A 127,763-nucleotide genomic window follows, 5' to 3' on the forward strand; every position below is an offset into this window, starting at 1 on the left:
ACAACAAATCTAGACCTATTTTCATCGCTCAAGGCCGTAACAATGAGGGATCTTTAATGTCCCAACGCCTGCAACGACACGGAACCTCCGTTTTTAGGCTCACATCCAAAAGATCCGTGGTTCTCATTTCTAAATGGCGAGCGTTTGGCAAAGGAGCAATCACTACTTATATTTACGTCTTAGATTTGGGCGGCCATGGCACAAGCGGGACTCAAACTCGCGGTTGTGAAGCGAACGCTCTAACACTGAGCTACCGCGACCGGTGAGTGTAACGATGTCCATATTAGTGTAAGGTTATTTGAGTGTAGTGATATGAGTGTAACAAGATGACATTGAAGTATTTTTGGTAAATTATACTTGAACCTATAGAAAAACAATTTAGACAATATTTGTCTGATACCATTTTACTTGACGAGGAATATAATGAATTGTGACCTTGTGAAAACATTTCATAGTTGGTGGTAGGGTTTCTGGCGATCAATGTAGAGGGTAAAATAACATGGAAACCTTTTCTACAAGTTGTAATAACGATTTTCATTATATTAAGTTTTACATTTTCAGTGTTATATTATTGATTTCTGTAATCTGTATTCTGGTGTGCACAGGCCTCTTCCACTTTCTATACTACCTGCAGTTTTGTGCAATTTTATGTCTAAAATGTCTATCCGCCACAGTTTTCTCTGTTAACTCGCATTTAGATCTTATGAATTGTCACATATATATACATGTATATTCTTTATTTGTTCGTGTGTAATATATTGTGCACCTCAAGAACCATTTTCTGATTTGGGTGAAATTGGATTAAATTGAATGAATTGATCTTTCGTGTATGGGAAAGAGTTACCTTGCTTTTAAGTTGATACAATAAGTTGATACAATTATCTTCATTCCCAGTGGTTGTCATGATATTGAACTGCGGGCAACGTTATTTTTTTCTTCTCCCTATTCCAATATTGTATTTCGAAACTCACCAAAGCCAGTACTGACTCTAGGGGCATAACCCAAATAATAAATTGTGATTAGAATTGACAAGTTATTGTGTTTGGAAACGTTCCTCTTTGTCAGCAGGAAATAACGATATATTCAATTTCATTTCCTTATTAGAAGTATCACAAAAATAAATTTCCATAACACATTTCCAATCTCATAAACAAAACATCTTTTCGTTTAGCTTCACTTTTAAGCTAACACTTAACAAATATAGTTGTATTCTTCCTTTATTACAACTACAATACTATTCAACATAATTTGTATAAACTTATCATATAGATGGACAGATGTTGTATGTATATTAGATGCAGGGGCAATTACAAGTATATGGAAAATTATTATTAAGCAACACAGCATCCGTAAAGAGATCATAAAAGATTGTTAAGAAAGAGTTAAATCATAAGCACACAACACACCTCCATGCACGCACATGAATTACAGCGAATACTTATAAAAGCATTAAATGGAATATCTTCGCTTATCGGTAGATTGACCAAACCAGGCGCACTTTGTTCCTTCATGGCTGCAATTATAGTGCACATCTTCGTACGTTTTTTTGGAATGGCTATTGCAAATAGTAATCATAAAGATAGAATGTATAAATATTCTGGAAGCTTTGTTAATTAAAATATAGTTGCATGCTTAAACGTGGGTAGTTTATACATACATTCGTTTCTAATACAACATATCTTAGACCAATCAATAACTACATATGTACATGTATATCAAATGATTCTGCTGCTTTGTTGACACCTGGGTCTGTAGCCTATCTAAAATGTGCGTAGGGTGGAAACTAGTTCCTATAGATAAGAACGGGAACCGGGGAATGATGCATCACATAGTCACTCACACTTCCTAAAATAGTTCTTCTAATTTTCCCATGACCCCTTGTTCCAGTCACAATGTAGGCAGCATTGTATTCCTCCGCAATCTTGATTACAGTAGGTCCCGGTTCACCTTTCACCATTACAACCTGTCCCTCGATCTATAATTCATTCAATGTAATTAAAATCAGCTCATCGATCCGCTTTTTAAGAAATATTGTTGCTATGAAAAGGAGCGGATTGGGGAGTGATTTTAGTCGGATTGTAATTCATTGTGAGCAAATAGAAAATGTGACAATGTGACGAGGGTATTCTTAAAAGAATCCCCTTTCATTTGTTTTGTAGTTGTTGTTTTGTTTTCTTTGGTTAAAACAATATTTTGAGTTATTCATAAACATTCCAACACTAAACCATATACAGTGTACCTCAGTAAAGTGGTACATTGAACTTCAAGCGCTTTTTCAATGAACATTTATAGTTGTACGAATTCTTACGCCAGTTTCGATGAGGTAGCTCTCGAGCTTCTTTTCCATTTCTTTGGCTTTCTTTTCCTCTTCATGAATCGCATGCTCTACTAACTTAGGATCAGCCGACATCCATGCAGCTAAAACAAAACATAATTAATCGAATACAACAATCTCTTGCGCAATATCTAAAATGATAAACATTACAATAACTACAGTTAAATACTCCTCCTGGCTTTCAAATGGTTTCACCGAAGATGTACAACTTCTTTCTACGTCTTCAGGATGAAAAATGGATTGCTGTCGATTAAATCTAATCTACCGCAAGGTTGACATACCTCATTATTGAGATATTAGAAGAAATGTTTACAGGAGTGACCGTATGAAATATGTTGTGCATTGATAAATGTAAAAACAGCTGCACAGAAATACATCGATTCGAAATCTACACTGGTTCCTAGAGCGATTTAGAACTTCTGTAGAAGAAGTAATGGAGGATAAAACTGAAATAAAATGAATAATCCACCCTCCGGGATCAAAAACATAGGTCAAAACATTTGTCCGTCATCATTCACCAACATCAAATTGAAATAGATAGGTACTGACTTCACACCGATAAAGTAAAGTATTGTGCCATGGGTCGAACTTAAATCTTACATGTATCTATGCAAGATGAAAATATCCTTAGATTACTAGTTATAAAAACGTCAAGATCAGATTGCGTTAGGTCATTATCAAGGTCATGAAAACAATAATCTTGTTAAGAAAGTGGAATAATATACATTAACGATAAATCAGTTTTCATGTATCTGAACAATTAGCTAAAAAGGATACTTAAGTGGATAGATACAGGCACAGTGTAGTAAAAGTGTGATAATCATGCCTTCAATATTTCATTCCTAAAATACAGCCCTGAGCCCTAGCATAAACCTGATCATAGGAAATAGGAAACATCAAATAATGAATAAATTATAACTGAATGCTGTCATGCAATTCTTTTTCAAAGCATTATCATTATACTTTTCCTAAGTGACTTCTTTCGTCTGGAATATACATGTATCATAAAAAGGGAAAATCCAATTTAAGGATGAAAGATTGTTTGATATGCGCAATGCAAGAAGAAAAAGACCTGTTTGTGAAACACTGATGCCCCCGTACGATAGCAAAGTAATTTTGGTATCAAAAGAAAGGTTTTGTCACAAGAAATACACATGTGAAATATGAAAGCCCTAATACTAACCGTTCAAAAATTATGACCAATGTTTTAGTTTTTTTTTTGTACCAACAGACGGACAGATCAAAAGCAATACCACCCCCACCCCCCGAATCTCCAATTAAGGGGGCATGAAAAGAAATTTTCATCATGATTGTACAGTGTACAATATCTAAATTAATAGGTTAATTAATGTGAAATGTTTGACAAATTTCATATGAAATGGTTTTGGTTTTGTTACATTCTATCCAAAATCTTCATTTCCTCCGCAATATCAAAATAATCACATTAAGGAAAAGTATACATGATCACAATTGTAGCTATATCTTACGTAGGAAAACAAGGTTACCGACGAGCAATCGATCCATTCGTACAGTACAGGCCAGGTCGAATATTGATCCTAATGGTGTATAAATAATATTATACAGTTTGTTTTCGTCGCACCATCTCACCTGAGCAATTGTAATGGATGTAATTGCCAAAAGGCGTTGAAAAACACATTCATTTTCATAGGAAAACGCAGGTGGCTTTGGGATGTAGAAGTGGAAGAAAAGTAAAAACCTTAAATGCGCTTTCTAAAATTTTGTTCTGACACATAAAGGAAAATAATTCAAAATTAAACTCTGATTCATTTTTTAGTCTATGTCAAATTATAGACTTTCAAAATCAATAGTTATAGATACTGCTTTCATTTACAAAACACCATACTGGTATTGCTTGATAAACATCTTATTAATATTTTACTGTTTCAGGTCCCGTTGCTAAGGCAAGCAAGCTGAAAATATACTGACGTTGATCCTTAGAGGTCTAACGGTAAAACGGATGCATAATTAGACATTAAAAAAATAATGAAATATTAGCATTTTCATCAATGCAATTATTTTCTCAACGTATTGCTATGGAAACATCAGCAATCAACAATACACCGAATATTTCTATGATTATATGGTGCACTAATGTTTAGTCCTTGCAAATCAATGACCATTACTATTTCATGCAGCAAACAAAATGTTCTAACGGAAAATCAAAATATCTTTGAAATATATTTTCAATGTGTATTTACTAAACCTACTTCGTAATCCATAACAAAAGAATTCAGATCGTTAAACACAGTTTGCTAAAAAGGAAGGCAAATCGGATTTAATAGATAGGAAAGGGGGTTCGATCCCCTTGTTATGCATTCGATCCATGTTGCCCTCATTTTAGCAAACTTTGTTTCCGATCGCTATCGATACAATATTTCTGCAATACATCACTAACATCCATGGGTTAAACTGTGCCTGTGATCTGTTACGTTAAGGAGAATGGCGTGGTCTTCGTCTGCTCTATGGACATTTTCCATGTACCCTGAAAAGTTAATGATAGGTATTATATAAGTATGTAAAATTAAAACCCAGTGACAATCAGTATAGATTACGTCTATTAGTAAACCTTTGCGAACAGGTCGCGGTAATTCAGTGGTTAGATCGTTCGCCTTATGTTTTGGGAGATTGTGAGTTCAAGCCCCGTTCCTATCTTGGCTGTGAGAAACCCATGCAACTGAATAACTTATTAACGCTTAGCGTTCAGAAGTGAGAGTAGCGGGTTCATACATGCCAACTTTTAAAAATCCCCATGGGGGATTTAGCGCGCGACGACCTTTTTTCAAAGCTCAAAATTCACGACATTTTAGCATGAAAATAAATATTTGTCCTTTCAAATAAAATATCAATCAAATCATTGTTAATGTATCATATATTAACACAACATCAAATGTGTTTGACCATTAACTATATAAAAAAAACTTTGAAAGATATACATTAATATTTTATTAAAATCATCTATTCAGCAAAAAATCTTCTCCAACAAGTCACATACATAATATCAAATAATATTTAAGGTTGCATTCTTTTACATCATACAATAAACATTGGTCGGTCTATATATCAAAAAATTAAAGCACATGCATATAGGTACGACTGCAAAGGCGATCTTGCTTGTCTGTAAACATGGGCTTGCAGAGACTGGTGGAATAATCTGCATTGCAACCAAAAAAAGGAGTGATCTGCCCTGCTATGAAGTTTGCGAACAAAACCTTTGCACCCATGACATCTGAAATAATTACCAGAAGAAAAAAACACATCAAAATATTCCGTTTTACTTGTAAATTAAGGCTACTTGCTAAATAAAAAATTCAGTACAGACTTGTGCGAATTACGCATCACAAAGTATATTTAATGAATACTACACTATATAGACTATATAATACATCGCTATAGACGGATAGATTTGGATAGCCTATATTATTACAGTTGGAAAAAATATATACTTGACGTACCTTATTGCAAATTTTGGATGCTGTCAGCAAGAGGCGGAATGTCCGATTGTTTGGTGGTGACACTAGCATCGTTGTCATTCACGTTTGTGTAAAGGATAGGTCAATTTGAAATCCGTCTTCCCGATTAATTACTATCAAAACATGCTTCGTACTGTCCAATAAACACCCCGACACAGGCAGACCAACCCGACACCATGCGACACAGGTAAACAGCAATGGCTGACTATTGTCCCGATTTCTGATTGGCCAGTTCAGAAATGACGCGGGATTTCCAATTCTGGTCACGAGATTTCACGATTATCCCGCTTTCAAACTCGTTTTCAATCGTGAAATCGGAAATTTTGGTCGGAAAAAATTTCAAATCGGGATTTTAGGGTAATTTTGCTTTCCCGATCGGGAAAGCGGGACCGGAGGGTAAAATCGGGAAGATCCCGCCTAAATCGGGAAAGTTGGCATGTATGCGGGTTTTTTTAACAATACCTTAAAAACTGAAGCCTCATAACACGACAGGCGTTTGTACGAAAAGGAACCATCGCTGCTACTGCCTCGAGCGCAATACATAGGTCAAAATAGTACTTCACCTGTTACTGACGTCTTTATATCAATGAAGAAAAATTCATGGGACGAAAAAGAAACAAACACTTCAAAATCCACTACACATGAAGTCCCGTACACATAGACGTCAAAAGACGGAATATCCTCGTACATCTGTAATCTACGTAATCCCGGAATATGCGCATGCGTGTTTATAAATTTCCATATGCCCATTATTAGCATGCAATAAATGTATCTATGTTCACATTTAGTTTAAAACCTTGTTATCAACAATAGACTCTAATTATGAGCCTTAAGATATATATTCCAATTTTCTCTCTTACTCCCTCGTATGATATTTCAGCCAATCATATCTATAGTTGGAAACCTGACACATGCGAACTGTGATAATTGACTACCATTAACACACACAACATCGAAAATAAAATGTCAAGTGTTATAGGTGATTTACAGTAATTCATTGATCTTTAAAGAAAAACATTTGGGTACACAGTAAAAAGACCGCGTGAAATTAACTATTCGAAAGACTATGCTTATCTATACATGAAAAAAGTTGTTTATAATTTCTAGGAAGTGTCCAGCGGAACAAACTTCAACTTACTACTATGTATTTTTCGTGATACAAATATATTCCCTGTATAAGAAGTCGCCCATTGAAACAAATGATACCACACTGCAGTGGGCGGAGTCTCAGAACTTGTCTCGTATACAATAACCAATTATTAATGTGAGTGTTTCCCGCTTAGTTCAATTCAAATCACTTATTCACTCAAACTGTTCATACGACGGTACATGAGGTACATAAATATGTAAGTTAATTAGTATTTAAATAATATCACCAAGGGCAAAAGTATAGAACTAATACATGCACATACATGAATACATTTAAATTATCAATTCTCTAAATTTCAGTGCATTTGGTACATGGCAATATCTTGGAGCCAAAAATTCTTTCCGTAAAGTGGATGGAGATGTTCATTTTAAGATAAAGTGGTATTCGTCGGCTAATTTACCAGAATTACAGAGTATGCAATTTCTATCAATTACTGGGATACCATACCATCTACTTACTTGTATGGGCAAATGGTGGTTTGATGTTCTGAATTTAACAAGGGGTTTCTTTTTTTCTTCGAAAGAATGCTTTAGTATTATAAGTAGATCAGACAACTGTGTGTATGCTCATTACTCGCGCGTTAAGTCAGTGAAGTTGTCGTGGTTCGATAGCTTCTTTACATCACCGAAAGCGTCTATAAAGAAACAACCATTAAAATCTCTACCTCGCCGGAAGTGTCTATAAATAACCATCAATAAAATCTCTACCTCACCAGAAGTGTCTATTAATAACCACTAATAAAATCTCTACCTCATCAGAAATGTCTATAAATAACCACCAATAAAATCTCTACCTCACCAAAAGTGTCTATAAACAACCATCAATAAAAATGATATTAAGATGTAAAGTCTACTCAACAACTAAACAAAATCAAAAATAAATGAATTTGAAAATATATACGCTGTCTTTAACATTTATTGCTTTCGGCAAATATGCATGAAATTCAGTTGGTGGAAATATTTTATTTGTTTACGTCCCTTCGAGAATGTTTCTCTCATATTTGAGACGGCACCAGCAGTAGGTGAAGTGCTACAAATTTGGGTTAAAAGATCTACCACAAACTATGCTAACGTGTTAGGTTTGACGCGGGGCTATTTATTATCATGACAAAAGACGTCCGTTTTAGAGTAATATCCGAAAGACAAATGACGCCTGCTTCTAAAGACCGGCGCTTGGTGAAAGTACAATCACTACCTAATGATGTTAAAAACGTATTTGGTGAAACACCGGGATCGAACCTAAACATTTCCCGGTTGCAAAGCAAATGCCGTAACCACTTGGCTACTACGATCAGTATACATTGTAATTGAATTCTCAGAAATCCTCAGTGTATATTTCGTGTAAATACTAGTTTGTCAATCCTACTAGTATGAACCCAGAACTCTTATGGGTATAGGGGTCCTTGTCCGTGTTTGCCCTACTCGATAGAGTATATATTTATGGATAATTTTATCGTGACAATTCAAGTAATTATGATTCGTTAAAGAATAGAAGATCATTTTAGATCGACACTTCAGGTTCTCTTCTGAATTTTAAACTATTTTTCTCTTTTAATACTTTGTGACGTCTTAATGTAAACAGGCGTTTTTACGATAAACCTCCATGAACGTATTGTTTACAAGCCATAATAGAGTATGCATCATGGTGTTTTTTGTTCTTTACTCATTCAGTATTGGGGAACTGGAATGGCATGATGACATTTCTGTAAATGAAACGGTGAAGATAACGAAGAGGAATCAATCTCATAAATATTATCAAGAATACATCTAAAATGAATACATTTGCTAGTGTTTGTCATAAAAAAGAGGTATCATTTATCTGAAATCTCTCAACAAAAATTGCTTTCTGATATGTGTCATTTGGGAATATTGTTCTCATTTGTATCGGTGTATCAATCGTAGCTTTGTGTACAGACAATCTACTGTAAAGAATTTCTCATGTCACGACAGCACCATTTGCACAGGACGTTCCTTTCGATGCCTAGTTCTTATGCTTTGCTATTTTTTGGAGAGAAAAATCAAACCTATCTACAATCGGTCGCCTCCAATAGGACTGGGCGTAAAGGGGTCCTTTCGGATCGCCTTAAATTATTGAAGTTCATTCCAGACAAGAAACGACCGAATGAAGTTTTGCAGATCATTGTATAATTTTATACAGTATCAGCACTTGATATAGATTGGAGGTTTAGGAAAAACTAACCAATCTAGTACATTTTTTAGTTCACTTGTTGTTTCTTTAGAACTATGCTCTTTTAAAAGGAAATTAAAATATCATTTTAAATATCCTCACGGTTTGGTGTTAATAGTATATAAATAGATAAAAACATACATACATAAGATACCAAGGATAATCCATGAAAGCTCAAAAGCTTATTTCCACTGGGGTCCTTGATGTACATGTATGTACATTGTACATGCATTAGATTATATTATCGATTATGGAATTCCTGAAAAATTGTCTTACTTTTTTGTGTGAAAAATAAAGACTTTATGAATCATGAATGAATTGGTGAGAGGGCTAAAATAGGCTGTGTCTGCTGCCAAATACCATTCACTTTATTTGTGAATAAATACATGTACTGTTTTTAAAAAATGATAGTGGAGTTATAACCGATTTAGTATATCATTTTGATCGCCCATGGCCCGTTTCTATAAATAGAACTCTTGATTAAGTGGACTAGAATGATTGGTAGCAAAATACGACGTGCCTAATGTTCCAATGAATATATGCAATCATCAATGTTTGCATCTGTAGGAAGTGATATTCATGTCACAATTTTATGACATGACTGGGGAACGAACGCTGAACGATTGGAACGAAACCAGTCTTCCTGAGGACGGAACAGTTGGAAAGGTTGAAGATGGAGAAGGAACGCTTTAGACCGATGTTAATCGGTAATATTCGGACTCTTTCGGTTTTAGAGGAAAAAAACAGGAGAAATACGCAATGTAGCCATATAGAAATTCATAAAACTTGTACCATCTATAGAATCTTAAACGGTTTGAGTTTTGTACAAATGCATTTTCGTCTATCATAGAAATGTGATATAAACAGATATACCATGAAAATGTTCGATAATTAGTTTACCGCGCTTGGAAGTGGAAGAAACCGACAATTACTTAATTGATTTCGTTTCCTATCAGTAAATGTGTATACTTGTCATAAGGAATCGAAAACAGCCATTTCTGTCTCCTTTCCTCTCTGTTCCGTAAATAGTCGTATTATGATTCTCTACCAAAACCGACGACGCCCAGCAAATAGCAGCCAATGGTTAGTAGCAAAGTTTAACGCGCCAAATTATCTGTTGTGCAATGGTAGTTAATGGCATGCCTGCAAATGTTTGCGAATTTTAATTATAGGAAGCCCAGCGTTGAACACTATTACGATACTGCATCGAATCGTAGTAGTCTAGAGTAGTCCTCTTCCACTCAGTCCTGACGTCATACTAATTAGTAATGACGCAAACTCCAATTTAGTTCCCATTGAGCATGCAGAAACGATTTGCGCGAGAACTATCGAGAACGGTTTAAATGTAAACGGAACTATTTGGTCGAGGAACAGAATGTTGCACGGTTTGAACGGAATACTTTAAAGAGACATGGACACAGTTTAAGATGAAAATTTTCAAATGTCATTCTTCCATTTTCAATGTTTAGAATGCTTCAATAAGGTATGACTAACAGTCAGCAGAAATTTGAATGTCAGTTGTCGAGGTACATGGGAGATACAGAGCTCGCAATTCCTTGTTACATGTATGTAAACAAGGCTCGGTCATGTGTTTGTTTACATAGGTTAAATATGCTTGTAAAAGTTTCGTTTAAAGCTGATTTTTCAAATTACAAGTTAATTCTGAACACAGTTAAACAGTTTCTAATGTTTGACGCATCTTATTTTGTTTAAAACATTATGTTTTCTATTGAGCAATCTATATTTAAACAAAAACGTGGCAGAGCCTTGTTTACATATTAACTAGGAATCATGAGTGCTGTATCTCACATGTAACTCAACAATTGATATTCAAATTTTGGTTAACGATTAGAAATACTTTAGTTAAACATTGTAAATAATAAAAATAGAAAAATAAACTTTGAAAATATTCCGCTCAAATCGTGTCCATGCCCCTGACGTAACGATTCTAGACCGACAATGAAACAGTAATGGACCGATCCAAGTTCTACAGTAAGTCTGTAAAGAGGATTGTAAATAATTCATGGAAAAGTTTAGATAATGCTTATAGAATAGACATTACATTTTATATAACAAATTACTACCGCTAGTATTTTTCATATTACTCTTACAAATTTATCCCTACTATAATTCTTTGGAGTTTGTATCAGCTTACATGTACATGCATGAATGCGTTACACTGACTACCTGGACTTGTCGAGCATACAATATACCTTACAGCCACGTGAGTTAGTGAGAACCCTTCAGTTCCCGGGGGGGGGGGGGGTTACAGACAGACAATTGGATATTTTGGATCATAGAGTGGAGCGAAACATTATATACTGCATTGTCGGTACAAAATTTTAGCAAAGTTCACACACCTGTTACTTCCTGGTAACGAACTCATCAGACGATTTTTACATGGTATTAAACAGTTTTCTCTTTATAACAATGTGGAACACCTGTCTTATAACATTCGTGAATCTTCTTCTTTACATTCCCCAGTTTTAGATTAGTAATAAGAAGATTGATGTAAGACTGGTATGTTTATCATGAAGGCATACATGTAGATCTAAATTGTAAGCTTATGAACAGTGGGGATTATATAAACTTGGCTATGGAATTATAACAAAACTGGTCACGAGAACAATGAAAAGGGGGTGCTGGTCTTCCCAGTTCATTAAAAACTGCTTAAATTAAAATACATATTGTATATCGTCTGATGTGGGCGAGGGTTCTAGCTAGGTATATATCTATAACACATCATTATTGTGCAGTAATGTAAAACGCATTTGATGATAATAATGTATCTCCTTAGAAACATTGTAAAATGACAGTGTTTGTCGTTCCACAAAATCCTATCATCTCTGGTATACCATCACTTTACTCTTACTTTGCTCGTGTGCGTGTGTTATATAAACATGTTGGTGTTTTGTTATAATAGACAATACTAACACAATAAATTCTGTCTATCATCTCTGTTATAGATCAGAGAAACACCTTCCAAACTACTAGACTTCAGGATGTTTGGTATAGGGCTGTAAAAATAACAATGAATGTTAAAACAGATGAAAGAAGTGTTCGTTCGTGAGTTCATTACCTTACCAAATTGTGTAAAACAGTCGTATACAGATGTACATGTACTTTAGAGAACTGCGTGTTGGGTCTTGCAGAATGGAATTTCGTGTATAAATTTAAAAAATGCTATATTTTGCTAGAGTAAAAAGCTACGAACGTATGAAATTTTGAAAGTCTTTAAGCCGTTTTCTTCTGTTCTTTACAGGTCTCCAAAAGGATTACACTTGTAATCAAGTACATCAAAATCAATATAGCCCAGTTGCTTATTTTGGCTGGATTGTTGGTCTAGTATGCAATAAGGGAAAAGAAAACAGTATGACACAATGCTTATTTGCAGTAAATCTTCATAATCATTTCGATTGATGGATTAATGTTTGATTTATTGAAATTCTACTTCATACAAAAATTCAAATTGATGCTTTTAAAAATGCTTTTTTAAAAGGCGTTTACAAACACCGTAATTCAGATTTATCAGAATTACAAAATCAATATAAAGTGAAACCGTTTAAATAAAGCCTAATCAAACATTATTCAGCCCTGATTAGCTGGCAAGGAATACCCATTAAAGGAAACCAGCTTAAATGTTTTAGTTCCCCAAAAGGAAAGGTTCCCTGCCACGGTAAACGTTGGCACGATAAGAAAAAAAAAGACTGCTGTGGCATCAAAATGCGATACATAACGATCTATTACAATATTTTTATATAGATCGTGATATACTTCGAAATACAGAGACCAATTAACATTGAAGATTTTATGGCATACTCTTGTAATGCTACTTTAAAAATGCTCTCTTTACGCCTAATCCCTTTCCTGGAAATTTATACTTTATACAGCATAGTTTCAATTCCTGCGAATTAATCTTGCAAAAAACTGCCGTTTCTTTAATAACATATTCAAATTTTGTGTTTCGTACATCATCAACTGTGCGATATATTGAGTTGCAAAATACATTAAAAACGTACATGTAAAATGTATATTCTGAAGGATCGCTGAAACAGTTTCGTCGCGTGGTCCTCACCTTTACAGGACACAATACGTATGTAGGTGTGTTCTGATTTACCTGCCGTAATCGGCTACAAATGATATATCCTACCATTTCTCTTCATTGATTTAAAACAAATGTGTTATATATCTTATCAGACAAGTACAACCCTTTTTCTATATCTCTGCTAAAGTTATAGGAAAGTAGAAATTTCCCTGCATCAAAGCGGTCGCTCCATTTCCTTGGAGATCATCTGTCAAAAAACCCACTGCGTTTTATAGAATTTATAAAACTTTCGATTACATGTATTTACAAGTGTCTGCTTTCGATCACCCATGGTACACAATATGCACCTTTACCATTATTTCTATAACATTTCCACTTTCCACAGCAACCTTCTGACAATTTTGATACGGTACTCGTTAAATGTATCGGTTAATTCAAAATGTTTGTAACATAATATCCTGGATAAATCGTCAAACGTTTAAAAGACGACTATAAATGGAAGCATGTTCATTATCTACAAACAATTTAGATATATAAGATGCAGTGGAGAACCTCGAGATCTGCAAAGACACTGGGTGTCTGAATAGATCTTACTCGATTAAATTCGCTTTCATTATCTGACAGGCGTCTTTAATTGGTTTTGCTTCCACGTTGACATTTATATTAATTTAGATGGGAACTAATTGAATTGTAGAGTCAGTTACCCGCATTGAGCTGTCTACATAATTATCCTTTATACTGAGTTTTAATTAAAAGTTTTATTTTCATCTTTTCATTCATCAATAAGATATTTGGAAAGGCATGGAGTTTTTGTTTTGTAAACATTTTAAATCAATCTAAAATCCTTAAGCGTTTTACTCCAGTAATACTAGTATTTGGTTCATCAGATCACTTAAGCCTAATTGGAAAATATATATACATGTAATGCTTACATAAGAGTATCATTAAACTCATTTGCCTAACAGATTTTAATTTCATCAGTTTCGAGATTTTATTTAGAATTTAACTGTAAAGTGCATATAAAGAAAAGAAAATTATATCACTTGCGTTTAAAATTAAAATATAAAAATTGTGATTTAGTCATTTGCTTTTTTCCCCCTCGAAATGCACCCGTAGTTGTCAACGATGGTACCATGGAATTTTTTTCTTCGGCGGGGGTGACCGGTCGACAGGGGATACTTACTCCTCCTAGGCACCTGATCCCACTTCTGGTATATCCAGCGACCCGTGTTTGTCCAACTCTCTATGTTGTATTACCTATAGGAGTTATGAGATTGATCACTGTTTGTTTTCTTTGCCTTTTTATGAATATGTATTGCACAGTTTATAATAGATTAATGACCATTACAGATATTTAAAGAAATATCCTTAATAAATAGCGTTCAGACGGTGACCCATTTGCTCGCCATTGCCGATTTCATCCCCGCTTTCCTCGCTACTTTCTATGGTATTTACATCGTTATAATGCTAACATATACAGTTTAATGTTAAGATGCTCGGGAATCTGAGGTGGTTTTTTATTTATATACGTAACACGACTTTCACTATCAGCTGATCGAAGAAGGTCACATGTGACGTCACTGTACCACTTGACTCTTTAACAATTGAGGCTTAGATTTATATCCGTTTTATTGGTTAATTGTCGCTACTTCCGTGAAGTAATAATGCATTTACATGCAGAATTTCGTGCACTTTGGAAACATGCGATAACCACTGAATCTGAATACTACATGTAGTACAAATATATCTAAAATGATGCATGTCTCATTCATGACAAACATGAGTGAGAAACCGGATCTGAATATGGATACGAGGTCAAAGAAATAAGTATATATATAAAGTACTGATCAAAACAAACGCCACAAACAATAAGAAATTATCAAGTTTTCGGGATGTTCTGTTACTTATTTACATAGAACCCAGAGACAATGACGTGACGTCACAAACGTTACTGAACTCCGCACCATCGGACTTTGACGTGACCATCGCACTTTGGCGTCCGTAACGTTAACAAACCATCGAACTTTGACGCAGACCATCGCACTTTAGAGTCTAACATATATGCCTCTGTAGAAACGAAAACTAAATACAAATTAGCACCAAAACTAGACTACAAAGGCTGAGATAAAAGAAAAACGTCCGCGCATTGAAATAATCAAGTGTTACAAACAATAAAAAAAAACCATTTGTTCTCAACGAGAGTCAAGACTAAACTGATACGCTGAATAAAGCCAAAAACAAAGAGCGGATTAACTAATCAGTATAATTAAGCGGTTCATTAACTCGTTCTAATGACGGGTCATTATAAATATTTCACACTTGGATGTGTGGTGCTTGAAATTACTAATGTAGAACTGTAATAAAATAAAAAGATCAATAAATAAATAAAGATTTAGTATACAATTATCATAATAACAAAACACGTATACATATATATATATGATTACTACAGTAACTTGATCCGAAGAGTCGGATCACGTCGAGTTGACAGGCGCGGATCATCAGATCACACGAGATACGAATACAACAAAACTGCACACTACAATATTTTGTGCATTTGGAAAAGTATACAATCTTAGATAAAAGTATTTTCAACAAAATTAAGTGTTCAACTAGTAATACATGTTTCAAAAGGCACTCAGAAACGGTATGCTCATCTCAAGATATACAATCTGTATATCAAACTAAAGTAACGAGCTTTTAATCCATCAATTGTATTATCATTTTTTTTTTTAAACCGACACCCCCCCCCCCCTCGTTTTGTTTTCACAATCAGTTCCGTTAAGTTTATGATATAACATCACAGATGACACTTATGTTCTACTCACGTAAACCGAGACAAACTTTAAATAATTTTAGTATTAAAATTTACGAATAATATAAACAAAATTAGCAATGATAATCTTATATGATTTAAACTGTATCTACAATCCTTTAATAAGTAATATTTCTCACAAGACTTCTCATACTGCTGCCAACGACGTACAGTAAATACTGATTGTTGGTCTACACAAATCTATTTGACATCAAAGTTACCGGAAGTATGCAATCAGAGTCCACGTATCTACCAGTGTACAATAGAAAACAGCAGTCAGACGGAGCGTGATCGGAATGATGTACCCAATCAGTGTGCCTGTCTTCTGCTTCCATTTATTGAACAAGGAGATAAACGTTTGTTGAGAATAAGCTCGGATTGCTTAATGCTGTGTGTCAAATCAACTTGGAAGATTATTGTATGTTGATTGGTGTACCATTCTTAGCTTTGGTGCACAGTAAGGCAAGACCCTGCCTATGTAAACTAAAATAATGACATTCTGTAGAAGAGAAAACCTTATTGGTAAACTAAAATAATGACAATCTGTAGAAGAGAAAACCTTATTGGTAAACTAAAATAATGACAATCTGTAGAAGAGAAAACCTTATTGGTAAACTAAAATAATGACATTCTGTAGAAGAGAAAACCTTATTGGTAAACTAAAATAATGACAATCTGTAGAAGAGAAAACCTTATTGGTAAACTAAAATAATGACAATCTGTAGAAGAGAAACCCTTACTGGTAAACTAAAATAATGACAATCTGTAGAAGAGAAAACCTTATTGTTCACCGTGTACGAGAGCAGTTCTGAGAATAAGTCTACTGGAAAGTTCAGATTAGATCAAATCGTTTATTACATCAACGGACAATGACTTTTAAAAATAACTGGGTGTACACGGGGCTCTTATACAATGTACATTGTATTATTAGGAATATTGATGTGTGTGGTATATTTTATCATGCTAAGCCACCAATGTTAATTTTACACCTTTACATTGTACCATTAAAGATATTGATGTGTGTGGTATATTTTATCATGCTAAGCCACCAATGTTAATTTTACACCTTTACATTGTACCATTAAAGATATTGATGTGTGTGGTATATTTTATCATGCTAAGCCACCAATGTTAATTTTACACCTTTACATTGTATCATTAAAGATATTGATGTGTGTGGTATATTTTATCATGCTAAGCCACCAATGTTAATTTTACACCTTTACATTGTATCATTAAAGATATTGATGTGTGTGGTATATTTTATCATGCTTAGCCACCAATGTTAATTTTACACCTTTACATTGTATCATTAAAGATATTAATGTGTGTGGTAGCCACCAATGTGAATTTCATCTAATTACAACATATGTAGAGCTAATTACTAGAGTTACAGAATCGCTATGAACTGAAATTGTTAAGTAAACCTATACAAAAAAGTATGTCACCTTGATCTGATAGCTGGAAATGAAAAATTACAACGCCTTATTCAGGTTACAATACGAAATATTGGTAAAAAAAATCAATAACCCATGTGTATCAATCCTACATCACAGTTATGCAATACCACAACACACCAATATTTCGTATTGTAACCTGAATATATTGATTATATACTTTCAGAGACATGGGACCACCCATCTAAGAATCTAGAGAAACGATATCGTTCAAATAGTGTATATATCCACATGTGTGATTTATTCTAATACTTTTTACATCACGATCTATAAATATTTTGCATAAATAATGTGATATATTTCACGTTAAAACGCCTATCAAAAATTTTGCTTTAATACCAGTGTAACAAAATGTATTTGTGAGACACTGACGCCGCCGGATTACAGACACTGACGCCGCCGGATTACAACAGAGTGCAAATCTAAGACATTGTATTTTTTATTTTAATTTCCAAATATAGGTCAAGGTCACAAGCTCAATACATCTGGTATCGTTTGAAAGGTCACAAAAATGCACATGCTTAATATAAAAACCACTACCTTTTACGATTTGAAAGAGATTGCTTATATTGTAATTTTGTAACAGTAGGTCAAAGGTCACGATCTATAAATATTTTGCATAAATAATGTGATATATTTCACGTTAAAACGCCTATCAAAAATTTTGCTTTAATACCAGTGTAACAAAATGTATTTGTGAGACACTGACGCCGCCGGATTACAGACACTGACGCCGCCGGATTACAACAGAGTGCAAGTCTAAGACATTGTATTTTTTATTTTAATTTCCAAATATAGGTCAAGGTCACAAGCTCAATACATCTGGTATCGTTTGAAAGGTCACAAAAATGCACATGCTTAATATAAAAACCACTACCTTTTACGATTTGAAAGAGATTGCTTATATTGTAATTTTGTAACAGTAGGTCAAAGGTCAATGTAAATGTCACTAGTTCAAAGAATTTGGTGTCAATGGAAAGTTCTTGCCACAAGGAATATACATACCAAATATGAAAAGGTTATCTCTTATGTATAAGATATGTCCAATGTCAAAGTTTTCTTAAAATTTCCAAAAACTATGTCAATGCCAAGGTCATAAGGTCAAGAAATCTGATATTGTTGGAAACGTCTTCTCACAAGAAATGCACATGTTATATAAATAAAAGCAGTACCTTTTACATACCTTTTACATGTACGATTTGAAAAATATGGCTTAGATTCGAATTTTCTAAAAGTAGTTCAAAGGTCAATGCTAAGGTCATCAGGCCAAAGATTTTGGTATTAATGGAAAGGTCTTGCCACAAGGAATTTACATACCAAATATGAAAGCTTTACTTCTTATGATGTAAAAGATATTGACCAAGGTTAAAGTTTTTGTCACAGACAGACGGAAGGTTGGACATGCCAAAAACTAGATGCGATAGAATATTGAATATTCCATTCCGGGGCATAAAAATATCAGCGTTATTTTGACGATGCTGAAATGGATAAGTATTCCAGTTTCGTACGTCATCAACCGTGTGTTTCACTACATGACAATGCCAAAGGCACAGAAAATGCACGAAAAACACACAAGCACACACACACACAGAGATATATACAACATATACAGGCCTTTTCAAGTCAGATACAATTTAAATATATTCTCACCTTTGAATACATGCATGTTTCCTCATTTGCTTGTCAGAATACTGATTTTGAAAGGATGTTATATCTTATCAGGAAAAAAAGCACGAATTTTATCTATTAAACATTTCCTGGTAATTTTCTATTTCTGCAAATTCTCGAGAAAGAAGAAAATTGCCTCCATCGAAGAGATGGCTCTTTTCCCTTCAAGATCAACTGTCAAAAACCAGCTGCGTTCTGATGAAAAAACTGTGAGGATCTAATAGTTTATTTGCTTGTGTCTGTGTTTGATCAGCAACGATAGAGAAAATTTGCAAATTTACCAATATTCTTATTATACTTTAACATTAACAGCGACGTTCTGACAATTCGTTTGTAATTTCTAATAGAATTAACCTGTCAGTGAAGTTTCTTATTCGCTCAACATGTATCGATTAATTCACAAATTTCGTTATCCATTATCTGAGATAAAAGACAATCATATCAAAATGATACATGTGAAGATTTACAAGCATTATACATATACAGTGAAGAAACTCGAGATCTGAAGAGATTCTGGATTGCCGTAATAGATTTTTTTTTTCGACTACCATTTCGGTTGGGAAAAGAATCCTTAATCGGTTTCGCCTGCTAGACGACATTTTTATTTGCTTAGATTGGAGCAAACTGAATTGAAGAGTCAGGCGCATTGAACTCTTTAAATTATCTCCTCTATACTGATTTTTGATTGAAATTCTATCTTTCCTCACTCGTTCTCCGTACAGATTTTTTTCCAAAAACATTTCCTATTGATAATATACATAAGCCCACACATATGTTTACAATAAAATCATTTTACATACAGTGTACATAGCAAAATTACACGTGTTTTCCCCTGGATTTTTTCCCCTTCGTTTTACCACATTTCTATATGATAACATTACTTTACACGATGTCAAGTTTTAAAAAAATGAATAAATGGTTATGCGAGTATACGAATCTGCAATTACCCTAGTTTCGTGCGTACATGCTTTCAAAATTAAATCATACAGAATTCACGAGGACTTTGATTCTTAACCGATTTCCTTTTTATTGAATTTATTTTCACCAATATAGGTGCAAGTTATTATTTTACTGCAGTAACTGTATATGTACTTTGTATATATACACAGGACATACGGAGTGTTTGAGGAAGTAAAGAGTTTAAAATCTCTACCTTCGCGCTGTTCGTGCTTTATTTATAACCATGCCACTATATGTAAATATTTGTTCAGCTAAGATATGTTTTGCTAGCTGAAGGTCACTTAAACCCATTGTACACTATTCGTTCTTTTGGAGCCAAGTATTTATAGAAATCAACATGGAATGACCCAACATTCTGAAGAAAAGAGGCGTCTGGACGCAAAATCGCACGGTCATTATTTAGGAATATTTTCGTAATAATCATACAAATAGAAAATGCAAACTAGTGGTTTAAATCTGTCACCAAAATGTTATATTTACATGCAGAAGTCACTACCTAGACATACATCTACATCTGTGTTTATAAGAGCTGATTAAAAATAATACCAGTTACCACAGAAAGGGGGCTAAAATTTAATATTTCACTGACTGAATAAAATCAACAATGCATAATTCGTATTGTTACACACATTCCGCCTTACAGCGTATTAGGGGTAACTTGATAAGATAGAGATTAAGTGTTACCGTACACATGAATGCTCCCTCCGCATACTCGCTCCCGTCCATAGCAAGGATAACATTTCTTCTTTCACCAATGTTTGGCCCAATGTTAGCCATGACACACTCAGATTTCTCAGATTCCAAATTCAAATGAGAAGTCTCATTGATACAGTGTTGTTTACAGTATGCGGTGGTACATGTAATACGCGCGGTCGTATATTGTAGGGCTAGGTGTAAAATATGGCTTGGTCGTCCCCGATCTCGTGTTTTTTCTGCGCAGGCCCTTCTGCCGTTGCATTAATTAACATACAAGCAATCATATTAATGATAACATACATCTATATATCTAAAATAATAAATTTAATTTCTTGATGTTCTTATGACGGGAAGTACCGATTGGTCATGGCGTTATTTATGAAATGAAATACAGGAGAACACGAACACTGCTATATTGCTATAAATGCTTTGTACGCCAGCATACTTCATAATGCGCGTTAACGCTTCATGAAAAGTGTGCTAGTGTCAAGCGTCGGTGTTCATATCCCTGTGAATTTTCAAACTAAAAATCAATTCACATTTTACTTTCTTTTCTGTCGGAATATGTTTACCCGTTACAATAGTCGTACTACATTTATCAACATTCATACGCAGATCGTTCACATTCATGAGAAAATGTCGATAATTTCATTTGGTAAAGATATCGAAGGTAAAAACATTAGAAATGTTAATATTAAATGATATTGATTACATGTAAATCAATCATTTTCATTCCATAAATACTAAATTAAGGCAGCCATTTGATGTTAATTAAACAACAACCACTCACTATGAGCGAGAAATTCTCGAGCGGAACGTTAAACAATACATGATGCATGTACAACCAACCAACCTCACACAATCAGACATGAACTTACTTTAGTTCTGTATCATCATTTAGATATTTATCTCCAAGAACATAGAGAAAACAATAGAAATGAAGGGAAAAGATTTCCTTATTGAAATACATGTAATGTAGAAATCCCCTGTAATTGATTGCATTGTGTAATATTGCTTATCACGCCACCCCCTGCCGGTCCCTATATAGGCCTCATATTTTATATTCGGCTTATGTTTTGTAAATCATATTCTACGTCCATATCAAAATCTATTCCATTCGACAAATGTTTAGAAAAATATCCAATATCACCGAAGTTGAGGGCGGTTGGATTGACGCCCGTGAAGAAAATTGCGGTACATGTATTTCAATTGGAGAAAAGTACAACAGCTTTTGGTAACCTATACCCTCGAGTCAGCAGTCATACATACATGTGCAAAGGGTTCTATATGTTTTGCAAGTAGTTAAATACGGTCTCATTCGAAAAATATGTTACTCATATAGAGACGTAACTATAGCTCTGACTGATGTTCTTCAAAGATTCGGGGGCATCTAGTCTTTAGCAGTGAGGATTTTTTATCGTGTCAACTCTGATCATGCACGGGACTCACATTCTAATGGCCCTTCCCGAAAGACCCTCGGGTTTCACTTCTAACACAGGACGTTTGGCAGAGGAACAGAGAAACAGACATGTCAGAAGCGAATGATTCAGAAGACCCGTACAATCGACTCAGATATCTCGTATTGGTTGTCATTTACTTCTCTGGGGAGACGAAGCCCAGAGTGTTTATATCAACCACTGAATGTTTTTAGATATGCACGATTTTACCGCTTCTGTTTTATCGAAGATAGTGTCAATAAATACACACCTCTAAACCTTTGTGCTATAAGATATAAACAGCTAGAAGAGACTTAAAACTAATTCAAATGTTGCAAATTCATTAATTTGGTAGATATACATATATATTTCTTAACATAACAGCAATTCATAGAGACATATATATTCATCTACCCAAAAACAAAGTATGGAAATTTGGTTAAAGTCAATAATTCAACCTACAGCCCCCACTTTGAATTTTCTTAGTTCCTTCTTAAATTTAAGGCATACAATATGTACATTACAACTCGTGTGCAATTTTAAAAAGTGACAATACTCCTAGCATGCTCTTTTAAACTATCAAATTCTATGTGCTATTTTCTGTATTTTTACGTGCAAATTGCAATATACTAGCATAAATGTTTTATATCAATATTGGTAGAGGACATGAGTATGATGCAATTATTGATTTGCGTTGCTAAGGTTATGTTGACATCAACAGACAAAATTACAAGTAGTTATGCGACTTAAGCAAAAGGCAAATTTAAGTGCAATTTTTTTTTAAAATATACAATATTACAGAAATCAAGGTCGAACGTCTTTAAAGATTTTAAAGCAATTGTGACGGTAGTCGTAAAACGAAACACTTACCTCAACTTTGCTTTTTTTTTAAACCTCAAAGCCTTTTGTTTTTATTCAGTCAATTGATGTATTCAATTATTAGGGAAATTATATGTACAAGACAATGATACGTTGACGAACTATTATTTTTTCATTTCTAAAATGTCATTCAAAAAGGAGTATGTTTGCTTGTATCATTTAATACTTTCAATGTGTAGACATTCTGGGGGGGTTTTCATCTCAACCTTTATGATTTAGTATTAGTGCTAGTTTGCATTTGTTTTAATTTCATTTAATTAGTTTTTAATGTAATTCTTTAGAGAATGAAAATACCGATTATAACATTAAGAAATCTTTTATTTTTAAATCAGGGGTTGTTTTTCACGTCTGTCACGTGTATACGAAATTCGACCATATATTTATTATCGCCACTTTCCTGAAAGTGTCTTGGCTCTACTGGATTCCAATTTTGTTGTGTAACTTTTTTTAGGTTTCATTTTGTATTGTTCCTTTTAAAACTTTCACCTTGCATATTGACTTTTGTTTTGTTTTCGAAATATTGATGATCCAGTGCCAATGCTTTATATAACATACGTGATGTAAGTTAGATTAAGTTGGAAAAGAGGGAAAATGATGTAGTAAATCTCAAATGAAAGGGGAATAAGTTGGAAGTTTCGTTAAGTAAGCTATTCCCAGGGGAGTGGTTTCAGCAGCGAGAATACTAGAGATTATGCGGGATTAGAAGAAATAAATAAAATGAAAGAAAATATACTAAACGGATCGCCGATGAACCACTAGCTTAGTGAATAATTTTCAAAGTAGGTCAGAGGTGACTTTTAAGGTCACAAGGTCCACAAATTTGGTACCAATGGAAAGGTCTTCTCACAAGAAATGCACATGCTAAATATGAAATCAGTGCCTTACGGTTTAAAAGATATGGCTTATATCAGAATTTTCTAAATGTAGATCAAAGGTCAATGTAATGGTCACCAGATCAAAGACTTTGGTGTCAATAGAAAGGTCTTTCCAAAAGGAATACACATGCCAAATATGAAAGCTGTAACTCTTACATCTATGTTGTAAAATATATGACCAACGTTAAACATTTTTTATATATTTCTAAAAACTAAGTCAATGTCAAGGTCACAAGGTCACCAAATCTTGTATCGTTGGAAAGGTCTTCTCCTAAAAATTGTACATGCTTAACAGGTATAAAAACAGTACCTCTTACGATTTAAAGATGTAAACGATAGAAAGGTCTTGCCACAAGGAATACATATACCAAATATGAAAGGTCTACCTTTTATGGTGTAAAAGATATGACCAAGATTAAAGTTTTTTTGTCACAGACAGATAGACGGAACGACGGAAGGACGTAGACAGACAGGCCAAACACTAGATACCCCCGAATCTTCGATTCCGGGGACATAAAATTCAGAAGTCTTGCAAATATAAGCAGTCAATTCAACGCATTATAGAAATGTGAAAATAAAGTAATATCGTACAAATAGACTTGCCAGACCAAAGTGATATCTGTGTGTAATTCTCTCCAGCTTAATTCTAAGGGGTACAGAAGTAAAGGTTACCCTTAAGTATGTTATATGTAATTAAAGCATTACATACGGGAAATAGGTTTGGAGCATAAACCGATTAGGTAATGTTAATGGTAAACAGATCGTCGATTAAAGCGACATGATCGGCGACTTTCAATTCCTATGTTTATGAAAAGTCTTACAATCACGGAGTATATTCAATTATATAGTGACACAATATACTTTCATGACATTGTAAGAAAATTCGCAACAATACATATTCCCTAATCTATAATAATTCAAGAATGATCAATACCAAGCCAATATTGGCAATCGTCGCGCAGCATCATTCGGTACCAGCCAGTGTTTTCTTATATGTTAACAAACAGAAACAACGAGTTATATATGCATCACCAAGTTCAACAAATCTTCTCGATTCAACCGTGTTATATGTTGTAGTCACCATAAAGGTATGAAGCAAGAAACTGAACACGGGCATTATTATTAAACAATTTTGAACCCGACTTCGCGCAGTTGACCGTTCATCTTGCTGGACTGCAAGTTCTACTTGATATATGAATTAGATATTATACCGGACGAGAAGGGACTGTTCCTGGTAGTTTTGCTCAGAGACAAATAAATTCAGGTTATGCTCTACAACAATTTCTCATATTATCGCCAGTGTGAGACCGACATTACCATGTGAGATTTTTTTTAAACTTACTGCTCGGCAATGACCTCCCTTCTGGGGTTTTTTTTTCCGCTCTTCACAGAAGTGTTTTTTTGCTCGTCACAAAAGAGGACAATTTAGAAAACGAAACATCTTCAAATTAGATTACTGACGTTGATAATTTAATCTCGTCCTCTGTCCAGCTCAGTTCGATTTTCACCGTTTGCTTTCGGTTCTCATTTTAAGGAATACAATACCGCATTCGTATTGACGTCTATTACTATCACGTTAAAAACACCCTCTTGAAAATATTTTAGAATCCACATTTAATTTAATACCACCTCTGGAATATGTCATGGCATAATATATTTGAAATTTCTTCGCAGCAGTTGATATTTTCATGAGGACCAAAGATAGGAATTTGGTAGAACATTTACTGGATCCAGCAATATATACTAGCGGAAAAAAGAAACTGTGCATTATTCAATATATGAAAAAATAATAAAAAATAACAATGAACAAATTTTATTTTTTGTAACACTGTTAACAAATGTATTCGTTACAACATTTCATAATCCATTAATGTTAACGTCGAATAACGTCAATTTCAGCACACTCGAAAGACACTGGTATTCGAACTTGAATTAACAAAGTTAATAACGCGTGTGACCACCATTTGCATCCACGCATGTTTGACAACAGCGCCTCATTGATGCCACTGAAGTGTTCAGAGATGCTTGAGGGATGCTGTTCCAGGTTTTGGTTAAAGCCTGGCCTAAATCAGCCAATGTCACTGACTGATTTGGTAAACGGTGTAGACGTCGTTCCATTTCATCCTAGACGTGCTCGATCGGCGATAAATCGGGGGAAACAGCTGGCCAAGGCATTCTATTGAACAAAAAAGTCCCTGATTACATGTGCAACATGTGGCCTTGCGTTGTCTTGCTGCAGAGTGATGTGATTTTGCTGTCTCTGTACGAAGGGTATCACATGGCGCTGAATAATTTCGTCTCGATATAGCGTACGCCGGTGAGATTTCCATCGACAATTTGTAGAGAAGTCCTTCCACGTGTTGTTATTCCACCCCACACCATAACGCTACCTCCACCGAAGGCGACGATACACTCTACAACGGCCATTACTGCTATCCAAATGAAATCTGGATTCATCAGTGAACAGAACATTGGCCCAGTCCTGTATTCTGAATCGCAGATGTCGTCTAGCGATACGATGACGTTGAAGCAGTATTGGGCGCACCGCTGGACGTCTTGATCTGATGTTGTGCTCGCGCAGACGATTACGCACAGTTCTTGGACTGATTGGTCGAAGTCCAGGAATGCTACGAGCAGTCAAACTTGCTGTCTGGAAACGATTTCTCATGTGCACAAGTCTAATGTGGTTGTCCTGTTGACACGACGTCACATGAGGACGCCAAGCATGCCAACAGCACGATTATGTTGGTTTTCGCTGAGTCGTAGCATGACAGAAGGGTAAATTTTGTCAAAACTAAAGTGTTTCCCTTAACGAATAGTGTCCAAACAAACCTTTTACACTTCTTACTCCAAACAGTATTGGCCAGTAAAACTCGTGCGCACGAACACTTCAATAAACAACATGTGTTCACTAACCATGAAAAAGTCCGTGCATCTGAGTCGGGTACTATCCGATATTGTTAAAAAACATCACCTTTATCGATTGTTTAGATTTTATAAATATAAACAATAAATATAGAAAAAATTATACTAAATTTTATAATGCACAGTTTCTTTTTTCCGCTAGTACATTGTATATTTTTCTTTTTGAGTTTTTTTTTAAAGTTTAGGAATCCAATATAAGTACGGTAACTCATCTTCATTTGTCCTATTGACTGAAGTATTAATTATGTTTAAAACTGAAGCATGATTTTGAAGAATTTCGTCTTTTGAAAGGGAAATTAGAGTAGGAATACCAAATCTAGAAGCAATGCCTAGTTCGTTTAAAATACAGTTGTAATAATGAACCTTACAAAACAATTTGAAAGATTATATTGTTACTAGCTTTGTCAGATGGAACCAAAACATATTTCTCATGTAACCTATCTAATTCTTTTATCACTTCTGGTTTACTAAACAAAGAAGGATAGATAATACACACTTTTTTTTTATGAAAGGCGAAAATAAGGAACAGTCATGTGATCAATCTCATAACCCCTATAAGCAATACAAAACAGAGTTGGGCAAACACGAACCCCTGGATATACCAGAGGTGGGATCGGGTGCTTAGGAGGAGTAAGCATCCCCTGTCGACCGGTCACACCCGCCGTGAGCCCTATATCTTGATCAGGTAAACGGAGTTATCCGTAGTCAAAATCAGTGTGCCAAGAACGACCTAACAATCGACATGAAACACGTCAGACAGCATTTGACCCAATGATAGGTTATATTGGCAAACTAGATCGTTATAATTAACGACCATAGAATTTGCGAAATGCTGATTTTAAACGAGACTGTTGGAACCCCTGCACCATCAACTTGTTTGTCAGTAGCCTGCTTCGATTTAAAAACTGACCATACGCAGAACAAGCTCTTGCGTATCAAATCAGTTGAAAGATGTAAAACAATATGCAGGTGATAATGGAATATTGCTACATCAATATGGGAAGTTGACGATGGAGTTTGTATTGGCAAACTAGATTGTTATATATATAACGACCATAGAATTTTCGAAATATTTGTAGGAAATGCAAGATGTACACAATGTAGATTTGAACTTGAAACATGCTGGAATTACAAGACTGAAGATTTTTATGACGAAGAATGCTTATGTTGACGGCATTTCTTCCTTTGTTAGTAAGATTAAGGAACATACGGCATGATTCGGAAGGATTCTCATCTGTAACCCGTGGTGGTTTAAATAACCTGTGATGGGCAACATTCATAATCATAGAAGTCAGTAGATATATTCTGGTGTTGAAAAATCCAATTCGGACTGGCTTTGGCTTCTTTAAATAATGTATTAAAAACTCTCAATGGAACATAGCAGAGTCTTGAACGAATATGATGTGGATCTTATTGTCTGTGTCTGTTGACGTAAGGTAAAAGTGAATCAGTGTGACATCGTGTATATTTGGTTTTTTATATGAACTATGTCCATGACTGCAATTACTTCTTTGTGCATTTGGGAAAAGTTCCATTACATTCACTTTATTTCTTAATGGAATAGTAAGATTTTCTGCATTGTATACGATGCCATTGCTGCAGTGCCCAGCTAGAGTCTTGATCTAATGATCTTCTCGTTGTCTACGAAAAGGGGTACTTAAAGTTGGAATGTTCGTATGATGGTTGGTTGTTTTTTTTTTGTCTGAACCCCCACCCCCCCCCCCCCCCACCCCCACCCCCGGTCAAGATGGGCTGATTTGAGGAATTAAACTGTTTATAGAGAAGGTAATTACCACCATTATTATTTATTGATTTGAAACCTTTGTCCCGATATTCTTTTATTTAGTGACCCCTTAGAGCGTCCCCGACATAAATCAGTCCACAAAGGTTGTATTTAATTGCGTAGACAAAGTTAGAAGATTTACAAGTCAAATTTTCAAACGTTTTGGTACAGATACTACGTCCGGTGAGATAACAACTAAATGCATTTCTAGTGATCAATATATCAGAGGTCTTGCAATTTTGCACAGAACAGTTTGAGATGGAGCACACAAGGTTAAAAAAGGAATCATAAAAAATGCCTCTTAATGAAGCATGGTGATCTTTAATTTTGGTATACGACTTTTCATTTCTGTACCAAAGCTGACTATTTGGCGACTGTACATATGATAAATCTTTGATATCTCGAAAGATAATCCGAAGGACACCAACATTGCTATTAGACTAAGAGCCTGTGCCCCTTATAGACTCCACAGGGTGACAACTTTTTATACTGGGCGACTTGTCAGCTAGTATGTATCGTTATTGTTCATATTCATGGAAGAGCATATATCGGGCGACAAGTATCCACGGGAACAGAGTGCCTACCAACAGACATGTTCGATGGTTAAATGAAAAGTCGAAGATAGCGAACAGTGGTCAATCTCAATAACCCTATAAAAATGCAAAATTAAGAGTAGGACAAACAAGCATCCCCTGTCGACAGGTCACACCCGGTGTGACCTCTGTATCTCGAATGGGTAAACGGAGTAATCCGTAGTCAAAATCAGTGTGTAAGGAACAATCTCAATTGATATGTCAGACAGCATTGGACCTATTCTCTTTAGAGAAATCGAGAGGCATAGCCCTCATCGACTTCTCTTCGCAAGCATTCATGTTTTGATTTTGGAAAACGTGTAAATGCCGGAGTCGGTGACGGTTTATGCTTCGACCGACATTTCGACTCAGATGTGCCTGGAGTTACGCAATAGACAAGTTGTTTTCAAACATTTAACAGTAATGCACCAAACTGTTACTAGGAAATCAACACTTACTTGCTTTTAATCCATTTTCAACATGTTCCCCGTCCCGGGTTTAAATCACAACTCTGATAACGTCAGCCAATTCTTAACTGGTCCCCTATTGTGACATCCAATCGTAAATGAACCTCGGATGTGGATCGACGCTATCAGAGTCTGTTGCCATGTGTACACAAATGCAACTATAACGTCACAGTCGTACGTTACAATATGAAACGCGAGCTTTGAAATGCATCTAAGATATCATACATATCTAAGATATTCTACCACTATCAATTTCCACTTATATGTTTATGTATTAGAGTGAATAAGACGTTAATGATACCAAAACTGAATCTGTGGTTAAAATCTAAATAACACATTATACAGGGATTCGGTTCTGGCCTTTTAACCTTATCCACGGCCGCTTCCGGCGAAGAAATGCATCGATTTGATGCAATTTTTGCGCCGATCCACGTCCGAGTGATCCGATTGCGCTTCTCCCAAGACCAGTTAACGTACACCCGGGACGGAACATAACTCCCAGCGTTTGTCGAAGTAGTAATCTACATCTTAATATATAAGGCACGAGTGAGCATCGAACTCACGGTCTCCTGGTTATGAAGCGATCGCTTTAACCACTGAACTACCAGGACCGTTATAAATCAATATTTTATCACCCATTGTGTTGTTGAACTGTGTAAGCAGTAAGATAAAGAGACAACGGAAAGAAAATCTCTGAACGAAGAGATATTTCTAGACCATTGATTCCGGATCAAAATGCTCAAAATATTCGAAGGTATTTAGCTAATGTGAACGTGAAGATGATTTAAATGGCTTATTGTAAAACAACTGACCGCGGGCTCTGGAGTTTGGAGACAGGGTTGGGGTAATTGAAAAAGTTATTGTAATCAATTGCAATTAATTACATTTTTTTAAGTAATTGGATGTAATTTGTAATTGAAGATTTTTAATTACAAGTAATTTTAATTTAATTAATTACCTGAAGAAAACACCCTGTAATTCAATTACTTTTTTAATTACTTTCAATTACAATTACTTTCAATTACAATCCAGGACCATGAGATTTGTTTTAGCATGATATTATTGCAATATTGCTTTAAAAGTCTATTTGATACTTGAGTAAATGTTTTATTATGTGTATTTAAAACCAAAATACTCTCCTCCCTCTGTCTTTCTCTCTCTCTCTCTCTCTCTCTCTCTCTCTCTCTCTCTCTCTCTCAGGACAGTGGTGTGTTTTTAAGCTGATAAAATCTCACTGACAAAACTGAATAGGTGAATTCAAGCCAGCTGTATTGTTCTCAGAGTCCCAGGTACTATAATTGCTATAAAAACAATTCACATAATTGGCAAAGCCATTCTTGAATCTTCCTGAACAAGGAAGATGTCTATTACACCTCTATTTTGAAATCCCGGAGTGTTGCGGGCAAAGTTTTTCGGCCTGACAGATGCTGTTTAAATGATAGCACCTTTGAAAAACTGATGATGATCAAATGTAATAGCCGAATGAAACAGTAATCTGAGATAAATTTGTAAATGTGTTATTATTCCTACATCATATGATTATATAATTTACCATTAGTTTTCGAATAAAATTTGAGAAAGTAATTTGTAATTTAATTAATTACTTTTGCAAAGTAATTGTAATTTAATTAATTACATGCTCTAAAATGAGTAGTTGTAACTTAACTTGATTGAAGAAAATAGCAAAGTAATTGCAATTTAATTAATACATTTCAATGTAATTGACCCCAACCCTGTTTGGAGAGGTGGAGATACTAGTATTGGATTTACTGTCAAACGTACTACTACAAATTACAACCCTTGATGAACCCTTGATACTTTGCATTTGCATTTATTTCTTACAACACACCTACCAAAAGCAAACAGTAATACAGTTTGCTCCAACTCTTTTTCAAGATAAAAATATAGCTGGAGAGAAAGACGGGGAGAAAGAGAGACGTCCTCCAGTTCGATACCATAAGTTGGGAATGATTAATATTGGTATAAGCAGGTATCAGGCACTGGCAAGTATCAAAATCATAGTGTATTATAGATCTTAACATAGGTGTAAAATCCCAGAAATGAGAGTTTGAATCATGAATTTGGTCTTAGTTTGTCTTCGAAGGCAACAAAAGCAAAGCAAAAATTTAAATGATAAAGCGTGACATAAAACCGACCTTCATCACAGAGAAAAGCTGATAACACCTTGAAATATTCAGAATCATTTATATGAAATATATAGATGAGCTCTGTAAAATGTTACTTGCATAAATGTGTCTTTGACTGAATTTTGACAGTTACCCCGCCTTTCCATAACCCCAAACTCCACAATCAACAGTCAGCATCTTACGCCGAGCCCATTGGAATGTAGTATAACAAACCATTTGCAGAAAAGGTTCAGAAAAACCAACATCCAAAGGTAAGACCTTGGAGCATACACTTTGGTTCCGTGTCTTAACAAGTCAATCAATCTAAAAATGACCTGATGTAGATATATACATTTTACAAGCACTTGTTAAGACAGATGACGCCAGGCTGTTACCGGAACAAATATATCATACCGGGAAACTTGTTGAAGAAACCTTAAAGCGTGTTGCGGCAACAGTGTAAATGAAGCGTTTAGATCAGGGAGCGGAACATATCAATCAATGAAAGGCTTCTCAGACATCCATGTGTCTTCGAATACTAGTATTGGTCATATGGTTAACAAAACAGTTGATATGTCATATTTTAGTAACTTTGGTTGTTTAACGGTTTCAAATTATGTCTTAAAACCCACACATTCATGAGAAGGATTTAGTACAGTAAGAGAGTGTATTGGGAGGGACATTGAACCATGAAGGCCCGGGATGAGAACTCAACATTGCAAAGGAAATAACCATCATTAACATCAAAGATAGCTGTCCATGCAAAGTGAATTGGGTTTTTTAAAATGCCATCTAAATGTTTCAAAACAACGAGAAAAATAAGTATACTTTTATTACCATTAATTATTGGATCACAAGCATCACGGCACCATCTGTGCAGCACACACGACAAGTTATAAAATTACGCCTGGGTTTACTGTTTGGCGTGTCTTCAGATATATATACGTGTAATACTAAGGGTAATTAGGATTCCGGACCCATTTGTTGCTATCAACGTACGCAAAATCGAAACAATGCTCAAAGAATTCTGTCAAAAGTACAGAAACTTGCAGGAACACACATTAGGAAGCGGAGACAGAAGCAATTAATTATGGAATTAATGTACATGTGTACATACATATGGTGATATCTCTGTGATTCCTGGATCTTAGACAGTTCAATTACTGGTGTAGAAAAATAGTACATGTATGGAAAACGCGTGTCATATGATGTAAATAAACTAAAAATATAGATTTATAGCTCTGGTGTTATAATGATGAAGTAGTGACGAGCCACTTTACTTGTGTGCTATCGACGTACTAGTAACGAGAAGCGATAATTAACGTTATAAAGAAGCTGATTGCGAGATGTCACGTAATTTATCAAGGGGAGGTAATTCTAGTTATAGATCTTGGGGTCCTTCATCATGACAAGTTGACAACGTCTGCCGTGACCGAGGACCTCAGATTTTAAGGTCTCATTCGAAAGACCCGGGTCTCACTTCTAAATGCAGAATTATCTTTGCGTTCAGAGAACATGTAACCTTTTAGATTTAACTTTACACGCATATTTTTCAACACGTGTTTCATCTAATGAATATATTTGCCAACATTTTGAAATTTCTGTATTCACCTGATTTTGTTTTTAATTCCAGGATCTTATAGCATGAATAATACTTGTATACTCTAAGAAGTTCATCTCCACAACCCCGGGGCATTTGCCTACCAGAACACTGAATGCATCTTAATATGTCCAGCAGGGATATATCTATAGTTTAGGAGTCAGGAACTCAGTTTGTTTTAAATATATTTCAACAATTATGAAATGGGATTTGGGATGACCCCAAGGTACTTGCCCAAGTTAATATTCATTGCATCTTGACATATGCAGCAAGGATATATGGTTTAGGGTATATGTTATATGGTAACTATTGTGGCTTCTTTACTAGATACGTAAGTTCGACGGAGAGTATATGTATATATAAAGGCAAACACTTGCGTGCGGGTATAACTGTCTTATGACAGCATCTGGTGTTGTTCGTAATGGGACTTTTTGGTGACATTTATCCATTATCCCAACCCTCATCATATTTTATTGCTCAAATATATTGAAAGTGGTTGAGATTCAAAATTTTAAAGCAAATTTTTCGTGTTGCACACGACACAATACACTGAGTAGCAGGTTTTTGTTCGTCCTTTTTCTACCCCCCCCCCCCCTCCATTTGCTCCTCAAGATGATAAAGAAAATTTAGAAAACTTATTTGTTAAACGCCCCTCTGATTCCACACACAAGTAGTCTGAAGCTGACATATAAATATGCTGGAGTTCCTCATTGACAATATTTTCGTGGTCTTTAGTGATCAGGTCTCCCAACAGTCTGTTGGAATCTCCATGGGCACGAATTGTGCTCCTTTGATAGCTGGTCTGTTTTTATATTCATATGAAGCGGAATTAATTCAAAAACTTCTACATGAGAAGAAAAAATCTCTTGCTGTGGCCTTCAATTCGACATTTAGATATATCGACGACGTATCATCTATCAACAATAATACTTTTCATTCATATGTCGATTTGATATATCCCAGTGAACTCGAAATAAAAGACACCACAGGTCGTCCACTTCTGCTTCATACTTAGATATCTTATTGAAAGTAGATATTAACGGCAAACTAACAACTCAACTTTATGACAAACGGAATGATTTCAGCTTCTCCATCGTCAACTTCCCATGTTTATGTAGCAATATTCCATTGTCACCTGCATATGGTGTTTATATCTCCCACCAATTCGATACGCAAGAGCTTGTTCTGTTTAAGGTAAGTTTTTAAATCGAAGCAGGCTACTGACAAACAAGTTGATGGTACAGGGGTTCCAACAGTCTCGTTTAAAATCAGCATTTCGCAAATTCTATGGTCGTTATAACGATCTAGTTTGCCAATATAACCTATCATTGGGTCAAATGCTGTCTGACGTGTTTCATACCGATTGTTAGGCCGTTCAACACACTGATTTTGACTACGGATAACTCCGTTTACCTGATCAAGATATAGGGCTCACGGCGGGTGTGACCGGTCGATAGGGGATGCTTACTCCTCCTAGACACCTGATTCCACCTTTGGTGTATCCAGGAGTCCGTGTTTGCCCAACTATCTATTTTGTATTGCTTATAGGAGTTATGAGATTAATCACTGTTCGTTATCTTCACCTTTCATTAGCTCAGTTACACCCGAGAATCACCGACCACGCAGAGAAGAAAAAAAGCAAAATCCATTGATCCAGGCTATATTGGAGTCGGGCTGGGAGTTGCAGGACTTCCAAACCCAGTAAAAATACCACTCCTGACGGTGATGTCGTTTATACATGTCCACCATGATCTTAGAGACGTCTAGTCCATCACCACATGCAGCAGCGTCGTCTCGATCTCTGATTTCCCGGCCCGAACACAAAATCTTATAACAGCGCGGTGCTCCATGACGTTGCGTGACGTTGCCGTTTTTAACTTTTTTAAAACGTACTTACCATCCAAAATGAACGATTATAATGAGGTAATATTCCTGAAAGAATTCAAACTTTTACAAAATGAAGTCTAATTACTGTTGTCACGTGATATTATATATGAACTGGAATAAGTGAAATGTATAATTTGAAACGTAAAATACTTTTTTAGCTCACCTGAGCTAAAAGATCAAGTGAGCTTTTCTGATCACCCGTATTCCGGCGTCCGTCCGTCTGTCCGTCCGTCTGTAAACTTTTAACATTTTAAACTTCTTCTCAAAAACCACTGGGCCAATTTCAACCAAAGTTGGCACAAAGCAACCTTAGGTAAAGGGAATTATAAATTGTTAAAATAAAGGGCCAGGTCACCTTCCAAGGGGAGATAATCAAGAAAAGGTAAAAATAGGGTAGGGTCATTAAAAAATCTTCTTCTCAAGAACCACTGGGCTAGAAAAGATGAAATTTATAGATAAACTTTACTAGGTAGTGCAGATTCTAAATTGTTAAAATCATGGCCCCCGGGGGTCGGATGGGGCCACAATAGGGGATCAAAGTTTTACATACAAATATATAGGAAAAATCTTTAAAAATCTTCTTCTCAAGAACCACTGAGCCAGAAAAGCTGAGATTTATATGAGAGCTTCCTGATACAGTGCAAATTTTAAATTGTTAAAATCCTGGCCCCGGGGGGTCGGATGGGGCCACAATAGGGGATCAAAGTTTTACATACAAATATATAGGGAAAATCTTTAAAAATCTTCTTCTCAAGAACCACTGAGCCAGAAAAGCTGATATTTACATGAAAGCTTTCTGACATAGTGTAGATTCAAGTTTGATCAAATCATGGCCCCTGGGGGTTGGATGGGGCTACAAGGGGGATCAAAGTTTTACATACAAATATATAGGGACATTCTTTAAGAATCTTCTTCTCAAGAACCACTGAGCCAGAAAAGCTGATATTCACATGAACAGCTTCCTAACATAGAGCAGAGTTAAGTTTGTTCAAATCATGGCCTCCTGTTGTAGGATGGGGCCACAATAAGGGATCAAAGTTTTACATACAAATATAAAGGAATTTTTTTTTAAAAAAATCTTCTCAAGAACCACTGAGCCAGAAAAGCTGATATTTACATGAAAGCTTTCTGATATAGTGCAGATTCAAGTTTGTTCAAATCATGGCCCCTGGGGGTAGGATGGGGCCACAAGGGGGGATCAACGTTTTACATACAAATATATAGGAAAAATCTTCAAATATCTTCTTCTCGTAAACCATTGGGCCAAAGAAGTTCACATTTACATGAAAGCTTTCTGACATATTGTAGATTTAAGTTTGCAAAAAACTATGGCCTCCAGGGGTAGGTTGGGGCCATAATAAGGACTACGGTTTTATATGCAAATATATATAGAAAGTCTTCTGATATGGACCAAGGTGACTTAAGTGAGCGATGTGGCCCACGGGCCTCTTGTTTTAATGAAAACATACCAAAAAAAAAAAAAAAAAAAAACAACTCAAAACACCATGCCCCGTGAAGCTAATTTTCAAATATTATATCCGTTATTCGGCTCAATAATTTTCAAGCTTCTTTATCCGAATACACCATATATTTGCAATTTATTGGAATATTCCCGGGTATATATACATTATTTTATTGGCCTCGGACTTACATGTATAGAGTGATCTCAACTGAACTTTTCGAACAGCCCTTTCAGTTTGTATTGTTAATTATCCACAGGAGGCGTAGAGGATAATGACATATCACTGACCTCCGAGACTGTTTTCACTGGACATCATAAATCATATATCGTATTGGGATATCTCTGATAAGGCGTGTGTCGACGTTTCTTGGTATATGTTTGATAAGTGTATAATTAGCAGCGTTCGATGTCAAGGATTCTGGGAGGTATTTATTTGCTATAGCGTTTAACTTTCCAATCAATCATCCTTTATATTGAGTTAATCAAAACACTGCATGTCTTCCGTGTATCCTTATAGCAGCTTAGGGGATTCGAGTTTAGATGGGAGATCGAGTTCACAATATGGATGGAGATTTAGTAAATACCGATTGACCGACTCGTTTTTCATAATTAGCCCGTTTTCATTCTATTCCTCAGCAGCAGTCATTTATCATGCATGAAGATACTTTCATTGAATAGTGCGCGGCATACACTGCATGTATTTCAAATATTAGGCACTGTGGTATTGTTACTTCAGAATTTAGTCAGAACCTGATTATCACGTGACGTCCGATATAAATAAGTGAATACCCCCATGATGTTTGTTTTGTCTGAATGACTGTCTGCCCTCATCTTTAACTTTACACTGTTAAAAAATATTCGCCAAGAGTAAATTGGTAAACTGACAGGTCAAGGTCTAAAATTTTATTTCAGGTCAAGATGAAGGTCAAATTAGCAAGGATAGCGAGAATCAAATCGACTTGTGTGTCACGCTCCGATACCATGATATGCAGAGTCGTGTAGCGATTGCTTTGATTTCATATCATAAAATTCCAATTGCAAAGCACTGTCATTCCAGAATGCCTAGTTAATGGGAAATCCATGCAAATGAACAGACAATAAAATATTTACAAAGAATATTACCAGAGCCTGGTGCCATTGTAAATAACGCGATGACCCAGTTACACAACTGCAAAGGCCGGTATTATCGTTTCAATAAAAGCATGACACTTTGCTTGATCGAGCGTGCAAACGTTTAGATGAGGCTTCTCATTGACTCAAATAAAACTGGTTTTACTGTTATTCTCAGTGCCTAGTCATATTGAAAGAATGGTATAGCGTGGTCATCCAAACTTACTTTTATTGAAACCATACGGCCAATCAGTGGGTGAAATTTGCACGTTCGGTCTAGCAGTGGCTCGCTGTAATTGGAACGATAGTAGATGAATTCTACATCATACATGGAGCTTGTATTTTATATTCTTTAATACGGTCTTCACGACTGACAGGCCTTGGAATGGGGCTAGGAACGATAGTGGAATGCTTCTCGAACTTAAAATATTTTTCGATGTTATCCCAGTGTCTCTAGCGAAAAAAAAAAGATATTGCAGATCTACATCAGCTTCCTTATTGCAAAAGCTAGTCCAGTTTATGTAAAATAGCTGTAAAAACGTTAAATCCTAGTAAACAATTAAGGAATTCTTTATCATCATAAAATACCACTCACAACCATTGAATGCAGAATTAATCTAATCGTTTCGTGTTTATCAGTCATCCGTGCATAATTGTATGACCTTGATTGAAGTCAAATATTCAAAGATTTTCTTGGTGTGATTTTGTTTTACTCTGTTGATAATTTTACATCAGTGTATTTTTTGGATGCATTTTTTTCGGCATCAAATTCTGTCAGTTTCGCTTACTAAGTCCGTCTACAATGTCTTCCCGTCATTTTAATCTGGTATCCTATCGCTCACTTCGTCGATATAATATGCATCATAAAATGTAGCTTTTCAGTAGCCTTCAGTTGTACAATGTATAAATTAGTGTTTCAGGGTTAATCAAGCTCGGGCATAGGTTCTTACATCGAGTCTATTGATTGCTGAAAATACAAATATCTATGCATAGATAGTTGAGAATCTAAATATTTCCTGTAGGTTTATCCATTAGTTTTGAAAACGGAAGGTACATTTTAATGGAAGGAGATTTTATGTATCACGGAAGCAGAAAATCAGATACTAGCGCTATTTGATGTTAAATCCGTTGGAGACTTGTGCCCTGAACATTTTCACTTTATGTCCGTTTTAGACAGATCTGTAAATATCAAAGTAACAAATCAATGTATACTTCAAAGACGATACAAGCCATGCTGCCTACTTCAATGGAAGAAAGTGCTGCTATGTATAGGATAAGTTATGATTATACATCATTTAAACAAATCGTCCCAGAGTATGTTTTCATTAGTTTAACTATTCATGTGGGACCTTGTCGATATCGTAAACACGGCATAGCCGCTGCAAATTCACAAACCAGACACAAAAATCATCAGACATGCATTTCTCAAGTAAATCCATCTTTACCAAACATTCTGTGTCATGTCAATCTTAAATGTGCATAAAACAACTACAATGTATATACCGTATCATTTTACATGTATTGTTCGTGCGTGGAAATAATATAATGTTTTTTTCATAATTTCCTTTACCCATTAGCTAATTTAATCTTGACAATACTCTTGTGATGCAATTTTAATCCTATAACCAAAGACATTCATCAAGAGATAAACGATCGATAGAAAGAAGCACACCAAAAAGAAATTAAATGCGTATCGTTATCATCACGCTGCCTCAGCAGCAGGGAGAAATATACCTATCAAATTTCCATCTTATGATGAAAATCATGTCTGCATATAAAAGGTAAATCTATCACATCTAACTGTTCTAGTGAGCTAGCACTTGATAAACCAGACAAATTAGCATTGCACACATCCATTCTCAAGTAATTGTCTTCACCTCCAAAACTGAGTCAAATCTTGAAACTTGAAAGGATAATAAATCTATTTTATTTTAAGTTTTGCATGACAAATTCAATTCATTTGGATTGATTAGGCTTTGCTACATTTCAAGGGAAAGCAAATTGGAAAATGATAAGCTCCTGGCAAAGCAAGTCAGCAACTGATGAGAGTAATACAACGAGAAAGAAAAATTATCACGCATCACTCTAACCACTAATCTTTTCCTCTGGAGAAAATTGGCGGGATTAAAGGAGAAAAGAATGCTACAATGTAAGTTCTATCTTCCAAAATCCCTAAAATTTTTCATATTGAATGTTACATAAAACATAACACACAAAAACATGTATGGGCACTGGTTTAGGATTTTTATATAAAAAAACATATTTGATAAAACAATTTCCTGAATCTGCTTCCTGCAAACTTCCCCTTTATGTCCTGAATTTGTTTCTTTAAGTAGTACTATACAAAAACTTTATAATACACGTACTGAATTTGTTTCTTTAAGTAGTACTATACAAAAACTTTATAATACATGTACTATTACATTCTTGTTCCCTCTGTATGCAAAGCAACAAAAAGTTCAGCAGCTAGCTATAAACTTTTTAATACATTTGAATTCCACAAGTCTTTGTCCAGGATGGTCACTGTTAACGAGTGCAATCCAGCCAACTTGCATTGTACTGAATCTTCATCCATATGCACTTGCATGCATTACACTTAAATGTATTACATTTCTTCCTGACTGGAATTCATTCACCAATGTAACACAGCACTTGTACGCTTCCTTGGGAAATGTTCAGTCCACGTACCGTAATTTGAAATATACTGTGATGCATCACATCACACATAGTCCACTTGAGGTATTTAAGGTAAACATGCCATAACAGCATTCACATCCAGATGGAAGTTTAGCCAACTTTCTGAGCCTAGTCCATCAGGATCCGTTATTTTTTTGTACTTCCTTTGTCTTGATTGATGAGATTTGCCCTCCTCATTCTTGTTTCCTGGTAGTGAGACAGCACTGTTGTTAAAATTTGACTGTCTAGGACCCTGAACACCACCTTTAAGCAAAATTGATTTATGAAATGCATTTCATTTTTGAAAATACACTAGGGTATGAACTGCAACTCTTCACGCCATGCATGTCACAATTCACACCCTCACATAGTTTATTTTCTATATTTACATGTGTGAAATGTCACAATTCACACCCTCACATAGTTTATTTTCTATATTTACATGTGTGAAATGTCACAATTCACACCCTCACATAGTTTATTTTCTATATTTACATGTGGTATATGTCACAATTCACACCCTCACATAGTTTATTTTCTATATTTACATGTGTGAAATGTCACAATTCACACCCTCACATAGTTTATTTTCTATATTTACATGTGTGAAATGTCACAATTCATGCCCTCACATAGTTTATTTTCTATATTTACATGTGTGAAATGTCACAATTCAATGCCCTCACATAGTTTATTTTCTATATTTACATGTGTGAAATGTCACAATTCATGCCCTCACATAGCTTATTTTCTATATTTACATGTGGTATATGTCACAATTCATGCCCTCACATAGTTTATTTTCTATATTTACATGTGTGAAATGTCACAATTCAATGCCCTCACATAGTTTATTTTCTATATTTACATGTGTGAAATGTCACAATTCATGCCCTCACATAGCTTATTTTCTATATTTACATGTGTGAAATGTCACAATTCAATGCCCTCACATAGTTTATTTTCTATATCTACATGTGTGAAATGTCACAATTCAATGCCCTCACATAGTTTATTTTCTATATTTACATGTGGTATATGTCACAATTCATGCCCTCACATACAATTTATTTTCTATATTTACAGTCTACTATCATTTCTGTCAGAATTCCCAGACATTAAAATAGAAGTACATGTACAATATTTATCGAGATTCGTTTACATTGTTCACAACCAATGGCTATTATGAGGAAATAGATATCATTACAATTTGTAAAGATTATAGGCAAAAACATTGGAAATGTAAACAAATGAATATATTATTTGATTTTAGGTGAAACTACTACATGTATTTACATGTGTACATTAAAACATAATTCATACATAATAATGTCTTAATCTGGGATGAAAGCACATCATATAACATCCATCTGTTGCATTCATTTTTTATGAAAAATCCTTGTGTTAAACTTAAAAGTTTTAATAGTATGTATTGTAAACATCAATAAGCAAATTTACCTGCGCTGTTGAACTGACTGCCCAGGATTTTCTTTGATTGGCCAGCAGCAGAATTGTTGGGACTACGAACATTCTGAACTAAAGCGGGTTGGACACCAGTCACAGTTCCATCACGGTTCTAAACAAAGTATTGTAATAAGTACCCATACCCAAGCATAATTCATATCTAGTTTTAAAAGAGGGTTTTTTCCCCTAATTTTGTACAACTATCGCCACTGAAACTTCACTAAGATTTTTTTTTAATCATAGGGAGTTTTATACTGGCCATAAATTTTTGTTTGAAATGTGGAAAGCTTGTTCAGTTTTAAGAAATTACATTCATAAAATACAGAGCTTGTGTTTGATAACAATAAAACCATATTTGGATTTAAAATCTAGATTCACAGAGTTGTTCCATGATAGTGTTATACATGCAGTTAAGCACCTACATTTTCTGTAAAACCCAAATAGCAACCAATTTGGATTACTTTTTTTCTATTAGAAATGTCACTTGTTTGATAAGACTCTCCATACTTTGACAAAACTAATATTAAAGGAGACAAATTTCACAATCCTGATTTAGTAGTGTTCTTGTAATCAAACATGACTTCCATATTTTCTATGGAAAAATATGGGAGATTCTAAAGGGCTACGTCATCTTAAAACTATATATCTTCACAAAACACACCAATATAGAATAATGTTGCTTTTTGTTGGGTTTTGGTGATTTGCTCTCCACCCCTCTAATTTTCCCAGCCTCCTTCCTGGGAGAATCAGATCTCTGCTTTTTATCCTTGTGTTGCATGTACTCCTGGAACTCATTGTGATTTTGCTGAGCGAAATACTGTTGAAGTTTCTGCTTTTGTTTGTCTCTCTGAACGGCCCTGCCTTCTCCAAACTGCCGTGTGTTGCTTTCTGTCTGGTCTCTGGCCTTCAGCTGCTTTGCTCCTGATAAGTTGCCTCCCTTGATATCAAATTCAGTTTCTATGTTATAAGTCTGTCCTAACTTTTTGGAAATCCATTTCCTAAGTGGTCTGTAATCAGAGAAAATCAAGCTTTTGTTTCCTATTGGAAGATTGATTTTAAATAACATGATGACCAAAATGAGTTCCTATATGTACATGCATCTTATGAAATACTGTTTTAACAATTGATACGTGTGAAAGAACTGCGAATGATAGCCTTGTTTCGCCGCCTACTTTCAGGTCAATTTTTAAAGGTTATCAATTATAAATGATTTTTTATCCCCCCCCCCCCCCCCCCCTGTGAAACACAAATTCCTTTTTGCAGGTATTATAAATTGTCATTTAGCAAATGTATACCAAAACTTTTGTTATTTCACAAGAAGGGTGGACATATTATGTTTACAGACCAAAACACAGCGAAAATGTTCGCTCTCATCTTCACAAGTCAAGGGTTATTGATTTGTTACCTCGCACTAACCCTTGACATCAGTCCCTATATAAAAGTTGGGCTCATTAGACCATTTTGCAATCCACTCTAAATAAAACATCCAATGAAATCACTGCATCTTGTTATCTTGTTATGGTGTACATGGATACAAATGACGTGATCGCATACTGCTGTATTGATAAACACGCGCAATCGTAATATTTACACCATTAATTAAGTTTATTGATAGTAGATCAAGTTTGGAAACATTTTTGCTTAAGACAATATTGCTTAACGATTGAAATAGCTATAACTGTAGGTATCAGTACTCGTGTTTCTATTTGAATCTCTATTTGAATCTCTTGCTTCACGTTGTTATAAATAGAACCACATTCTCATTGGTTCCCACTCTTTTGTGGAAACAATCAGAATGAGCCCAACTGTTTGATGGTCACTGATGTCCAGGGTTAGTGCGAAGTAATGAATCAATAACCCTTGGCTTGTGAAGATGGTTCACTCTATGATCAATTGAAATGAGGTTAAAGTGTGAGAAATGAAGTTTAAGTGTGAAAAATGAAGTTAAAGTGTGAGAAATGAAGATTAACCAATTTTTACTCAATAATATAAAGTAATTTGACAACTTAAATGGTTATTTATTGATATCAATAAGGATTTTAAAATATATGTTGTTTTGAAGCCCAGTTTCAAGGAACTTATTTTTCTACCCCCTAATCAAAAGGAGTTGCAATTAAGAGCAATTAATTAATTAACACTGGTATTAAAGTTAATGATCAATTACTAATGGATTCTACTTTGCATTCAAAATGAAAGAAAGCAGAGGTGAGTAAGCTCACATATCCCTTGCTCCAACATTGTTTGACAATGCCTCACATAATGAATGGTAATGCTATGCATTACTACAAGAACAGGACAGACGGGCTCAAAATTCTAATTTCAATAGTGGCATAACTCCCACAAAAAATATTGAGTCAGAATTTTCTGGGAATATGCACATCTACACAGTGTGTCCTTATTAACTACAAAGTTTCACAAAATTCTGTTGAGTTATCAAAGAGGAATTGAGCTGACAAAAAAAGGACTGACGGACTGACAGACTAGTCGAAAACATTATACCCTTCGCAACTTCGTTGCATGGGGTATAAAAATATCATTAGCAAAATTGCAAAGTTTTTTATGATATACGAGTTGAAAATGTAGGCAGGAATCCAGAGTTAGCGTGAATATGATTATGGATGATCAGCGGGAATCCAGAGTTAGCGTGAATATGATTATGGATGATCAGCGGGAATCCAGAGTTAGCGTGAATATGATTATGGATGATCAGCGGGAATCCAGAGTTAGCGTGAATATGATTATGGATGATCCTACAGGTATACTTATATTATTCTGTGTCAGTCACCTGAACTTCTTACAATGAATGAAATTCCATAGATTCAAAATGTACCCACCAAAGCAAACATAGTTAATCTCATTTAACACAAAATTGATTCCCAAAATCAAGACATTCATTGGCCTATAATGGAATTTCAAAAGAAGAGTCACGAAGGAGATTAATGACTGCCCCTCAAGGTTTGCCATCACCCACAGGCACCTGGCATTGCGACACCAAAAATGTACAAATATTTAATATTTCATAGCTAAGCAGAACCTCCATTGCAGACAATTCAAACACCTGCTTTAACTATGATTCATAGTTTTTACAAGTACAAAACTATTCATTTTAAAAATTTTAATTATTTTCCTCAAAAATACACCTTACATTACATCAGTCATGAGATTACAGATTACAACAAAAACATGCTTATAGCAAATTGTTCGGGATGAACAAAATCGTAATAATTAATTTGTTATATCCAATAAGCTCATCATATGTTTTAAAACTACAGGGAATGAAAATCACTTTGCCGAAAACATGAATTAAATATACGCATTTTTGCTGTAACCTAGTATTACTGTATAATTAAATAGAATTACAAATTCATTTTTCGTAGACTAATTAAGAATTTTCTGGCTATAAAATGGCTTACTTGATGAATGGAATGACCATAAAGAAGTTGTTGGGGTTCATGTCCAGGGATTTTGGTGTTTGGTCCCTTCGGTGGGCTGGCAAAGCATCAACAGGAAACCACTGAAGACTCTGTCAAAAAACAATACAATTCCTTACATATTGACAGGAAAACTTAGTTATTTGAAGCAGCAATCTAATTAGAACTACATATACTTGAACACTGCCCTTCTCTATGATGCACTTTGTACTGTACAAGAGCTATAATAACAAGTCTAGTTTTCATTGTAAATATCAATTTGCTCAAAGTTAGAATGTTAATTTATGGTTGCAGTAAAAATGTGAAATACATGTACTTGTTATCGGTAATTCTGAAAAACATGCACAAATGCACTTAGGCCAAACACCGAGTGGTATTCTGAAGAATTTCAAGAAGCATAGAGAGAGAGATGAGTAAGGTAGATCATGTGTGGAGGAAAACAAGGCAGGTATATCATGAGAAATACTGCAAGAACACCACATTCCTTACACACAGCAAACGGCACTACTACTCCACAAAAATTACCAAGTGCTGCTATGACACCATAAAATATATAGAAACTGACAAACAAGTGTTTTAGGAAATGTTGAAATGACTAGTCCACCTTTGAGTGAAAGTGATCTCACCTTGGCAAAAAAGTGATCTCACTTTGGCAAACAAATGTATTGGCTTTTTTCCTGGGAAAGATGAACGTAACAAGAATCACACCTAAAAATACCCAGATGATGTTTTCAAGGCAGTTGTTGAGTTTTCTGGTCTCGCATTAGGAAAATTCAATCCTGTGTGCCTCAAAGATGTGAAGGAACCATCAAACTCTCATGATCTTGCACCCCACCAACTTACCTACTAAAGCCGTGTTGCGACACTTTTCTTCCAATTCTGGTGTCAGACTCTTGTTACTAGAGGCTAGAGCTCCATCAGATATGAAACAGGCAATCACCAGACTATATATAAAAACAACCAGCCAGTGTCTAACTTCTGTATCTAAAGAAATTGAATGGCTTGTAGCGAGTTGAACAGAAAATCATCTGCTAAAGAACAACTTGCACGATAACTGGCAGTCCATTTATCTTGGCATTCTACAAATGACATTTCTGACTCCACATTGTCGTGGATCACATCATACCAAGACAGCAGGACACTGTGCATAGCCATTAGATCAATCATTATCTGATGTTCAGAAACGTTTCAGCAGTGTTCTACGAAGATCATTTCTCAGGCCAGAAGTCTACTGTAGGTTCTCTGAATCAGTAGATCAGATATGATTTAACCATCAAATGAAGTGTCACTGCAGATGATACCCAACTGTACCTAGTCATTGAGCCCATCAACCCCTGGATGAAATCTTTAGTACACCTTGTCCAGAAGACATCAGCAACTTGATGAACTTACTTGTACTCAAACTCAATGTAGACAAGACTGACCATATGATTTATGCTCCTAAACACCACACCAGTGACGTAGCAGATGTTAGCCTGTCCTTTGGATGTAACATTGATCACAATGCTACAGTACTGTACTGAAGGATCTAGGGGTATACTGTAAATTCTTTATTTAACAAGCATAATTAATATCACAAAATGACTCGTAGATGTCAAAGCACAACAACATGAACTTGTGAGTGGACTGTTGATAAGAGTTGCATTTCAGCAATATAAATATAAAAGCAAGTGATTTTATTTGGTGGCTGGTGCTTCTCGCTAAAATGTAAGATAAATTCCTTGCACATATTTAGGAATGTACAGCATTTTGATTGAACACTCAGCATATAATGCTGTTGCTCAGTCATATTACCTACAATTTAGGTGAAAACGCCAAATTTTACCATTTACTACTGTCAAAGATTGTAGAATTCTTGTGAACTCTGTTCTGACTAGTGAAATCACACATTGATTATAACAATGCCTTTCTCCATTATGAAGACCATGAAGACAGACCGTATCACCCATATTCTAAGTGATCTATACTGACTCCCATTGAAATTCAGAAGTCATTACAAGCTGCTTCTTTACGAATTTACAGCTCTCTGTGGACTAGCGCCAGACTATATCACAGATCATGTCCTGTCTCATTCCCTGCATTCAGGAAAGTCCATGTTGTTAACAACTCCATCAAGAACACATGGAGAATGATGGTTCAATAAGGCAGCTCCCGTGCTCTGGAATTTCCTCCAATTCCATATTTAAAAGGACTCAAATACACTGAATGGTTTTAAAACAATCTTAAAATATATCTCTCTGAGTAATTTTTGACTTTCTCTTAATTACATAATCAAGCATTTCAATTCTATGTGATTTATTTTTTTAAGTCCTTAATGATACCATATTCTAATTTTAGTCTGTTTTACTTTTCATACATCTGTAATTTTTATGCCTGTTTCATATATTTTATTTTTATGCAGTAAAGCACCTTGCCCTATGGTAACTTTGTTCAAGTTGGCCTGTACAAATCATTTTATTCTATTGCATCATCATACAAGGCAGAAGTACTAATTCATGATTATGCAAAATGTGAATGTAATACCCTGATTATGCTTAATTTCAAACACACTACAAAAAGTACACATACAGTAAAATTTAGGCCTTTACTTGTACTGTCATTATGATACAGTAATGTCTTCTGGAATAAAAGTTGGACAAAATTAACCAGGTAACAACTTTTAAAAATTGTAGCTGCAGAACTACATACCCTGAAGCGTACTACACCATTTCAACCGTCCCGTTATTGTTCAGTTCTCCATAAGAACCGTTCCGTTCCCACATCAAACCGTTCCGTTCAAACCGTTCAGTTCCCATCTAAAACCGTTTGTTCCCTCAAACTATTTGTTTCCGCATGGTCATTCTGAACTCGCTTGTCAGTCAGTCATTGTAGGTCAACACTGCTTGGTCAGGGTAGAAGAGGACTATAATAATTGCTCTTGATTCAACACAATATTTTAAAGTTGCACAAGGCTACTTTCCTTATGACCGTATATTATATATACATGTACATTATACACATATGGTTTAACGCAATCTTGTTTATTATGATGTAATTGTTATCAATGTTTTTGTTCTAGCCATAAAGTACATGTATGTGTATACGTATACATGTATGCATGAGAAATGAAAACAGCTTTCTTTGTAAATCGAGTTCCATATACGCAATCACTGTTCTCTTGAAAAGTTAACCGTACAAACATGCTTTAAAAGTAATGAGTATACGGGTCACATGGATGGTTGAATTGAATTATAAAAAGGGATCTTACATTAATATTTGCCACTGAAGTGGATTGATTGATTGTTTATGGTTTTACGCCGTTTTGACATTATTTCAGCCATTTTACAGTGGCCCGGGATAGTTGTGATTATAAAGATGGATTATTAAAATTGAACTAATAATTATGTCCCCTTTGATCTCTGATCCATCACAATATTTTTTTCAGAGAGCTACAGTTCTGCAGCTTATCAATAGACCTAATACTTTCATTTTGAATACATTTTACCAAATTTTAATTATTAAATGTTTAATATTATAATTCATTAATACAATGAGAGTAAAACTAAGTGGATTGAAAATCTACTTAGAAATTGGAATTTCAATCCAATGTTTTAAAGGGAGCTGCGCCGAAAAATATTCCCACCCGTGCACGACGACAAGCTTAGATATTTTCAATCCACGCTAACTTAGCATCCGCCCATTGGATTGTGACATCCAATGTTTTTACTGTAGCAGATGAATAACATGAATGCTGTATATTTCATTTCTTGCCACTTAATTTTCGCTGGTCTTAGTTCCAATTCACTAAAGTTTACAGACAAATTATCAATTCACTACAACACGGCAGAGCATATCTTTATTTTGGGGTACATGTAAAAGAATATTTTTTTAGTTTAGGGTGACAATGATATTGAAATCGAACATGAAATGACCTAATGCTATTTTTAATTTCGAATAAAAAAAGTTTTTTTTTTTATTTATTACACCAATACATGTAAATATCCTCATGTGCAATTTAAGGCATGTATAACTATGTATTAATTTACTTTCATCCCTCTTCCTTCCATTTTATAATATTCATAATTTTAATTGAATTAAAGTTTTATATTGACGAGGAATTCCTCTGTTTCCTGCAACGTCTATGTACATGTATGAATAAAAAGTACCGAAAGTGTCCGAAATGCAGGATTTGAATATTCAGGTGAAACTGTTCGATCCCATCATGGACCAAACTGTTCCGTTCTCAATGAGAACCGTTTATTCACTATCTTAAAGTGTTCCATTCTCGATAACAACTGTTCCATTTCTGCTGAGAACCGTTCCATTCAAACCATTCAGCGTTTGATCCCCAAACAAAACCGTTTGTTCCCAAACTGTTCAGCGTTCATTCACCGTTCTACTGGTGTAGTAGTACGCTTCAGGGTCTGTATGTCTTATCAGCCTAAAGACTTGGAGTGATCAATCAGTAATTAATACCCAACTTCTAGTCCAACAGGCTGCATTTCTGCAGCTACAATAAACATTAATGTCTCTTCAGAGGATTTGCAGATTTTGTACAATTTTCACAACACAGAATGCAATGATATTTTTATCATCTAATCTGTTCATAGGCAACAAATGTCTTCTGCTGTCTTAACCATGGATTTGACCCTGAAGAGTTGCATCTCACATTTCTTCTAACTATGATGAATATTCCAACAAAAGTTTAATACAGTAGGTAAGAAAGTGGAGTCAGAAGATTCTGATATTTGAGTGGAATTGTGACTCTACTCAGATAAGCATATGCTGACTGAAATAAGACTGTATATAGATGTAAAACCGTTATCCCTATGACCCACCAAGATTTTGAAAGAAAATCAAAATATCCAATCAGCAAACAAATAGAAATCACAACGTTGTAACTACATGTATACCTTGATTTCTTTCCTTGTCTTTGGTTGAAATTTAGTCTCCAGCCCCACCCCTGTTATGATGTAAAGTCTGGATAGCTGATCATTAAAATAGTTCTCTATAAACTCATTCTTGTCTATCAGTGATGTGATGTCAAATCCGGTCTCTTCATAAACCTACAAAAAATCATTTCTACAATACTTTTTAACACAAGTAACCTTTAGTGCAATGACCCTGAGCACCATGCATAGGTCTAAATTTGTGGTACTTCACCTACAGCTGGTGATGTCTCAAGCTAATCAAGTGCAAAATTCTTGATGGAATGCAAAACAAAGAAACAACTCAAGACATCTGATTAAATTCATTAATCAACTGTGCTTATAGAACTACAAAGTGTGTATGTATATCTTAGATCCTGGACAATTGTAATTATCATCATTGGTTTATACTGATCAAATGAAGACCACATAATTCAATACACAGCCAGTGGTAGCCATTATTAGTCTTAATACATATTTAATAGACGAGTTGTTTCCCTTGCCACATTACTTTGGTCTCAATTGGCTGACTACTCAGTAAAATATGGACAATACATTGAATGCAAGTATGTATACTACGCAGTTTCTCATGTCACTTGGGTGTGATGTCATAATTGTCTCAGGTCATAGTGAATATCATGCAAGGGACATGAGAAATATTCATGAAAACAATTCTAGCTTTTCTGCGAAAAACACTGAGCATTCTTCATTTACCCATACAGTCTAAACTCTTTTCTGTCATATCTTTCTGCTCCAGTATAGTTTTTAATGTATGGAAAATTTTTCCACGTTTACATAAATATTTTTTTCAAATACCATTGAAAAACAGTCACCTTGGCCCCTATTTAAAGATTTGCCCTTTATATTTGTATGTAAAACTTTGATCCCCTATAGTGGTTCCACCCTACCTCTGCACACTATGGTTTTAGCAAACTTGACTCTGCACTATGTCAGGAAGCTTTTTTGTAAATGTAAACTTCTGGTCAAATGGTTCTTGAGAAGAAGATTCTTAAAGATTTTCCATATATATTTACATGCAAAACTTTGATCCCCTATCTGGCCCCATCCTATCCCCAAGGACCATGATGGTTTTAACAAACATGCATTTGATCTATGTCAGGTAGCGTTCATGTAAATGGAAACTTTTGTCATTCAGTGGTTCTTGAGAAGATTTTTGCTATATATTTCTATGTAAAACTTTGATCCCCTATTGTGGCCCCATTCTACCCCCACAGGCCATGATCTGAACAAACTTTAATCCACTTTATATCAGGAAACTTTCAAATAAATCTCCACTCTTATGGCCCAGAGGTTCTTGAGAAGACTTTTAAAGATTTCCCCTATATATTTGCATGTAAAACTTTGATCCACTATTGTGGCCCCACCCTACCCCTCGGGGTCATGATTTTGACATACTTGAATCTCCACTATGTCAGTAAGCTTTCATGTAAATGTCAGGTTATCTGGTCTAGTAGTTCTTGAGAGGAAGATTCTTAAATACCCTCCCCCCTTTTTGGGGGTGATTTTCTCCCCTTTGAAGGAGGAATGGCCCTTTATTTGAACAAACTTGAATCCCCTTCACCCAAGGATGACTTGTAGCAAGTTTGGTTGAAATTGGCCCCGTGGTTCTGGAGAAGAAATCAAAAGTATGAAAAGTTTTGAGACAGAGGACGGACGGCGGTTGATCAGAAAAGCTCACATGAGCTTTCAGCTCAGGTGAGCTAACAATACAAGATATATTTCTTAAACAGTGTGTAGTTCAACTAATATGGAATATACATGGTCAGTAAATTCCATATGAAGTTCAAGTTTAGCTCTCGTCCCATATGGAGTTTACTGACCACACATATTTCCTATTACTTCAACTACAAACTGTGTAGCGTCCATCATGTATTTACCCACACTCTGATAATTTTTTTATAAAATGCTGGCTAATGATTGATTTACATCGGTCACGTGAAAGAAGGGCACCTTATACCCTGTCACTAGAAATTTAATACATGATCAGTGCCTATTATGATATCATGAATTATCATTGTTATGTAAACAATCATGTAAATAAAAGCACTCTGATAATACCTCCCTAATGGCACAATCATGTGCAGTCTCATTTTCGTTGACCTTGCCCTTCGGAAATCCCCAACTGCTCTTGGTCCAAAATCCCTGAGCAAGTAAACACTGAAAAGAATCCTTGAAAGTTAATATACGTTGTACAATACTTCTGACCTAATATTGTTCGAAACATTCATTTGTATGTACACATTTGCTTTCTTGCTTCCATAGAAGGGTGCCACTCAATACATGTAAGTTGGAATTTCTACTTTGAGATGTCAGTTACCTTTTGAACAATGTAAATTACATTCACATTTTATGAATAGCTTATTCATTTTACACAAACACTTTGAAAACACTTGCTTTAACTTGTAATCAATATATAAAACTGATAGTGTAGTTACGTATTTCATCTCTGGATCCAACAGGATTCCCCCATATGTTGGTACACTCATTTTGTACGTTTTCCAGTTGTCCAAAATTTTATCCACTTCTCCTGCATGTCCACTCAGAAATGGACAATGTTTAAAGAGTTTGGTGGTTAAGGTTATAACAGATGTACAGTGTACATACCAAATACACATGTAAATGTCAAATATACAACATCATTCAAAGACAAATTACACAAACTACATTCAGTGAAGTAATATAACTCTAAAAAACATTAAAGCATACAGTACACACAGAAATTCATGAACAATTCACAGAACCTCACATAAGTATTCTAAAAAAAACATGTACTATCTTGTAATATATGCATGTATATAATAATATCTGTATACTAAGTATATGCCATCATAAGACAGTGTAATACCTGCATGCATGCAAGTGTTTGCCTTTTTAAAAATATATTCTCCGTCGTACTTGTGTAACTAGCAAAGAAGCCAAATTAGTCACCATATAACAAACCCTATACCCTGTATATTCTTGCTGCATATATGTATGTCAAGATGAATTGAGTATTCTGTTGGGCAAGTACCCTGGGGTCATCCCAAACCTTATTTTATAATTGTTGAATATATATCTAAAGCAATTGAGGTCCTGTCCCCTGAAATTATGATACAGTGGATCCTCGGTAATCCGGACGCCATTAATCTGGACGCTTCACCTTCCGGACGGTTTTTCTAGGGAACGGAATTTTTATACATTATTTTGCATCATTAATCCGGAAATTCGCGTCCCAGATCCGGACGGTCACTTTTTACTACAAAACGTTATAATGCATTGAAAATTGTACCGTTAATCCGGACGGTAATTTTGTTTAGGGAAGGTCTCTGTCAGACAATTTTAGCAAGGCGTAAATTATAAAGAAAACAAGCCAAACTGTCTAATTGAAGCGATTACCTGTACCCTGTCAACACCTCCCTATAATTAGGTGGTGTATGATGATATGTCAATTAGATAGCACGTGCCGATCGAGACATTGTATTGCCAATTTTCGCACATAAGATTTTATTGTGTGTCGTGTTGAATTTTGTAAATAAATCTGTAGCATATTATTTTATAGTCTTGATGAATAGCCTAATAATATTAATAGATTAAACATCATGCTGTAATGATAATTTTTTTAACTGCTACACATATCAGTTGTACTGATTTGTAAATTGATTATCGACTTATGCAAATCTAAAGAGTGTAGATTATACTTCTAGATTCTGGATTTTATACTGTTGATTGGCGTGAAATATACATGTATGTTAATGTACATGTATACGTAGTAAGTTTTTAACGTTTAGAATAGAATGTCAAGCATGTAGAATATACCTGTATACGAATGATTCCTGTTACGATGCTGTAGAGCTTTATTGCTTTTGAATTTTTAAACTCTGGGTAGAAGTGAGAAAATTACCATTTTAAGGAAAATGACAATTAAATGTTAAGTTTCACCCGAGTTTTGTTCCGCTATTATCGCATGAAAATAATAGGTGCGCATGGCTAGATCAAAGCAGTTGTAGGTCTTGATATTACGAGCTTAGATGATTTTGTTCTCTCGATATTGTCTTGGATAATTATAGAATAAGAAATATAAAGTCTGGCAGATTGAATTTTGGTTAAAGAATGTTGTCAACTGACATGATACATGTAATCACGAAATTCTTATATCAACTTTGGACTATGAAGATTGTTTTAACAGACCGCCGAACCCGTGAATCGTGACAGATGGAAATTACCGTCTTCTTTTTAATAGAAGTAAAAGTGTGATGAAATGTTTGAAGTGTAAATGATTATGTTAGTTACTAATGATTTATTTACTTATAGTTACATAAAGTGCTTCATTATTTATTTTAGTGCATACGGTACACAGTTTTGTATATTTATTTGTAGGGCTCATATTTATGCACAATGTAAGCACAGGCAAATACACTGAACACGTACATCAAATTTTAGTGCTTTGAAATAAATGTAAATGTTAACATTATCATAATTCATTTACTAATACAAATGGTCAAATCCAATTATAGAATGTGTTTAATTCACTATGCATCAATAAAGTAGGCAATAATTGGTTACTTATGTAAAGATAGAAAATATGCGATTCAATAATCCGGACGCTTCATTTATCCGGACGATTTTTCTGGGAACCAAAGTGTCCGGATTAACGAGGCTCCACTGTATAAGGTTTTGGATGACCCCAGGGCACTTGACCAACAGAATACTAATTGCATCTTGATGTATACAGCAAGAATATATGGTAAAGGGAATGTTAACTTATATGGTAACTATTGTGGCTTCTATGCAATAACACAAGTACAACAGAGAACATATTTAAAGGCAAATATTTGTGTGTGGGTATTACTATCTTATTAGAGAATCTAGTTTGAAATTGGAGTAGAAAAAGCTTCAAGTATACAAAAGCAAAACAGAAAAATATATCACTCTAGCCAAGAAGCATTATATTTCTTTACACTTCTTCAATTCAACTGCCACTGCCCCATATCTTTGCTTTGGGTTTAAAATCTGCCCTTCTCATTTACCAGCTTTATCATGCTGATATCCATACTGGGCTCATGTTGCCGAATACTTGATGTCAATATTGAAAGAAGGTTTAAACTCTAAAGAAAAGTATTTTACAACAAAAATGGATATTTGTATGAAAATACAAAAACCAAAATAAAATTTGCAAATGGTCTTAGGAAAACACTCAAATCTTACTATGGTGTTAAACAAGAAGATATTTCAAAATTTAAGCCCCAATGTGGTATCATTGATGATCTCCCATGGCAAAGTAAAAGGCAGTTATTAAGCAGTTTCTTAACCTCAACAGTTAACCAATCTTAGCAGTTGTTAAACAGTTTCTAGTCTTTCTCTGTACTGCTAAGGGCAATGTATTTAAAATTGATACTCAAATATTACAGTGATCCTGTTCAGATTGGTGTAGAATTGAAAATTTGTAATTGTATCATCAGTCATTATTTCAAACTGACATTTCATGAATGTGAAAGTTTTTAATAGAATATAATTATATTCTTTCTAAAATTGGTTTCAACTAAATCAACTTACCTGCTGCAGTTTAACATATATGACAGAATTTATATACCAGCATATATATGTAGCGGTCAGCAGGGTTTGATCGCCGGTGGCCATGCAGATAGCTCAGTTGGTAGAGCACCTGACTAGAGATTCGGGGGGCCCAGGTTCAAATCCCGGTCTGGTCCATTGCATTTTCTCCCTTCCTGTTACAATAGGTGCCGTGACCAGCCCCTGGAACTGACAGGTGAAAATGCCTGCCAGGGGATTAAGATCCTGGGTTGACGTCTTCAGGTGTGAAGACATTTAAGGAGGGAGGAATGTAGCGGTCAGCAGGGTTCGATCGCGGGTGGCCAGATAGCTCAGTTGGTAGAGCACCTGACTAGAGATTCAGGGGACCCGGGTTTGAATCACAATCTGGTCCGTTGCATTTTTTTCTCCCTTCCTGTTACATTTATAACAATTCATTTTTCATTCAAATATCAATACTACTTAATTAATTGACATTACAATAACAATGATAAATCACCTATGATAAGGATATTTTGTGCAGAGAAATCTTTGATTCCACATGTTCTAAGCTCTGGGTTTTCAGCACAATAGAAGTCTAAATAAAACCAATGAGCCAATTCTATTTGAAAGAACACTCTAATCAGGTCTTGTCTTTCTTCATCCGGGATATTGATGATAAATCGACTGAAAAAAAAATGATTGTTAAACTGAATGCTATTAAATCGTTTTCGTAGATTAGCTTTTATAAATTTTCGTTAACCAAAAATAATAATAATAATAATAATAAAAATAGACTCAAACTGATATAGGCCCATTTCAGGATACCGAGGAAATTCGAATGCGATACTTACCTGCATAAATCGTCGAGGACATATATTGGGATAGTCAGTCCTTGTGCTTGGGCTACACTGATAGTATCTTGCTTTACATCCATTTCATATTATTTCAAATACTCTACAAAGTGTACATAAAACTGCATATTTCTTTCTTTTTCCCCCCGTTTAGCAGAACTCAGATAAGACTAGTTACCCAAAACGCTGGGCAACGGACTAAGCAATTTTTATGCAACACAACACCTTTTTAGCATAGCTGTTGCAAAAAATTTATTTAGAAAACCATTTCTTTCTTTAAACTTAATTTAGATAAAATCATTTAATTCAATGCAAAAACACACACGAACTTATGGCGCGCTATCTTTGTCATCATCGACGGATATTAGTTTTAGCCGTAAAACCCAAAACTGGTCCGCTGTTAAAGGTACCAGTTTCATAACAAATAATCGTAAAACATGGCTGTAGCAGCATGCACTCGTGTAAGTTTCATTCAACATTTTAGATCGAGTCTTAACGTCTCTGTGAGGTATATGGCCATGACACCCGATAAAAAGCAACGTACAGAGTATGTAAAAAAGAAAGTGGATAGAATGATGGAAAGATTAGAAAGGGAAAGGGAGGAAGCTCAAACACTTACCCATGAAGGGTACACCGAAATGGATTCTACAGCAGAATTGTTTGACACTTTCCAGCATGAAAGGTGAGATTGGTCAACTATGCGACATTTCCCAAAAATCTGGCGTCTGAATAAGATAATCAAACTTATGTTTTAAAAGTTAGTAATTGATTTATTTTTTTCTCTCTTTCGCTAGATATGAAAGGAGGAGAATGAAAAAGAATATCTTGGACAAAAAATATAACAGAAATGCACCCGAAGCAAATGTCTTAACGTGGCATGCAAAACAACAGATCATTTACCTGTGTACTGAAGAAGGCTGGTCGACTCAGGAAATAGCGGAAAGTTTTCCAATCAATGCAGGAAACGTCATAAAACTTCTGAGACACAAAAACAGAATATTGACACCATGGGAAATTAAGGATCATGACAAGAAGGTTATGCTAAAGTGGAAAAAATTGCTAGAGGCGGGAAAGAAGCTAGGTAAAGGTCCCCTGGACCCAGAACTTAAACAGATTGTGGAGAGTGAGAGAATAAAGCTTATCCATAATGCAGCAGGTGTAACAAATTTACCAGTTCCACTGTCTAGACAAGAAGAGGAACAAGTGAACAACCATTTGGAATTTTATACGTTTCACTATGTTGACAATGAAAAGAAGAAAAGTAAACCGAACAGTCGGTATGATGGCCAATTTCTGAGACTGTATAGAATCTTCAATAAACCTCTAAGTAATGCTCCGCAAAATTCTTCAGTTGCCAGTATCACAGAGCAAACAACTCTCCCAGAGAAAGAAGCTGAAAAACTGAAACTTCTTCAAGCTTTAACTAGTAGTTATGAAAAGGAAAAGAAAAATGAACATGATGATATGGAGGAATGTGATGTTTTATCAAATAGAGAGTATTCAAATTTCGCCAACAGGGGAGGAATTGAAGACAACAGTGATCTTGATGCATTTGACAATGAATGGTTTGCACCTAAAAATACTAGTGATAAAAGTAATCACTGAGTTGCTGTGCTTTCTCTTGATTAATCTGTATCTATAAGTTAGTGCAGTTTTAAAAAACATGTACATATAACAGCAAAGTTGAAATATGAAACAGGGGTCAGGAAACAAAACAGAATTATAGTATTAAATGGATGTGTGTAAAATATTGGAAATAAAATTATTTTAAAAAGTTACATGTACCACGGGTATACTATATGAAAGTGAACTCAATCAATTATTTATTATTTAAAACTTTCCAAAACTCCAGATTTCACCAATATTACATGCATGTATACACTGATTCCAACGTTTTATTTTTCTGCAAAAAAATACTCCACACTTATTAACTAATGAAAACCTTCATTATTACTGATTTGCTTTTTCTTTCGTAATAGATCGATTATATTATATCCTGTTTGTTTTCTGCGAAAAATAGTCTACACCGATTAGCCACTACAAAAACCTTCATTATTACCGGATTTTTAAAAAAAAAATTATATCGTTCTATCTCCCATGCCTTTGTTTACAAATGTCACTTCCTCACGAGATAAAATCCCCGTAGAAGGTATCGGTGATTATCTGAAGAGGCCTACGAAAATGTACATGGGATGTATACCGTAACAAGTTTCTGTCTTTCAATATATTTTCTAAACTTTTATATATAATTGTGAATGGCACTACAGCGACAGGTAAGCAGACTACTATCACTTAATGTAAAAATAAAAGAAGTGTGAATTCATGTACATGTATACCGGTATAGTTGGTGTGCCAATCTGATTAAAACCAGATCCTGAGATCCGCTCACTTAGATCGCTACACTAGTGTAGCGATCCAAGTGAGCGGATCTCAGGATCTGGTTTTAATCAGATTGGTTGGTGTGCATAATTTACTCTATACGTTATCTAGGAATATGACTACAATATCTTCATGTATATTATTTATTACATACTATAAATACAAAGACAGTGACACTAATGACAGTGTGTAGGGGGAGGGGCTTTGTGCCGCATTGTGCGTACATGTATTACCCTGCCTCCTTGTATTGGTCGGATTTGATTTTTTAGCTGCTTTGTATATCCGGACATTTCCATACTAAGGGCACCAGTGCTCACATTTATCTCTTGGTGACGGTAACATCGTATGCCGGTGTAACGCTACAGATTGCGACACTGTGGATCCGATAGAGTCTTTGCCACGGGAATATTTCGCCCTATACACTTCCACAACAGACGGCAAGCGTCTGCACAAAACCGTGCATAGTTTTTCTAAGTCGCCTACTGGCACATGTAGGGAGTATATTAAGTTCACTGAACATTTCTTGCGTATCAAGTAACGACAGTCTGGAAAAAATTGTCGTTTTCTTTCTAACACGAGGGTATGAAAAAACCATGGATACGTTGTGTTAATTTGCATATATTTAAGAAGTAAATTTCAAAATTTTTTTTTTTTTAGATATACGATGGTATGAATTGCAACTCTTCACACCGGCATGCATGTACATCCATGATGCACGTTAGCGCTACATGAAGTGTCCGGAGTGAAGTGTTGCAATTCATACCCTCATGCATTTTCAAAACTGAAATTTATTATTATTATTTGCATTTATATTCTACTTTTATTTCTGCATAGTCGCAATCTAATTAAAATCAGATAGGTTTAATCAGTTGCTACTTTCTGTAAGCTTTAAAGATGACCACTTGTGAGATGATAACGACTTATGAAGGTGATCTACGGGGAAAATCACATATTTTGGAGACACTAATGGTTCTATAGATTTATTTTTCCACTGGGTAGAGGGGAGGGGGTATGTACATAAGATCTATACACGCTATCCACACTTTAGGTGCCTGGGCTGTAACATTCGACACATAATTCCATAACTCTCGTAAAAATCGACCCACTGTGACGGAAAACTTGATCTATAAACTTACAATATTTTAAATAGTCAACTAAATGCCTTTCAGCTTCCAAAATCAAAGTATGGTGAAGAAAGTTAGGAAACAAAAATTTAAGATGTCCATTCAACCATGAAACTAAGATTTACAATTTTTGTTTAAGTAAGGTCAACCGTAACAAAAGTGTAACATGATCTTTATTTCCTCTAGGTACATGTAACCACATGCCAAATTTTAGATTCCTAAGTTAAAGCATAGTGGAAAATAGTCTGTAAAACTATATTCGACACCAAGCTCAATAAATCTCGTAAAATCACTAAACTGTGACATAACGATTAATTGCATATTGTTTAACGTCCCTCTCGAGAATCTTTCACTCATAGATACGTCGCTATTGCCGGTGAAGGGCTGCAAAATTTATAGGTCTATGTTCGGTGCTTATGGCATTTGAGCAGAGAGGGATCTAAAAAAAAATCGTGTCATACCTGATGTAATACGGGACCGGATTTTTCGGTCTCATCCGAAGGACCGCCCCCATTTAGTCGCCTCTTACGACAAACAAGGGGTACTGAGGACCTATTCTAACCCGAATCCCCACGAGATTCACTGTGACGAAAGTCAAACTAGATCTGTAAACATAGAATAGTAAATCGCATGCTAAATTCCAGCTCAAAGCATGAAACAAGTGCATGCAGAAATCCAAGTGGGATAGACTGACTGACAGATGAAACCTGTAGTCTCCTTCGGTTTCACCGGTAGATGGATTAATAAACATGGGCTACTCCGGTCCGTACTGGAGTACACACTTAGTTAGTGGTGTAAATATTCCAATGTTCTTTCTTACCCAAGCCAATCACATTCATCGTTTGAAAACTGACACATGCGCAGTACTTATCATTACAAGACCGCCATATTGCTACCACACTTACCGTCGTAGAATTGGTTAGACTCAAATGTCACATTACGTGACATGACTTGAAACTTTCTTCGTTCGATTGCAACTCGTTTAACCCGAGTGAAATAGTTCCATGCATCCACGTTTATTCAAGGCAATATTTGTATAACCTTGGTCATAACTTTTGAATTATACAAGAGAGAAACGAAATCACGGGGTTGTGTGAAGCGATAGCTTGGGTATTTTCGACAAGCAGACTAATTTTCGGGATGACTTGAAGAATGGTAAGTTAAAAACACTGGTCAGTATAGGTTGTGGTTAGAAGGGGAAAAGGTTTAAGCTTGTACAGAAATATTTTATAATTTATCTTGACCAACAAACTTTAGAAGTATGCTATTATGGCTACTTTGTGCAATTATACATTTTGTTGTCTTTTCGTTATTTCAAAGCGAAAAGACAACAACACGATATATTTACTATTGCATCTAAACTTTTTGATTATAAATAAACTTTGCAGTGCCTAGATATTGATCATCTTATACTTAATCCACTCACATGCTCTTGTTCTTCATCTTCTTTCAACTATAGTCCATATGGACGTGCCATTACTGGTGATGGTGATATAGTTGACAATAAGGACCTCAAATTACTTATTCTAAAAGGTCTTGAATACAGAGAACCCCGGCCTTTCAATTGGCGATAGAACTTCATCTCTATTATGAATTCTGTCGAAGATTATGCCAGACGATGTGCTAAATATGAAAAAAAGAACTTGATACATTGTCAGAATGGATTAAAAGTATATTGAAAGGAATATTAAAATCACACAATAGACATTAAATAAAACAAAAGTACACACTATCTACCCTTCTGTGTTTAGTAAATCAGAAGTGATAAAAGACTTAGATAGGTTACATGAGAAAAATGTTTTGGATCCAGCTAACAAAGCTTGTAACAACATTGTCTTTGTATGTAAGGCTCATTATTACAACTATATTTTGAACGAACTTGGCATTAACTCCACGTTTGGTAATCGTACTTATACTCCAACCGCCCTTTCAAAAGATCAAATTCTTCAAAAACATGCTTCAATTTTAGGCGTATTTGGTCGGTCGAATGAATATGTTACCGTGCCTATACTGGATTCCTAAACTACATAAAAACCCTTATAAAGATACATCGCTGGATCCAGTAAGTGCTCTACCAAGCCCCCATCTTTGCTCGTCACGAAAATATTAACAGTTGTGAAGGAGAAACCTCAAACTTATTGTGCGACTACACATGCCAGAAGTGGTGTAAATCAAATGTGGATTCTAAAAAAATTCTAAAGAACTTTTAGCTAACCTCAAATCGTAAAACTTTTCTCAGATCAACAACATCAAAACCTATGAATTTTCAACACTTTACACGACCATTTCTCACGATAAATTAAAGACTAAACTTTTCGAAATCATAGACAGTTGCTTCTTCAACAAAAATGGAAAACATAAATATTCATATCTAGTGATCAGTCATCCAAAAAAAACTACTTTGTTGAACACCACTCTGATTCCACGCACAAGTACTCTGAAGTTGAAATGAAAAATATGCTAGAGTTCCTCATTGACAATATCTTCGTGGTCTTTGGTGATCAAGTCTTCCAACAGTCTGTCGGAATTCCCATGGGTACGAATTGTGCTCCTTTGTTAGCTGACCTGTTTTTATATTTATATGAAACAGAATTTATTCGGAAACTTCTACGTGAGAAGAAAAAATTTCTTCCTGTGGCCTTCAATTCGACATTTAGATATATCGACGACGTTTTATCTATTAACAATAATAACTTTCATTCATATGTCGATTCGATATATCCCTGTGAGTTCAAAATTAAAGACCCATGGAGTCGTCCACTTCTGCTTCATACTTAGATATTTTATTAAAAGTAGATATTAATGGCAAACTAAGAACTCAACTTTATGACAAACGGGACGATTTCAGCTTCTCCATCGTCAACTTCCCATATTTGTGTAGCAATATTCCATTATCACCTGTATATGGAGTTTATATCTCTCAACTGATTCGATACGCAAGGGCTTGTTCTGCGTATGGTCAGTTTTTAAATTGAAGCAAGCTACTGACAAACAAGTTGATGGTACAGGAGTTTCAACAGTCTCGTTTAAAGTCAGTATTTCGCAAATTCTATAGTCGTTATAACGATCTAGTTTGCCAATGCAACCTATCATTGGGCCAAATGCTGTCTGACGTGTTTCATACCGATTGTTAAATCGTTCGTGGTACACTGATTTTGACTACGGATAACCCTGTTTACCTGATCATGATATAAGGCTCACGGCGGGTGTGACCTGTCGACAGGGGATGCTTACTCCTCCTTGGTACCTGTTCCCAACTCTGGTGTATCCAGGGGTCCGTGTTTGCCCAACTATCTATTTTGTATTGCTTATGGGAGTTATGAGATTGTCGTGGATAATTAATTATTACAATTACAAATAAGGAATCGTCTGAATTATAGTTCTCAGATACTCGTATTCTGCTGAAGAAATCTATTCATAAACTATCATGTTTAAAGGCTATATCAGTCACGTAGAAACAGAAGATTAGTCTGTCCCGTTTTTACAATTTACTGTTTCCGTTATCAAAACATACAAATCCCATAACTTCGATTGATTGATTGTCGCCCCTTTTTTAAATTAGTAGTGAACGGTATTTGATGTTTCAAGTGCTGAATTGGTGAATACATGTTGTGAACCAACCTTTGCTCCCCTCCTACGATTTAGGATTTGAGATTTTGGCAGAAGTTTTTTCCTTGCTTGTCGTCAATTTTAATGCAAGTTTGAAGTGAACTCCAGGTGTACCCTCCCCTACTTTAAAAAACGATGCTACGTGCTTGTATGCCTCAATATCAAGAATGAATTGTTATACTTAAATTTTCCTGCAATTTGATAAACTTTTAGTACTATACTATTAAATATTTTAGGTCCAAACCCAAACTGATATTTTATTTATTACTAATGATGAATTCAAATATAAGCTTGTAAGTTTCCACTATATTGTCAATACAAAAATTTTAAATAGTTGAAATTCATGAATGTTAGCAAGCTTATACTTAAATACCAGTGATCAATTTTGTTTCCTTCTACGAGATAACATTGTATATCAAAGTAGAACTAACTCTCTCTCTCTCTCTCTCTCTCTCTCTCTCTCTCTCAATAAATCAATCAATCAATGCATGTATGTACATGGAAAGTGACGGTAAATGATTATGTGATTCCCCAAGAAACAACAAATTGAAAGTTGCACTATATTTTTGACTATGTATATCTAAGCACCGTTGCAGTAATGATATTGCATCTTTCAAAAACTTATTATTTATTGCTTATATTTATTATTTTGAAACTTTTTTAACGTGTGTATTTGTCATTCATACCGTATCTTAAATCCCCCGCCTAATTCTTTGGGTAAGTAGCAATTAACGGAACAACCATGGAAAGCAAAATGTTATCTGAGATCATAACGTAAAAGAAAAGAGTGCGCAATGCTGAAAAAAAAATATAGTACAGGTAGTCCAATTCTTGAACTGAATTTCAATTAAATACCATAAACATCAACTTATTAACAAAGTTGTACAATTTGAACTGGATTTAAAGATGCAGTTAACATATTTTCCAATCTAATTGTAAACAGCGTAGGTATAGTCACTATAGGTGCTAGTCGGTCATGTTGTCACTTCGAGAAATACAGTACAATCACTGAAATAAGAATTGTTGAAAAATGCCGCACTTGGATTAATTTCTTGTGTTTGTTTGGTGATAGTAATCACATTAGAGGTAAAATCAACTTATATGGCATCGAATGAGGTGCACTTGTGTTGTATGAGAGGAATGAACAACAAAGCGTTGTTTTCATTCTGCACACGTGCGGCCGAGCATAGAAACTGATAATTTTGTCTGTAATAATAACAGTAGGGGTCTATATATCATACCACCCCCTAATAAGGGGTAATAATAATGTTATTAGTAAGTGGTATGGTATATACCCCAACTAATATTATTACAGAATCACGGGTTCCTGTGGGTCGAGATCCTAGACGCAGACGACATGCTCGACAGTATTCATACGTCGAACAGATTCGGTCTTTGCATTTATAAGCAAATATACTTCAAAACTCTCTAATGCATTTTATCAGAAAGAGTAAATGTAAATACATGTATGTACTAGTATTCCCTTTTATATATTTTTTTGTGTGTAGTCAATTGTATGTTTTGGATTGCGCATGTAATACCAGTATTTTCACCTAGATGTATCCTTATTTAAGCAATCAATCATTATTTTTTGAAAGATGTAGTCTCAGAATTACAAAGTTGTGTGCATACATATTGAATAACGCGCGATTTACATTTTGAGAACCTTTTTTAATGTGTGTATTTTTCATATATATCTCACATCTCCCACCTAATTCTTTGGGTAAGTAGCGATTAACGGAACACCTGTGGAAAGCAAAATATGATGTCATAACGTAAAAGAAAAGAGTGCGTAATGCTGAAAAAATTTAATAGTCCAGTTCTTGAATTGATTTTCAATAAATATCATAAAAATCAACGTATTAACAAAGTTTACAATCTGAACTGGGTTTAAACCGTTCAAATATATCTAGCCTAATTGTAAACAGCGTAGGTATACTCACTATAGGTACTAGTCGGTCATGTTGTCACTTCGAGAAATTGAAAATTTATTTTTATACATTTACCATAGATTTGTAAGTACAATCCATATTTTGCAAAGAAGTACTGAACGCATAATTGCACATCGACCACACCTAAAAGTCTCATGAGAGTTTTAGGGGTGATGTTATTCACCAAGGAAATGCATGTACATATATATTGGTGATATAAAACCTCACACAAATTTCAACAACAAAAAAGATCTATAGTTTGTTTACTCAGACTGGTATCTAGAAGTATGCTTATTATGAAACGTTTCCTATTTCTAAAAAGAGAAAATAATCGGGATTTTTGAAATATATGCAAAAACATCGTTTTCAGATTTGACTTACATGCACACGCTGTACAGAAGATTGTGTATTCCTGACGTTTTGGTGCAGTGTATTTGTCATATTCATCATGAAAAGACTCGCCTAAAATGTGTGTCCATAAAAACTAAACAGTCATTCTTGTTTAACAGTCTGGGGAGATACAAACACTACGTACGTACCATGAATTTTTCCGTATCAGGTCACTAACTACATATGTAAAGTTCTGTGTAACTATAATAGTGTTTGGTTTCGGAGAAGCTTTCACTGATGCCGCAGTTATTGATATCGCCAGCTGGTACCCAGATTGATGATGTCGTGTCTGTTTTAGTTTGAGAGAATGTGTGTCAATCGGCGACAAGTACATCATGTAGGAAAATTATCGCTACAGGGAATCTAACCACGATCATCATAGAAATTCATAGATCGATTAAAGTACAGAAATGTGTGTTGAACTGAGAGGGGTATTTTGTACGTCCCAAGATGGGGACCTTCGACAAGTTTCATCCCTTGTATTAATATGATACTACTTGCAGGGTATGGTATTCGAATGATGTACGAATTAACAATACGTGTCGACATCGTTATTAAAACGACTTAAAGGGATTTTTTATAGAGAAATCATATAGAGAAATCATATTTCTAATTATTTGTTTTATTTTCCACAATTCGGAAGACAAGCTCCGTAATTATTTTTAGTATGAACTTACCCCCGACCATGTGAAATCCTTAGGTGAATTAAAAATAGACATACCCCACCTATGATTACTCAATCCAAAAGATCATTACTCCAAAATGTGTTATAGGGTGATCACCAATCTAATTAAAATTAGATCCCATGATCCGCTCACCTACTATCGCTAACCATGTGTGGTGATCATATAATTCGATCTTTATGTTACAAGTGTCTGACGTTTTTCATCATAGAATAAAAACTATCAGGAAATGTACAACTATAGGCCTCATAAGATGAGATTAATTCTTATTTGTTACTCTCAGTCTGAACACATTAAAATGTGAGCATACCTAAGCAAGGTGAAGATAACGAACAGTGATCAATCTCATAACTCCTATAAGCAATACAAAAAGATACTTGGGCAAACACGGACCCCTGGACACACCAGAGGTGGGATCAGGTGCCTAGGAGGAGTAAGCATCCCCTGTTGACTGGTCACACCCGCCGTGAGCCCTATATACATGTAAACGGAGTTATCCGCAGTCAAAATCAGTGTGCCAAGAACGGCTTAACAATCGGTATGAAACACGTCAGACAGCATTTGACCTAATGATAGGTTGTATTGACGAACTAGATCGTTATAACGACCATAGAATTTGCGAAATGCTGACTTCAATTGAGACTGTTGAAACCCCTGTATCATCAACTTGTTTGTCAGTAGCTTACCTCGATTTAAAAACTGATTATACCCAGAACAAGCTCTTGCATATCGAATAAGTTGAGAGATATATAAACACCATATGCAGGTGATAATGGAATATTGCTACATAAATATGGGAAGTTGACGATGGAGAAAATGAAATTATCCCGTTTGTCATACAGTTGAGTTGTCAGTTTGCCGTTAATGTCTACTTTCAATAAAATATCTAAGTATGAAGCAGAAATGGATGACTCTGTGGTGGTGTCGTATAATTTGTATTGTTTCTTCCTTTCGAGATCCGATTCTCCCTCTCTTCCTAATGCGCACGCACTGATTATAAAATTCAAGTTATCTCGGTTCAAAATTCCGAATTGTCATTTTCGCGGAGTTATCAATTAACCAAACAGTTTCAAATATGAAAGATACAATATGATACAATGTTTATTATATCAAAAGCAAAACGACAGCTCTCTCCCAATTACCCTGCATTATAGGACAAACAAATCAACTCCATGATAGTAATGGCAATAAAGACACTACTTTGAATAAAATATTATAGAATATCTGTTTTCAGAAAATGTGATTAGAATTATGTGTCGAGGTAATATATTATTTTGATACATTTACCATAGATTTGTAAGCACAATCCATATTTTGACAAAGTACGTCTTTCTCTTCTTACCACGCAAATAAGTACTGAACGCATAAGTGCACATCGAACACACCCAGAAGTCTCATGGGAGTTTTAGGGGTGATGTTATTCACCAAGGAAATGCATGTACATGTATCTTGGTGATATAAAACCTCACACAAATTTCAACACAAAAAAAATCGATAGCTTGTTTACTTAGACTGGTGTCTAGAAGTATGCTTATTATGAAACATTTCCTATTTTTAAGAAGAGAAAATAATCCGAATTTTTTAAATATATGCAAACACATATCGTTTTCAGATTTGACTTGCATGTGCACACTGTACCTAAGATTGTATATTCCTGACGCTTTGGTTTTGTGCAGTGTATTTGTCATATTCATCTTGAAAGGACCCGCCTAAAATGTGTGTCCATGAAAACTAAACGGTCCTTCTTGTTTAACAGTCAAGGTAGATACAAACACTAGGTACCAGAGTCTGTTTGGTTTCGGAGGAGCTTTCATTGATGCCGCAGCTATAAATATCGTCAAATTATCGACCTCTGCAGCCAGCTATCTCATCGACTCTTACTATGGACCTATGGGCAAGTCTTCACACAATTTCTACCGCCAATGCTTACGAATTTAGTTAGGTCTAATAGTTTATTTTAAAAGGAACATGATGGGATCCTAATTTACAATAATGCTCAGAATGTTGCCCGTATACATGTATTTAAGACTTAGAACTAAAACACACAAAAGCTGTATATTACACTGCTTTTAGACTACTACACGTCCAATGCATAATATCATGATTTAACTTCTCTGAAATACCTAAGTGTTAATTGTTTCACAATCTTTCCATCATTTTCAGGCATTGAATATTATATCGGCCGTGTGACAACAGGAACTTGTGATTTCTCTACTCACCCATGTTCATACGATGATGCTGACGGCGATTTCAATTCGACAAAGTTTCAACTCGCCGAAGAAGGCACGACTTTAAAGGTTATTTGCTTTTACCTTAATGATCATAATATTTATTCCGATCAACGGAATATTTCACTTAATGCGCGTTGGTTTTAAGGTTCATAATGTCCCATTAGATTTTGGGAAAATTTGAAATTCACAGAAAATAAGTGAATAGAGGAGTCGCCATGTTAAGGACATCAGTAAGTGAATTATGAGTATTTTCAAATTCTATTCAAAATTACGTGCGTCATTAGGATCACGTGATTATGTTAAGATTTTTCTTACAACGTTATTTTTTCAAGGAGAGACTTCATATACCATTTTCATATGCGTTTGCGGAGTAAATCTACTCAATTTTTAAAATAAACATATTCTTTGTTTGTTTCTGAAGACACCTCTCATTCAAAGAGCAATCGCAGTGAGTAAGAGAAATACATTGTATATCGTTCTTCGGAAGTCCATGGACTGCTCCGGCATGGATGAAAACGAACGGTAACTTGACAGGGAAGGGTTCGATAAAAGGAGAGGCTGGCAGCTCTTACCACAAAGCATGGGCTTTACACTTTGTCAAGCAAGTATATATAGAGACAATAACTATCCCTGCACCCTATAATCAAGATCATAATTTCACATACATTGACTGCAGAATACAACTTTATATATACATGCATATATATATATATATATATATATATATATATATATATTCAATAGTTTTTTCTCACCTTGAATATGTTATAGAATATCTATAGTACATGCATTCATACGAGTGACTGTTGAACTGTCGGATTGTAGTAACTGAGGACAATCTGAGTTACGTGTAAATGATTACCTGTTCATTGTCTCAGGTTGTACCTTTTGAAAGTTTAGCCTACTTATTGACTTTCATGGCTTCATTTCCTTGATGTTTTCTCACTAGATTTTTAGATGCATATAAACAACACAACATAAGTTTTTGGGGATTGACCGCCCAAAATGAACCCATAGACGGTAACCTTGACCACTTTCCATTTCAAGCTACTGGCTGGACGCCCGAACAACAGTGATATTTCATCGCTAAGGACCTCGGTCCAGCACTTCATTTTAACGGGTATGGTGACATCAAACTTATGATGCTGGACGATCAATGGTTTCTTCTCGTTTATTGGGCAGATACGGTAATAATGGATTAACTACATGTAAAACTTATACGGTACCAATTTTGATGCACCAGATGCACATTTCGACAAATAATGTCTCTTCAGTGCAAGGTGAAGATAACGAACAGTGATCAATCTCATAACTCCTACAAGCAATACAAAATAGATAGTTGGGCAAACACGGACCCCTGGACACACCAGAGGTGGGATCAGGTGCCTAGGAGGAGTAAGCATCCCCTGTTGACCGGTCATACCCGCCGTGAGCCCCATATCCTGATCAGGTAAACGGAGTTATCCGCAGTCAAATCAGTGTGCCAAGAACGGCTTAACAATCGGTATGAAACACGTCAGACAGCATTTGACCCAATGCGAGGTTGTATTGACGAACTAGATCGTTATAACGACCATAGAATTTGCAAAAAGCTGACTTCAATTGAGACTGTTGAAATCCCTGTACCATCAACTTGTTTGTCAGTAGCTTACCTCGATTTAAAAACTTACTATACCCGAAATAACAATGAAGTTATAGAGCTATTACAGCCAAAACAGCGTGCCAAAAAAAAGTGGAGTCAAATTCGTCTAAGGATAAGAGCTATGCATGAGGGAGAGTATAGTACATACTCAGTTCTAAGTTCATTTGTTATTACTCGCAATTTCTTATTTGTTAAAATACTGTCATTATTTTTCTTGCCAAGGAAGTGAATTAAAGGTTACATACACTGTATATGTACTGTACTAACGTTGATATGTTGAAGGCAAGCAATACTCATATAATGCGTGCATAATGTTTTTAAATTCCACAACTGGATATTAGATATTGGCGGATGTAGATGCCAGCAAATAAGTATCTGGTGTTGCTGTACATTGGTATATGGATGCTATATCTCCCACATCTGCGATGGATTACGTCCACAAGAAATACCCAGATCATTTCATATTTGGAACAGAAGCTTGTTACGACACAGTCATTCATCCGGTGAACCTTGGCAACTGGAAACACGCGGAGGGATATACCCATAATATCATGCAGATTGACATTGGTTTATGAAAGGGATTTGGGAAGTGTTTACGTCACATTCAAAAAAATTTCAACCATATTTATACGGAGACGTCACTTTAGTTCATTATGCTTCCATTGTTGTCATAATACTCATCAAAAGGCAACTTACATATTCATATTTTGCAATTTGTTTCTTTTTTTAAATGTATAGGTTGTTATGTGAAGTTGAAAGAGTGGGTGCTTTTATCGAGGAATAAAAGTAAACCGTAAATTAATTGGAGTTATATTATTAACAATATTTGAAATTTTATGATATTCTTAAGAATAATTGTTCGATTATACATGATTGTCTATCCTTTGAAATGTATCATTGTGATCATAACGCTTTCCTAGCCTGCTTATTATTTCATGTGTAATGTTTCCAAACTTTGGACCAGGATTCTACTTGGTGTTACGTTGATTCTACGTGGTGTTACGTTGACTTCGGACATTGCAAAAACACCATGAATACGCACTGAATTATGTTTTTCTATTGGGTTCGGGATACTTCTCAAGCAACTGTCAATTTAAACAACCTATTACTAAGACTCGTAAATTGACCAGAGCAAATAAGCGGCATGAAGTTCCTATATCGTTCTACAATTTATTATTCCTATTCTAGATAGCTATATTTCCTTTATGCATCATTTGAAATGATGGTGTGTCCAGGAGTCCGTGTTTGCCCAACTATCTATTTTGTATTGCTTATAGGAGTTATGAGATTGATTACTGTTCGTTATCTTCACATTTATAGGAGTTATGAGATTGATCACTGTTCGTTATCTTCACCTTTATAGGAGTTATGAGATTGATCACTATTCGTTATCTTCACCTTTATAGGAGTTATGAGATTGATCACTGTTCGTTATCTTCACCTTGATATGAGTTATGAGATTGATCACTGTTCGTTATCTTCACCTTTATAGGAGTTATGAGATTGATCACTATTCGTTATCTTCACCTTCACGTACAGTGATCAATCTCATAACTCCTATAAGCAATACAAAATAGAGAGCTGGTAAACACGGACCCCTGGATACACCAGAAGTGGAGTCAGGTGCCTAGGAGGAGTAAGCATCCCCTGTTGACCGGTCACACCCACCGTGAGCCCTATATCTTGATCAGGTAAACGTCATCCGTAGTCAAAATCAGTGCGCCACAAACGGTCTAACGATCGGTATGAAACACTTTAAACAGTATTTGACCCAATGATAGGTTGTTGGAACCCCTGTACCATAAACTTGTTTGTCAGTAGCCTGCTTCGATTCAAGAACTGACCATAAGCAGAACAAGCTGTTGCGTATCAAATCCGTTGAGATATATAAACACCAATATGCAGGTGATAATGGAATATTGCTACATAAATATGAGAAGTTGACGATGGAGAAGCTGAAATCATCTCGTTTGTCCTAAAGTTAAGTTGTCATTTTCCTGTCAATATACACTTTCAATAAATATTGAAAAAGAGGGCTCACGATGAGTGTTATCGGTTGACAAGTATATATTGGTAAACTGCTCTCGAGTTCCAAGAGATTTTGAGCCGAGGTAATCGAGGGACCAAATCGAGTGACGAGAGGAAAATTTAACAATGTGAAACATATACTAAGAATCGTTTGTAAAGTTCCCCTAGGCACTTGATCCCACTTCTGGTTTTTCCATGGATACGTGATGTACAATTCTTGTTTTAAGGCTATATTGAAATCTGAGATTGCAAGCAATTTGTTGACTATTTTATGACGCAGGTCTTTCAAAGCTGATATCTTATAATATAATATACTTTTCTGCCATAAGTTTTTTGACTTTATACCAATTTTTTAAAACCAATTTTACCCCCCACCCACCACTCGTTCATGAAATACTTCACAGACTCGAATTTGATTTTTTAACAATGTTGTTGGTGTTGTTTTTCAATGTCTCTTGTTTGTCTTTAAATGGCATGGTAATTGGCCAGTAATATATTCAAGTTTGTCCTCCTTACATTCCCCTATGAAAAAGATGTTCATTGTTGTATCCCTATGAATATCCCAAACTTTCTTTGGACGGTTTGGATATAGTTAGATGCTTCCTTACACGTTTTTGGCGAAGCAAAAATGTTGTTCTTCAATTTGGTTAATATTGCTGAAATATCGGTAGTGAATAAACTCCCTAATTTGATAACAGTAACTGTAACTATGGCGACTAAACCTTTGCAGAATAAAATGAAGAATGAAACTGTTTCTCCTGACTGTTAAACAGTCTAAAGGCAAAGTTCGTACACTGACATCAATTTTGTCTGCAACGAGTGTGGCATATCTTCTTATTTTCATCATTCTCTGGTTTGGTTTCCTTGTTACAAAAACTGAAATTTTTAACAAGTTCGTGGAAAAAGAAATCGTCGAAAATTGTGCATTTTGAGAAATTAGTCTGGCACAAATTGCAGAAATGATTAATCATATTAACAATTATATGGAGATCAAAGTTGAAAAGTTGACACTAAATGTTATCAACAAATACTGACTAAATTCCACTACGTTGCTGTTCTGATCTGCTCCTGAATGACACTATAATATGAATATTGCGGTTCTAATGGCTTCTATCTGTGTGATATATCATAGGTAAATGCATTTATCTCTTTTTACACATTGCAGCTGTGAGAACGACTACACATATACATGTAGATGTGAAATTTGGGAATTTTCAATTGACAAAGAAAAGTGATACATTATGAATACTAGGGATGTCTTTTTTACACACAACTTTGGAAGGTGTTTTAACCAAATTATCCATACCGTTTTTCTAGTCGGTGAACGGATGACCCTCAATATAGTTCATCCCAATGATTAATTGTGTACATGAGACAATGCACCACATGTTTTGGAAACATGATTACTTATTATGTTTACTTCTAATAGGCACCTGATCCCACCTCTGGTATGTCCAGGGGTTCTTTTTTGCCCAACTCTTTATTTTTTATTCCTTATAGGCGTTATGAGATTGATCACTGTTCACCTTTTATGATCAACAAAGATAAAGATTGGAAAAGTGGAATCATACAAATGTCCTATAAATACAACTTAATATTTAATCATCCACATTGCAGATGTACACATAAAGCTTTCATGGAACTAGCAGTGGTTCTTACCTTGTTGGCATTAGGCAATTTTGTCGGATTTTAGTCATTTATTTACTTACTGTTGACAAAGATATTTTCATTCAAATATATGTATTTTCGGTATGCTGGATAGACCGTATTAAAAAAAACTCTTGTGCAAGATATTATTATTGACATTCTATGTAATGATACTTAGATATAATATTATGTTACCCGGATGTACAATATGTACATAATGGCATGCAGATCTATATTGTATGTATATTGTGTTGACGTCCCTCTCGATAATTTTTCACCCATATTAAGCTTGACATCACAATTGCCGGTGAAGGGCTGCAAAATTTAGGCCTATGCTCAGCGCTTACGGCCTTTACACAGGGGGGCATCTTTATCGTGTCACACCTGATGTGACGCGGGACCTCGGTTTTTGCGGTCTCATCCGAAGGACCGCCCCATTAAACGACGTGTGTGACCGGTCGACAGGGGATGCTTGCTCCTCTTAGGCACCTGATCCCACCTCTGGTGTGTCCAGGGGTCCTTGTTTGCCCAACTATCTATTTTGTATTGTTTACGTCCCTCTCGATAATTTTTCACTCATATTAAGTTTTACATCACAATTGCCGGTGAAGGGCTGCAAAATTTAGGCCTATGCTCGGCGCTTACGGCCTTTACACAGGGAGGCATCTTTATTGTGTCACACCTGATGTGACGCGGGACCTCGGTTTTTGCGGTCTCATCCGAAGGACCGCCCCATTAAACGGCGTGTGTGACCGGTCGACAGGGGATGCTTACTCCTCTTAGGCACCTGATCCCACCTCTGGTGTGTCCAGGGGTCCATGTTTGCCCAACTATCTATTTTGTATTGTTTATAGGAGTTATGAGATTGATCACTGTTCGCTATCTTCACCTTGCATAGTAATATAAAATATTTATTCCTGAACATGTTGTATATGCAGTATTCTATATTTTTCAACCTCCTCTCCTGTATTATACATATATGTATTTCTACTTCTTTCTCTTTTCTATCTCTATCCCCATTTCTCTATCAACAAACTTCAACATGGTTCCAGGGGGTATCACTTTACTCTCAATAAGTTTATTTATTGATTTGTTTTCCTTTTGTTTATCTGAATGGTTTTATTTCAGTACATTGCCGAGGTTTAGGTGATATTGCGAAACGCATGGACGTATTTAACTACCTAAGAGCTTTAGAGTGTAATATTTATTGTTTGCAAGATACACACTTTTCCTATGATACTGAAGACGAGACAAGGACTTGTGGGGATACCAGTGCTATTTCAACTCATATTCTACAAACTCCAGGGGAATTGCAGTTCTTATCAATAATAATTTTGACTTTAAACCTCTGATAGAAAAGGGTGACATTGATGGAAACTATTTTATACTTAAAGCATGTATAGAAGGTCATGACGTAATAATTTGTACAATTTATGGTCCTAATAATGATACACCACTCTTTTTTGAAAATATACAAAATCACATTGATGATATGCGATGCAGTAATATTATTTGGTGTGGTGATTTTAATCTGGTTCTAAACCCAGACTCGGATTATTATAACTACAAATATATTAATAATCCAAAGGCAAGAGATAAAGTTTTAGAAATTATGGAAAGTAATTTTTACATAGACCCATTTATACAGCTACATGAAAACATTCGTAGATACTCGTGGAGAAGAAAAATTCCATTGAAACAAAGTAGGTTAAATTTCTTTTTAATATCCGAGATTCTTTTGTCTGGACTAGAAATGTGTACTATAGAACCTAGTTATAGGTCTGATCACTCAATGATATCTTTGAAGATAGCTTTTAATGACTTTAAGAAAGAAATCAAATAAATCCCCCAGGATCTGATGGTTTTTCTGCCGATTTCTTCAAAATGTTTGGAAGTATATTGGTCTTTTTGTACTTAGATCTATTAATTATGGGTACAAGAATAACAGTCTTTTTATTACACAAAGATATGGTATTATTACACTGTTACCGAAAGGTGACAATCCGATACAATATTTGAAGAATTGGAGACCAATTACTTTGTGTATAAAATTGCATCTGGTTGTATTGCGAATCAGGGATACGAAAAATAAGAGAAAAGAAAATTAGGAAATGACAAAAATTGCGCATGAAAAAAATATTCTTTGAGATACATGGAACTACAATTGACTAAGTCCAAGTTCATTTTGATTGGACAATTACCGGTGTGATACCGTCTACCTCCTCAATGATTTAGTCTGTGTTAATTAAAAGTTTTGATTTCATGCTTTGTGTGCTTGAATTGTCAAACACTTTGCAGATTTGAATTTTATAAAGATATTTAAATCCGAAATGTACTGGACTTCTTTCCGGAATATTTTTTCTTTTACAAATAGAGTATAATAGACTCGGTAGAACCGTAAAATGCCAATTTGAATTTCTCTCATATTACTGCATTGGGAGGCGTTTGTATGGTTCTATAGATGAGTTATGATAAGAGATAATCAAACAGCAAACTAGTTTAAGTTACAATCCTGTTAAAAACCTATTGGGACGCAAATGGAAAATTTATCGAAACAGTTTAAATGCAACCTTAATAGTTGTTGTAGTGTGTATCGTGCTTTACTTGTAATATTACAAATGGAGAATATACATTTTCATTCTTCCCGCTGTGTGCATGTATTTAGTACACAACTACAATACAAGAACTGCCACCCTCAGTCTTTATGACTATGAAACTGATAAACAGCATTCTCATCTTTACTTTCAGCCGTGGGAAATTATATCGGGGGCATTTATGGTCAAGATCACGAAATGCTACATCAGTATGTATAGGATTAGCATCACATAAATCTTATACTGCAGCGATTCCTCGCAAGTGTGGGAGTAGACGGTCTTGTAATGACATCTGTCGGTTTGTATCGAACATGGACGAGGTTTCGGACGCCGCTAATCCGTAAGTCATGCTGACATTATTTTATCGCATGTAAAAAAAAATATTGATCATACATCCAAAGACATTGAATATACATCACGAGAGTATCGAATATAACAACGTTTTACACGCCATGCATACCCACACGTCACCAACTATACATGGAGTGCCAAACAAAAAATAGGCAACTGATTAAACTCAAAATAGCCAGGGTTCTTGATCGTGGGCGAAGCGATTTCCTATTTCAAAGCTTTACCGCCTTCGTGTTTTAAAGTCGGATGCTTGGTGAAAGAGCAGTTGCGTCTTATTGGTTGTAATATAGCGTGGAGAATAAAACTTAGAAAGTCTTAAATAAAATATTAACTAAGCTATTATCATACTAGTCTGCATCAAGCTAAATTATTTATAGATTGTATTGTTTTATATACAAGTTTTCCAACAAAACAATATGAGACAGGTCTTCCTTTTATATGTACTAATTCATTTATCTTTCTAACAGTCAACCGCGATGCATTAACGCATTGCATGTATACGCCAATAGAGGTACTAAGAACACACCCAACATCAAATGGATAAACACCTGGAGATACGGGTCTCGCGGCTGTAAAGCAAAACATTGTGGGCCAAATTTCTGTTGTTGTTCCCAAAAAAATATTTCGTCAGATGTGTCAATAAAAATCGGAAACAATGAGATTGTTGTGTTATATCTAATAGAAAGTTGTGCAAAACTTGATAGGTAGCTAACAATTTAGTAACTGTCTAGTTTAAACGAGAAATGTGGTATGCTAGCCTCGGATTGTAGATTCTGTAACATCCCTCTCGAGAATTTGTCACTCATAAGGAAATCGACGTTAACATTGCCGGCGAAGGGCTGCGAAATTTAGACCTATGCTCGGCAATTTGGAAAAAATACCTGTGTCGTCAGCATAGAAAAATAAACGGTTATAGATAAAGTCAATCCGGTACATGTACTTGAGACATCCGAATTAATTGTAAGACCATGAACATTGTTACTAGCAAGAACCTCTTCTAAATTAATGTACAATGGATATAAAATTGGTGATACATTTTCACCTTGACGTACACTGGTGCAACAATTAAAGTACTAAAAAGCGCTAAATTGACATCATAAATTATGTCTGTAATTTATTCAGAATGTACAACAGAAGAAGAAGTTCATGCATTATTCTTTACTTTCACACAACTAAAAATACATTTCCTGTGAATAAATATCATATGGATGGGAAACAATGTCCTGAAACTCTTAACTAGATGTATGTTGAAATCTAAACTGTATATGACGTTGGTAAACACAGGCGTCATTACAATAATTTTGGTCGCGCCCGGGAACCAAAATCCTACCTCTGGGATCATGTAATTTACAATTTTAGTAAAGGCTACCTCCTCCTTCTAACATATCTATTTAGTCTGAATTTAGTATTAATGTCATTAAAGAAGATATTAATAAAATCTTTTACACATAAGCACTATGTACTGAGTTTGGTCCCACCCTGAAGTCAGAACCTCTATTCCGAAGATCATAAAATTTACACTTTGGTGAAGAACTTCCTGCTTACACGACTGTGCAATTACTTTTTCTTACAGATGCGAGATTGTAGAGAAAAAGAATTTTTTAAAAATGGGAAGTTGTGGCAGTTTTTAAATTTTTTGAAAAGAATTGTAACGGAAGTAAAGAGTGTTCAATTGTTAGCGCATGACGGACGCTGACCAAATGCAATAGAAATTATGCAATCTTCTACAAGAGTCATAAACACATGAATGATAATACATATATATATAACTTCAAAACTGACATAACAAAATACCTATTATGAAAATAATAGCATTTATTGCGAAACTGTTTTCTATTCGGTACAACCTGCATGTACCCTTGATTATTAAACCCCCATCAGGTACCCCTATACACCAGTAAATCTCTCTGTGTCTGAACCAATGAGAACTCGTCTATGTATCACGTGTTTTTCCTTTGTAAGAAATTACATTGTTTGGAATTGTACAACTCCATACTAACCCGAGAAATGTATTGGCCTACCATCTCCCCAGTCTTGAATTCCACCTATTTGGCCTTATTGTTCGCCATCTTTTTGCTTTTTTACGCTATGGAACAAGATTTCCAAGTTGATGCTTAGTAGTAGTAATTGTTATTTCTAGTCAGTAGTATTGTTATTTGTAATATTCATATTGGGGGGAATCAAGACAGATGTGTTGAAATCCTGTGTAATTAGATGTTTTAAATCTGCTGATTTTCCACTAGGTTTGTTATTTTGGGTAAATTATTTATGGGGGAACTCAGGACAGATGTGTCGATATTAGTGCAATGATATGACAATATCTTATTATTTGCTGATCCCAAATTCCCTTTTTTGTTTGTGAAGCTTTATTTTTGTCATTTGTTTCCTTTGATAAATGACATATTTCACTCTCGCACAGTGTTGCTGTGTTTTGGTCTATCTTAAGCAAAAGCAAGCTTCGGTGAACTGTTTTCTGTAAGGGTAACATTATGAGACCAAATAAAAGACTAAATATATCTACATGGATTTACTATCATACACTGTATATGAGATATGTGAATTCAAAGTTTGTTCACAAATACATTGTACTCATCAACATGTGTGTATCACAATTTCTCCCATTTTCTTAAAACAAAGCTGCAATATTTTCTCGTATAATGATTTCAGTCACATCAAACAAGGATATCTTGAACAAGTTTTGATTGCCACATTTTCAATACATCTTCTCACAAATACTTATCAAGTTTAAATATTTTTCTCAAAATATGTCTCAAGTTTCTAATCTGAATCTCATATTTACTGCAACACGTAGGTTCTGATATTTAAAGAAATCTTTGAAACAATTCAAAACTTTCCTAAAAATAATGTGCTTAACATTCATATTCTCAGTAAATCCTAAACTTGCCTATATTGTTATTTTAACAGGTTCCCATATTTCATCAATACACATAATTTGTCAAAAAGATGCCAAATATTTAATAAACATTTCTGTCAAACAATATATGCCATATTTGTCTTCAATTTTTCAATATTTTGGATTTCTTTTTTCTACTGCATATGATTATTTCTCCAACATGTCATCGGTTGATTAATTCAGTATGACAAAATCTGGAAGATCACAAGGGTACTGTAACGTAACAAATAATTTAGGTCTATTTCAATTTTTGGAACAAAATATCTCGATCTTTTAAGATAATCGTTAGCTAGGCATTTTCAATAACTCTTTAAAAACAAAATATTGTAAGTTATGTCAGAACCCCAGATGATATGAAGATCTAAGAATTTTCAATTTCCTGTCTGATCAAAGTCTAGTTTTTTGTTTGTTTGTTTTTTTTTTATGTTTTTCGCCACATTCAAATATCTTTCAGTTATACATGTATGGTGGCGCCCAGTTTTTATTGGTGGAAGAGAGAACCCAGATACAATGTAGTCGGGAAGAGACCACCGACCTTCCGAAAGTAAACTGGGAAACTTTCTCACTTACCGCCGCGAGCGGGATTCGAAGAGGTCGTGTGATTTTGAGCGCGATGCTCTAATCACGAGGCTACGGATGCCCCTAGATGCCGTACAGTATTATTATATCTAATAATAAGAATTTCACCTCTAGCTCATGTACCTGCACGTAATATATCAATACTAGGAATATTCTATCATACTAAATTAAAACTAGGAATATTATATCATTCCGCGTATGATCAGTTTTTAAATCGAGGCAAGCCACTAACAAACAAGTTGATGTTGCAGCTGTTTCAAAAGTCTCGTTTAAAGTCAACATTTCGGGATTCTTTTGTCGTTATAATGATGTAGTTTGCCCATATAACCTATCATAGGGTTAAATGCTGTTTGACGTGTTTCATACTCACTGTTGGCCGTTCTAGGCTTACTCATTTTGACTACAGATTTCTCCGTTTACCTTATCAAAACACAGGGCTCACGGCGGGTGTGATCGGTCAACAGGGGGTACTTCCTCCTCCTAGGCACCTGATCCCACCTCTATAATATCCATGGGTTTGTGTTTGCCCAACTCTTTATTTTTTATTCCTTGTAAGAGCTATGAGATTGATGACTGTTATCTTCGCCTTGCATCATACTAACATAAGACAAATAGAACATAGGGGGTGTAGGATGTATAGAGAAATGAATCGCTTAACCTTGTAATTTTCCCGTTATATTTTTCACACACATTTTTTTAAATAAAAATATTCAGCCATGCATGTAAACAATATACCTCCAGGTTATCTAATGGAACTCATTATTCCATACAACCCGACAAGAGCCCTGCGTTCAGAAACCGCAAATCTATTAACTGTACCATCAGTCAGAACTAAGACCTACGGTGAACGCAGATTCGACAAGGCTGCATCCACACTCTGGAACAATCTGCCTAGCCAGATCAGAAACGCCAAAAATCTTGAATGTTTTAAACGTCTGTTAAAAACTCATCTTTTCTGTCAATCCTATAACCTTTAAATAGCTATGTACTGTTAAATTTAATGAACTTTGGGCACATTTGTGTTTTAGATTCCTTTGAGTAGTTTTACTTGTTTGTTTTTCATATATTTAGGACGTTGTATGCTTGCATCATATTTTATATTTTACATTGTCTTGATTTGTACTTTTTATCCATTATGACATAATGTTGCATTCATGCTTATATGTGTAAGGATTATTCGTTGTGTATTCTATGGTTTTTTCTTTTAATTATCAATTGTAAATTTTAGTATGTTGTACAGCGCTTTAGAGTATTTTTAGATAAGGCGATATATAAGTGTATTTTTATTATTATTTTTATTATTTCCTGGATTACCATCCTCTTGTTTACAAATTTACTAGCGCCTCGTTAAATAAACCCACCCTGGGGGGGGTTTGGCGCTAAAAATGTGTGTTTTATTGTGTCATGATTCCGATATAACAAATTTAGAAACTTTTATTCTTTTGACATTAAACAGCATAGATGATAACATAACAAGCTTGTTTTGCATAAATATTAGTAATCGTTTATCATGGATGAAAGGTGCAGATAACGAACAGTGATCAATCTCAGAACTCCTATAAGCAATACAAAATAGAGAGTTGGATAAACACGGACCCCTGGATATACCAGAGGTTGGACCAGGTGCCTAGGAGGAGTAATCATCCCCTGTCGACTGATTACAAGTTAGTAAATGTTATAATGGTAATTACTAAATTGTATTCCATGATAAACGAACAATATTTCCGCACAACTAATTAAATAGCCCTTGCGGAAATGGATGTACAATAGTGTTTAAGTAGCCCATACGGAAAAAATAAACTTGACTGGTCCCGTAACAGAGACATTGCAGAATAGGCGAACCCAGTCTAATATTTTCTGGTAGACAAATCAGTCGATTGGTGGCGGTTATCCGGAAACACGTAAAACGAAAGTACAAATACAGGGACGAAAAGCGCTTTAAAAAGGCAGATAAAATAAGATCGGTAAAGTTGGCTACTAGTAACCAGCTACTAGTAACTGGCTACTTAAAAAGAGAAAAGTTGGCTACTAGTAGCCAGCTACTTGAACCAGGAAAAGTTAGCTACTAGTAGCCATTTACTAGTAGCCAGCAACTAAAAGTAAGAAAAGTTAGCTACTCGTAGCCAGCTACTACAAAATATAAAAGTTATAATTACTGATAACTCGCTACCAGATAAAGGTTAATGAGTTTGAAAATTATTATCTATCAGATTTATTACTAAAGAGGACGAGGAGTCGTATGATATTTCATGCTCAATTATCCCCAGTTACATAACGTTGCAATGCAAAATACGAATAAACTTTTTCAACTGAGTGTTTACTTTAAAAGTGATACGGATTGAATTCAGACCTTCAATCATTTGATATACCATCCATTTTGAGATATCTGCTACTTTTACAATTTGATTAGTGTTACCCTGAATTTTCAACATAAGTGTGAATACCGTAAGAAACTTTATGTTTGACTTTATGTTTGTATTAGATATCTGACGAATTTACGACTATACATATGGCAAGAAGTGATAGATGGTGTTTTGGTACGCCACGAATATTCAGATATCGCTCTTTAGGAAATCAGTTACTTATACATTTTGATTATCGGTACAATGAAATTTCAAGATCTGTGTGAATACCACAAGGAACTCCGTGTTTATATCATATATTTAACAAACTTACAACGATACGTATGGCGAGTAATGATATTGGGTATCGTGATATGTCATCAATTTTCAGATATCACGCTTAAGGAAGTCAGCTACATATACCTTTTGATGGCAGGTAAACTGAAATTTCAAGTTTTTCGCAAATATCTTAAGGAACTCTGAGTTTGTATTAGATATCTGACTAATTTACAATTATCAAAGTGAAGAAGAGTGATATTAGGTAATTTGACATGCCATAAATTTCCAGATATCATGCTTAAGGAAGTCAGCTACTTATACCTTTTGCTTCCTGGTATCCTGAAATTTCAAGTTTTTTAAAATATCTTAAAGAACTCTGTATTTGTATTAGATATCTGACGAATTTACAGCTACTCACGGGAAGAGGTGTGATATTAGGTATCTTGATATGGCATCAATTTTCGGATATCATAATTAACGAAGACAGCTACTTATACCTTTTGATTCCAGATAACCTGAAATTTCAAGTTTTTCATAAATATCTTAAAGAACTCCTTGTTTGCATTAGATATCTGACTAATTTACAACTATCCATGTGAAGTGGAGTGGTATTAGGTATCTTGATATGCCATCAATTTTCAGATATCACCCTTAAGGAAGTCAGCTACTTATACCTTTTGATTGCAAGTAACATGAAATTTCAAGTTTTCTACCAATATTTTAAGGAACTCCTTGTTTGTATTAGATATCTGACTAATTTACAATTATCAAAGTGAAGAAGAGTGATATTAGGTATCTTGACATGCCATAAATTTCCAAATATCACCCTTAAGGAAGTCAGCTACTTATACCTTTTGATTCCTGGTAACCTGAAATTTCAAGTTTTTGATAAATATCTTAAAGAACTCTCTATTTGTATTAGATATCTGACTAGTCAACAACTATCCATGTAAAGTGGAGTGGTACTAGGTATCGTGATATGCCATCAATTTTTAGATATCATGCTTAAGGAAGTCAGCTACTTATACCTTTTGATTCCTGGTAACCTGAAATTTCAAGTTTTTCATAAATATCTTAAAAAACGCTGTATTTGTATTAGATATCTTATTAATTTACAACTATCTACGTGAAGAAATATGATATTAGGTATCTTGATATGCCAACAGTTTTCGGATATCACCCTTAAGGAAGTCAGCTACTTATACCTTTTGATTCCTTGTAACCTGAAATTTCAAGTTTTTCATAAATATCTTAAAGAACTTTGAGTTTGTATTAGATATCTGACTAATTTACAACTATCCATGTGACGTGGAATGGTATTAGGTATCTTGATATGCCATCAATTTTCATATATCACCCTTAAGGAAGTCAGCTACTTATACCTTTTGATTCCAGGTAACCTGAAATTTCTAATTTTTCATAAATATCTTAAAGAACTCCTTGTTTGTATTAGATATCTGACTAATTTACAACTATCCATGTGAAGTGCAATGGTATTAGGTGTCTTGATATGCCATCAATTTTCAGATATCACCCTTAAGGAAGTCAGCTACTTATACCATTTGATTCTAGGTAACCTAAAATTTCAAAGTTTTTCATAAATATCTTAAAGAACTTTGAGTTTGTATTAAATATCTGACTATTTACAACTATCCATGTGAAGTGGAGTGGTATTAGGTATCTTGATATGCCATCGATTTTCGGATATCACCCTTAAGGAAGTCAGCTACTTATACCTTTTGATTGCAGGTAACCTGAAATTTCAAGTTTTTCATAAATAACTTAATGAACTCCTTGTTTGTATTAGATATCTGACTAGTTTACAACTATCCATGTGAAGTAAAGTGGTATTAGGTATCTTGATATGCCATCGATTTTCAGATATCACCCTTAAGGAAGTCAGGTACTTAAGCATTTTGATTCCAGGTAACCTGAAATTTCAAGTTTTTCATAAATATCTTAAAGAACTCCTTGTTTGTATTAGATATCTGACTAATTTACAACTATCCATGTGAAGTGGAGTGATATTAGGTATCTTGATATGCCATCGATTTTCGGATATCACCCTTAAGGAAGTCAGCTACTTATACCTTTTGATTGCAGGTAACCTGAAATTTCAAGTTTTTCATAAATAACTTATGCATGAACAACAATCTATCTATAATTTTTCTGTCCAATACAGGGAACCCTTGGCACCCAAAATCAGGCCTATGAAGTGGGAACTCAGGGGTAACGGGTTTTTTTTAATTATAATTCAATTTCACGCACGCGCACACACATGGGTAACCGATGATGCTTACTCCTCTTAGGCACCTGATCCCACCTCTGGTATATCCATGATCCGTGTTTGCCCAACTCTTTATTTTGTATTTCTTGTGGGATTTATAAGATTGGCTAAATATAAAACATGAAAAGAAAGAAGTTGATTCCTTGTCGGAATGGATTAAATGTATCAGAGGAATATGAAAATCCTGCATTAGACACATAAAAACAAAAGTTTCGTACCATATCGCATCTACCCTTCTGTGTTCCGTAAACCAGAAGTGATAAAAACTTCGATAGTTTATGTAAGGGTTAATGTACGAGTATCGCTCCATTCCTTAAAAGTAATGGACCGAGGCCCCGAAGGGGCCGAGGTCCATTGCTTTTAAGGAATAGAGTGATACGAGTACATTGACCCACTTAAAATCCACTGTAAACATTAATAAAAACTAAATTTTAATTTAATTTTAATCATGTCTTACGTTTTTCATTCATTTGTTGCATGCATTTATATCTACTTGTATAAAGGTTGACCTACTTTCCGAACTCTCCATTCCTGAAAAATAATGGAGTGTTCGAACAAAAGAATGACGTCATAGGTGGATTTTAAATGAGGAATATGTTTTGGTTCCACCTGACAAACCATGTAGCTACATTGTCTTCCTAGTAAGGCCCATTATTACAACTGTATATTAAACGAACTTGGCATTAATTCCACTTTTGTTAATCGTACCTATACTTCAACTGTCCATTCAAAAGACGAAATTATTCAAAACCGTGCTCAGTTTTAGAGACATTTAATATCCCACTCAATGGTTCGGATGAATATAAGTTGCCGTGCCTACACTGGATTCCTAAACTTCATTAAAACCCTTTCAAAGATACATTGCTGGATCCAGTAAGTATTTTACCAAGCGTCTATCTTTGCTCCTCACGAAACCGTTAACAGCTGTGAAGGAGAAACTTCAAACGTACTGAGCGACTACATATGTCAGAAGTGGTGTAAATGCTGAGAAAGTTTAAAGAACTTACAAAAAAACTTCAAATCGCAAAGCTTTTCTCAAATCGACATGAAAACCTCGGACTTTTCAACACTTTACACGACCATTCCTCACGATAAATTAAAGATTCTACTTTTTGACATCATAGACAGTTGCTTCGTCAACACAAATGGAAAACGGGGATATTCATATCTAATGATCAGTCATCCAAAACTTTACTTTGTTAAACACCACTCTGATTACACACACAATTACTCTGAAATTGAAATTAGAAATACGCTGGAGTTTCTTATTGACAATGTCTTCGCAGTCTTTGGTGGTCATTTCTTTTAACAGTCTTTTGGAAGTACCATAAACATGAATTGTGCTCCTTTCTTAGCTGACATGTTTTTATATTCTTATGAAGCAGAAATTATTCAAAAACTATGTGAGAAGAAAAATATCTTGCTATGGCCTTCAATTCGACATTTAGATATATCGACGACGTTTTATCTATTAACAATAATAATTTTCACTCATATGTCGATTCAATATATCCCTGTTAAATCGAAATAAAAGACAACACAGAGTCGTCCACTTCTGCGTTATACTTAGATATTTCATTGAAATTACATATTAACAGAAACTAGCAACTTCACTTTCTGATAAACGGAATTATTTCAGTTTTTCCATCATCAACTTCCCATATTTATGTAGAAATACTCGATAACGAACAGTGATCGATCTAGTAACTCCTGAAAGCAATACAAAATAGAGAGTTGTGGAAACACTGACCCCTGGATATATCAAAGGTGGGATCAAGTTCCTAGGCGGAGTACACAGCCCTGTCGACCGGTCACACCGGCCGTGAGCCGTATATCTTGATCAGGTAAACGGAGTTATTTGTAGTCCAAATCAGTGTGCCAAGGACGGCCTAACAATCAATATAAAACATGTCAAACAGCATTTCACCCAATGATATGTTGCATTGGCAAAGTAGATTGTTATATATACGATACCCTGACTTTAAACGCAACAGTTGAAACAGTAGTCTGCCTTGATTTGAAAACTGACCACACGCAGAACAATCTCTTGCGTATCGAATTAGTTGAAAGATGTAAACACCACATGCAGGTGATAATAGAATATTGTTACATAAATATGGGAAGTTGACGATGGAGAATCTGAAATCATCCGCTTTGTCAAAAAGTTGAGTTGTTAGTTTGCCGTTGATATCTACTTTCAATAAAATATCTAAGTATGAAGCAGAAATGGACGACTCTTTGGTGTCATTTAGTTTGAATTCACTGAAGATATATGGAATCAAAATATGGTGTTTATATCTTTCAGCTATTTTCATACACAAGAGCTTGTTTTGCGTATAATCGTTTTTTAATCAAGGCAGGCTACTAACAAACATGTTGGTGTTACAGGGGTTTCAACCATTCTCGTTTAAAGACAGCATTTTGCAAATATATGGTTCTATGATGATCTAGTTTGCCATTACATCCTATCATTGGGTCAAATGCTGTCTGACTATTTTCATGCCGATACCTTATCACACTTGCATGATATGACCTAAACCTGTAAATTGTGTCTATAAGTTAAAGGATACAAATTGTTTCGAAGGACCAAAATAAGATATATCTACCTCGAGTTTGTTAATTAACTAGGACTATACAATGACTGGACTATAGGAGGCAACGCAACTTGCATTGTGAAACAGAAATTTAGAAAGGTGAAGATAACGAACAGTGATCAATCTCATAACTCCTATAAGCAATACAAAATAGATAGTTGGGCAAACATGGGTCCCTGGACACACCAGAGGTGGGATCAGGTGCCTAGGAAGAGCAAGCATCCCCTATCTACCGGTCACACCCGACGCGAGCTCTATATCCTGATCAAGTAAACGGAGTTATCCGTAGTCAAATTCAGTGTGCCAAGAACGGCCTAACAATCGGTATGAAACACGTCAGAGAGCATTTGACCCAATGATAGGCTATATTAGCAAACTAGATCTTTATAACGACCATAGAATTTGCGAAATGCTGACTTTAAACAAAAAACAGGTAAAGGGAATTCAAGTTTGTTCAAATCACAGATGAAGGGGAGATGAAGACGAACTAGATCGTTATAACGACCATAGAATTTGCAAAATGCTGACTTCAATCGAGACTGTTGAAACCCCTGTACCATCAACTTGTTTGTCAGTAGCTTGCCTCAATTGATGAACTTTGCGATTATATATAAAGATTCCCACAGCGTGAATAGGAATTACCAAAGGTCAAATATCAATATATCTCTTAATAATGACAATAACTACTCCCATTATTAAATGACCTTAACTACTCCCATCATTAACACTTGTATTTAAACGCTCGTGCTTCTCCGGACAAACATTGTGTCTGTAGTAAGCATCTTGAAAACAAGGAATGGAAACATTTTTCGCCGGTCTGTTGGTTGTCATTTTTGGTGAGTGGTACACTTTAATATTTTGAATAAACGTTATAACACATCTTTTTTCTCTCTTTCGACTATCAAATTTTACATTGTAAGAAAATGTTTTTATGACTATGAAACTGATTAACAGCATTCTGATCTTTACTTTCAGGCGTGGGAAATCATATTGTGGGCATCTATGGTCAAGATCACGAAATTGCTACATCAGTATGTGTGGGATTAGCTCCTGATAAAACTTATACTGCAGCGATTCCTCGCAGGTGTTGGAGTGGAGAGTCTTGTAATGACATCTGTCGGTCTGTATCCAACATGGACGAGGTTTCGGACGCCTTTACTCCGTAAGTTATACTGACCTTATTCTATTACTCATAAAAAGCCGATTAGTGTTGTTTATTCAACATCCCAGTCAGACTAGTTCATACGTCAAGAACTGTGGAAATGCCACAAGAAACATAAGCAACTGATTCAAATCAAAATAGTCGGGGGTCTTCATTGTGGACGAAGCACTTTCCTATCTCAAAGGTTCGCCGCCTTTGTTTTCTATGGTCGGATACTTAGTGAAAGAGCAGTTGCTACTTATTGGTTTAACTAGTAAAAATTTAATATAGCATGGACAATAAGAGATAGAAGTCTGAAATAATGTAATAACTAAGTTATCATCATACTGAATTAACAAAAATTATTACTTTTATAAGTTAGACTGTTTTATATAACAAGTTTTACAACAAAATAACATATTCCAGGTATTCCTTTTATTTGTATATCCATTTATCTTTCTAACAGTCAACCGCGATGTATTAACGCATTGCATATATACCCCAATAATCGAGGTCCTAAGCACACACCAAACACCAAATGGATAAACACCTGGAGATACGGATCTCGCGGCTGTGAAGCAACTCACTGTGGGCCAAACTTTTGCTGTTGTTCCCAATAAAACAAATTCGTCAGATGTGTCAATAAAAATTGGAGACAATGAGATCTTTGTGTTATATCTAATCGAAAGTTGTCATTAAAAATCGTTGAGGTTAGCTATCAATTTAGTAACTTGCTACTTTAAACGAGAAATGTTTTGCTGCATACTAGCCAGCTACTTGAAACTGGCTACTAGAATATAGTCGAAATCTTCTGCTGATTCGGAAAAATAATCGTGTCATAAGCATAGAAAAATAATCGGTTATAGATCAAATAAAATCGGTACATGTACTTCATACACCCGAATTAATTGTAAGACCATGAACATTGTTACTAGAAAGAACGTCTTCTTAGTTAATATACAATGGCAACAAAATTGGTCATAAAATTTCACCTTGACGTACACCAATGTAACAATTAAAAAAGAAGAAATACGATTTAAGGTACATTGGAACTAACTCCACTATACTGGAAGTTTAATCCTTCCAATTTTTCCCAAGTGCGAGGAGTGTTGGAGTCTCCAGAAGAATTTAAGTGTATCTGCTTTCTGATATTCCTGGGAATTCATTGACTCACTATATATATATATATATATATATATATATATATATATATATAATTCCAATGTTATCTATTACAATTGTTTTGATTGGACAAAAATAAAACTGAACAAGAGTTTATACATCAATAAATCCGAAAACGCGATGTATTCATACACGCCTGAAAACAAATAACATAGTGCGGGGAAACTATCTAAATTTTTGCAATTGTTAATAAAGTGAATGAATTGGAATTATAAGAATCAAACATTCTTTTTGAAGAATTTATCGATGTGTAAACTCTGGATATTTTACTCACAAACTTAACATAAAAGTTCTTGGCACTTTTATTCAGTTTGTGAGTAAAATGTCCGGAGTTTACACATCGATAAATTCTTCAAAAAGAATGTTTAATCCTATAGTATATATATGTGTATATATATATATATATATATATATATATATATATATATATAAAAGCACTGAAAAGGCCACGACACTGTTGGTTATTTAAAACTCAAATTTTCGACGCAACCCGCGTCTTTATCAAAAGACATAAATTACATAAACAAATAACACACAAAAACGACAAGTATCGATAAACTACATTGAAGAGTGATCACTCAGTACAATAGTGTATCACTCTTCTCACCAATGTAGTTTATCGATACTTGTCGTTTTTGTGTGTTATTTGTTTATGTAATTTATGTCTCTTGATAAAGACGCGGGTTGCGTCGAAAATTTGAGTTTTAAATAACCAACAGTGTCGTGGCCTTTTCAGTGCTTTTATAAATTTCTTTACTGGCCTTGTATCTTCTCAGATCCGACACTTTAAGAAAGTAGGGTGTTGTTGGGTTTTTGTGCTTTTATATATATATATATATATATATATATATATATATATATAAAGTGCGATGGGACTCTAAAGTGCGATGCTCACGCCAAAGTGCGATGGTCTGCGCCAAACCCCGATGATGTGACACGCAAAAGTGCGATGGTCTACACTATTGCCCCAAAGTGCAATGGTCTGACACGCCAAAGTGCGATGGTCTGACACGCCGAAATCCAATGGCTTCGAAACGGCACGGTGTTTTGGTACAGACTGAACTAACCATGTGTTGTTTCACCAAAATATCTGTGCAAAATCCATGCACAAAAAATAAGAATAAGAACTTATTTCATTACCATCTAGTTGTGTTATTAAACACAAAATGTTCCAAGACGAAATCGTATAGAATGTTTTGTATTATTATACTTCAGCAATACGCGTAATCTGATTGGTTTAGACAGTCACGTGCTTGGGATGACAAAACTTCATATCTCCCTCTCAGATATCATATCTCCCTGTCATATTTCATTCCTTGGACAGCCTCGTACATTTTCCACAAATTCAACGTCAAAGACAACGAAATGTATTGTGACGTCACAATAAGTCCGAGTCATTCTACTTCCATAGTTCGTAAGGCACAAAATATGCGGGTCTCTGATACACAGTGAAATTGCCTGGTTTGGGTTGATACAAAAACAAGCAAGTAAATCAGCAAACAAGGAGAATGGAAATACAAAAACTGGTTATCATATCACTGTATTTCGCTGTTTGTACCTTCTAATACGTTGACGGCGCGGTGTTACTGTTAGGGTGATCTCTGCTACATACATGTACAATGTATAGATGAGCGGACTCCAGTCTCAAATGCAATTTTGTGGTCTTGCTTTGTTTCGGTATAATAAACAATTTATTGCATGAATGTTCGGGAGATATGAAGATTTATTCACCCAAGAAAAACAATATTCCCCTCGGGCGTTGCCCTCGGAGAATATTATTTTTCTTGGGTGAATAAATCTTCATATCTCCCTCACTATCATGCAATAAATGTATATTATAACATACTCCCAGGAATGTAATGCGTGTACGTCAAAGTAATTAATGATCATGAATTAAAGAATGTTTGGACGAGCAGATAGTTTGACAATAAATGTACTTTGCCGTTCTATCCTTAACAGTGTCAACCTTGCCGTTGCTGTCGTCCATGTTGCATTTCTTCGGCTTTATTTTGAAAGATGTTCAGAATGACGTCACAATAACGTGACGTCACAAACCTTACTGAACTCCGCACCATCGCACTTTGGCGTGACCACCGCACTTTGGAGCGACTATCGCACTTTAGAGTTTCCAAAGTGCGATGGGACTCCAAAGTGAGATGGTCACCCAAAGTGCGATGGTCTGCGCCAAACCCCGATGGTGTGACACGCCAAACTGCGATGATGTGAAACGAATGCCATAGTGCGATGGTGTCGACACGACAAAGTCCGATGTTACATACTAATGCGCCAAAGTGCGATGGAGTGACACACCGAAGTCCGTTGGTTTGTAAACGACAGTGATTTGGTACAGACTGTACCAACGGTATGTTGTTTCACCAAAATCTCAGTGCAAAATCCATGCACAAAAATAAGAATAAGAAATCATTTCAATACCATTTAGTTGTATACTTTCCAACGCGAAATCATATATAATGTTTTGCATTATAGCATATCCCAAGAAATTTATTACGTGTACATCACAAGTCATAAATGATTATGAATTAAAGAATGTTTGGGCGAAGTAGATAATTCGACAACAAATGTACTTTGCCGTTCTCACAATCCTCAACAGTGTAAACCTTGCCGTTGTTGTCGTCATGTCAATCTTAATCACCCGTGCCTCCCTCCAACATATCCCAAAGAATTTCGTGTCAGCACTGCAGCAGAAAGAATCTTCGTTGGGACAAATTGACATTACATTTCGTCGGTTTCATTTCGAAAGACGTTAAGAATGACGTCACAATGACATGGCATCACAAACGTTGCTGAACCCCACAACATCAGACTTTGGCGTGACCATCTCACTTTGGCGTCCGTAACGTTAACAAACCATCGCACTTTAGCACAGTCCATCGCACTTTGGCGTGACCTTCACACTTAGATATATATATATATATATATATATATATATATATATATATATATATATAGTAAAATTGCACAAAATGTTCATGGTCTAGGTAATAAGTAGAAAAAATGTATCCAACGATGACTAAGTACACATAATCCACATTTAATTAATTACACTTAGCGCTTTCGCCGTGTAGTTCGGCTCTTCAAAGTGTAACAAGTGTGTGTGTGTGTGTGTGTGTGTGTGTGTGTGTGTGTGTGTGTGTGTGTGTGTTTAAAATATTAAATAAAATATAACACGTTGTAAAACGTAAGCGCTTTCATTTATGTATATATATAATTACCTGATTGCTAGGTATTTCAAAGATATCAAATTGCAAGATTAATGAAATTATGTTTCATTAGTTTAGAAGATTTACCTTTGATTTTTTTTATTTCCGCTTTCTTAATTACAGGATGCGCAACCCTTCAACATCCTCTTTGATCTTTAGAAAAATAACAAATGATCATAATTACGTCCACATCCATTCTAAAATAGCTTGAATAGGAAATATTAAAGTCATCATGACGGATATGCGATATAAAGAGCTCGCTGTGTTACATGGATTCTTCATCTCTAGACTTAATTACAATCATTATGTTGAATTTCCATAAGTCAAAGTTTCTATACCTCAGACCAGACACTGTACATGTCAACTTAATGTCAACATAGCAATTAAAATCGACAGACCCCTTGTATATCACAACATTAATGACTACTGTTTCTACGCTATAAGTAGCCACCAATTTCAGAAAATACCAAATCAGTGCAATACATCTTGAATAAAAACATCAATTTATTAAATCACAACAAATTCAGAATTTGTGAGAAAATTCATCTACATGTAAATACAACGGGAGTACCGAGTTCTGTTATCGACAGCAATTGCGCGTGAAAATTAATGAATTATATACATAATCATGCACTCCCAACGTAATCACCACAGTAAAATAAAGAACAAGTACGATGATGATGATGATGATGATGATGATGATGATGATGATGATATTCTTTCTTTGAAGATACAAATAGAAATTGATCGCAAGATTCGAGCGACCTCATCAGGAAATAAATGTTGGAGTACAATAGATGAAATTAATGAATATTTTACACGGTGTAGAAATAATGTTCTAATTATGAATAATTTCCAAAATTTCCCTAAGTTCCTTTGCAATATCATAATGTTAGTTTGTAGATGATGTAGCTTTGAAAACTAGCTATGTAGACTTCCTCAAGAGATTGCTCTTATTATAATGTATTTATTTGTGCCCTTGTATATATTGAATTTCAAAGCAATGATGATGAACTCATGCGCACCGAATTCCGAATATAAAACCCTCTATTTTCTACATATTTTGTTAAAAACATGAAAATCCACCATTTTTGTGACGTCAAATATAGTGAACATGAAATGTTATACGTACATTGACAGTTGATAAACAATTATACCTAAAACGAAAAAGATCATTTTGAAACTTTTGAAAAGGTTTTGATTTTCAAGAGTGAAGAATGATAACAAACGACGAAAAACTTCTTTGTCGAAATGTACAAAATCAAGTTTCCAAAAACCCATATAATTTAGTTTGCCAGAAATCGGCCCTGATTTGAGATAATTCACCCCTCTACGTTTTGTGCTGGTAAGGACCCTGATTTGATATAATTCACCCCACTACGTCTAATGCTGGTAAGGACCCTGATTTGAGATAATTCATTCCTCTACGGTAAGGACCCTGATTTGAGATAATTCACCCCTCCACGTCTAATGCTGGTAAGGACCCTCATTTGAGATAATTCATTCCTCTACGGTAAGGACTCTGATTTGAGGTAATTCATCTCTCTGCGTCTTGTGCTGGTAAGGACTGTACCTGCTGAACAGTTGTTGCTCGGGATGCTTCGCCAGTTTGGGGCTTATTTCTTTTAAAGAGACATCGGATTTCCCTCCTGAAATTACTCCCACTCACGCAATACAATAAAAAATTAACTGTATTATTAGAGTACATCAGAAGATTCACTACAGCCCATAATAACACCAGACGGGCAGCATCATGATTAGAAGCGTTTTTTGACCATTTGTTGTAAAACGCTAAATAGATACTGATTGGAGTGGTTGAAATGAGGAATGCAGTGTTTAACACTATAAGGGTAATCGTCATTGAGTTGACCTGCTTGTCCTTCTGTTGAATTCCCTGAGGTGCAACACTTACATTAAGTTTCCGTCGTCTCTTTATGACATTTGTAATGATACAAATGCTCCCAATCAAAATGATAGCAAATGGAACTGCATTGAATTTAGCCAAGTCGATCCAAGGCCATATATCTACATAAAACTGTTTATATTCGTCGTTTTCGTAGTAACATTGCTCTGAAGTCGTTCGGTTGCTCTCTGTCATTGTTACATCGCCTATACCATACATCAGGTGTGCGTTTACCAACATCACTGTTCCAAGCAAAACCCCAAGAATTATCCCTGCCATCTGTTTCTTGCAACGTGACTTGCTAGAATGAGGAAACCAAACCAAAGCAACGCGTTCTAAAGTAACGATGACCAGGATCCATGCTGATGTGTCCAACGAAACATACACCATCCACATGTGAAATTTACAGCTGAACTCACTGAGCAGCCGAACATCTACGTCAAACGTTATTTTTATCCATTGTCGCATCAGGCCGGTGTAAAGGACAATCAGGTCGTTCAGGGAAAGCGCCACAAGGTATACGACTGTTGTGTGGCGGCGAAGGTTTTTACGAAGGAGAATTACAATACAGAAGATGTTACCAATTGTGCCCAAAATCATCATGATCGGTGAGCAGATTTTCCATAGACTGGCACCAGCCTGAAATTCCTGATACGAAGATGGTGATGTAGCATTGCCCTGCATTTCGACTGAAAGAAAAAAATTATCAGTTATCAGACAAATACAAAACCAATTTCCATAAATGTAGTTTTTGTTTAACACTGTAAGGTTTTGTCCTTTCAAAAAAAGCGTTTTCGCAAAACGCGAACCATATATTTGAAATGTAAAGATAACCAATAGTGATCAATCTCATAACTCCTCTATGTGATAAATTCTAAAAGAAACCGTTAATATTTTAGGTTGAAATAAAAGATTAACATACTTTTAAGTCTTGAAACATGCAAATGTTTCCATAAGTCTTATATTGCTAGAGCTATAGTGATATATGGGCCGAATAGATATGAAATATCTTATAGCTTTTGATCTGGACCTTAAAGTTCGAATTTCAACAGAGGATACAATATGGTCAAAAGTATCATACCATCATGCAATGATTGAAATCTGGCAATAAAATACATGTACTTTACATTAATGCAAGGTGAAAATAACGAACAGTGATCAATCTTATAACTCCTATAAGCAATACAAAATAGATAGTCGGGCAAACACGGACCCCTGGACACACCAGAGGTGGGATCAGGTGCCTAGGAGGAGTAAGCATCCCCTGTTGAATCCAATGATCTGATTCAACAATATATCACTTCCTTGTTGGGGTGAATATGTTGTCATGCAACTATGCATAAAAAATTAATCAGACCACATAACATTAATCGTTTTTATCAAAAATACTTTTAAAAAAACTGTTTTTCAAAAACCAAACAGAACATTTTTTAAAGTTTCTTGACAATTGTTTATGAAACAATGTTGAATCTGAAAACACATGTACTTGTGCATGCGCAAATTTACCCCCACCCCATTCCAACCCACACATGTGTACATGTACTGTCATGTGCTACCCTAGTTCTGATTTATAAATAAGTCGTGTCATTTAGTTCCTGTGTAATCGGATCATCGATCGTTCTTTTCCGTTAAGTCAAGAAGAAACTGAAAAGGTCATTCGATGTTTCTATTGGCTCCGGTGAAAACGTATATGCGCAAGCTGAGTTTTCGCCATAACATCCGGCTTAGTCTTGCTTACATATTTTCTGTATGGACCTCAAGGTCCAGGCATGTAATAACTTTCTATTACACGTGTGAACACAATCAATTCAACTAGTAAGTGTTGTGAGTGATGCCTTTTTATTATTGAATTCAGAATCATTTCACAACCAGGAAAATATCAATTCGACCAAAAAAAGAACCAAACATATATAATTCACGAAATGCTAGATCCCTAAAACTCTTGTATCATTATGAAGGATTGACTATCGTAAATGATTTACTGATATACATGTACTTAGTATGGGTGAAAATTCTTAGATTAAATATTCATTACGTTTTGCGTTGGTGCTTATGGGAATAAGTAATTTTATCTAAATAAAGATATAGAGCAGATGAACGTGAACAAAATTTCACGTTATAGAGGTGCATTTATTAACAATTTTAAGAAGAGTAGTTCAAGTGACTGCAGTAGTCACGGTATTTATAAAAATAAAATATCATTTTTTTTATTATCTTTAAACAACTCCCATTCATAGTGCAAATGATCGCCTTATTTCAGTATTCTGAAATTGAGAATTTTGAGATTATTATTGGTTGAATTTGATCCCATTGAAACATTCACGAAAACTTTACGTCGATAAAAATATAGGCAGACGTTAACACTTGATCGCTAATTATGTAATTATTCACTGTATTAATTTAACATTTCAAGCTCATATTAATCGCAAAAGGACCATATCAATGAAAACATATATCAAATCTTTAATCCCGGAACATCTTTCCTGTAGACGGTGAACGAATTCGGATCAGTCGGCGGTACTCAATTTACCGCATTTCTGCAATCGAAATGTATATCTTGTGACTGTCCATTAACTATACATCACATTGGTTTTTTTTTTAGAATGTAGTGATTTTTTGCCCATACGAAATCTTCCCGTGATTTACATGTACATTACTTCTGGCATGTGTTGTGGCACAATATGTTTGAAGTTTCTCCTTCACACCAGTTAATATTTCCGTAAGAGAAAAAGCCAGAGGCTTGGTAGAATATTTACAGGATCCAGCAATGTATCTATGTTTGTAAGGGTTTTTTGTGAAATTTAGGAATGCAGTATAAGTGCAGTAACTCATTCATCCGTTCTATTGACTTGGATATCAAATCTGTTAAAAACTAAAACATGCTTTTGAAGAATTTCATCTTTTTAAAGGGAAATCGGAGTATAAGAAGAATGACAAATTGTGGGATTAAAAATACAGTAGTAATAATGAGCTTTACAAAACAAAAACAACGTTGCTACAAGCTTTCTCATCTGGAACCAAAACATATTCCTCATGTAACATATCTACATGTATTTCTTTTGTTACTTCCGGTTTATTAAACACAGATGGCTAGACGGTACGCACGTTGTTTTGATGTGTCAAACACATGATTTTAATATTCCTCTTATATTTTTTATCCATTCTGACAAATTATCAAGTTCTTTTTCATATTTAGCCCATCGTCTGGCATAATCCTCGACAGAATTCATAAGAGAAATGAAGTTCTGTCGCTAATTGAAAGACTGGTGTTCTGAATCTAAGAACTTTTAAAAACAGTTATTTCAGGTCCTCATTTTCAACTATATCGACATTACAGGTAATGACATGTCCAGCTGGACTATAGTTTAAGGTAAACGAAGAACAAAAACGTAAGTGGGATTATGTATAAAGTTGACTATATTTAGGCACTGTAAAGATTGTTCGTAATTAAAAAGTTTGAATGCAATAGCAGAAGTATATTAGTAGGAAATACAGGGTGTAGACTTGAACTTGAAATATGCTGGAATACAAGACTGGACTTCTACAATCTGATGATGATTGGCCAGATATTTTAGTTTTCGTTTAGTATAGTGTTAAATTACGTTATCCGTACACGCGTAATGTATAGTGTTTAATGTGAGCACTAAATATGAAATTCATAATGCTGAATGTATGTATCTATACATGAAAAGTGATGATAACGAACAGTGATCAATCTCATAAATCCCATAAGCAATACAAAATAGATAGTTGGACAAACACGGACCCCTGGACACACCAGAGGTAGGATCAGGTGCCCAGGAGGAGTAAGCATCCCCTGTCAACCGGCCATGCCCACCGTGAGCCCCGCAATCAAAATCAGTGTGCCACGAACGATCTAACAACCTATATATGATGTTTATGTCTCTCAATTGATACGATACCCGGGAGACTGTTCTGGGTATGTTCCGTTTCTAAACCGAGACAGACTACTGACAAATACACTGGTGGTTTAGGGGCTTCAGTAATCTCCATTAAAGACAACATTTCACAAATTGTATGGTATTTATAATGATTTCCTTTGCAAATATGTCCAATGAAAGGTGAAGATAACGAACAGTGATCAATCTCATAAATCCCATAAGCAATACAAAATAGATAATTGGGCAAACACGTACCCCTGGACATGCCAGAGGTGGGATCAGGTGCCTAGGAGGAGTAAGCATTCCCTGTCGACCGGTTACACCCGCCGTGAGCCCTATATTTTGATCAGGTCAACGGAGTTATCCGTAGTCAAATCAGTGTGTCACGAACACTCCAAGGCTGTCCGGAAGCTCTCCTTCATATTGTTAGGATATTCTTTACATATTAATTTTTACTAGGGTTTACATCCCGTATAGAGAACCTGATCAGGATATAGGACTCACGGCGGGTGCGACCGGTCGACAGGTTATGTTTACTCCTCATAGCCAACTAAACCACCGCATGTATTTCCAGGGATCCGAATTTCTTCTTTTCTCAATTTTGTATTCTTTATAGTATTTAAGAGATAAATCATTGTTCAGTATCTGCAATTTTCATTATTTACAATGGAAAACGGAAATATTCATATCTAGTGATCAGTCATCCCAAAAAAATACTTTCTTAAACACCACTCTGATTCCACGCACAAGTACTCCGAAACTGAATTAAAAAATATGCCGGAGTTCCTCATTGACAATATCTTCGTAGTCTTTGGTGATCAGGTCTTCCAACAAACTTGTGTTCCTTTGTTAGCTGACCTGTTTTCATATTCATATGAAGCAGAATTTATTCCACAACTTCTATGTGAGAAGAAAAAATATTTTGCTGTGGCTTTTAATTCGACATTTAGATCTATCGACGACGTATCATCTATTAACAATAATAATTTCCATTCATATGTCGATTCGATATATCCCTGTGAACTCGATATAAAATACACCAGAGTCGTGCACTTCTGCTTCATACTTAGATATCTTAATGAAAGTATATATTAACGGCAAACTAACAACTCAACTTTATGACAAACAGGATGAATTCAGCTTCTCCATCGTCAACTTCCCATACTTATGTAGCAATATTCGATTATCACCTAAACATGTGGTGTTTACATCTCTCAACTAATTCGATTCGCAAGAGCTTGTTCTGCGTATGGTCAGTTTTTAAATCAAGACAGAGTACTGACAAACAAGTTGATAGTGCAAGGGTTTCAACAGTCTCGTTTAAAGTAAGCATGCAAGGTGAAGATAACGAACAGTGATCAATCTCATAACTCCTATAAGCAATACAAAATAGATAGTTGGGCAAACACGGACCCCTGGACACACCAGAGGTGGGATCAGGTGCCTAGGAGGAGTAAGCATCCCCTGTTGACCGGTCACACCCGCCGTGAGCCCTATATCTTGATCAGGTAAACGGAGTTATCCGCAGTCAAAATCAGTGTGCCAAGAACGCAAATTCTATGGTCGTTATAGCGACTTATACCATTCCCATGTTGATGCACCAGATGCCAATACAACCTATCATTGGGTCAAATGCTGTCTGATGTGTTTCATACCGATTGTTAGGCCGTTCTCAGCACACTGATTTTGACTATGGATTACCTGATCAAGATATAGGGCTCACTACGGATGTGACCGATCGACAGGGGATGCTTGCTCCTCCTGGGCACCTGATTCTACCTCTGGTGTGTACAGGGTCCGTGTTTCCCCAACTCTCTATTTTGTATTGCTTATAGGAATTATGAGATTGTTTACTGTTCGTTATCTTCACCTTTCAGAATATACACAACATACTAAAAGGAACCATTTTACCAACATTGCTTTAAAAACTCCAAGCAAACGAGGTACATTCCTGTCACCAATTCTTTATCACTCTTACGACTTCAGATAAAATGTGAAACGTATCCATCTCTACAAACGTATATGATATATACATACACAAGAGCTACATTCTTCACTTGCATGTCTTTAATTTCTTAACGAAACAGAATGGGAGAAATTTTCAAAAAGATAGAAATATTCCTCATTTTAGACTTGAGATTCTGAAAGATGGGTCTAAATAGAGAAATTGCAACTTTTCCATTTCATATTCAGGCATTGCATTTCGATCAGCAATATAATGGCGAAAAATGGTACTTGTTTGAAATCATAACTAAATGTTACGTCACTCATCCTACAATGATAAGACTTTTTACCAATAAAAACTAATCAGAGACACGTGTTTGCCTATCAATTTTCCATTTCAATGAGTAAAAAGACCAATGTTGCTAGAAATAGTTTATCTGTCAAAGTATTTCAAATTGTACTCATCTTTCAGCTTCTGTCTGAATATAATGAAATTGTGTAACTGATCATGACATCGAATTTATTTCATTTCGATGAACTGGTACCGCTACTGTAAAAACAAATTAAGCTGAAAACAAAAAATAATTAATCTCCAAATGGTTTTACAATTGAATTTTTCATGTTCTTTCGAGAGAAAAAACCATTGTTTTATTGATGAATCTATAAAATATTCATGCGAGACAAACGAATTCACTGATCGATATCAGAATCCAGTAAATTGGATACCGTGACATCTTTACCAGAAAATCAGACCAGCATTTTTATGAAAAGGAAAAACTGGCGTCTAATTTCTATGTTGAATTGTTTATGTCTCCTTTGTAGAACGCGTGAAGTGATAGACAATTTTTTCATTACGGTTATGTGTATTGGAGGTAACGCACGACTTGTATGTCACCTAATGATCTGCAAGGGATATAATCAATTTTTCTCATACCGTGGAATAAAGTCATGTTTAAAACAAAATAGCATAACCCTTGATGATACAGAGATATAAGGACTCAAATGGTCTCAGAAAAAGTTACTCTGCAAATCGCAGGTTTTATAATCGGTGGATCTATAACTCTCTATCACTATCATTTTCCCAACAGAGCTGCGGTTTTGCAGCTACGAAATCTCTAGATAGAATCTTTAAGGTTTTATGTTTCAGATTTACAAACTTTCTTAAAAACTACGAGTACATATGTCATAACGAAACTAATACCCCCTGCATGACTGATCTCTTTTAGGGAGTACTGGTATTTGAAATACTGCGCAATGTATATTAAGAAGGTCAGGAAGTTATATTAACATTAACACTTTTCATGGTTTACCTTACTACAAGTTACATCCTACACTAATTTCGTTTGACCTCGATTCTAATAGCATATTCATGAAGTGTAAAATGAGAAAATGCAAAGAAATTCAGTGACATGGTATAACTTTTTGGTCACCATCTCTAACCTACATTGACCCACCATTATTTCATATCATCACTGTGATATCGAAATTTTCCATTTGAGACAGCCATGTGAGATTTATATTACACTGCTGCGTCATCTTTGTGACGTCATATATTTTCTATGATTTATGTTACACGATGAAGTAAAATAGTTTGTATTGTTTACTTTAAATTTCAATTTCACATAGCTTTCTGGTGGACAACCTTGGGGTTTTTTTTAGATTACACTTACTGTGTAAACGATTTTCGTGTACGCTCTTTCTGTCTGTTTAATTAGATTTTTGCCTTGAAGTTCAAATAAAGATTTTGATGATTTTTAATTTCCTCAAAGCTCCTGAATTTATGTACTAAACAGTGGGTAAAATGTGACAAAAATACTCCATAATTTACTCGTGTGGGATAGGAAATTTCCACCACTGGAACATCATTTGCTGTCTAGGACTCGGCAAAGCCTAGCTTGCGAATTTTGTCCCCTCGGTGGAATTTCCCTATCCCACACTCGTACTAATGAAATATTCTAATAATCTTCATCACTTGCAATCTTCCTTATCTTACAATCGTTAATGCCGTTCTTTACATGTAAAACTTATACGGTACCAATTTTGATGCACCAGATGCGCATTTCGACAAATAATGTATCTTCAGTGATGTTCAACCGAAATGTTTGAAATCCGAAATAACAATGAAGTTTTAGAGCTATTATAGGGAAAAACAGTGTGCCAAAAAAGTGGAGTCAAATTCGTCTGAGGATAAGAGCTATGCGTGAAGGAGATAATCCTTAATTTTGAAATGAATTTCTAAATTTTATAACAGCAATTAAATATACATCCGTATTTTCAAGCTAGTAACGAAGTACATAGCTACTGGGCTGTAGAGACCTTCGGGGACTAACTGTCCACCAGCAGTCCGCATACTGATTATTACTATGAATTACTCCCTTTCCCTTATCAAGGTATAGACTCACAGCGTGTGTGGCCGGTGAACAGGGGATGCTTACTCCTCCTGGACACCTGATCCCATTTCTGGTGTGTCCAGGGGTCCATGTTTACTCTTTATGTGAATTATGAGATTGATCAGTATTCGTTATCTTCGTTATTTTCATTCACATTGCTCTACAGAAATATTCATCAGATAGACCGACAACATAAATTAGGATTAAATGCAAAATACCAGGAAAATCATATTCATCCTCACACAATCACTAGTTACAATAATGTAGCTCTCTCTGCTTTGGGGATGGGGGGGCTACAACTCCGAAAGGATCTCCGTAATGGTAAAGATGCGGGAGTGATTCACTCCCGCAACACTTTCCATCATTCTAAACACTTGCTGCCTTTCTTTACGTACATGAAATTATATTCTATGTTAGTTAATATATAAATTTACAACCTGAAACTTACGATTTGTGAGGCTCTATTCTACCGTTTTCAAAATTGTTCGATATATTCCATTTTATCGATTCATATTGTGAGCCATGTGTGATTGACAAGTTATATGCATATGCCCATATAAGGTAGTGTTTACAAAATGGACGAATACGAAGGAGAAAGCGATTTCGTCGGTATTGAAAAGGTTCAAATTCAATATCACGTTAAAAAACGAACTTCAGAGTGTAATTTTTTCTGCCACCATATGATTTTCCTTTATTTGTCGCAATGGTTCAAGTAACTACACTTTCGCGCTTATTTTCAATGTTTAGGTTTTTCAGGAAATCCGTCTATGAGATCTCGCGATATCAAACATGGCGGAGCTGACGAAAAATTTTGCATTTTCTACATGATATTTAATGAAAAAACATCTTCATTAGATATGCCTAAGCACAAAGATGGTACTCATTTTGGTGTAAACAACATTAAAGACAAATACACGAAGTTTCTTACAGGATATTCATAAAGATATTTTGCACAATTACGAAGTTCCCATGAAATTGTAGCCCTCTCCCGAAAACGTCAGAGTAAAAAACACGGAAAGGGCTGCATTATTGCAGTTACACAATCACCTTCATGATGGTTGTGGATCTCTCATCTGATTCGACGCGTGACAACATCGTCTGCGTATGATCAAATGTTTAAACCGAAGCAGCTTACTAATAAATGACACCCTTATGAGGCAGAATGTTTTCATAAACATTTACATGAGAAGAGAAAATATCTTACTGTGGCCATCAATTCGACATTTAGAATTAACAGTACTCATCTTCATATGTCAAACCGTTATATCCCAACGAACTCGGAAAAAAAACACCATCGAATCTTCATGTATGTTTTATTGCACATAGATGTTAACGGCAATTTATCCACGGGTCTTTATGACAAACAAGATGCCTTCATTTTCTCCATCGTCAACTCCCATATTTATGTAGCAAGTATTCCATTATAACTGCATATGATGTTTATGTCTCACAACTGATTCGATACGTGAGAGCATGTTCTGCATGCTCAATTTTGAAACGATGCAGGCTACTGACAAATGATTAAATAGTTGTTGTTACAGGGGTTTCAACACTCATTTTAAGGTAGTCAGTAGTTCACAAATTCTATGGTCGTTATCATAATAAAATGCTTTAGGTCAAATTCTGTCTGAGACGTGTTTCATATCAATTGTTTGGCCATTCTTTACATGCTGATTTTGACGAAGGATACACCATTTACCTGGTCTGTAGAGAGGTTTCATGGCGGGTGTGACTGGTCAATAGGGGATACTTACTCCTAAGAGATAGGCACGTAGTCTAATCATTTCTGCTGTTTCCAGGAGACAATATCTACCCTACTCTCAAATTTTTATTCTTTATAGAGTTTATAAGATTGATCACTATTCTAAAAATTCACCTGTTTTCCTTCTTACGATCTTGACCTGATAAGGTGATTAAGGTGAGAAAAATATCACACCCGAAAGTCGCATGGACTCTTTAGTTATGAATGATCATATTGTAAACCCCAATTTTACACGATGTATTTTTCTTCTCAAAGTGACCTTGATATTTTCAATGTATTAAGGGATAAATTGGGACAAATGTCTGCATCAAGTCAGACTCAATATACCTCAAAACAATTGAGGGTATAAAATGGTTTGGATATGGGTTAAAAAAATTCAAAATGGAAATTCAGTTGGAATAATGACAGCTTTGATCGTCGAATAAAATTTTCAGTTCCATATGTGAGATGCCTTTACTCCAAAGATATCGGAAAATAAAATGATACTAAAGGAATCGTTCCAAACGAGAGATTAATAATGATTAAAACATTCCTGGTATTGAAGCTAAATCTCTTAACTTTGACAATGCTAAATTCAAATTTTGGACTTTTGGGAGAAGTTGAAAAAGATATTTTTAATTTTATGGGAGAATAAAGTACACTAATAATAATGCATCGATCCAAGATCGATAAAATTCGATGGTTACAAATGATAGACTTTCGTGAATTTACTTCTACACTAAAATCAAGTTGGGTTTGAATACTTATTCTCTCATTTATAAAATGTTTGAAACTACTGAGAACGGAGATGAAAAATGAATATCAATAACTTATGGACAAAGGGATCGGATTCTGTTTCAAAAATATGTCAATCATTTAAAAAATTATTTGGGAAGAAGTCTTTAACAGTTTGGTTAAGATAAATAGAATTAATAGGATAAACAAACAACACATTCAATAAGAACATATAAATAATGAATCATTCATAAAACCGTACGCTTTCATTATCTAATTCAATTTGTAGTCAATTCCTTGGAAGGCGTAGTGTTAAAAATGCTGTATTTGTGAGACTATCCACCATATGTGAAGATATTTCCACAATAAAGAAAAAGTAGCGCCAATTATTCCCTGTTCAATATATCGAAACTCTAAACGGCTACAAAATCCTTATGAAAAGAAAGGCGCAATCCCTTCCATACACATGGACCTCTAGACGAAGGACGTTTATTCCCAGTCAGACAGCTGTACAATGTTTGAACTCTCTTTCATTGTGACACAAGAGACAACTACAATGAATATAATTTCAAAAACTTCAGAGAATAATACTACGTTGTAATTTCTAACCAAAGGACGTAGAGACAATAAATCATCTATGCATAAATACTTTAAAGTACAGGAAATTTAATGTGCAAAATTAAACATTAGTTTTTTGATCACTTTGATATTCCAGTTTCAGTTGATGAGCAGTTGACACTCTTTGCCAAATACAAAATCGAGGACATGCAAAATGTATTTGTTTTATAATTCAGTCGCAGAACAGTTCATCGTTGTTTGCAAAAATAAGAATAATCGATACCTGATTATATGAATTATTACTTAAGGATTCTAAGTGGAGAAATATTAACTTTGACAAAAACTGTAACTGTAATAAACATAAGAATATGGACATCATCCAAGTTTGTCTATGAAAAATATGCTAGACACAGGGAGTCAGCAGTGTTATCAAGCATTCTTAAATGAAGTTGGAACAAAACTTTATTCCTAAATTAGATTACAGCATGTGTACTTGAAATTCCTATTAGTTTTACGCCAGATTTCATTATTAGATTATAGTAGACGTTCCAGGGGATTTTGCCTCCAGGGACCCACCAGAGCAATCTATATCAAAATCGATAATTTGCAAATCATATGGTCGTTATAATTATTTTATTTGCAAATATAACCAATCATTATGTCGACGCTGTCTGGCGAGTTTCATTCCAACTGTTAGACCATTCATTAGTTTAAACTGCATTTATTTAAAAGAAACAAGAACATGATTAAATACATATCACTTGAATTGTCGAGATTGGGAAACTAGTGCATACGCACTTATATCAATGCCTCTCTCATTATTATTGGTTAAAGTTGTACATAGTCCGAATTTTTACAAATTTTTTCCACCTTGTGAAAACGCTCGTAAATCATTGCACGTACTTATTCATGAGGCTGTACGACATGTCATGCATTATTTCATCTGTTTTAGCCAAATTATTTGATTTCAAATCGGTGTTTACAAACAACCGTCACTCCGCCATTTCAAATAACAGTCACGCGTTCAGTTCAGACTTTCAGATCTGTGTAAAGATGTGCATTTTGTTACAGTTAGTACCTTGCCAAAAAAAAAATCAAATACCTTTGACTAATACGTTGTGTTACGCTCTTTCAGTCTTAAATGGGCAGTTGTGTGTGAATCACATACATCGGTCGTTTTTACTGCAAACAAACTTGTTGCAGTTTGGTTTATTGGTTTATAAACTGGTTCAAAACTGGTTTCTAAAGTTTGGACAGTTTGATTTTTTTATTGATAAATAGGAGGTTTGAGATTTTAAAATGGCTGCCATGTACACACTCCTAGATTTATTCCTAGCTAATAATGAAGATGATAGTGCAGTTACTGCAGTAATAAACAATAATAGATCATCTACCAAACTCATGACGTTTTTTACTCTCCTTCTTGTATCAAAAAGAGGCAAGAGGCGAAGAAAGGCACGGATTGCTAATTATGTTGACACAATTATTCCATTATACCAAATTTATGACTTTAGACAAAGATTTAGAATGAACAGAGATACCTTCAATGAACTCACAGAAACATTATCCCCAATTTTAATACACGGAAATCGTGATGGTTCAATGAAATTCCAGTGGATAAGCAACTTTTGATCTATATTAAATATGTTTCATCACAGCAGACAATGCAAACAATAGGTGACTTATTTGGAGTATATGAGACAACAGTCTGTAATTTAGTGCGAAGGATATCATCTGTTATCTGTGACGAGTTGATGCAAGAAATGATAAAATGGCCAGGAGCTAGACAGATTCGGCAAAATGTCATTGATTTCCAAACTTTAAAAGGGTTTCCTGGTATCGTCGGGGCGATAGATGGTAGTCACATTCTTATACGACCACCCAAAGACCACCCAGAAAACTACGTAAACAGGAAGAGCTTTCACTCTATTATCCTCCAAGCAGTATGTGATGCAAATATGCATTTATTAAATGTGTTTTGTGGTTGGCCAGGATCAGTACACGATGCTCGTGCTCTAAAAACCTCAGAAATATATTGGCTTGCAACAAATACCAATGACATGTTCGCCGGCTATACACATTTGCTTGGAGATGCAGCTTACCCTCTTCTTGACTGGTTACTTACTCCATTCAAAGATTATGGAAATTTAAATGACGACCAAAAACGATACAACTTTCTTCACAGCTCATCAATAATTGTTATTGAAAGGACATTTGGCTCTTTAAAAGGTCGCTTTAGACGTCTTAAATATGTTGACATGATGCATGTAGAAAGAATCGTTAAACTTGTTCTGAGTTGTTGCACTTTACATGAGCTTTGTTTGCGAGCAGGCGATGACAGCGATGAATTTGTAGATGAAGGCATGGATGAAAATGGAGAAGTAAACAATTTCCATAACATATTTGCTATTGACAATTCTGCTGATCGCAAGAGAGCAAACATTACTGCTTTGCTTTCCAACAGAAATTAAGACATAGGAATGTGTTTATTTTGTACATTTTTGTAGCTTGATTGCTGTTTTAACTTTATAAAGGACCACACAATTTTCTTGTCAATTCTTGTCCAATTTGGACATGTACATGACGTCTCATGACATTTTTGACTAATTCCACCTGCCCACTTTGGGCATTCCACTCTTGCCCACTCAAATCAAACCTCAGATTATTTTTAAATGTTGAATACAAAAGCAAGACTAAGATTCTCAAGGCATTGCAAATTCAAGACTTTCATGAGATTAAAAGAAAGTTTATGTCTATGTCTAAGGGTGTCCATAAGGTTCTATATAAGGTTTTGCCCACTCCATACCCATTGAGACTGTGGATGGGTGGATATGTCAAAAACGTCATGACTTGAGTGTAGTTTCTGAGAGAATTATGTATCAGCCAATCAGAAACAAGAACATTCCATTGCAGCCATTAATTTTTGCCATATCTGGAACAAATGAGAAAACTTGACACAGTACCTTGCATAGATGTTTCCTGTGAAATATGGTTATACTTCTTATATCTTCTTATATCTTCTTATTCAATACATGTTTGCATAAAATTTCCTTGTTAGTTCAAACTATTTTAGACTTTTATTAAGCCTTTAGGAACATTTAATAGTTCTATTGCACAAATCATTTAAGACCGACTGTGAATTGCTGGAATTCAAAGATACATGTATGAGGAAAAAAATTTATTTAAATTTTTTTTTATGAAAACTAATATACAATGTAATAAGGACTGGGATCTGAATAAGAAAAAATTCAATTGCAATTTATGTTTAATAAACATTGTTTTAACAAAAACATAAAATAAAACAATATCAATATCAATAAAACAAACAAATAATAAAAGAAAACAGTTTGACTAGCACCATCTTTTGGCATTAAAAGAAAAAAGAAATCAATCAACTTCAAATAAAACATTTCATTTGAAAACGGAATAATTTCTCCACTTGAGCACACTTTTAAAACTAACAATCCTTAGTTTAACTTATCAATAAGTTTGGCCATTAATTCAAGCCTTTTCCCTTCCTTTTCCATTTTTTCGTTATGTTGAGATTTAAGTTCTTGTATAAGTTTTTCCTGATCTTCTTTCATTTCTTCTTTCATTCATTTCAAAAATGTTATAACTTCATTGTCAGTTGTTTTGATCTTTCTTTGTTCTTTGTCTTGTGATTTGTTTTTCCCCTGATCAGTATCAGTTTTACGGTTTTTTTGCTCATTCAACGAAGTTACCATGATATGTTTCCTTTTGTTAATAGTTGTACTACTCCCAGATTCAGACTTTTCTTCAATGCTTATCTCTTCATTGTTATTAGAATCAGCAGGTGAAGATTCGAGAAGGCAAAGTGGCTTCACATTGAGTCTATACCCATAGACTTCATTTAACTCTGTGAAGAATGGGCATTCTTTTACGTAATTTCCACTCTTAGCATTGTGGTCAACAACATCTCTATACTGTTTTGTTAAGTTCTTCCATTTCTGTTCACACTGTAAAGGTGAGAACGTATATCCCAGATCTGAGAGCTTCCGGGATATACGTTCCCAGACGGACTTCTTTTTCACCCCACCTTTGCTAAACAAATGATCATGTTCCTCATGAAGCCTTATTAAATTCAACACGCCATCTTTAGTCCAATGCTTGACTGTAATAATATCTTTTACTTCTGCTTCACATTCATTTGACACTGTAAATGAAAATATATCAGACTCATAATTATACATGTACAGCAGACTGATATAAAATATGTTGTGCAAATATATAACTCGACAAGAATTAACGTAGCTTACTACACAATCTGATTAGAATCAGCCATTCTGATATACTGCGCTCTCAAGGATTGCAGCATCTCAGAACGGCTGATTTTAATCGGATTGCTTACTACACATCCATTAATTATTTACTTGAAATGTTTTGAAAGAAAAGTATTCTGTGGTTGACAACTGATTTTTTTGTTTGTTTTGTGATTAGCTTTTTCAACTGATCAGCAACATTTTTTTTTTTGCTTAATATAAGAAAAAATGAATAAAGGGAAGCTAATTTATAATGTTAAGACACCTTTCCATTTGGTATGCATATTATGTTTAATTGTTCTAATAGCTTCTTTCTCTTACTTATGATACCTTTGTCAGAAGATCATGGTACATTGTAAGCAGATTGTTTCAAATAATGCACAGAGAACTGCTTAATGTGTTAATTTTTTAATTTAAAACCAGAGGCTCCCAGGAGCTTGTAATTGCTCACCTGGCTTATAATTGCATAAATCAAGTCTAGTAGATTTGTTTGATAAATTTCACATTTCGTTTTCTGAAATCAGAATATGGCAGCCATCTTGGCTAGACATTAATCTAGGGGAGGATTCTGAAAAAGAACAATGCAAATGAAATATTGCAAGGTTCTCTTTTAGAAATGATCTTTCAAAGTTTGGTTCTAAATGAACATTTTGCACATAGGGACTAATGTTAACTAAGTTCCCTGTTGGCAGCCATCTTGAATGACAGATCAGCACCAAAGTAAATACACTTGAAGTACTTCATAAGGAACATTCATACCACTTTTGGTTTCAATCCATTGAGTGGTTCTCTAGAAGAATATTTTTATATCTATTTCCCATAGGGTCCTATGTTAAACAAAGTTCCCCATTGGTGGTCATCTTGGATGCCGGAGCGGCACCAAAGTTACAACACTTGGTCAGCAACTCATAAGGAACATTTAGTATACTACCTTAAACATACAACAATTTTACTCTTTGTCATACTAAGTGGAACAAGTTGAGGTTTTTGAGTTACTTTAGATACCTGCTCTTTCTGCACAAATCACTTGATCGAAGGAGCACCAATCCACCAGTAAATTGATCAGCCAAGGTTGTTTTTTCTCAACTGCTTCTTTTCCTCTCTGATTTAAGCTTTTCATCACCTCAGCATATATTGGCTTTTTCTTATCATAGACTATAATTGAAATATCTGCTGGGTCTGTTTTCTGTCTAAATATTTGAGCATTTTTCTCACTTTCCGAAACGTAGCTTTTCAAGATGCATTTGGATATAAATCCATGGTAACAGTTTGGCACTAGCTCTGATATGGGTCCTTCAGCATTTGTGACAGTTTGGCACTTTGTTTGGCACAGTTGGTTCTTTAGTTACTTGTACAGGTCTTACTGCATCAGTGGCCATATGTGTATGTTCCTTCATTACTTGTTCAGTACTTGCTTGTGCTGTAATAAAAGTAAGAGTTTTTTGTTATATTGTGAATTCAAATAAAAAAGTATTGAACAAATCATTACATATGAAAATTGAACAATACTGTTTGGGCTAACATTTGATGTCAGTACAAAAAGCAGGAGGTTCCAACGACAAGTGCAGATCAAGTGTTTCTATTTAGTGAAAGCATATAGCTACTTGTGTGATTTCCAAGTGTATAATTCATGGAGTTCAATACTTTTCCTCAAGTAAGAGAAGAAGATAATAATAAAATAAGTGAAAAATGTTTTTTTCAGATCAACATTTCTTGTCTTTTATCCTAATTGTTGTGGTGTTTCAAAGTGTGTGTACTATATTGATCTGAAGAGTTAAATCCAACATCGACTGTTTTTTACATAGAAATGAAACTATTGGGTAAGTGACAGAGAGATTGAACACCATCTACCCATACAAACCAGTTAAAGAAAAGAAGCTTGATGATTTCCAACAGGGTACTTTGTTAAAATAAGTTCAGCTATGACAGCAATCGTAGTTGGGGGGCAGCATTATCGAATATAATTCTAAAAGGCATCCATCCACTAACCATTTCACCAAAGTTTGGTTCCAATTAAGCAAGTAGTTCTAAACAAGAATATTTTTTGGGATTTCCCCATTGGGTCATATGTTAAACTACGTTCAGCTGTGGTGGCCATTTTGGCTGGCGGGCCTAGTCATCGAATATAATTCTGAAAGGCACCTAACAAATGATCATTTCACTGAATTTTTATTCTAATTGAGTAAGTAGTTGTTGAAAATAAAAAAAAGTTTAATGAATTTCCCATTGGGTCCAATGTTAAACCAAGTTCGGCTGTTACGGCCATCTTGGTTGGTATGCGGGGACATTGGTCTAATTTTGATATTATTCTAAACGACAACGATCCACCAAAGTTTGGTTCAAATTGAGCAAGTAGTTTCAGACAAAAAAGATCTATGGAGTCCTATGTTAAACTAAGTTCCGCTTTTTGGCCATCTTGATTGGAGGTCGCGGCTATTGGACATAATTTTGAAAGGGTACCACCCATGGACCATTCCACCAAGGTTTGGCCCAAATTGGTTTCAGAGGAGATTTTTTTTAAGTTGATAACAGACGACGGACACAAAGCGATGACAAAAGCTCACATGGCCTTTTAGGCCACGCGAGCTAAAAAAAAAAAAAAAAAAAAATAAAGAGACAAACCTCTAACCACAATTCCTGACTTTAGACAGGCACAGCGTTAAAAAAAATTATTAAAAGAAATGGTGTAATTGTCAAAAACACTGCACAGAGTAAGGGACCTCCCTGGAAGAGCTAAATTTATGTATGGTCAATTGTTTTGTCTGGTCTATACAGTGTATGAAACTCCAGATTATTTAAGCGATTATCTATCAGTCTAACCGTATATGGCAAAAATCTGGCCATTAAGCTCATTTGCATATGTCGTCATATTCTTATAAAACTGTAGCCAAATAGAGTCAACAAAAGAAAAATCTGGCTTTTTCATATTTAATTATTCAAACTGATTTCTAAGTGTGACACGGCAAAGGCCTAAAATTCTTGGTGGGATGCGGGAATTGCAAAATATTTGACTATGAAAATGGGAAAGGAAGTCCATCGTGAAACGAGATTATTTTTGTTTAAATCCATCAGTGATTTCGGGATATGGTAAATATTTTGCCTAGGCATGCCCACTGTGTCTCAACTACATGATGTACACAAACTGACAAATATTTTTGCCGGGGTAGTTGAGACACAGTGATGCCAGGATTTCTGGAAAATACTTCCCTAAGAAAAACCTAGCCAAAAATTTTGTGAAAGTCAGAAATTAAGCGTGTTCTGGGATTACATTTATTCTGGTCCGGGATTTCGAGAAGGATACCCCCCCCCCCAAATAAGATTCTAGTAAGCTGATTACTTTGTCAGTTTGTGTACAGCATGTACCATGTTACATGCAAATTTGACCCGGTGTACATGTTCTTGCCATATTCCACCCATATTTTCAATCGATGACAATCAATACCTTTTTGGCAGCATGGCTTACCATTAAACTCATCCAAGGTTTCGTAGCTAAGGCCACAGTCTGCACATTCTACCCACAAAGCAACCATACTGCTCATCGACGACATGGAGGCAGCCATTTTGAATCTAAAAACCAAAACCGCCAAAACCGCACCCGGAGGTGGTTTGATGAGTTTCCGAAACTAGTTTCAGTTTAACGACGATAAATGAGGAAACCGGTTTTCGTTTCAAACTGGTTCAAAACCAGTTTTCTAAATAAATGAAAAGTTTGAAGAAATAAATGTAAACTTAAACTGGTTTTGCTGCAATAAAAACGCCCATCATGTTGTGATTCCCCTGACGCGCGTGGGGCTATTTATAGACGTCTAACAGACAATGCATAATTTGTGTGCACCCACTATATTTACATTTTGAATAATCTTCTCCCTGTCTTCTTTAACATGCAAATGTTTTCAAGCATGTAATTAGGGATAGTTGATAACTAAAAACTAATTAATATGCCCTAAAGTAATTCTGTACAAAATAATACATGAACATCGGATCATACAGTTTTAAGAAATGAAGAACAGAAAAAGAGGTTTAACTGGGAAAATCACAATTGCAAATGATCACACAAGACAACAGTAAGACACAAAGTTAAGGCATTAAATATGATAATGCATGAATGATACGAAATTTAAACAATATGAATATTTACATCTACATGTAGACAAACAGCGGCCATTCTTTACATACTGATTTTGACTGAGGGTTACTTTCCGTTGATCAGTAGATAAGGCTCTCACCAGGTGTGATCGGTCAACAACGTATACGGACTCCCCCGAGACACATAATCATACTGAGTACCTCTAGTGTTTCCAGGGGTTCGTATTTGTCATATACTCTATTTTGTATTCTTTACGGGATTTACGAGATTTATCAATGTTCGGTATCTTCATTTTTCATTATTTATAATATACACAACATGCAAAAAGGAAACATCCTCTCTCCCATTTTACCAGCATCACTTTTAAAACTACAAGCAAACGAGGAGCGTTCCTGTTACCAATTCTTTATCATTCTTATGACTCCGGATAAAAAACGAGAAACGATCCTCTCTGAATATCCATCTCTACAAACTTAAATGATATTTACATACATGTACATAAGAGCTGCTAAAGGTACGCGGTATTACAGGTATTTTTCCGATTCCGGTATGTACCGCGGTAAACAAGGCCAAACATCTACATGTATATATTCAAGTCGCGATAACTCTTGACAAAAATAAAAGATTGCAATAAAGCGAAATATTATTTTAGAAAATCAAAGAAAAAACATCAACATATTTAAATACGCTTTGACAAATATTTACATTGTCTATTCGTCGTAATGTAGTCATCGGTATGTCTAATAGCTGTACTATTAGTGAAACGTATAAGTATATAAAACGATAATTTTATTACTATCATAATTATCAATAAAACATATCAGAATTTAAAAGAATTAATAGAAAAATCGTTCATTTCATAATGAAAACACTTACTAGTAATATAAGGAAATTATAAAACTTGTTTTTATGATGCATGGTTTATGCGAGTCGCATACCATTTCCGCCAATTAGGCAAACCCCGCGTATGAAATGGCAGATGTAGACGTAGCATAGATTTTATTTCTATTCGGTATTCAAATAGTCGTCCTAGTTAATAGTTTAGTCACAGTCAATTCTACGCATGATGCAGATACACTGCTGTACTAAATACTTACTATTTATGTTCAGAATATTATTTTGTTCTGTTTATGGTTTTCCCTTTTTATTAACACTGAATAAATTTAATACAATTTACAATCAATTAACTAGTAACTGCTCATTATATACAATGGATCACAATTGAAAACGATAAAAATTGAATCATAATGATTAAAATCTAAATATGTCGTATACCGTGGTATGTACGGCGGTCGCGGTAATTTGGAAATACCACGGTATACCGCGGTACATTTTTCTGCGATACCCAACCTTAAGAGCTACATTCTTCATTTTCTGGATGTCTTTAGATTCTTAACGAACCAGAATGGCTGACATTTTTCCAAAGATAGAAATGCTCCTCAATTTAGACTTGAGATTCTGAAAGATGGGTCTAAATATAGGAATTACGATGTTCCCTTTTTCTCTTAGATTTTTACATTTCTTATCTCATTTCTATGAAACCTTGCAAAATTCGAAAATATAACACGATCCATCATTTCATATACATGCATTATACTGTATCTCCATGAACAATATAATGCCTAAATAATACATATCTGTCTGATCATGAATCATAGCAAAACATTATACCATTCCCCCTACTGCGCTAAGACTTTTTTCAAATATAAACTCCTTTGAGATACATGTACAGGTGTCTGTAAATCAATTTTCCATTTCAATGTGTGAAATGACCAATGTTGTTAGAAATAGTGTATCTGTCAAAACATTTCAAAGTTTTACTCATCCTTTAGCTTTTTTCTGCATATAATGAAATTCTGTAGCTCATAACGAAATGGAATTTATTTTATTTTGATGAACTAGTACTTTTATTGACAAAAAAAAATAAACTGGAAATGAAAAACGTATATCTCCAAATGGTTTTACAATTGAAATGTTCCAATTCGTTGGGGGGAAAAACAGTTTTATCGTTGAATCTGTGTGAGACAAACGAACTCATTAATCGATACCAGAACTCAGTAAATTAGATATCGTGACATGTTTACAAGAAAATCAGAAGTGTTTTATGTATTAAAAAAGGTGGCGTCTAATTTCTCTGTTGAATGTAATCTGCAAAATTGCTTCAGGTTCCATTGTAGAACGCGTGAAATATTCGACGAATCATTCAAAAGGGGTATTTGTATATACTGGAGAAAACATACGACTTGTATGTATGTCAGTTAATAATTTTCACAGAAAGTAAGGAATGCTTTTATACCGTGGAATAAAGTTCTGTTTAAAACAAAATAGTATAGTAACCAGTGATTATACACAATTGGATAAAATGCTGTCTGAGGTATTTCATACCAAATGTTAGACCGTTCTTGGCACAATTTTTTTTACAATGGATAACTCCGTTTATCTGATGAAGATGAAGGGCTCACGGCGGGTATGACAAGTCGACAGGGGATGTATACTCCTCCTAGGCACCTAATCCCACCTCTTGTATATCCAGGGGTCCGTCTTTGCTGACACCCTATTTTGTATTGCTTATAGATCACTGTTTGTTATCTTCACCTTTCATCAGTTTTCATGGCTGAATGTAAGTTACATGCTACACTGAAATCCTTTGACTTCGATTCTATTAGCATATTCATGGAGTATAAAAAGGAGATAATTCAAAGAAGTTCAATGGCACAGTATAACTTTTTGGTCACAATCTCGAACCTACATTGACCCATCATTTTCTCACATTATCACGAATTTGTTTTATATTACACTCCTGTGACGTCATTGTTTGTGACGTCGTATATTTTCTATGATTTACATTACACGGTGAAATAAGATATTTTGTATTGTTTTCTTTAAATTTCAATTTGACATAGCTTTCTGGTGGACAACCTTGAGTTTTTTAGTTTACATTTACAATGTAAACAATTTTCGTGTACGCTCTTTCTGTCTAATTAGATTTCGTATAGAGGTTCAAATAAGGATTTTGATAATTCTGAATGTTCTCCAAGCTCCTGGATTAAAGTACTAAGCGGTGAATAAAATATGATAAAAATAATCCTTCATTATTTACTCATGTGGAGTAGGGAATTCCACCTCTGGAACAAGATTAGTTGTCTGAAAATCTTGTCGCCCTTGGTGAAATTTCTTTATCCCACACTCGTACTACTGAAGGGTTATACTAATCCTCACCACTTACATCCCATGGGGATCCGAGCTAGAAGAGGTCCTCAGTATCCTTGCTAGTCGATGAAGGCGACTAAATGGGGGCGATCCTTCCACTGAGACCGTAAAACCCGAGGTTTTGTGTCATAGCAGGTGTTCAAAGGCCATGAGTGCCTAAAATATGCCTATATTTTGCAGCCCTTCGCCGGCAATGGTAACGTCTTCTCATATGAGTGAAAAGGTTTCGAGAGGGGTGTTAAACAATATAAAATCAATCACCACTTGCAATCTTCATTATCTAACTTTAACATCTTAAAGGCATTAAGGACATTCTCAATCATATTGATTGTGACTACGAATTACTGCGTGTGTATGATCAAGATATATGCGGGTATGTTTAGGCAGGTCATTCTTCATTTATTCATGTAAATTGTACAATCGTTAAAATCTGTACTACCCAGAGGGAGGGGCCACTAACTTTTTAAAACTATTTTGGGTGTTTACATGAGAACATTATGTATTATGATACTATGATTAGTGTGACGTCATTACATGACTGTTATAAATATATCACGAATGTACCTTAAAAATGAAAAAGTAACACACTACTCTATGATTTAAACATTGATCGAACTGGAAATAATGACGGTTGATTGATTGACTGTGTTAAGTCACGTTAATGAATAATGTGTGACTGGATATTAAGGATGTATATTCCTCCTAGACACCTGATCCTACCCCTGCTGTCTCCTGGAGTCCGTGTTGTCCCATTCTTAATTTTCTATTCTTTATTTGAATTATGGGATTGATCACTATTCGTTATTTTCACTTTTTTCCTCAAATTGCTTTGCAGAAGTATCCATCAAATAGACCGACAACAGGGACTGGGAATTAAACGCAAAGTACCAGAAAAATTATATTCATCGTTACATAACCACCTACGTATTATGGTGATGTTTCTCAACCGATTAGATAAGCAACAACATTTTCTGTGTATGATCAAATCTTTAAACAGGTTACTGACAACTAACACTCTTATGACACAAATTGTCTTCAAAAACATCTACATGAGAAGAAAATCTCTTGCTGGGTCCATCAATTCAACATTTAGATATATTGACGACGTTTTATCTATTGACAGTACTCATCCTTATTCATGAAAGGTGAAGATAACGAACAGTGATCAATCTCATAACTCCTACAAGCAATACAAAATAGATAGTTGGGAAGTGGGATAGTGGGATCAAGTGCCTAGGAGGAGTAAGCATCCCCTGTCGACCGGTCACATCCGCCGTGAGCCCCATATCCTGATCAGGTAAACGGAGTTATCCGCAGTCAAAATCAGTGTGCCAAGAACGGCTTAACAATCGGTATGAAACACGTCAGACAGCATTTGACCCAATGATAGGTTGTATTGACGAACTAGATCGTTATAACGACCATAGAATTTGTGAACTGCTGACTACAATCGAGAATGTTGAAACCCCTGTACCATCAACTTGTTTGTCAATAGCTTACCTCGATTTAAAAACTGACTATATGCAGAACAAGCTCTTGAATATCGCATCAGTTGAGATATATAAACGCCATATGCAGGTGATAATGGAATATTGTTACATAAATATGGGAAGTTGACGATGGAGAAGCTGAAATCATACCGTTTGTCATACAGTTGAGTTGTCAGTTTGCCGTTAATGTCTACTTTCAATAAAATATCTAAGTATGAAGCAGAAGTGGACGACTCTGCAGTGTCCTTTATTTCGAGCTCACAGGGATATATCAAATCGACATATGAATGAAAGTTATTATTGTTAATAGACAAAACGTCATCGATATATCGATATGTCAAATTGAAGGCCACACCGAGAGATTTTTTCTTCTCACGTAGACGTTTTTGAATAAATTCTGCTTCATATGAATATAGAAACAGGTCAGCTAACAAAGGAACACAATTCGTGCCCATGGAAATTCCAACAGACAGTTGGAAGACCTGATCACCAAAGACCACGAAGGTATTGTGAATGAGGAACTCTAGCATATTTTTTATTTCAACTTCAGAGTACTTGTGCGGGGAATCAGAGTGGCGTTTAACAAAGTAAGTTTTTGAATGACTGATCACTAGATATGAATATTTCCGTTTTCCATTTTTGTTGAAGAAGCAACTGTCTATGAAATTAAAAAGTCTAGTCTTTAATTTATAGTGAGGAATGGTCGTGTATAGTGTTGAAAAGTGATAGGTTTTAATGTTATTGATTTGAGAAAATGTCAAATCGGTATATCCCAGTAAACTCAAAATAAAGAAACATCATCCAATCACCCACATATATTTCATATTTGGATATCTCATTGAATTAAATTCCAGATATGTAGTTTCTTCTCCGAGTGACCTTGATATTTTCTGAATGTCTTTAGGAATAAACTGGGACAAACTTCTGCATGAAGTGAGACTTAATATACCTCAAACCTTATGAGAGTATAAAATGAATTATCCAGTTTCCATACATGAGCTGCTTCTATTCCAAAGATATCGGAAATTAAAATCTTATTAAAGGAATTTAGAAACTCCAAATGGGAGATTAACAATGACTTCTGCTTCAAGTGAGACTCAAAATACCTCCAAACTGTTGAGGGTATAAAATGATTTCGATATGGGTAAGGAATTCAGCTGAAATAATGACACTTTGATTGGAATATAAATGTTAGTTTCCATACATGAGATAACTTTACTCCAACTATATCGGAAATTAGAATGAAAGGTGAAGATCAAGAACAGTAATCAATCTCATAACTCCTATAAAAATACAAAATAAGGACTTGGGCAAATACGGACCCCTGGGCACACCGGAGATGGGATCAGGTGTCTAGGAAGAGTAAGCATCCCCTGTCGACCGGTCACACCCGCCGTGAGCCCTATATCCTGATCAAGTAAACGGAATAATCTGTAGTCAAAATCAGTGTGCTAAGAACGGTCTAACAATCGGTATGAAATATGTCAGACAGCATTTGTCCCAATGATAGGTTGTATTGGCAAACTTGATCATTATAACGACCACATAATGTTATTAAAGGAATCTCTCCAAATGGAGGCACAACAATGATTAATATATTTCTGATATTGAAGCTAAATCTCTTAAAATTGGCAATACCAAATTCAAATTTAGGACTGAAGTTGAAAAAGCTATGCCTATCTATATTTGTTTATTTAGGGAATAACGTACACAACAAATATTGAATTGATCCACGATTATACATTTCAAGGACTGAAAATGATAGACTTCGTGAATTCAATGCTGTACTCAAATCAAGCTGGGTACAAGACTTATATTATCAGCTATAAAATGCTTGAAATTACTGGTAACTGAAATGAAAAATGAATATCAACAAGTTATGGACAAAGGGAATGGATTTTGTGTCCGAAATACAGTTTGAAAGGTGAAGATAACGAACAGTGATCAATCCCATAACTCCTATAAGCAATACAAAATAGATAGTTGGGCAAACAAAGACCCCTGGACCCACCAGAGGTGGGATCAGGTGCCTAGGAGGAGTAAGTATCCCCTGTCGACCTGTCACACCCGCCGTGAGCCCTATATCCTGATCAGGTAAACGGAGTTATTCGTAGTTAAAATCAGTGTGCCAAGAACGGCTTAACAGTATGTCAGTTATTCAAATTAATGTGGGGACGTACTTCAAAGGTGTTTAAGATACATGAAAGGTGAAGATAACGAACAGTGATCAATCTCATAACTCCAATAAGCAATACAAAATATATCTCCAAAATGAATAGAGTAAACAAGCAACAAATTCTACGAGAACATCTGCTGTATAACCCATTCGTAAAATTATTTTGATAAAGGTTTGGAATAATGAATCATTTAGCTAACCGTACACTTTGATTACTAAAACAAATTATATAGAAGTTATAGAGTTAAAATGTTGTATTTGTTAAACTAACCACCATTGGTAAAGATATTTCTACAATAAAGAAAAAAGTAGCACCAACCCTTCCCTGTTCATTATGTCAAAAATCTAAAAAGTTTTCAATATCTTATGAAAATAAAGGTTCAATCCCTTCCATACATAGACTGACGAAGAACGTTTATTCCCAGTCAAACAGCTTTAAAACACTTGAAATTTCTTTCAAGGTGACACAAGAGACAAACAACAGTGGATAAACCAGTAATTGCAAAAAACTTCAAAGAATAATCTTTCACTGTAATTTCAAATCACACGACATAGAGACAATGAATCATTTACTCATAAACGCTTTAAAGTTAAGGAAATTTGGTGTAAGATACGATTTTGAATCAGTTTGATATTCCAGTATTCTTTGATGAGCAGTTGTACGGAAGCCGATAGGTGCCAGGGTATAGAATTAATTTTTATTTAACTGGCGGCCGATACCACTGCAGAGCTGTCAGTTATTATTAATTAAACTCAATTAAAATTAAAGAAACTTCATACATTGAACATTGAGGAGTTCCAAGAAGCTTATTTTGTATGTTTTACAAAAAGATTTATCGAGTATTAAAACAACTAATATGTTGGAGGAGCTACCGTTAGAGCGAGTGCAGATACATGCAAATGTGCGGATCCAGAAATTGTTCCCATGGAAGTAGGTTTCATCCCATTTAATTGAAACTAGAAATCATTCTGTATTTGATATACATTTAGGCATATATATTTATTTTCTACCTGACCCTGGGGTGGTGGGTTCGGACCCCCATCCCCCACGATATACCAATGGAATTAAGAATTTTGATTCAAAATAAAAACTGAGAAAACCTGTATTGCACTAAATATCGGACAATAGGGTGTTAAAAATCATGAAAAATCTCTGTTTAAAAGAAATTTGATAATTCTAGAATAGCAATGATCTCTATTTAAAAGAAATTTTATAATTCCCGAATAGCAATGACGTATTTCAATTTAATACAAAAATTAAATATTTCAGCATTCGCATAATAGTAAATACATGTGAACTACATGTATGAATCTCACTCCCCCATTTTCGTCCTCGTTGTTGTCGTGAGACATTGAAATCCATTCACAAGCCTAGAATTAATCAGGTAGATCACGACCATTTGATGTTAAATGCTTTCATAGACATATGTACACTAATGAATTACTCTAGATCTGTCATAGTGTAAGTGGCAAGGTTGATTTTCATCACCATGTGCGTATATGCTAAACTCACCCTTAAACTTTTAATTTATAAACGCATTTATCGTCCTGCCACGGTATTTGCATTGTGTTGTGTCAGGAAAAACGAGACAAGAATGAGACTGAAATAATCTCAAGTTCAAGGAGGTGTGACTTTGGGAGATATCCACCATTTGTAATGAGGGATTCTGGGACAAAAAATAAATTCTAGACTAATATGCAGCGTCAGCTTGGACTTTTTCGCGCGCTTTTGTTATTTATCTAGTACTCGCGAACATTAAATGGGGATCTTTGAAAATGAGGTTGTTGTCATAAAAGAAACTGGAATATGATTAATGTACATTTTTGTGTATTTAAGTTATCTGCCCTTGAAAAGTTCTATGGTAAATACGTTTTTAACGTTTCCTATCGATTTCTTTGCTACTTTAATGTTGTCGTTTAATGCAAAAGAGTAATAAAAATAAAATGTTGAACCTCTAGTTACATAATTTTATTGTATATTGATATATCAAACACTTTTCAGGCTCAGTAGTATGATATTTTATAAAACTAAAGCTGACGCCCCCTTCTGTATGAGGGAAATACAATGGATTACTTTTTGAAGCAGAATTGTAGTTGTCCAACACGTGTTTCTGATTAGTGTATGGTGGGCCTTAGCGGGAATTTTATTTCCATCATATCTAGATAAAAATGGAAATGATTTTCTAAAGATGAAAAATCCGACAATTTATCTTCTGTGCAGGAGAGGGGGAGGGGGTTGTCCCCTTAAAAGAAAATGAATCCTCATTATATTGTACCAACACTGTTTATTGGTTAATGAAATGTAAGATCGGAGAGCCCAAGTTTTATAATTTGTTTACTCGACTGCTTTAAATTGTTCTTCTGTCCTTATCGCAGTGCTTTGCGGTCCTTTTGAACCTGTTCGTGTGTAATTGTAAGTCAACGAAAAGTACTTGCACTGCTTTAATTTCGAATCGTAAAAATAATGATTAATTGATAAAGGAAAAGATAAACAAAAATTAAAGGGGGTGGACACGGTTTGAACTGTAACTTTTAAAATTTTAATTCTTAATTTTTAATGTTAACAATGTTTGATTAAGATATTTCTCATGGTCAACAAAAATTTAAATGCCAGTTGTCGAGTTACAAGAGAGATACAGAGCTCACAATTCTTTGTTATGTAAACAAGGCTTGTGTCATGCTTTTGTTAACCTAGGTTAGATTTTATTCAAATTACAAGTTAATTATAAACACAATTAAAGTTTCTAGTGTTCGTCACATCTCAATTTTTTTTAACATGATATTTTCTATTAAGCAAGCTAGATGTAAACAAAAACATAACATTAGCCTTGTTTACTGTATCTCACTTGTAACTTCATTTATGAATCCCTAACGTGATTTCAGTACAAGGAAATTGTTTGGTTTTTCTCTTCGTTTTATGGTATAAAAACAAACACAGCTACACTGAACAAGACATATATACATGTGCTAGCAGATTTGTAAAACAAAACAAAAAACAAAAACAAAAAAAGCATGTACAAGTAACAACTGTTCCTTAAAATAAAAAATTAATTAGATCATAAAAATGAGATAAAAAGAATTTGACAAGAACATTAATAAATAGACATCTCACCTGGAAACATGATGTCAATTATGGCTAATCAATATCTTTGAAGCAAAGTTGAGGCGAATGAAAGCCTATGACGGTGCAAATGATATTTATAGTACGCCAAACCAATACCATTGGTTATGGTGATATCGCCTATGTAATGCAGTTATGATGGAGTTAATATATTTCTGTACATGCCATCATTGCTGATAGTGTATAATTGCACAATTGTATTTTTGTTCCCTAACGGGACTGATACATGTGTATAGTTGATGAGCCAGTATCTGTATGTATTTGTCTACTCGTGTCAAGTAATATCCTTTCAAATCGATAATTTGTCAATTACAATTACATCATATACAGATGGTATGCTATACAATTGCAAACTCTCTTTTATGTATGTTTCATTATAAAGTTTAAGATTCTCCATGGTAACTATACATTATTATTCTCTCTCTCTCTCTCTCTCTCTCTCTCTCTCTCTCTACCCCAAATGTCACTCTAGTTTTCAAGATTTCAACTGGCTACTATCGTAGGGATCATCCCAATGCAATATTGTATGACCATATTGCTTTGAAACCCGTAGTTCAAATAAAACATTGTATACATTTTGATTTACGGGAGGGAAGTCGGATGTCCGACCATACAAACACAGGACTAGCCTCACACGAGTGCTTCTTCGTTAACTGTGCTGAGGGGGGAGGCAGTACTAGATTCAGTACAGAATTCAGTCATATAATGTAACAATAAAATCAATCGAAATCTCATGATACATTACTTTAATTTGTACGTACACGTATACTCTGTTACACATACAACTTTCCTTTATACGTTACATACATGTATACCCTGTTACACGTACAACTTTCCTTTATACATTACATACAAGTATACTCTGTTACACGTACAACTTTCCTTTATACGTTACATACACGTATACTCTGTTATATGAACTTTCCTTTTTACATTACATACATATACACATACGAGCGTATACTTTGTTACACCTACAACTTTCGTTTACAATTTTACATACACATGTACTAATCTGTTACGTGTACAACTTTCTTTTATACACTACATACACGTGTACTAATCTATTACGTGTATAACTGTCGTTTATACACTACATACACGTGTACTAATCTATTACGTGTACAACTATCGTTTATACACTACATACACGTGTACTAATCTGTTACGTGTACAACTTTCTTTTATACACTACATATACGTGTACTAATGTATTACGTGTATAACTGTCGTTTATACACTACATACACGTGTACTAATCTATTACGTGTTAAACTGTCGTTTATACACTATATACACGTGTACTAATCTATTACGTGTACAATTCTCGTTTATACACTACATACACGTGTACTAATCTGTTACGCCTACAACCTCCAGTTATTGGAGATGAAGTTATTTGTAACCCATGTGTAATTTTAGTTTTAACAGACTTACAAACCAATTACCAGCAAATTTTATTGAATCTGAAAAATTATACTTAGATATTTACATTTCCAATGTCGTTATCTTTGATACCTCTTTTGTACATGTACATGTAATAATAGCCATTTCCTCATGAACGCGCTGCAGTTGTAAACAATGCGAGTATGAATACAGATAAATAAAATACGTCTATTTTAACGACTGGGAATTCCGACAGAAATGTAATTATATCTAAATAGAAGAAAGAGATCTTCATTTTTTAAAACACATGTGGGCATGAACTTCAAGCTTCAAGCCGGGTCCAAGAGCTTGCATACATCCCCTGCTCAACATAGATTTTTAGTCTGTATCTTAGAATACGATTGGTTTTATTCACTGACAGTATATGCATAAACTTATACAGATGACATGTTATTAACGAAGAGATAAAGGTGACGATAAGACGAAGCTTTGTCGTGATATCTGATCATAAACACGCGGTAGTGTTAAACTGATCGTCGGCATTGTGTTGAGGTGTTTGATTAAACTAGAAAGTGTTCCATGGATTCAAATGTTTTCATATATTCCTAAATGAATGCTTTTTTCCACAAGCGTATGCTTATCAGAGACATTTGTACATCAATTGAAAAACTGGACAAATATCATACCTTGACCTCCTTGCAGTCACTTTGACAGCCTACACCCGTAAACAATAGAAAATACACCCCGTAAACAATAGAGTATACACCCCGTAAACAATAGAGTATACACCCCACATGTATATACATGTATACTGGTATGATGGCCAAATTCTACACTGACAATAAAGCTGTTAACGGATCCAAGGAAAGGTATCCCAAAGAGAGACCACCAGAAGAACCCCTGTC

General features: G+C 35.1%; 5 protein-coding genes, 1 long non-coding RNA gene and 1 pseudogene across 8 annotated transcripts; 4 read left to right on the top strand and 3 right to left on the bottom strand.

Moving 5' to 3' along the window:
* Window positions 1-1,203: 1,203 nt before the first annotated feature.
* Window positions 1,204-21,032, bottom strand: LOC125651207 (universal stress protein YxiE-like). 3 transcript variants are annotated; one of them, XM_048879785.2, is made up of 4 exons: window positions 20,798-21,032; window positions 4,752-4,838; window positions 2,309-2,418; window positions 1,204-1,975 (listed from the first exon to the last, which is right to left on the bottom strand). In XM_048879785.2, exons 1-4 carry the CDS (start codon window positions 20,883-20,885, stop codon window positions 1,784-1,786), a joined length of 477 nt encoding a protein of 158 aa, XP_048735742.2. In that variant the 5' UTR covers window positions 20,886-21,032; the 3' UTR covers window positions 1,204-1,783. The 3 variants fall into 3 exon arrangements, with proteins under 3 accessions (XP_048735742.2, XP_056021902.1, XP_056021901.1); XM_056165927.1 differs by lacking the exon at window positions 20,798-21,032 and adding an exon at window positions 6,289-6,369; XM_056165926.1 differs by lacking the exon at window positions 20,798-21,032 and adding an exon at window positions 5,809-6,236 and having other exon boundaries at window positions 4,752-5,582.
* Window positions 21,033-40,149: 19,117 nt separating this feature from the next.
* On the bottom strand, window positions 40,150-57,099 carry LOC125649321 (m7GpppN-mRNA hydrolase-like). Its single transcript, XM_048876766.2, has 9 exons — window positions 56,788-57,099; window positions 56,469-56,620; window positions 52,861-52,988; window positions 52,484-52,582; window positions 50,390-50,542; window positions 45,480-45,589; window positions 42,728-43,073; window positions 42,061-42,178; window positions 40,150-40,866 (listed from the first exon to the last, which is right to left on the bottom strand). The coding sequence occupies exons 1-9, from the start codon at window positions 56,868-56,870 to the stop codon at window positions 40,670-40,672; spliced, it is 1,386 nt and encodes a 461-aa protein (XP_048732723.1). The 5' UTR covers window positions 56,871-57,099; the 3' UTR covers window positions 40,150-40,669.
* Window positions 57,100-57,188: 89 nt separating this feature from the next.
* LOC125651206 (uncharacterized) lies at window positions 57,189-58,565 on the top strand. Its single transcript, XM_048879784.2, has 2 exons — window positions 57,189-57,469; window positions 57,582-58,565. Exons 1-2 carry the CDS (start codon window positions 57,225-57,227, stop codon window positions 58,390-58,392), a joined length of 1,056 nt encoding a protein of 351 aa, XP_048735741.2. The 5' UTR covers window positions 57,189-57,224; the 3' UTR covers window positions 58,393-58,565.
* A 319-nt stretch (window positions 58,566-58,884) lies between these two features.
* Window positions 58,885-71,568, top strand: LOC125651205 (lysosomal acid glucosylceramidase-like; annotated as a pseudogene).
* A 4,736-nt stretch (window positions 71,569-76,304) lies between these two features.
* Window positions 76,305-78,022, top strand: LOC130054877 (uncharacterized). Its single transcript, XR_008803211.1, has 2 exons — window positions 76,305-77,385; window positions 77,864-78,022. It is a non-coding gene; the product is annotated as an uncharacterized LOC130054877 (long non-coding RNA).
* An 11,165-nt stretch (window positions 78,023-89,187) lies between these two features.
* Window positions 89,188-90,152, top strand: LOC125651204 (uncharacterized). Its single transcript, XM_048879783.1, has 3 exons — window positions 89,188-89,227; window positions 89,367-89,553; window positions 89,999-90,152. The coding sequence occupies exons 1-3, from the start codon at window positions 89,188-89,190 to the stop codon at window positions 90,150-90,152; spliced, it is 381 nt and encodes a 126-aa protein (XP_048735740.1).
* A 20,092-nt stretch (window positions 90,153-110,244) lies between these two features.
* Window positions 110,245-112,771, bottom strand: LOC130054878 (uncharacterized). Its single transcript, XM_056165928.1, has 2 exons — window positions 112,394-112,771; window positions 110,245-111,282 (listed from the first exon to the last, which is right to left on the bottom strand). Exons 1-2 carry the CDS (start codon window positions 112,506-112,508, stop codon window positions 110,705-110,707), a joined length of 693 nt encoding a protein of 230 aa, XP_056021903.1. The 5' UTR covers window positions 112,509-112,771; the 3' UTR covers window positions 110,245-110,704.
* Between the last annotated feature and the right edge of the window lie 14,992 nt (window positions 112,772-127,763).

This window comes from Ostrea edulis, chromosome 5, assembly GCF_947568905.1.
Source record: "Ostrea edulis chromosome 5, xbOstEdul1.1, whole genome shotgun sequence".
NCBI lineage: Eukaryota > Metazoa > Mollusca > Bivalvia > Ostreida > Ostreidae > Ostrea > Ostrea edulis.

What these genes read in the sequence shown, in the direction of transcription:
- LOC125651206 (XM_048879784.2), top strand. Translation starts at nt 57,225, where the DNA reads ATGGCTGTAGCAGCATGCACTCGTGTAAGTTTCATTCAACATTTTAGA. An exon ending in GACACTTTCCAGCATGAAAG is followed by an intron (nt 57,470 to 57,581) that starts GTGAGATTGGTC and finishes CTCTTTCGCTAG; the next exon opens with ATATGAAAGGAGGAGAATGA.
- LOC130054878 (XM_056165928.1), bottom strand. Translation starts at nt 112,508, where the DNA reads ATGAAAAGCTTAAATCAGAGAGGAAAAGAAGCAGTTGAGAAAAAACAA. An exon ending in GATTTGTGCAGAAAGAGCAG is followed by an intron (nt 111,283 to 112,393) that starts GTATCTAAAGTA and finishes TTTCATTTACAG; the next exon opens with TGTCAAATGAATGTGAAGCA.
- LOC125649321 (XM_048876766.2), bottom strand. Translation starts at nt 56,870, where the DNA reads ATGGATGTAAAGCAAGATACTATCAGTGTAGCCCAAGCACAAGGACTG. An exon ending in ATGGTCATTCCATTCATCAA is followed by an intron (nt 43,074 to 45,479) that starts GTAAGCCATTTT and finishes CTCTGATTACAG; the next exon opens with ACCACTTAGGAAATGGATTT. An exon ending in CAGTCAGTTCAACAGCGCAG is followed by an intron (nt 40,867 to 42,060) that starts GTAAATTTGCTT and finishes TTTTGCTTAAAG; the next exon opens with GTGGTGTTCAGGGTCCTAGA.
- LOC125651204 (XM_048879783.1), top strand. Translation starts at nt 89,188, where the DNA reads ATGGAAACATTTTTCGCCGGTCTGTTGGTTGTCATTTTTG. An exon ending in TCTGTTGGTTGTCATTTTTG is followed by an intron (nt 89,228 to 89,366) that starts GTGAGTGGTACA and finishes CTTTACTTTCAG; the next exon opens with GCGTGGGAAATCATATTGTG. An exon ending in GTTTCGGACGCCTTTACTCC is followed by an intron (nt 89,554 to 89,998) that starts GTAAGTTATACT and finishes TCTTTCTAACAG; the next exon opens with TCAACCGCGATGTATTAACG.
- LOC125651207 (XM_048879785.2), bottom strand. Translation starts at nt 20,885, where the DNA reads ATGGCTAACATTGGGCCAAACATTGGTGAAAGAAGAAATGTTATCCTT. An exon ending in TGCGGAGGGAGCATTCATGT is followed by an intron (nt 4,839 to 20,797) that starts GTACGGTAACAC and finishes TTAACTTTTCAG; the next exon opens with GGTACATGGAAAATGTCCAT. An exon ending in GCACAGTTTAACCCATGGAT is followed by an intron (nt 2,419 to 4,751) that starts GTTAGTGATGTA and finishes GTTTTGTTTTAG; the next exon opens with CTGCATGGATGTCGGCTGAT.